Source organism: Euphorbia lathyris, chromosome 1 (genome assembly GCF_963576675.1).
Source record: "Euphorbia lathyris chromosome 1, ddEupLath1.1, whole genome shotgun sequence".
Lineage (NCBI taxonomy): Eukaryota > Viridiplantae > Streptophyta > Magnoliopsida > Malpighiales > Euphorbiaceae > Euphorbia > Euphorbia lathyris.
The window spans coordinates 12,142,436-12,286,614 of NC_088910.1; the positions used below are offsets into that span (position 1 = coordinate 12,142,436).

Sequence of the window (144,179 nt, forward strand, 5' to 3'; positions counted from 1 at the left end):
TTTCAAATCGGTTATTCTAATGAGTTTTACAAATCACATATAATTTTACTATCTTTACTAAGGATAGTATGTAAAAATATGGGAGCACGAGTAGAAAAACAAGAGTTATTAATAATCCATTTGAATAGATTTTTGCGGTTTTCTAAAAAGGAGGTACTTGTTCAGAATTTGACATTGCTCGAAACTAATACTTGTGTATATGTAATGGGCTTACACACATTATCGATTACTAATACTCCTTTGTATTTTTAGCGGTTTCTAAAAAATAGATCAAAATATCGAGCTTTGTTTAGACTCGTTACAATTAGGGCATTTAATTACAACTTCACTGATTGTATACTACGAATTGTATAAATTTATATCCTGCTATAAACGAACCCTTTTTTGTCTCGAGACTATCTCTTCTCAATTGTGCGATGGTTTCAGTGCCTTTTTCCCAGAAACAGATAGTTTCCTGGTAACTGAATCTTACTTTACTTATAAAGATTAAGTATAGTTCTCTGTTTTTCATTCGTGGATCCTCTTCCTAATATATTCTTCCAAAAGGATAAATAATTTCTTAGTCTCTAGATTTTCACATATCAAAACTAGCAAGTCCGTGTATTCTAAAAAATACATTATAGATCCCTTATTCTTTCCAAATCAACTACTTAGTCCATTCGTCTAAAATTTTGTTAGTCAAAGTTATATTTTATACAAAATGACAAGTACATCGAACATCATAAAACATTGAAATAATCAACTTGTCATTTTATATAAAACTTAACTTTTGACTATCAAAATTCTGCACGGAAAGATTAAGATGAATTTGAAAAAATTGGGGCCTATGATGTATTTTTTTTTTAAGATAAAAGCACAAGCTAATGTTAATACAAAAACTGAAAAACACGGGACCAATAAATTATTGACTCGTTCCAAAATAACCTAAAGTTACTTTTCAATGCCGACGGTAATCGGAGACGGACATGGTGGAACTGCGGTCGGAATAATCCCCTCAAGCATTAACAAAACCATCTTCATAGTTGGTCTGAGATTTGGATCTTCTTGAATGCACCAAATTGCAACCATTAAGAACCTCTCAACCTTGTTCAAGTCATCCATGGCTTCTTCATCATCTGCAACTAGAACATCTACTTTGCCTTCAACATAGCAATCATAAGCCCAATCAATCAGAATGACTTCATCTTCACTTAGTTCTGAATCCACATTTCTTCTGCAACAAATGATCTCCAGTAGTAACACACCGAAACTGTACACATCTACTTTTGGTGTAATCGGCAAGTTCCTTAACCACTCTGGGACAACATACCCTTTGGTTCCACGAATTTCAGTAGAAGTTCGGCTCTGATCAAGCATAAGAAGCTTAGCCAATCCGAAATCAGCAATCTTGGCAACAAGATTGTTGTCAAGAAGAATGTTTTGAGGGTTTATATCACAATGGATGATTTGGGTAGTACACTCTTCGTGGAGATACACGAGTCCTTTTGCTATTCCGAATGCTACCTGCAGTGGCGCAAACAAAAACAAATATTTAAAATATGTTAAGATTATAAACTTTTAATTTGACTAATCATCAACGACAAATAATTCTGTCGCAGCCCGACGGAATTTTCCATTCATAATTTCTAATTTTATTTAATTTTTCTCGGGAATCTGGAGGCCGATGGGCCTCCATGACTCCCAATCCCTCCGCTTTCTGACTACCTGAGTTCTTTGCTCCCAACAGAGTTTTGTATCTCCGACTAGGAAGTTCGATAGAGCCCCGCTGCTTAGGAACTCGTACACTAGCAACCGATGTTGTCCCTCGTCGCAGAAGCCTACAAGCTTGACGAGATTCTTGTGGTGAGTTTGGCCTATCACTTCAACTTCTGTCCTGAATTCTTTCTCACTGTCTGCAACTACTCTGTCTAGTTTCTTCACTGCAATGGCTGTTTCTCTTAACCCTTTGTACACGATGCCGAAAGAGCCCCTTCCAAGCTCTTCCTTGAACCCATTTGTTGCTTCCACAAGTTCCATATAGCTGAAGTGAAACAAATTGGATTTGCAGGATTGACCAAAAGGTATGAACTTTTTTCTGTAGAAGACGAGAGAACCAAAACCCACCAAGCCAAAGAATATGAAATTGATAACCGCAGAGCCACCTAAGAGCAAAGACACAACCAGAACCGGAACAGGATTACCTTTTTTCGTCTCAAAGGGGAATGGAAGAGAAGTTAATTTTCTCTGTGTGAAATTCCCTTTTCTCACTTTTATGAAACTTCCCCCATTAACTCTTTCATCTTGCCTTCCATTAGAGAGTGGCAGCTTCTTCTTCCAGCAACTTCCTTCTCTGAACACAATCACATTGCAGAAGCAATCATGGAGACAAGCTTTTTGGCAATCTTGTATGTTATAAGGATTGTACTGCTCGTAATCGGAAGTTGGCCAATCAGTATTTTTCAATTCTATGAACTCAAAGTCGGAATTTGGCCCTTCATCATTCTCATCATAGCAAAATTGAGGATAGAAATCTGGTTTACAGCCTCCATACTCATCATTTTGATCAATTAGAGAAAACCTCGGCGGACATCCACATGTTGCTCGCTGATCTTCATTCAGTTTGCAGATACTATTAAACTCGCAAGGTCCAGTTCCTACTCCACTCAAACTGTTACAGATGTTATCTGGTTCTCTAAAAACAACTTCCCAATTCCCACTAGAGTTCTTGGGGTAAGAATATTGGGCCAAAACCCCATCAAAATGGAGAATTACTCTATGGTAATATTCAGCAGCAGAGATAACTCTTCCTGGCGTGATGAGCTCTCGTCTATTGCTTGCTCTCAAAACGTACAAGTAGCCAGACTCGTTAAATACTATTCGCAAACCAGCATTCGATGCATTAGTATCAACTGTATTTGTCCAGAAATAGGCATCATAAGCAAAACCAGTAGGCAAATTGTTGAAATTCAACACACCATTCCCATCTGGAATCAAACGAAATTGGAACCTTCCGAGGGAGAAGTTAGTCTCTCTGAGTCTAGAATTAAGAATCCTCCCACCCCTTTCTAGCGCTTGTCCAGGCAGTAATGTGTCTCTCGGATCTTCGAAGCTCTGCCATAAGCTTTCACCTGCTGTATTTTTAACCATGAAATCGCCTGTATCATTCATCAAACCAGATGCAGCCGCCCCCATGCTGATTCCAGATCGCCATATCTCTGCTCCTTGAGGGCCAGTGAGCACAAGCCCCCGGTCTGAAGTTAGCTCTACTTTCGATCTTGTTGGCACCGGATCATCTCCATTTGCGTACCAGACAATAGTTTGTTCTGGGATTTTGTTGTACCAAATTGCAAGCAAGTAAAGATCCTTCTTCTCAAGCGGCTGAAATCCGAAAGCGAAATCCCCAGAAGGAGAAATCCACGGTTTATCATCTCCTGCTGTGAGAGAGCTGCCCAAATTTACTTGGCCTGTATTTTGAGCAAACAATGAAGAAGAAAGCAATAGTAAGGTAAGGAGAACATAATAACCATGAGAGAAAGCCATTGTTTACTCAGATTTGTAATATCAGATGGAGCATTTTAAGCAGAGAAATTTTAATTGAAGCAAATATCCGGAGCTAAGTCAAACAGACTTGAAGTAATTGATGACAATAAATGTCAGTGACCGATACATTTTACCAAAAAAAAAGTTATAACAATAAATGAGTTGAAATTTCTCCACTCAAGCTTAAAGAGGAGGTGAAGAATGCTGATGCGGACATCCTAACTGGGATCACTGATCACGCGCGCTCTGGCGGATCCTCAGACATCAGACCCATGGAGGTTGTACCTAGGAGGGCGGATCCCCAGGACATACGAGCGGGCGGATCTAAGAGTACACAAGAAGGCATCTACCCTTGGACGGATCTCTAGGTTACTTCCTCCCGAAGGAAATCACCAACAAACTTGACATTCCGTGATGTGATATCAAAAGCACAAGAGCATGGAACAAAGGAGCTTGGAGTTAAGGAGCCCAGTAGAAGCATGAGGGATCCATTGGAGCTGTCAATTGGACCTATGACGAAGAATCGTGCAAAGAAAGACCAACAAATGCTTAATGGACTCATCTTGAGCTTCTTTAAACAAGGAATGAATTCTAGCGAAGTCATTAAAGATGGCGTGTCTTTGTGTTGTATCCAAGCCCAAGCCCATAATAGTGATATGTAAAAAGGTTGATCATATTTTAAGAGAAGCTTTGGACTTGCATGTGTTTGGCATGTGCAAAACCCATTGGGACTCATTAAAATTAATACTATAACCTTATAGGTTTGATTGAGCTTATTTCTAGCTAATTAAAAGGCCCAAATAATGTTAATTAGTGGGCTGAAATTGGGCTCTAAATGACAAAAACGAATTTAATATTTTTCCTTGTCTAATTAGGATTTCTTTTACCTTGGTGCACTAGGATTCAACTTCCTTTTTAGTTTAGGTTTAGGTTTATTTTATAGCCTATATAAAGGCTTGTATTCTTCATTATTTTCATCAATCAGAAATCAATATTTTTATGAACAAAAGTTCTTCTTTTCCTTTGGGAATTATTTTCAATCCGGGATTGAATTCTTTATTGTGAGCTTGAGAGACCGGGTCATCATTCTTGCAATATTATCTTGATCGTGAACAAGTATTTTGGTAAGGTACTTGTGAATCGCCAAACACTCAGGTTCCAATTTAATTATTCGAAGGTGTAAGGTCAGATCTCCTTTCATTGTCTTTAATTCTTTGGGATTGGTTTGTTATCACCAATTTATGTTTGTTATTTGATTCTATTAATTCCTTAAGATAGATCGGGAAAACTTGTTGATTTGGTTATTATCTCTTTTTCATAACCAATATCACATCAATTGGTATCAGAGCTTTGACTCTTAAGGAATTTGTTGTTTTTGTTTTGTTTGTCGAAATTTGAAAAAAAAAAATTACCCCAATCTAGAGTCTTTAATTATTGATCGAGTTCTTCATACCTTTGCATCTAGTTATTTAGGTTCTTAGTTGTAGCGAACTGATTATTTTTTGATTCTATTCTTACTAGCCAAACCTATTTATGTGTGTGAATTTCTTCATTTTTTTTTGCATGCTAAATCATTAGTGCAAGTTTAATTTGTTAATCAATTCCAGTCTAGTTTAAAAAAAAAAAAAAAAAAAAAATAAAGGAAAAAAAAAAAGAAAAAAAAAAAAATCGGCTCATTGTTTGTACTAAAGTTACAAGTTTTCTAGAATTTGCATGCTAAACACACATTCTTAAAATTTCTTTCAAACATTTGTCTCTTCTTCGAAAATCGTCTTTTATTCTATTCTTAGTGTGCTAACCTTTGGTTATCGTTACAATATTAGTCTTCTTTGCTTCTAGTTTCTGCCCTACTTTATTTTGTCATTCTTTTGCTTCATTGACATTTATATTACCCGAGATAATCCTTGTGATCTATCAAGATAATATAAAAGAGTGATTGAACCGGTTGTGAGGTACTTCTTTTACTTTATTTTTCTTCTTTTCTTGCTTTAGACTAGATTTCACTTTTCTTTCATTCTTTATATATTTTGTCATGTCTAACGAACCTAAAAAGGACAACGTTAACGATGTTGATTCTAAAGAATGGCAACAAGCTATTGTAGGTGAGATGAAGAGGTTAGGGGCTATTGTGGCTGATTTGGTTTCAAACCAAAAGAAATCAAGCCAAAAGAAAGGAGGACGGGGGAGATTGAATTTTGATGATGAACTATCCGAGTCTGAAGAGGAGGAGCAGTTTGGATACCGAAAAAGGGGTAACGATCGAAAAGATAGTAATCTTAATGCTATCAAACTTAAATGTCTACTTTTCGAGGAGCTAGTGACCCAGAGGCGTATCTTGATTGGGTACGAAAGGTTGAAACAATCTTTGACATACATGAGTATTCCGTGGAGAAGAAGGTGAAACTTGTAGTATCCGAACTAACTGAATATGCGGCTGTTTGGTGGGACCAATTAAAGCGCACAAGAAAAAGAGATGGTGATGAACCCATAAGAACATGGGGTGAATTGAAGAAGGTCATGAAAAAGAGATTTGTGCCGGCTCACTATTATAAGGAGCTGTTGAAAGAACTCCAATCCATGTCTCAAGGTAACCAATCTGTTGAAGATTATCACAAACAATTGGAGATGGCACTAATCCGAGCTGATATACAAGAAGATGAGGAAGCTACCATGGTTAGATTTCTCATGGGAATGAAGAGGGAGATTCGCAACCCTCTTGAGCTACAAACTTATTTCCACATGGACGAGATGCTCCATAAAGCGATAAAAATTGAGAGACAACTTCAAGAGGTTGAGAAAGGGAGATCAAAGTTCAAAGGCACTACTTCCACTCCATGGAAGTCAGATCCAAGAGGTAATTTCAAAACTAATCTGAATTTAGCTCTAAAAGTGACCAAAAGCCTCAGGTTGATTCAAAAGCATTTGGGAAGTTGCAAATTGGTGGAACTACTCCAAAATACAAAACTACTGAAAAACCCACAAGAACTCGTGAAATTGTGTGTTTTAAGTGCCAAGGGAGAGGGCACTATGCAAGAGAGTGTTCGAATCAAAAGGCGATGGTTATGAAGCATGGTGAGTTAATATCCGAAAGTGAGTCTGAACATGAATCAGATGATATGCCCACCTTAGAAGATTGTAGTGATATAGAAGAGGTGGATAGTAAAGGAGGACATGGAATTAACTTAGTCACTCGTAGAACATTGAAGATGGGAGTGAGTGGTGACATTGAGCAACGAGAGCACATCTTTCATGCTCATTGCAACATACTTGGAAAAACATGCTTACTAATTATTGATGGAGGAAGTTGTTGCAACGTGGTAAGCAATGTGTTAGCAAGCCGATTAGGGATATCAATAATTCCACATCCCAATCCTTATCGGTTACAATGGTTGAATGATAGTAACGAACTCAAAGTTACTAAACAGGTGCTTCTGAACTTTTCTATTGGTTCTTTTTCTGATGAGGTATTATGTGATGTAGTACCTATGCAAGCATGTCATGTGTTATTGGGGAGGCCTTGGCAATTCGATCGATCAGCACTACATCATGGTCGAACAAATAAATTTACTATTGCTAAGGATGGGAAGAAGTATATTTTGCCACCTTTATCACCTGCTGAAGTGTTTGAAGATCAGCTCTACATGCAAAGAATGTTACAAGAACAATCTGTGAGAAGGGAAAAGGTTAAGGCGAGAGAAAATAAGAGTGATAAAATCAGTGAGGGTGTGAAGAGAGAAGAGGTGAGTGAAAAGGCATTAGTGAGGTCGAGAAATGAGGGTGAGAGGAGAGAAAAAGAAAGGAGCATTAACAAAAGCCAAAATCTATTTTTATATGCTAAATTGAGGGATGTAAAGCAAGCTGATTTTGAAAACAAAAATTTATTATTATTTTATTGTAAGAGTTTTTGTTTATCTTCTGTAAATCAGTCTAACCTTCCTTCTAGTATTTTCCCTCTTTTGCAGGAATTCAAGGATTTATTCCCCGAAGAGATGCCTAATAAGTTACCCCCGATTCGAGGAATTGAGCATCAAATTGACTTTGTTCCCGGAGCACAAATTCCAAATCGACCAGCCTATAGAAGTAACCCTGAGGAGACAAAAGAACTACAAAGGCAAGTCGAGGAACTAATGGCAAAAGGGTTGATTCGTGAATCTATGAGTCCGTGTGCTGTAGCAGTCATCCTAGTACCAAAGAAAGATGGAACTTGGCGGATGTGCATCGATTGTAGAGCCGTCAATAAAATCACGGTAAAGTATCGTCATCCTATCCCTAGGTTAGATGATATGTTGGATGAATTAAATGGGGCTGTTATTTTCACTAAAATAGATCTTAAGAGTGGGTACCATCAGATTCGCATGTCATTAGGAGATGAATGGAAAACGGCTTTTAAGACTAAGCATGGTTTATATGAGTGGTTAGTTATGCCTTTCGGTTTAACAAATGCACCTAGTACTTTCATGAGATTAATGAATCATGTTTTGAGAGAGTTTATAGGTAAATTTGTTGTTGTTTATTTTGATGACATTCTTATCTATTCTAAATCTGAGGCAGAACACATAGAACATGTTAAGGATGTATTAGATGTTTTGAGAGAACAGAAATTATACGCTAACCTTTCTAAGTGCTCATTTTGCATGGAGAAAGTTGTGTTTTTGGGTTTTATTGTTTCAGCACAAGGAGTTTCTGTTGATATTGAAAAGGTGAAAGCCATTCAAGAGTGGCCAACGCCAAATTTAGTTACCGAGGTGAGGAGCTTTCATGGCTTGGCGAGTTTCTATAGGAGGTTTGTGAAGAACTTCAGTACCATTGCCGCGCCACTAACCGAGGTAATAAAAAAGAATGTTGGCTTTAATTGGGGCAAAGCACAAGAGGATGCTTTTGAGATGCTTAAGGCAAGACTAACTTCTGCCCCCGTTTTAGCACTTCCAAACTTTGATAAATTGTTTGAAATTGAGTGTGATGTGTCGGGAGTAGGGATTGGTGCTGTTTTAATGCAAGAGGGTCGACCTATAGCCTTCTTTAGTGAAAAACTTAGTGGTGCAACCTTAAACTATCCCACTTATGATAAAGAACTTTATGCATTAGTTAGGGCTTTGCAAATGTGGCAACATTATTTATGGCCTAAAGAGTTTGTGATCCACACCGATCATGAATCCTTGAAACATCTTAAGGGTCAACAAAAATTGAACCGAAGACATGCCAAGTGGGTGGAATTTATAGAGACGTTTCCTTATGTGATTAAGTATAAGCAAGGGAAGGAAAACGTAGTTGCTGATGCATTAAGTAGGAGAGTTAGCTTATTGAATGTGATGCATTCTAAGTGTTTAGGATTTGAGTATATCAAAGAATTATATGTTGATGATCTAGACTTTGCATCTATTTATAAAGCTTGTGAACTTACTGCTTTTGGAAAATTTTATAGACATGAGGGCTACTTATTTAGAGATAATCGATTATGCATGCCTAAATGTTCACATAGAGAATTTCTTGTGAGGGAAGCCCACGGTGGAGGCTTGATGGGGCATTTTGGGGTTGCTAAGACTTTGGACATGATTTCTGAACATTTCTTTTGGCCTCATATGAAACGTGATGTGGAAAGAATATGTGCTAGTTGTATTAATTGTAAGAAAGCTAAGTCTAGAGTTATGCCTCATGGTTTATACACTCCATTACCTGTGCCGAATGAACCTTGGACTGCTATATCCATGGATTTTGTAATCGCTTTACCTAGGTCTAAGAGAGGTAATGATTCCATATTTGTGGTTGTAGATCGCTTTTCTAAGATGGCACATTTCATACCATGCCATAAAACTGATGATGCTATTAATATTGCTAACTTGTTCTTTAGAGAGGTTGTTCGTCTGCATGGGATGCCAAAGAGTATAGTTAGTGATAGAGATCCTAAGTTTTTAAGCTATTTTTGGAAGACTTTGTGGAATAAATTAGGGACTAAACTGTTGTTTTCTACTTCTTGTCACCCTCAAACTGATGGTCAAACCGAAGTAGTAAATAGAACTTTAGGACAACTTCTTAGGGCAGTTATTCAAAAGAATCTTAAGTCATGGGAAGAATGCCTACCATTTATTGAGTTCGCTTATAATAGGGCTATACATTCATCTACTAACTTCTCACCATTTGAAATTGTTTATGGTTTTAATCCTTTGACACCATTAGACTTGATCCCTTTGCCTGTTGATGAAAGGAAAAGTTTAGATGGAAAGAAAAAGGCAGAAATGGTGCTTAAGTTACATGAACAAGTGAAACAACAACTGGAGAAGAAGAATGAGCATTATGCAAAGCAAGCTAACAAGGGTCGACAATGTGTTCTATTTGAACCCGGTGATTGGGTGTGGTTGTATATGCGCAAGGAAAGGTTCCCCGCTCAGAGAAAATCAAAGCTACATCCTAGAGGCGATGGTCCATTTCAAGTTGTCGCACGAATTGGGGATAATGCCTACAAGCTCGACTTGCCAGGTGAGTATAGTGTGCATGCAACTTTTAATGTGGCTGATTTATCTTTGTTTGATGTAGGAGATGAAGATTTGAGGACAAATCCTTTTCAAGAGAGAGGGAATGATGTGATATCAAAAGCACAAGAGCATGGAACAAAGGAGCTTGGAGTTAAGGAGCCCAGTAGAAGCATGAGGGATCCATTGGAGCTGTCAATTGGACCTATGACGAAGAATCATGCAAAGAAAGACCAACAAATGCTTAATGGACTCATCTTGAGCTTCTTTAAACAAGGAATGAATTCTAGCGAAGTCATTAAAGATGGTGTGTCTTTGTGTTGTATCCAAGCCCAAGCCCATAATAGTGATATGTAAAAAGGTTGATCATATTTTAAGAGAAGCTTTGGACTTGCATGTGTTTGGCATGTGCAAAACCCATTGGGACTCATTAAAATTAATACTATAACCTTATAGGTTTGATTGAGCTTATTTCTAGCTAATTAAAAGGCCCAAATAATGTTAATTAGTGGGCTGAAATTGGGCTCTAAATGACAAAAACGAATTTAATATTTTTCCTTGTCTAATTAGGATTTCTTTTACCTTGGTGCACTAGGATTCAACTTCCTTTTTAGTTTAGGTTTAGGTTTATTTTGTAGCATATATAAAGGCTTGTATTCTTCATTATTTTCATCAATCAGAAATCAATATTTTTATGAACAAAAGTTCTTCTTTTCCTTTGGGAATTATTTTCAATCCGGGATTGAATTCTTTATTGTGAGCTTGAGAGACCGGGTCATCATTCTTGCAATATTATCTTGATCGTGAACAAGTATTTTGGTAAGGTACTTGTGAATCGCCAAACACTCAGGTTCCAATTTAATTATTCGAAGGTGTAAGGTCCGATCTCCTTTCATTGTCTTTAATTCTTTGGGATTGGTTTGTTATCGCCAATTTATGTTTGTTATTTGATTCTATTAATTCCTTAAGATAGATCGGGAAAACTTGTTGATTTGGTTATTATCTCTTTTTCATAACCAATATCACATCATTCCGTACCTGTACTATTGTACTGATTGTCGGGGCGTATTACCTATTTTACCCTTCTATTGTTAACCTTATTGTAACCCTAGTAGGGGTAGTCCTTGTCCTTTCTCTTATCTTTAGGGGATGTATTTAAACCCCCATTTTGTAAGGATGAGGCAACTTTTTAATCAATCAAAATCATTCTCTTTGAGAACCTAAGGTTTATACCTTGTTTATTGAGATTCACTCCTTCTAGTTTAGCTAGAGAAGAACCTCTTTGTTGGTTTACGATTAAAACCTTCATTTATTGCTTTCAATTTGTATCAGTTGGTATCAGAGCCAATCGTTTCCTGACCCAAAACTTCTTTTGGCAATGGTTCAACCCCGACAACCGCAAGATTCCATGGAAACCAGTGACCAGAGGTATGAGGAGATGAGGGAGCACCTCGCGGAGCAGATCCAAGCCAGTCATGAACGGCAGAGGCAAACCGACCAACGGTTCCTGGAGCTAGCCACCTCCCTAGAAAACTTCAAACTGGAGGTTCTGGCCCTAATCCGACCAACCGCGGGAGGATCAACCCAGAGAAAGGAAGGAGTCCCTGAACCGCAGCTTCCACAAATGGGTTCTAGGGATCCTGAGGTAAGAAGACCCAACTATGTCCTAGTGCATAATGCTGATAGTGATAGTGATGACTTTGAGGGTATTGGGGATGATGATACCGTTAGAACTACGAGGGATGTTGGGCCTGTTGACAACCGACGTGTGGATGTTGCTAGAGTATACCCAGGTCTAGGAAACTTTGATAGAGATGATGCCTTTAAGCTAAAAATAGACTTACCATCTTTTAGAGGCGAACTGGATATAGAGGGATTCCTAGACTGGTTATCGGAAGTTGAACGCTTCTTTGAGTATGCTAGGATTCCTGATGAGAGGAAAGTGAGGCTGGTGGCGTATCGCTTGAAGGGTGGCGCATCAGTTTGGTGGGATCAGATGAGGGAAGAAAGAAGAAGAGGGGGCAGAGATCCGATTAGATCTTGGCTACGGATGAAGTCGATGTTGAGGGAGCGGTTCTTACCACTGGATTATGAGCAGTATATTTACAACTCCTACAGGGGATGCTCTCAAGGGACCCGAAGTGTCCATGAATATACCTCAGAGTTCTTGAGGCTTTCGGCAATGACCAACTTGTCAGAAACTGAAAGCCAAAAGACCTCTTATCTCGAAGGGTTGAGATACAACATCCAGGATCGTATTGGCACATAGATGGTGGTTCGGGTACAAGACGCCAGGAATTTAGCCCTCAAGGCTGAATCCCAACTAACCGGGAGATCCAGGAGATCCGCCAATGTTGAGTATACGCCTGGAGGAGGAGGCAATATGAAGCCCTATGACAAAGGCAAACAGGTGGCGAGTGCCAGTGGGGCAAAGTTAAGCAACATTGGAAGAGGATCTGGGGGAGATACTAGGCCTTACAAGGAGGTACCCATACCACCTAAGAACAACAACCCATACGCCAGGCCAACCCCTTTTAAATGTTTCAGGTGCAATGAGCCAGGCCATAGGTCCAACGAGTGTCCTAGGCGGAAGAGCGCCAACGTGGTGGAAAGATATGAAGATGATTATGAAGAGGGGGATGAAGTGTTTTATGAACCCTTAGAGGAATACGATGACGAGGCGGATGAGGAAAGACACGCCATTCATGTGATACGGCGATTATTAGTCTCCAGCTGGGTAGAGGGCGATCAGAGGCACCAACTATTCAGTGCTCGCTGTCTTGTGAACAGTGGGCGATGCAACGTAATAATTGATAGTGGTAGCCAGGAGAACATTATGAGCAGCAGCGTCGTTCGGAAATTTGGATTGTTGGCGGAGGCGCATCCTGACCCCTACAGAGTCGGATGGATCAAGGATGTGGGTGAACTCAGAGTGACCTAGAAGTGTAAGGTCCCTATTGAGATCGGTGAGTATAGGGATGAAGTCTACTGTGACGTGGTCGATATGGATGCCTGCCACCTATTATTGGGCAGACCATGGCAATTTGATAATGACGCCAACCATGCCGGAAGAAGGAACACTTATAGATTTATGAAGGATGGGGTGAAGTTCGTACTTATGCCAATGATGAGAGAACCAAAGGCCGATGAGAAGTCTACCTTGGTGGTCTGCCCCACACATAAATCATTCGTTAGCGAATGTGAAGAGAGCCAGATGGTGTATGTTGTAATGGTGAAGGCGAATCACGAATCCTCCCAAAGGGGCGAAAGGGAGATGCCGAATGAAGTGAACCGCCTACTTGGCGAATATCAAGATCTGTTCCCTGAAGAGCTGCCAAGTGGGTTACCACCTTTGAGGAACATCCAACATCATATCGATCTTGTGCCCGGGGCTAGTTTACCAAGTCTTCCCCATTATCGAATGAGCCCAAAGGAAAATGACATCATGAGGCAGAAAGTGGAAGAGCTCATTGAGATGGGATACGTTAGAGAAAGTATGAGTCCATGCGCCGTCCCAGCCCTACTTACGCCCAAGAAGGATGGATCTAGGCGGATGTGTGTGGACAGCAGGGCTATTAACAAGATCACTATCAAGTATAAGTTCTCTATTCCAAGGCTGGATGATATGCTAAACCAACTTGGCGGATCCCGAGTTTTCTCCAAGATTGACCTCAGGAGTGGTTATCATCAGATACGAATTCGATCTGGGGATGAGTGGAAGACGGCTTTCAAGACCAGAGATGGATTGTATGAGTGGTTAGTAATGCCGTTCGGGATGACTAATGCCCCCAGTACATTTATGAGGCTGATGAATCAGGTGCTCCGCCCGGTGATTGGCAAATTTGTAGTTGTGTATTTTGATGATATTCTGATTCATAGCCAGACCTTGGCGGAACATGTGGAGCACTTGCGGACAGTATTTGACCTATTAAGGAAACACTAGCTATACGCCAACACTAAGAAATGTGATTTTGTCATGGAGAGCCTAGTTTTCCTTGGGTTCGTAGTCAGTGGCGATGGAGTCCACGTTGATGGGGAGAAGGTAAGAGCCATCCGAGAATGGCCTACTCCGAGGAATGTGGGGGACATCAGGAGTTTTCATGGGCTAGCAACCTTTTATCGGCGATTCATTAAAAACTTCAGTTCTATAGTCGTCCCGTTGACGGAATGTTTGAAGAATGGAAAGGGGTTCGAGTGGGCGGACGCCCAAGAGGAGAGCTTCGCCCAGATCAAGGAAAAGTTGAGTACAGCGCCCGTGCGATGCCAGTGGAGTCGGGATTGGTGGTGTCTTGATGCAAGAAAAGAGGCCCATTGCATATTTCAGTGAGAAGCTCTGTGAAGCACGGCAAAAGTGGGCAACGTATGATCAAGAGTTTTATGTTGTAGTACGGGTGTTGAAAGTGTGAGAACATTACTTGGTGGGGAAAGAATTCATCCTCTACACTGACCATCAAGCTCTCAAGTACCTGGGAAGTCAGAAGCAACTTCGAAGCTCCATGCATGCCCGGTGGTCCGCCTTCATAGATAAGTTTCCCTATAAGCTTATCCATAAGGCTGGAAAACAGAACAAGGTGGCGGACGCCTTGAGTCGAAGGGTGTCACTAATAAAGACAGTAAACCTGGAGACCGATTATTTTAAACACATCCGAGGAGAATACTTGGCGAATCCTGATTTTGGCAGTATCTGGGAAAAGTGTCAGCACCAGCGTGGGGATGGGGCGTATCACCTGATGAATGAGTATCTCATGAGGGGCAACCAACTTTTCTTACCCTGCACTTCCATCCGTGAGAAGGTTGTTCGTGATCTACATGGTGGATCCCTGGGAGGACATTTTGGGCAAGACAAGACATATGAAGCAGTGAGCTCCCGTTATTTCTGGCCTAAGATGAGGAGAGATGTTGCCTACTTAGTAGAACGATGCTATATTTGCCAGACCGCCAAGGGACGCACTACAAATGCTGGCTTGCAGCTACCCTTGCCTATACCAGAAATCATATGGGAGGATCTGTCCATGGATTTTATCCTCGGGTTACCCAGAACTCAGAGAGGCATGGATTCCATCTTTATCATGGTTGATCGGTTTTCAAAGATGGCCCACTTCATACCATGTCGCAAGACTAATGATGCCTCAGCGACTGCTAAGCTATTCTTCAAAGAGATTGTCAGGCTACATGGCGTACCTAAGAGCATTGTCTCAGATCGTGATACGAAGTTCCTCAGTCACTTTTGGCGGACGTTATGAGCTCTGTTTGATACGTCTCTGAAGTTTAGTACCACCGCCCACCCTCAAACAGACGGACAGACAGAGGTGGTCAATAGAACTTTGGGAAACTTACTGCGCAGCAAATGTAAGGATAAGCCCAGGATGTGGGATGTGGTTTTAGCCCAAGCTGAGTTCGCCTGCAACGGCTCTGTACATTTGGGAACCGGGAGATCCCCATTTGAGGTGGTATACACGAAGACCCCGAATCACGTCCTTGATATAGCCCATCTTCCTAAAGGAAACGTGACTGCCAACTAGCTGGCCAAGGATTATGTACAGATGCACCAAGAGGTGAGAGAGACTCTTGAGGAGAGAAATCAGAAATTAAAGGCTAAGGCGGATGAGCACCGCCGGGACCTACAGTTTGAAGTTGGGGATGAGGTTATGGTATATTTGGGCAAAGAGAGACCCGTGAATGCCCCAAGCAGCAAGCTTCGTCCTAGGAAATACGGGCCATATAAGGTCACCAAGAAGGTCAATGCCAATGCCTACCATGTAGCATTGCCGAATTGGCTTGGTAAAATCTCACCAGCGTTCAACATCCGTGACCTTAGCCCGTGGAAACCGGATGGTCCTTTGGAGTTCAATAAGGACGAATCAGTGCCGAGATCTTTTTAAAAAGGAGAGAATGATGCGGACATCCTAACTGGGATCACTGATCACACGCGCTCTGGCGGATCCTCGGACATCAGACCCACGGAGGTTGTACCTAGGAGGGCGGATCCCGAGGACATACGAGCGGGCGGATCTAAGAGTACACAAGGAGGCGTATCAAGATCTACCCTTGGGCGGATCTCTAGGTTACTTCCTCCCGAAGGAAATCATCAACAAACCTGACATTCCGTACTTGTACTATTGTACTGATTGTCGGGGCGTATTATCTATTTTACCCTTCTATTGTTAACCTTATTGTAACCCTAGTAGGGGTAGTCCTTGTCCTTTCTCTTATCTTTAGGGGATGTATTTAAACCCCCATTTTGTAAGGATGAGGCAACTTTTTAATCAATCAAAATCATTCTCTTTGAGAACCTAAGGTTTATACCTTGTTTATTGGGATTCACTCCTTCTAGTTTAGCTAGAGAAGAACCTCTTTGTTGGTTTACGATTAAAACCTTCATTTATCGCTTTCAATCTGTATCAAATGCAAGAATTATTAAGTATAGAAAGTGATTGGTGGACAAACGTTGATCAATGTATCTCTAACTTGGAAAATAACTACCCAAAATAAATACTAGAACTATCAATTCGCAAATTACAGAGGCAACACAACACTCATTTAATATACTTTTCATTCTTTATACATTTATATCATATAAACTCATATGGAATATAAAAATTATAGGCATAAAGCTTAAATTAGACCTCAATTTATACCTGGAAATTGAATCTCCCTCTCAATTGTCATAAAATTTTGGGTAAATAATTTATTAGTACTCTCCTTTTTACCTAACACAATGTTTAGTCCTATTTTGAAAAACACTTTATTATCTTTGTCACTGTTAACCTTTTAGTCCTTTAGGCAGACAAAAAATAACAAAGTAACAAGGCCTTTTTGTATCGCACTATTGCTGTTCCGAAAGTTAAGATATGTTTGGTTAAAAATCTAAAAAGATAGACAAAACGATCAAAGGGTTAACGTTTACAAAAGATAGAGATCTTATAACGTTTTTTTCAAAATAGGGCACCAAACAGTGTGTTACTTAAAAATGTGGGGGCTTAGGGACTAATAAATTATTTACCCTAAAATTTTGGTTTAGTTATTTTATATTTTCGGTTCGGTTTTGATTAGTATTTTATGATATTTTCGGTTTTGATAGTAAGTTCGGTTTTATTAAAAAGACTAAGTTAAACCAAATCAAAATTAATATATTATACCAAAATGTTTTCTATATGGGTATATATATAATATTTATTTTTGTTAGTATCGAATTGAACTGAGAAATTTCGATAAATTTCAGTTCAGTTGTACTCGGATTATTATACTTATTCGGTTCGGTTTTTTATGTATACATATACAACAACAACAACAACAAAGCCTTAGTCCCGAAATGATTTGGGGTCGGCTAACATGAACCATCATATAAAACCGTGAAATCAAGTCGTGTCAGCGACACAAATTCGCTCCCTTCACTCCATCCTATCCACTACCATATTTTTCTCAATTCCCAGTAAACTCATATCACTCTCGATCACCCTCCTCCAAGTTTTCTTAGGTGTTCCCCTACCCCTCACCACTACATCCCTTTGCCACTCTTCGGTTCTCCTAACCAGCGCATCAAGCGCTCTACGTCTCACATGGCCAAATCACCTTAGTCGGTTTTCTCTCATTTTATTCTCAATAGATGTGACCCCTACTTTTGTCCTAATTATTTCATTACTCACCCGATCCTTTCTCGTATGACCACACATCCATCTCAACATACGCATCTCCGCTACCGACATCTTATGGATGTGGCAGTGTTTCACTGCCCAACACTCCGTACCATATAACAATGCTGGTCTAATTGCCGTCCGGTAGAATTTTCCCTTCAATCTATTAGGCATGCCGGGGTCACAAAGGAAACCCGTAACACTCTTCCACTTCGACCAACCAGCTTTAATCCTATGAGCAACATCTCCATCTACTTCTCCATCCGTTTGGATAATAGATCCTAAATACCGGAAGCAATCTGAGGCCTGAACAACTCTCCCATCTAGGGTGATTGTCCCTGCCTCCCTACTCCTATGGCCGCTAAACTTACACTCCAAATATTCTGTCTTAATTCGGCTCAACTTAAAGCCTCTAGATTCTAGAGTTTGTCTCCATAGTTCCAACTTCCTCTCCACTCCTTCTTTCGTCTCATCAACCAACACAATATCATCTGCAAACAGCATGCACCATGGTATACCATCTTGAAGTGAACTTGTTAGTTCATCCATAACGATGGCAAAAAGAAATGGGCTTAGTGCGGAACCTTGATGCACTCCAATCGTAATAGGAAACTCTTTAGTCTTTCCAACACTAGTACGTACACTTGTGCATGCTCCCTCATACATGTCCTTTATGATGTCAATATATTTCCGTGAAATGCCTTTCCTTATCAAGGCCCACCAAAGTACTTCCCTTGGTACCTTATCATATGCTTTCTCCAAGTCAATGAAAACCATATGCAAGTCTTTCTTCTTATTTCGATAGTGCTCCATTAATTGTCTCATTAGATGGATGGCTTCCATAGTTGATCTTCCCAGCATAAAGCCAAACTGGTTTTCCGAGATCTTCACCGTCCTCCTTAGCCTTTGTTCGATCACTCGCTCCTAAAGTTTCATAGTGTGACTCATTAATTTGATTCCCCGATAGTTGGCACAATCTTGGACATCGCCTTTGTTCTTATACAAAGGGATTAAGATACTTTTCCTCCATTCTGATGGCATCTTATTGTTTCTCCAAATTTTGTTGAAGAACATCGCCAACCATTCGATTCCTCTTTCTCCCAAGCATCTCCAAATCTCAATAGGGATGCCATCAGGTCCTACTGCTTTCTTCAACTTCATCTTACTTAATGCCATTTTGACTTCACCCTTTTGAATTCTCCGCAGACATTCATGATTTATCATATCGTGATGGATACTTATATCTCCAACATCTTGTCTGCGATCTCCATTAAATAAGTCATCAAAATAGGATCTCCATCGTTCCTTGATATCCTTATCTCCAACTAGGCCTTTCTGGTCCACACCCTTCACACGTTTATGTATACATATATATAAAATATTTTAGTAGAATATATTAATTTCGGTTCGGTTTATACAATTTCTTTTTACTAAAACCGAACTAATAACTGAAACCAAAAATATTATAAAATAACCATATAAAGTGGAGCCAATTTGAGCTTTAAGCCAAGATTATATATATATATATATAACACAATTTTAATACCCCTAAATAAAATATACATAAAAGTCTAGTTTTAACTAACAACTAACCACACTAAATGTGCATGGACAAGGAGGAACTGCAACCTTAATAATGCCTTCAAGCATTAACAGTGCCATCTTCATAATTGGTCTGAGATTTGGATCTTCTTGAATGCACCAAATTGCAACCATTAAGAATCTCTCCACCTTCTTCATATCATCCATGACTTCTTCCAACTAAAACATTTACTTTTCCTTCAGAATAGCAATCATAAGCCCAATCAATTAGAATAGTAACACGCCGAAACTATACACATCTACTTTTGGTGTGACAGGTGAGTTCCTAAACCATTCCAGGGCAACATATCCTTTGGTTCCTCTAATTGCAGTAAAGGTTTGAGTCTGATCAAGCATCAGAAGCTTTGCCAATCCGAAATCAGCGATCTTGGCATCATAGTTCTCATCGAGAAGAATGTTTTGAGGCTTTATATCACAATGGATGATTTGGGTACTACACTCTTCATGGAGATACACGAGTCCTTTTGCTATACCGAATGCTATTTTAGTTCTTTGCTCCCAATAGAGTTTTAAATCTCCGAATAGGAAGTTCGATAGTGTCCCACTGCTAAGGAACTCGTATACTAACAGACGATGTTGTTCCTCATCACAGAATCCTATGAGCTTGACCAGATTCTTGTGATGGGTTTGACCAATCACTTCAACTTCTATCCTGAATTCTTTCTCGCTGTCGGCAACTACACTCTGCAGTTTCTTGACTGCAATAGGAACTTTATCACCCAATTTTCGATGCCCTTTATACACAATGCCAAACGAACCCCTGCCTAGCTCTTCCTTGAAACCATTTGTTGCTTCTACAAGTTCTTTGTAGCTGAAGCACTGCAAATTAGAGTTACCAAGTTGAGCAGTTGCTGACTTCTTGTGGGAGAAGATGTGAAAAGCAAAACCCACCATGCCAAACAATATGAAGTTGATGAATACAGAACCACCTAAGAGCAGAAACATCAACAGGACTATACCATTGTGGTTTTTCTTTTCACCAGGGAAGGAAAGAGGAGGTAATCCTCTGCTTGTATAATTACCTTTTCTAACTTTTATGAAACTTGTCACATCAACTGCTTCATGTTGCCTCCCATTTGAGAGTGGCAGCTTCTTCTTCCAGCACATTGATCCATTGATCCTGCTAATGCAATTACATTGCAGAAGCAATCTTCACGGTAAGATTTTTGGCAGTCTTCTACACTGTAAGATTTATAACCCTCAAAATCAGAGGTTGGCCAATCAGTATTTGTCAATTGTATGAAATCAAAATCTTCTGAGGAATTAGGCTTATCATCGTCACAAAATTGAGTAAGATAATCTGGTTTACAGCCTCCATACTCATCATTCAGATCAAGTAGAAAAAACTGTGGTGGGCATCCACAGGTTGCCCGTTGATCTTCACTAAGCTTGCAGACAATATTGAACCCACATGGTCCAGATCCCCATTTAGTCCCACTAGTGCAGATGTTATTTGGTTCTCTAAAAATGACTTCCCATTTGTCACTGCTTCTAGTGGAATTCTTGGGGTAAGAATATTGGACCAAAACCCCATTAAAATGGAGAATTACTCTATGATAATATTCGGCCGCTGAGACAACTATCCCGGGTGTGATGAGTTCTCTTCTATTGCTTGCTCTCAACACGTACAAGTAGCCAGACTCCCTGAATACAATTCACAAACCAGCATTCGATGAATTAGTAGCAACTGTATTGGTCCAGTAATAGGCAACATAAGCAAAACCAGTAGGCAGATTGTTGAAATTCAGCACACCATTCCCATCTGGAATCAAACGAAACTGAAACCTTTCGAGGGAGAAGTTAGTCTCTCTGAGTCTAGAATTAAGAATCCTCCCACCCTTTTCTAGCGTCTGTCCAGGCAGCAATGTATCCTTTGGATGTGCGAAGCTCTGCCATAACGTTTCAGCTGCTGTACTTTTAACCATAAAATTGCTTGTATCATTCATCAAACCAGAGGCGGCCTCCCCCATGCTGATTCCAGATCTCCATATCTCTGCTCCTTGAGGGCAAGAGAGCACTAGCCCCCGGTCTGAAGTTAGCTCTAGTTTTGATCTTATTGGCGCCGGGTCATCTCCATTTGCGTACCAGACAATAGTTTGGTCTGGGATTTTGTTGTACCAAATTGCAAGCAAGTAAAGATCCTTCTCTTCAAGCTGCTGAAACCCAAAAGTGAAATCCCCAGAAGGAGAAATCCATGGTTCTTTTGCCTCATCTCCTGCAATGAGAGAGCTACCTACGTTTACTTGCCCTCTGTTTTGAGCAAGCAATTGAAATGGAAGCAAAAGTAAGCAAAGGACAAGAAAATAAAAAACAGTTGAAGCCATTTGTGTATTACAATATCTAATCATTGAAGAAAGAATGGAAAATTAATCAATTATATACAGATAGATGAAAAAACAAATACCCAGTAGTTGAGTCAAAGTTGTTGAACATTTCTATACCAGGTCAAGTGATTTTATAATTTTTGGACTAAAATTTCAAAATTTAATTAACTATTATATACATTTGATACCATGGCATGTTCTTTTTTTGTTTAAATATTCATTCCCTCAGTTTTTCTTTTTTCTAGAACCAAAATTGTCAGTTTTGATGTGGCAATGAATGAAAAGTTTTAGTTAAAATTTCTTCTCTTGCCAAAGCATGTAGACGAAGTCAAGGATATGAATAGTTGATTTGAAATTAAAAAGAAGTGATGTTTATGAAAGCATCATGAAAAAAATATAGTAAAGAAAAGATAGACCTAACTCCAATTCAGAGCAATCTTCAGCAAATTTAAGAATTGAATCAACAAAAATGATCGATACCCAAGGAAAAATCAGGGCTAAGAAGATTGTAGTGAGACGTTGAAGAAAATTCAAAGAAACTAAGGTTAGTTGTTCATATTAGATGAAATCGGACTCCATTAAGAGGCGGATTACATGTAGTTGAGGTAGAATAGATTAATTCGTGGTGAAATAAACGAATTTGACCTAAAAGTATAGAAAATCCAGAAAAACACTAATCTAATCGAGGCTGGAAGACTCTGTTGAGGAGATTAGAGGTCGGATGGAACAGAGAGAAAGACGCAGAGATCAACTGGAGACAATAAACCAAGAGAGATAGAGAACGAGCACTGACGCTCCCCGGGTGGGTTGAGAGTAGTTTGATGTGTCCATATTTATCTATATCTTTATATCTTAATTCTCTTTAGTTTAATGTTAGTTTAACTTTATTAGTGCTTATTTATCTTGTTTTATGTTTTATAGGTGTTTTTGGAGATTCAATTCAAAATGGAGATTAAAATGCTAATTTTATGGAGCTTAAAGTGAAATTGGAGAAATCTGTCAGGTCCTAACCCATGCCCATGGCTTAGGTCATGCTGAAGAAGGAAATTATGCACTAAAAAGCTAATTCGTCCTAACCCGTGCCCATGGGTAAGGACCAGTACGAATTTGGGAGTTGGGTTTTGCTTAGAAGACTTCTATTTTAAGATTTTTACTCTTTGTAACTTTTATTATTAGTTTTAAATATGTTAAGATATTATTATAGGATTTAATTCTATTAGGATTTTATAATATAGAATCATAGTAGGAGTTTAATTCTATATAGGTTTTTATTATTAGATTTTTAGAGGGGGTTATTTAGTTTCTCTTCAGTTAGAAAAACGTGGAAGGTGGGAAGAGTGGGAAGAGTGGATTTTACGTTTTAAAAGACAAAGAGAGAATCAAGGATCATCATCTTTCATCATCGACCATTTTGCTTCCAGCAACATCATTCTTCTTCAAGGTTCTTCATCTTTGGCGTTTTATTCTCTCTTCCATGGTGAACTAAATTTCAACTTCTAGCTAGAGGATTTAGGTCTTGAACAATGGAATTGTGAGATCATTCTGTACTTCATCTTTTTCATCTATTTCAAGTAATTGATTTCCATTCTGTTCTTATTCGTATTGCATGATTTAATTGAATCCTTGATTTAATTATTTACTTGCAATCGTTTTGCTAATTAGATGTTTAAATACGTAATCGTTTAAATCATCTGATACAAGTAGCAAATAACATAGTTGATTGTGGACAAACTTTTAACCTATGTTGTGAATTGAGATTGATATGCTTTAAATAATCTCGCTTGTGTGATTGTTGAGTAGAATTAGCATCTCTTTTATATTTAATGCTTTCAATCAAATTAAATTCTAAAGCTTGTTTAGAACTGTTTGATTGAATAGAGGTAATTAGTGAACGTTTCCTGATTATCTAAACTGTAAGAAGAGATTAGTTGTTAATGCTTTTTAATAACTAGCTAATTTATTTGAATGACTGAAACATATATTTTCTATGATTGATGATCAATTAGTTAATTTCAAGACTTGAATTTAGCCTCTAGTTGGAATCGCCTCATATTAATTTATTCACATCATTACTTGCTGTTGAATTGTTTTGCTGCTTAATTACTTCTAGTTATAATTTTATTCAATTCATTCCACAAACCAACCCCCCCCCTTTACTTTTAATTGTTAGTTTCAAAAAGTTATAATTCGATCAGTCTCTGTGGATTCGACCCTACTCCACATTTACTACAGTTTTCTAGTTCCAAGAGTAGGTATTTATTTTTGGTGAATTCGACACTCATCATAGTTCGCCGGAGTGACTTCACACCGCCGTCCGCCAAAGTCTGATGAGAGAGCTTTTGTGGGTGTGTATCTGTATGAGGAGAATATGGTAAATTACATTCATATCACTCAACTTTTAACTTGCCAATATTATAATCAATCAACTTACACTTATTAACATTATGGTCATCAAATTTCAATAAGTAACATAAAACTTATTAACATTATGGTCATTTAACTTCAATAAGTAACATAAAAGCGATAAGATCCGAATTTATTTTCGTTAATGTAGATTTACCCTTTACATATAAAGTGGTATAATTTCGCCTAAAATTGTGAAAAATGCTAGGTGCTCATCGGGGAACAATGGTCGTGGAAATTAATCGGGAAGTAATCAGAGATTAACTTGGGACTTATCAGATTTATATTTTTTGCAATTTTTGTAATTTTTAATAAGTAAATTATAATATAAATACAATTAAAATATAAATAATAGTTGCGAAAGTGAATAGTCACTGCTGTCGACGGTGGATATACTTACAAACCAAAAAAATATATAAATAATAGTAGGTAAAAATAATGATATAAAACATATATATTTTAATATTTATTTGCATTAATATCCTTAAAAGGAAAATGTGCCAACAAAATAATATTGATATCCTTAAAAATAATTTTTGATATTTTTTTGTCTTTTATTTTAGTTTTTGGTTATGTAATATTTTATTTAAAATTGAAAAATTTGACATAAAATTTATGGACCATTTTCTTTAAAATGGAGCGCCCATAACCGTTTAGTAACCTTATGGAGCCGCTTCGAACTGCCTAGACGGTCAAAAATCGGTAAACCAATCTATACCATACGATTAGAGAAAATCAGGACGATGCTCTAAAAATCCCCATCTAGACAGTAGCCTAGACCGATTTTTAGAACGCTAATCTTGCCCATGCATAATAAAAAATTTAAAGATTAACCATCATTTGACCCGAATTAACCATGAGCAGGCTAAGGTTCAGAAGGATCCTCAAACATCTGTTCAGGATCGGGTGCAAGTTGAGGAGGGCAAAATTGCTGCTCCCCTGCAACTCGTGCTGCACCAATCGGCTAACAACGAAAGTTTGGGACACGAGGAAGAAAAGAAAAGTTGGGGTGAGTGTAATGAGGAAGATAACAGTTCTATATTGAGTTCTAAAGGATCCCCGGTGCCCGTTTCACCAATGGTTGATATCAATTGCATCCCTGAGGTGAATACCGAATGGATAACTACTAGGAAGAAAGCTAAGTCCAAGGCAAAACATGTTTGTGCAGACTCCCGTTCTAAAGGGCGGGGAAGTTCTTCTCTGCCTAAATGATCATTCTTTACTGGAATTACAGGGGTATTTATAACCCTGGTACGCAGAGGGCTCTGAAACTCATTTGTTCTGTCAATCATCCGGATCTGGTATGTATCTTTGAACCTATGGTTGCTTTGGATAGGATTCACTCTTCTTTCTGGAATTCTATTGGCTTGCAGTTTGTTGCTGGGAATCATTATAATTCTCTTTGGCTTCTTTGTAAAATTGGCACTCTTCTTCTCTGCTCTTTGATTCTTTGTCATGATCAGCACATCTCGATCAATTATGGTAGTGCCACGGTTTACACTCAGCTCTCTTTCGTCTATGGCAGTAATTTTTTTGGCAGAAGACGTATGCTTTGGAATTCACTCAGTGATATTGTGGGCAGCGAGAAAAAGTTGGTTATCGGTGATTTCAATGTAGTCATCGGTGCTTACGAAAAGACGGGTTGTAGCCCTTATGCCATTAGTTGTAGGGAGTTTCGCGGCTTTACTAATAGTAACAGCCTCTCGAAAATTGATAGTTCTGGTATGCAATTTACATGGTCTAATGGTCGTATTGGCTCTGAACATGTTGAATGTAAACTTGACAGAGCTCTAGTGTCTGATGATTTTGTTGATTCCTAGGATTCAATCAGTTGTTCTGTTCTCCCTCGCCATCAATCTGATCACATTCCGTTACTTTTGGTATGCAAAAATGGCTTAGCTCGGCAGACCCGGTTCCGTTTTCTCTCTATATGGACTACTCATGATTTCCTAAGGGGTTTGGTTGCCGAACATTGGAGTAACAACCTTGTTTCTCTTCCCCTAGTGCAACTACTTTGTCATAAACTTAAAACTTTGAAGCCTAAATTGCGTATATAGAACAAAGATGTGTTTGGAAGGGTGGAAGTAAATATTGATGCTGCTCAGTCCAGGCTTACTGATATTCAAAGAGACATTTCAGTACAGGGTTTGAATGAGAATTGGCAAACGCTTAAGACGGAAGCTCAGCGTGATCTAGATCTTCAACTTCAACAGTAAGAACTGCTTCTCCGTGATAAAAGCAGAGAAAATGGCTTGAGGCGGGGGATCAGAATTCAAATTTTTTTCATCGTTCGGTAAAAGGTAGAAAAATTCAATCATCAATGGATTCTCTTCTCATTAACCGAGCTTTGGTTGATGATGAGAATATCATTTCTCATCATGTTGTGGAATACTTCTCCACTCTTTTTACTAGCAGCAAGCTCTCTATCGATCAGGATTATATTTCTGTGGTTATTCCGGATTCAGTCACTTCAGTGGACAATGATCAGCTCACGCGGCGGCCAGCGTTAGATGAGATCCGTGCTGCGGTATTCAATTTTAGCTGTGATAGCTCTCCGGGTCCAGATGGCTATGGGGGGTTTTTCTACCAGCACTTCTGGGATGTAATTGGTCCAGATGTCTGTAAGATGGTGTAGAGTTTCTTTGATACTGACTGTATGCTTGTTAGGCATGAAATTGACTAAGTTTTAACATGATATTTATAAAAGAATATGGGTGTTTTCTGTTATATTGTGAGAATGAAGGGCTGATTAATGTTTTTTTACAGATAAGTAAAGATAAAGCCAAACAATCTGGAAACAGCTTGTTTCGCAACTGCCAAAGAGGAGTGGAGCCTTTCTCTGATCCAGCGGTCAAATGCCGGATAATCTGATGACGGACAACGACATGACAAAAGTGGGCGTGGCAGAGGCAGCAGGTGGAAAGGTGTATCAGAGCTTTACCTAAGTAGCAAGATGACAAGAAGTTTTGACCCTTGAGTGTTCAAGGGTCAAAAGGATCCATTATCATTTTTAGTTTGCGTAGATTTTTGGACAATTGACTTGTTTCTGTAATATTTTATAATGGTACTTTCGGGTACCGATTTTGGCCTCGGTCTTTCCTTTAAATAGATGTAGCAAAGGGAAGATTGAAGGGGGGCATATTCTAAGATAGCAAATTTCAGAACAGAAAAGTCACTGTTTAGGAATAGAAGAGAGCTCCAATGGAGTTTCCGAATGTTGGAAGAATTTCTGATTTCTCAATGCTTGATATGAGTGAGTAATCCATTTTGAATGGGCACGGCCAGTCCGGGCCAGTAATGTAAGTCTTATAACTTTGCAATGAATTTCTGGTGTTTTACCAATGATGTGTTGATGAGGGTTTATATTTCTATGCTTAGGCATTTATGCATGTGATAGATGAATGTTAGGACACTACTTGCATCTTCACTGATATCTCTATTAATCTCGCAACCTCGAAGCAGACATGTTAGATGGTTGTGTCAAAGGTTTTCTTAACATAAATGCAGCTTTGATCTTAATGCAAGAAAGAATGTTCCTTTAGGATGCTATTGGTTCTAGTAAATCTTAGAAACTTAAGAACACACGAGAGTTGACTTAAGTGGGCATTAAAGCTGACATTTTGACTTCATTGGTATTGTCACTGATTCGTTGGACTGTTTTAGAAGCTTGCAATACCTGTTCGGCTGTGCTCAGCCTGTTCTATCTTTTAAACTGTCATTTATTTGTTATATCTTTAATAGAATTAGCACTCTTTTGGCTTAACCGACCAACCTCAACAATCAACTTTACTAAGAAGATACCTTTACACACACACACTGTTCAACAACGATTTTCTGATATTATTTTGGATCTCAATCCCTGTGGAGACGATACTTGACTTATCACTTTATTACTTGTATCTAGTACACTTGCTAGAGTCTCATCTGAGGACAACAAGTTTTTGGCGTCGTTGCCGGGGATTGAAAGCAACAAAAGTTATCTGAAATTTCTGTGAAACAGGGTGTTTTTAATCTGTTTGCTAAGGCATGCAGGAAAAAGAGGTGCTCAACTTGTTTATGCGTAGAGCTGGACCTCCTGTTTTTCCTATCGATCTCGAATTAGAGAGAACGTGTAGACGAAACCGAGCGGGAGCTTGACGTGCTAGACAAAGAGAGAGACAAAGAGAAAGAAGAATGGCCGGAAGAGGACCGGAACACGTTGTTCAGCCTGGTCCTGAAGGAGAAGGAGAAAACAACAATCCTCCAATCATGAGGATTAGAGATTACTCCCGACCCACAACAGAGGGACATTCTTCATGCATTGTGCTACCCAACGAGGGGAACAACATGTTTGAGGTGAAGGGGTCCATGATACAAGTGATCCAGGCCTCAGTACAATTCAATGGGTATCAATCTGAAGATCCAAATGGACATATTCAAGAATTCATCACGCTGTGCAACACGCTCAGATCAAACAGAGGCGTTTCTGACGATGTAATCAGACTGAAGCTGTTTCCTTTTTCCCTCAGGGATAAAGCAAAGAACTGGCTAAGAAATTTACAACCAGGGACAATCACAACTTGGGAAGAAATGGCACGAGCTTTTCTGATGAAATATTTCCCACCTCGACAAGCCATAAAACTGAGAAATGAAGTGTCTCGGTTTGTAGAAGAAGAGGATGAGTCGCTAGCAGAAGCCTGTGAAAGATACAAAGAGCTGTTGAGAAGGGTACCAAATCATGGTATCCCTATGTGGATGCAAGTGCAGAATTTTTATAATGGTGTGACAAACATCTACAAAATCCAGATTGAATCCATTGCCAACGGTAACCCAGAAGATCTTGAGCCACAGGCTTTGTATGACCTTATTGAGAAGGTAGTAAGCACAAGTTACAACTGGCATTCCGCCAGAAGTGAAGGAAAAAAAAACGGAAAATGAAGATGTTGTGTCAAAATTGACAAGTCAGGTAGAACAACTTGCTAGACAGCTGGGCAAGATAAATGTGTCGTCAATCCACAACGAGCCACCATTCAATGACATTTATGATTTTTGTGGAGGCCTTCATTTTAGCATCAATTGTCCCGGAGTTAAGCAGGGAAAGGGCGCACAGGCAGAATGTGATTATGCAGGGTATAATCAGAGGAATCCACCTAACCCGTATTCCAACACGTATAATCCTGCCACAAGAAACCATCCGAATTTTGGATGGACAGGCCAGTCGAACCAGCAGGAACAACCGAGATATCAACAACAGCAAGGAGGACACTACCAGAGGCAACCTCGGCAGGATTATAAACAACATGTTCCACCAAAGGAAGATGTAGAGCCAGATATGAAGACAATGATGATGCAGTTCATGAAACAGACACAAGCATCAATTAAAAATCTGGAAACACAAGTTCACCAGTTAGCTGCATCTACGTCAAAAGGGAAGGGAATAATGCCGAGCAACACAGAGCCAAATCCAAAGGGCGATGTCATGGCAATTACACTGAGATCTGGTAAGCAAACTCAACTCGTTATATCGACTGATGAAAATATTGAATGCACAGGAACGTCCAAAGAAGCTGAAGGGGAGCAGGAATAGGCTGTTCCCAGTGAAGAAGAAACCAGGAAGACAACCTGTACCAGTAAGTAGGATCAAGGGGAAAGCGAAAGGATGTATAAGCCACCGACGCCGTATGTTCCACCTGTGCCATATCCAACGCGATTGATCAATAAAAAGCTGGAAGAACAAAATTCTAAGGTGTTAGACACCTTAAGGAAGTTTCACATCAACATTCCTTTCGTAGAAGCGCTGGCACAGACGCCGACATACGCAAAGTTTCTCAAAGACATCCTGTCTAACAAAAAGAAGCTGGAAAACATTTCCATGATCCAACTCAACAGAGATTGTTCGTCAATACTCCAAAACAAGCAGGAGCTATCGAAAAAGCTAAAAGATCCAGGGAGTTTTTCTATTCCTTGTTCAATTGGAAAGCTAAATATTGAAAATGCACTATGTGACCTAGGAGCTAGCATAAACCTGATGCCTTATTCTGTATATGCTAAACTTGGATTAGGAGAACCCCAACCTACTCGTATGTCCATTCAGTTGGCCGATCGTTCAATATGTTATCCGAGGGGAGTAGTGGAAGATGTGCTAGTCAAAGTAGGAAAATTCATATTGCCCGTTGATTTCATTATAATGGACATTTATGAAGACTTGCATGTTCCTATTATCCTAGGTAGACCATTTTTAGCCACGGGTAGAGCATTGATAGACGTATGAGAGGGACAATTATTCTTGAGGATTAATGGGGAAGAAGTCATTTTCAAAATGAACGAGGCAATGAGACGTGCAAACAATAATGATGACACATGCTGTTTCTTGGATGATTTTCAAAGTCTTTCTACTTTGCAGGAACAGGACACTCTGGAGACTCTATTGGGAGAAGAGGTGAACTTATGTGAAGGAACATGGTGTTCCATTGAATCCAACTTACCGACACCTCCTTTCGATCTTATTGTTCCCACTCATCAAGAACCACCGGAGATACCAATTGAGCCAGTGTCTAAACTAGAATTGAAACCGTTACCGGCACACCTCGAGTATGCTTTCCTTGAACCACCCAGTGAAAGTCCAGTCATAATATCCTCAAAGTTAACTCCTGATCAGAAGGCGCAACTTATGGTGGTTTTGCGAAGAAACAAGGATGCAATCGCATGGAAAATTGATGACATAAAAGGTATCAGTCCTTCAGTCTGTGTCCACAGAATCTTGATGGAAAAGGAACACAAGCCATCTGTCCAACTGCAATGCAGACTGAATCCCCATATGAAGGAGGTTGTGCGAAAAGAGGTGATCAAGCTTCTTGATGCCGTCATTATTTACCCAATCTTTGATAGTGTGTGGACCAGCCCTGTTCACGTTGTACCCAAGAAGGGAGGAACAACCATAATCCTCAACGAGAAAGATGAGTTGGTTCCCACAAGAATAATAACTGGATGGCGAGTTTGTGTTGATTACAGAAAGCTCAACGAAGCCACAAGGAAGGATCATTTCCCCTTGCCCTTCATTGATCAGATGTTGGAGCGGTTAGCGGGATATGCCTTCTATTGTTTTCTTGACGGTTATTCAGGATACAACCAGATCGCAATTCATAGTGAGGATCAAGAGAAGACAACGTTCATATGTCCGTATGGGACCTATGCTTACAGACTAATGCCGTTCGGACTATGCAACGCTCCAGCCACTTTCCAAAGATGTATGATGTCCATTTTTCATGACATGGTGGAGCGGACCGTAGAAATATTCTTGGACGACTTCTCTGTTTATGGAAACTCTTTTGATAGCTGTCTAAACAACCTCGAAGCCGTGCTTGTGCGATGCAAGGAGACCCACTTGGTCTTGAATTGGGAGAAATGCCACTTCATGGTTACGGGCAGAATTGTTCTCGGGCATAAAATTTCAGAAAAAGGGATGGAAGTGGACAAAGTGAAGGTGGAAGTAAAAGAAAAGTTGGCTGTTCCGGCCAATGTAAAAGATGTGCGAAGTTTTCTGGGGCACGCAGGGTTTTATCGCAGGTTTATCAAAGATTTTTCAAAGATTGCGCTACCCTTGTCAGCCTTACTTCATAAGGAAGCAGAATTTTCTTTGAATGCAAGCTGTTTAAAGGCGTTTGAACTCTTAAAGAGCAAGCTGATCAACTCGCCTATACTGGCAGGACCCGACTGGGAGCAACCTTTTGAGATGATGTGCGACGCGAGCGATACTTGTGTGGGAGCTGTTCTTGGACAAAGGATAGAGAAGAAGTTTAGGCCCATTTATTATGCTAGCAAAACATTAAACGAGGCCCAGCAGAACTACACCACTACAGAGAAGGAGCTTCTTGCAGTTGTGTATGCCTTCGACAAATTTCGACCCTACTTGGTGTTGTCCAAAGTAGTTGTGCATACAGACCACGCTGCGTTGAGCTACTTGTTCGCGAAAAAGCATGCTAAGCCTAGGTTAATCCGCTGGCTATTATTGCTTCAAGAGTTTGATCTCGAAATTAAGGATAAAAAGAGAACGGAAAATGTCGCGGCTGATCATTTGTCAAGGATTTCTCACCAATGCAGCTAGGAACAACCAGAGATTTTGGAAAGATTTCCAGACGAGCATCTATACGCCGTACAGCCTGCGCCATGGTTTGCCGATATTGCTAATTACCTAGCAAGTTCGCTTAAGCCTCACAACCTATCCACTAATCAGAGGAGGAAGTTTTTTGCTGAAATTAAATATTATTTTTGGGAAGACCCCTATCTTTTCAGGTTGTGCGCTGACCAAATTATTCGAAGATGTATATCTCAGGAGGAGGAACAGGGTGTTCTAAGCCATTGTCATGACCGAAGCTGGAGGGCACCATAGCGCCAGCAGAACTGCAGCCAAGGTTCTTCAATCAGGTTTTTTCTGGCCAACACTTTTTAAAGATGCCCATCTATTCGTTAGCACTTGCAATGAGTGCCAACGAACAGGCAATATCTCTGCTAGAAATGCCATGCCCCTCAACAACATAGTTGTTTGTGAAATTTTTGATATATGGGGTATAGATTTTATGGGTCCATTCCCTACGTCTTTTGGGAATAAATATATCTTAGTGGCTGTAGATTATGTGAGCAAGTGGGTTGAAGAAATAGCTAGTCCCACCAATGACGCCCGTGTGGTTGTAAAATTCCTGAAAAGACTGTTTGCCAGATTCGGTGTCCCACGAGCAATCATTAGTGATCAAGGAACCCACTTTTGCAATGCCAAATTTCAGAATTGCCACACCTTACCAGCTTGGAGTCTCTCACAGAATTGCCACACCTTACCATCCACAAACAAGTGGACAGGTGGAGATTTCCAATCGTGAAATCAAAAGAATTTTAGAAAAAACTGTTGGCAGTTCTAGGAGAGACTGGGTAAACAAGCTTGACGATGCTCTTTGGGCATATAGGACGGCCTATAAAACACCAATTGGAATGTCTCCGTTTAGATTGTTATACGGAAAGTCTTGCCACCTGCCGGTTGAAATGGAACACAGGGCTTTTTGGGCATTAACATTTTTAAATTTTGAGCAACAAGCTGTTGGAGATCAGCGAAAACTTCAACTCTATGACATGGAAGAGTTCAGGTTGTTCTCGTACGAGAATGCAGTAAACTACAAAGAGAAGACCAAATAGTGGCACGACAAAAAGATCCAGGAAAAAGTCTTTCACAAAGGTCAAAACGTCCTTTTGTACAATTCAAGGCTGAGGCTGTTTCTAGGAAAGCTAAAGTCGCGATGGTCAGGACCATTCACGGTAAACAGGGTGTTCGGGCATGGAGCTGTGGAAATTTTCAAAAACGGTGATGCTCCTTTCAAAGTGAACGGGCAGCGTCTCAAACCGTATCTTGAGAATGACCACAAAAGGAAGATTGACACTGTTCACTTCCAAGACCCTCCGCACCAATGACCAGAGACACAAGGTGTTCGCTGCAAACACCCATTGCAGCATGAAAGTACCCCTCCAATAATTCCTTTTTATGTTATTATCCCTCATCATGTGTTAAGTCATTTACCTGATAATAATTACATTGTCTCATTTTTGCTTTAACCATGCATTCAAGTCACATCGATATACTCACAGGAAAAAATATAAAACTTCTACCCTTGTCAATAAAAGTGAAGTTTTAAGTTTTGCCTGTGTGATCTATGGAGGGAAGTGAAGCGAGGAAGTAAGAGTTTTTTTTTGGGGGGGGGGAATAAATTTAAGAAAAAAAAAATAATAAACACACAAATCGGAAAGATAAGGGACACGTCAAATCCACTGTCATAAGCTGTAAATTATGCCTATACGCCCCCTCGGTAAAATCAAAGGGAGACGGTGTGCAGTAAATGAATAATTATGGTACCCTTGCGTCCTTTCACCTGGTACGGTCATCTATCCATATAATTCCTTCCAGGTGGCAAACGATCTTTAGGGCGGTAGTTCAAGAGATTTGTCTCTTCTTTTCTACTTAAAGGAATCAGACTGATGGGTACCCTAATTATTCTTTACTCACTATTCACTCACACCTTTACCAAGAATTCTTTTTCTCATACACGGTTGTGGAGGAACCTATTTAGTTTGATTTTCAGATGAGAACTCGTGGATCTGGCAAGCACGTCAAAATCGAGGGCTCTACAAAGAAAGAGAAAGCCAAGGGCAAGATGATGGAACCAAGCACGGTCGCTTTCGTTCCGGATGAAAAGCTAGTGAAAAAACTCTCTCAGTTCAAAGATGCTGAGGTGAAAAAGTACTACGAAGATCTGGCTAAACTTGAATTCGGGCCCATAAGAACAGTTTGTTGGGACACCCTGAAGAGGCTCAAGCTTGCTGAACGAGTGTGCAAGCTCATGGAGGCAGGCCATTTCGGCTGCTTATTTGAGATGACGGAGCCGGCATACAAAGAACTGACGTTAGAGTTCCTGGCTACTTTCAAGCACGATGCTGAGATTACTGACCCTGATGAAGAAGGGAAGTTCAATTTCAGGCTCATGGGTCACACTCAGAGACCTTCGCTCAACATGTTTAAATGTTTGCTAGGCGCTTCGGACGATGATGACCTGGAGTCCGAGAGCTACAAGGAAGCCTTTACCAAGACCCCTGATGTCTTTGACCCTACTGCCTTTTGGAATTCTATTTCAGGACAACCACATTATGACGGGAGCGTTTCCAAGGCATCAAATATTGATGATTATGCTGTTCGTTACTTGCATAAACTGGTCTCCGGCACAATCTTTGCTCGTGAAAATCAAGCCACTATACCGCATGCAGACCTTACAGCTTTGTGGAGTATGGCAATCGGGACAAGGATGAATTTAGGTTACTGGTTTGGGGAGTACATCAGTGCTTTTGGTAAAAAGAACTCTTCGGTCATCTGCTGCGGGAGCATTGTCATTAGAATTGCTGAATCCATAAGGGTTTTTAAGCCTGAGGACCACTCTCGGCTCACTATTGTGTACCACCCGGACCAGATTGATCTCCAGAGTCTGCAGAAAATGTTGTTTGGTAAACTGGTGAATGGAAAGTGGGTTTGGATGGTGGACTTTGTTACGGCCAGGAGAGTCAAAAGCCGGAAGAGGAAAAGTGAACCAACTGTGTCAGTCTCGTCGGATTTTGAAGAAGTCGAGCGGCCAAAGGATCTGGATTTTTATAAGAAATGTGCAAAGCTTTCTAGTGAGGACATCCTTGACAAGTTCAACGCCCTGTTTGATCAAAACCAAGCCAATCGAGAAATGATATTTGCCCTTGAGCAAAAATACGAGTCACAACAGGGATCGATAGACATGCTCAAAACCATCTGTATTGAGGAGCATGGCAAGGAAAGTCCATCTGGTTTTTCCGTCAAGAGTCCGGTAAGAAAAACACCTGAAACACCTGCTAACGCTGATGCTTCCTCGAAAGGGGAGGGCATTCCTGCCACTACGGATAGAGAGGTTAACTCCTCTCTCTCCCAGCCCGTCTGATTCGTCACCTTTGTCGCTGTCCTAGCATTTGGTAACATCTAACACCCTTACTCTCTCCATTTGTGGACTATGCCTATGTTATCATGCCGTTATTGTGTATACTTTGATGCCATCCTGCTAACATTGAGGACAATGTTCCGTTTTGATTTGGGGGTGGGGAATTACACATCACAATATATGCATGCGTAACATGATAAATGCTTATTCAGGTTGTTAATTTAATTGATTTGGTGAATAACAGATATCCCCTTGTAAGTCTTTGATGTAAATGTCCTTTGTAATTTTTTCTTCGTTTTATCATCTCCTTGTTTATTCAATCTCGTCGATTGTTTTGTATTCACGGGAATCACTTTACAGACTGTGCGTATTATGATAGAATTGTCTGGTTTTAGTTGTTTGTTTGAATTATGTCTCCCCGAGTCTGGAAGTTCCGAAAATTTGGAAATTTTTAAATCTTCTTTCACAATTAGAAACCCTTGCCTTATTGCATTTCCCCAAAAATAGTGAGAACTTGAGCCTGCAAATGCATCTAAAATATGCATTGATGTTTTTTCTGAGTGGGCCAGCACTCACTATCTTTAGGGAGAATTTGCCTTGGTTTCCCTGTTGAAATGGAGATTCTTTTTATCGAACATAGGAGGAAAAAGGCAATTAGATTCCCTTTCCGCTACACAAAAAGCCACCTGTGCGTTGCACTCAAAATTTTAGGATAACAAACTTGAGCCGTAACCTGTTCTTTCTAAAAACACGCAAAGAAACCCTCTCCTTTCACTGATATTCCTAAATACCCTAAATTCCGTCTTGTGCTTCAAATCCAGCTGCTTAATTTAAAAATTATGTGCTTTTAAAGATACACAAATCATGAAAACAAAGGCGATTGAGCAGATGGTGCTAAAGTAAAGATAGAAAGGGACCTGGGAATCATGTGTTTGGATGGGGAAATATTTAATGATTGTTCACTATGATTAGAAAGAATAGTTTGTTATGAGAAGTAGGCTGTGTGGGTCGGGTAAGGAAAGGAATGCTAAGATGTTGAAAGAATAATTTGCATAAAGACAAAATTTATACACTTAAATAGCTTCTCACTGTCAAACCAGAACCTGAGCCTAATATTGCAACCTTTGTCAAGCCCTTTGGACTATGTTTGGAAAAAAATTTGACCCATAGATTCAGGACCAAAAGGCAAACTCACACCCTAGGGGTGTGGTGACTGAGCTAAGGAGTGAAGTTGCAATTTTTTCCTATGGTAAATAAATGCCATACGAGAGTGAGTGACTTATTCCAGTCCTTAGTGAGGCATGTCGGGGGAGTGGTTGCTCCTTGTGAAAGTAGAAGTCTAATTTTAAGCTTTAAGGAACTTCTCGATAAAGGTACACAGTTTAAAACAAGCTTTAACTTTTCAAAGAAATCATATCTCGCATCTGTCAACTACCCCGCTGAACAAAACAATTTCTATTCTCATTATCATTCTCTGTAAACATTTCATTCCTAACTCTTCTTCTGCTGAATTATCTTCCTTCTTACCTTTGGTTGCTTGAGGACAAGCAAAGATTCAATTTTGGGGTATTTGTTAGGCATGAAATTGACTAAGTTTTAACACGATATTTATAAAAGAATAGGGGTGTTTTCTGTTATATTGTGAGAATGAAGGGCTGATTAATGTTTTTTTACAGATAAGTAAAGATAAAGCCAAACAATCTGGAAACAGCTTGTTTCGCAACTGCCAAAGAGGAGTGGAGCCTTTCTCTGATCCAGCGGTCAAACGCCGGATAATCTGATGACGGACAGCGACAGGACAAAAGTGGGCGTGGCAGAGGCAGCAGGTGGAAAGGTGTATCAGAGCTTTACCTAAGTAGCAAGATGACAAGAAGTTTCGACCATTGAGTGTTCAAAGGTCAAAAGGATCCATTATCATTTTTAGTTTGCGTACAATTGACTTGTTTCTGTAATATTTTGTAATGGTACTTTCGGGTACCGATTTTGGCCTCGGTCTTTCCTTTAAATAGATGTAGCAAAAGGAAGATTGAAGGGGGGGGCATATTCTAAGATAGCAAATTTCAGAACAGAAAAGTCACTGTTTAGGAATAGAAGAGAGCTCCAATGGAGTTTCTGAATGTTGGAAGAATTTCTGATTTCTCAATGCTTGATATGAGTGAGTAATCCATTTTGAATGGGCACGGCCAATCCAGGCCAGTAATATAAGTCTTATAAGTTTGCAATGAATTTATGGTGTTTTACCAATGATGTGTTGATGAGGGTTTATATTTCTATGCTTAGGCATTTATGCATGTGATAGATGAATGTTAGGACACTGCTTGCATTTTCACTGATATCTCTATTAATCTCGCAACCTCGAAGCAGACATGTTAGATGGTTGTGTCAAAGGTTTTCTTAACATAAATGCAGCTTTGATCTTAATGCAAGAAAGAATGTTCCTTTAGGATGCTATTGGTTCTAGTAAATCTTAGAAACTTAAGAACACACGAGAGTTGACTTAAGTGGGCATTAAAGCTGACACTTTGACTTCATTGGTATTGTCACTGATTCGTTGGACTGTTTTAGAAGCTTGCACTACCTCTTCGGCTGTGCTCAGCCTGTTTTATCTTTTAAACTATCATTTATTTGTTATATCTTTAATAGAATTAGCACTCTTTTGTCTTAACCGACCAACCTCAACAATCAACTTTACTAAGAAGATACCTTTACACACACACACTGTTCAGCAACGATTTTCTGATATTATTTTGGATCTCAATGCCTGTGGAGACGATACTTGACTTATCACTTTATTACTTGTATCTAGTACACTTGCTAGAGTCTCATCTGAGGACGACAATGCTTCTAGGTACGAATTCTAGTATTATGACTCTTCTTCCTAAAGTTGCTGAAGCCAATGAAATTCAGGATTTTCGACCTATCGCCATGAGCAATTTTAATTATAAGATCATTTCAAAAATCCTTGCTGATAGGCTGGCGCCTATCGCCACGCGCATTGTCTCGGATAATCAATTCGGATTCATTTCTGGCAGAAGCATTCATCATTGCATTGCAGCGGCCTCTGAAGAGGTAAATATGTTAAATAAGAATTGCTTTGGCGGAAATATGGCTCTGAAGATTGATATCAGGAAGGCTTTTGACACCATTGACTGGAATTTTCTTTTGGTTGTTCTTGAATCATTTGGTTTCTCTTTGCAATTTAGAGGCTGGATTTTGGAGATTCTTCGGTCTGCTCGTATGTCAATTGCTTTTAGAGGGGGTAGCAAGGGTTATTTTAGCTGCTCATGTGGGGTTCATCAGGGGGATCCTCTTTCTCCAACAACTCCCTAAACTTGCTTATTCATCAACAACTAAATACAAAAACTTATTAAACCTAAATTCTAAAAATATGTCTTCATTTATTCGAGATATAAGTTTTTCGCTTCTCCTACCTTTCAACCTATTATAAGAGTTAGTGTTGCAGGTTTGCACTAAAAAAAATGACTTCTAACGAGAGGAGATATTCCCACTAAAAAGCCTAAATATTCTCACTGAATCATTTTTAATGAGAATAATTACTCTCATGACACCATTCATTACTGGGGTCCCTTACTAAAAGTATTAACGAGGATAAAATGTTATTCTCATTATATACATACAATGATAATAATTTTATCCCCATTAAAATATTTTTTAATAATAAGCAAATTTAGAGAGTTGGAGACACTTGCAAAGTTCAGGGAGCTCTACTTTTATGGACAAGTTTAAAGAGCTGATGATACAAAATAAGCAAGTTTAGAGAACTAGTGAGACACTTGTAAAATTCAGGGAGTCAATCTACTATTTTGGACAAATTCAGGAAGTTGATGATGTATTACTTTTTTTTTCACAATATTAATTTTTTTTGGAAGAGTTTTCAAATTATTATTCATTCCATTGATGCATTGCCCTCTAGAAATAGTTGGAAAACATATTGTCCATCGAATTAATAAATTAATGTCACATAATATATTGGGAAAAATACAAAAATAAACCTTGTGGTTACATCTGTTTTCGATTACAGCCCTGTGGTTTAAAAGTTTGCAAAATGGTACTTTGAGGTTCATTCCGTTAGCAAATACAGGCCAAATTGACTAACGGTGTTAAAAGTCAAAGGAAAAAAGAGTTAATTTAGTCCTTATATTTATTTATTTTATAAATTAACCCCCTTATTATCTAATTATCACAAACAAACCCCAAAATAAAAAATAAAAATCAAATACACTATCTTCTTCATCTCTCTTTAATTTCTTTTCTTTCTCTCTCCTCTTTATTAATTTCTCTCTCTAAAATCAATTGATTTCTTTCTAAATCTAATCTTTAATTAGTTACTACTCTAACTCTTTGACCAAATTAACTCTAAATCAATTAATCAAACTCAAGGTGGATCACGCAAATCCAACTGTTCGATTAGGAGACCAAATCACTTACTCGAAATGGAGGTATACCTCAAGCTTGGTTCCATCCGGAAAAGTCTGCCAAGATGGAATTAATTCAACAATGTGTCACTAACAGAAAGAAGCCATTCCATCTCTCTCCGCCACATTGCTTTCTTCTCTTGAGCTAGAGGTTCTAACCTCCATAGTTGCCCAAATAGAGTTGCTACAAAATTGATTGAAGTGAAGGGAAGATTTGCAAAATTATTGCTTGGAGAAGATATGTCTGGTTGTGGAAATGGAGTATGCACAGCATTGGCTATTTCAAATGCTATCACTAATCTTTGTGGTGCGTGGAGGAACAATTATCAAAGTGTGAAGTAACCAAATTTTAAATTATATACCACAGGACTGTAATCGAAAACAGGTGTAACCACAAGGTTTATTTTTGTACTTTTCCCTAATATATTTTAAGGTATATAATTTAAAATTTGGGTTTAGGAATTTTAATTTGAGATTTAAAATTTCGATTTAAATAATTATCTACTACCTCTATCCTATAATATAAGTCATTTTAAAGATTTTCACACAAATTAAGAAACACAATGAATGTATCGCCTAATTAATGAATTTTACGTTGGTTAACTTAAAAAAAAAATTCTCTCTCATGTAATGGTTGGACAATAAGTATTGGAATTTTAAAAAACACATAGATCAAGATAAAAAAATTTAATGCTTGGACAAAAAAAAAACTAAACTAAAAATTCTTGAAAAACCAAAACGATTTGTATTTAAAAAAAATCACATTTTAAAACGACATATATAATGGGGCGGAGGGAGTAGTAAATAGATAAATAATTAATTACATGGTGTTGTTAATTTATTGATTAGAGTGTGAAGTGTCCTAAATCCATTTGCTCGATGCATGGATTACATGATACACCTTTATGCTTAATACATTAGGACCTTCTGAACTTGTCCAAAAAGTTTGATTAACCCTCGCAATATTAGTTATCAGGTCAGAGAGACGGCTAGCCCGTAAACTGGCTCCCTTAAAAAGCCATTACTTAAAAAATCTTTCTTACGCACGATATGCCGACGACTTACTACTGGGAATGTGAACTTAGATAACGGTACATTTTGCCTTTAAAATTAAGTTGAATTGTACTAGTGTTCAATGAAATTTGAAATCAATTTTAAAAAGTTAATTTAACTTGATTTTCTTTTAATAAAATCATTAAAGTTTGCTTTTCATTTTAATAAAACCATTCCAACCAAGGTGCAGGCTATCCTTACTTCGTTGAAAAACAAAGTAAGGATTACTTGGCTTAATCTACCGTTCACTCAAATTATAATTAATCTAAATCATTCAAATTTTTTAAGCGTTTGTTAAATTATTTAACCGGTTAACTTTTCTTCCGGTCTTCAACTTTGCACGCATCTGCTTGCTTCTCTTCGTATCTCCTGTCATCTCCACCACGACTCTGTTTCAGGCTTTTCTCCGCTCTTAAACTCTTCTCTCCATCCCGCCTTGAGTCATCTGCGATATCCTCTTTTGCGACCATCCTTACCTTTTCCAATTTCCGGCAATTTTTTGGTGTGGCAAAATCATCCTTCACTCTGGTTAGCTTTTTCTTAGATCATTTGATTCTTGCTTTTTGCATTTCAGAACCTTATAATTAATTTCCAACTGAGCTTCTCTTTCTTCGTCTCCTCTACACATCCATCTTCTACATTCAACTCCAACGCCAGTATTGTAGTCATTGTCAAGTTTCGGAACTCCATCTACATCTCCCATCGCGATCTGGGTGTAAGGCGAAGTTTCAACCAAAAAAAGGGCCCTGAGTCATCCTGTACTCCAAAAAATCATAGGTGAGTACTATGAGCAATTGATTTAAATTAGGCTGCTTCAGTTAGATTCAAATTGAATGTACAAGTTGGTTTCAGATGGAACTACTCTCTATTTTGGGAGAATAGACTTGGTAGGCCCAATATAGAAGTTAGCTTCTATTTTCTGTCTTGACTCTACTCTCTCTTTTGGGTTTGCTATGTTAGTTAGGGTTAAGAGTATAATCACAAAAAGTACAACGTTCATTAATGGCAACACCCAAATCTAACTTCTTTCTCAATTTAGCTATTTTGTTGTGCTACTAAGCTAATTCACTTTATTTTATGACCAGAATTGAAGTTGTGACTGTAGTCATAGTATAACTTTAAATTTAGGGATGATCCCTGCATTTAAGTCTGAAAACAGAAGGCAAAGATATATTAAGTCAATTGATGTGCTTGAAATCTTTCTATGTCTGAGAATCTATAATTGGTCTTTGAGTTATTTAAATGTAATTGTCAAAATTTCTATTTGAGTGGGGATTCACTGTTGAAATCTGATTTTGGGCATTTCTTATTCAGTTTACATTGACATGAGATTTGTATTGCTGGTTCTTATCCTGTAAAGTTCTTGTTAACATTACTGGAAAAAAACGGATGATATGACTAGTTGACACTAACAGCAGCCTGATCAATCAAAATAGTCAATGTGTTAATTCAATTTGAAAAAAAAGGCTAATGTAAGGAGGTTTTTTTGGTGCATGCATACATGGGCGTCTAAATAGAGTTCCACATATGCGCTTCAGTCAATTTCCCTCAGGGTGTTGATCTTGAAGTTTTCTGGTCTTTCTTTCCAGGGTTGCTGGTTAAATGAGTTATTTTTCTTGAGTTTTGTATTAGAAATGTCATTGCCTTTTTGTTTCTTAACTGTTAATGCTATCAACAAGTGAATTATAGGTTTAGCTGGCATAGGAGGAAATTGGAACCTTGAGCAGGGGACTTCTCTCGTCAGTGTAAAGCAGGCACTAGATTAGCCGAAGGCTAGGTAGGAATTATAACAATTACCTGATCTGATCCCGGGCCAGCAAGCCCATTCAAAATAAAGGTAAGTCTGTTTGCTTGATATTATTAAGTGGTTTTATAGTTTGCTTTTATAGGTTGGAAGAGAAGTTGTTGAATGCTTACAAGTAGGACTGGTCAGAATTGGTTTGGAAATGCATGTCGTTGTACTTGTGAGCATAGTATTTTTATTTCCTGAAGTGCAAATGCAGTTTTCCAAGTCATTCTTTTGCGGAATTTGCGTATCTATAAATAGCATTTATGGTGGCTTGAGTTTTTATGCTCTAATTCTATATATTTATTGCTTGTTGCTTTGGTCAATAATTTTGGACCAAGTTAATTATAAACTTTATTTCCATTCATATATTCTGCAAACAGAGTTGATTATACCATCAAAAGGAAAAATTATTCAAGAAGAGAACGAAAACCATAATTACTGTCTTGTCTTTTTTCCTTCTGTCATCAAGTTGCATGTAAAATCGTACCTGGTTCAATTACTTATGTGTTTATGTTTGTATCTTGCAGGTTATAAGTATCTTTGTTGCTGTGAGTATGGTAGTAAATTTGGATGCTTTGAACTTCCATATTAGTTGGTCCAAAATTTTGTATTCATTTTTATCATTTCTTTATTGTCTAAGCTTCTTTTTTTTTATGATAGAAGCTCTAACTTTTTATTTCATCTATAGAAGTTTATGTCATTTGACTACAGATTATACAATTATGTTTGGTATCACATGGAGCTCTTTTCTTAGTTATTTATATATATGGGATACAAATCAAATTTAACCATAACGTTTTAAGGGAAGTGCATATTTAGCCTTAACATATTAAATGGTACAAATTTAACTCTAACGTTTCAAGCAAGACCAAACTATGTTATCGAAAATTAGAAAAAAAAACTGGCTTGACTAGTATTTAACCGTCACTTAATTAAGACCTTCTAAATATCAATTATGTCTAAGATATTTAGTGTATTACTAACAAAAATAATAATAATAAAAATTATGCTAGAAACTAAATCTGCTACATATTAGTTAGTCATAATTTTGTTACGAAAAGATCGAATAACTTCACTTAAAGTTTCATAAACTTATTACTTCACATAAAAGATCAATAACTTCACAAAAGAATTAAGTTTCATTAAAAACCTTTAGATTTTACAAAAATTAAGTTTCATTAAAAACCTTTAGATTTTACAAAAATTAAGTTTCATTTAAAACCTTCAGCTTTACGAAAATTTATTTAGTGTTAGACATAATGTACGTTAAGCAAACTTAATTTTCGTAAAGTTATTACTTTATAGAAAAACCATCGCCTTCACGACAAATAAAGTTTCATGAAAAAAAAAATTGAATTTTACGAAATTCACTTGGTGTTAGGGATAATTTATAACAAGTGATACTTAATTTTGGTAAAGTTCTATGTTTATAAAAAAAATTCATTAACTTCAAAGTAAATAGTGTTTCACACAAAACCTTTAAATTTTACGAAAATCATTTATTGTTAGAGATAATTTATGTAACCTTATTTTACAAGAAAACCTTTGAACTTTACATAAATCTTTTATTTTCAAACATTTTACATAAAGTTGGACCAAATTTACATAACATTGTTATTTTATAAGAAAAAATCCAAAACCCTTGTGAAAAATAGATTTTTACGTAAAACCTTTGAACTAAATTATTACGTAACCCTTTTACTTTATGAGAAAAATCCACAAACCTTGTGAAAATTAGATTTTTACGTAAAACCTTTGAACTTTACGTAAATCTTTTATTTTTAGATATAATTTACGTATAGTTTGACTAAATTTACGTAACCTTTTTATTTTAGGAGAAAAAAAATTCACAAACCTTATGAAAATAGATTTTACGTAAAACGTATGAATTTTACGTAAATCTTTTATTTTTTGACATAAATTACGTAAAGTTGGACATAATTTATGTAACCTTGTTATTTTAGGAGAAAAAATCCACAAACCTTGTGAAAAATAGAGTTTTACGTAAAACCTTTAAACTTTACGTAAATATTTTATTTTTACATATAATTTACGTAGAGTTTGACTAAATTTACGTAACCTTTTTATTTTAGGAGAAAAAAATTCACAAACCTTGTGAAAAATAGATTTTTACGTAAGGTTTGACTAAATTATTACGTAACCCTTTTACTTTATGAGAAAAATCCACAAACCTTGTGAAAATTAGATTTTTACGTAAAATCTTTGAACTTTACGTAAATCTTTTATTTTTAGATATAATTTGCGTATAGTTTGACTAAATTTACGTAACCTTTTTATTTTAGGAGAAAAAAATTCACAAACCTTATGAAAATAGATTTTACGTAAAACGTATGAATTTTACGTAAATCTTTTATTTTTTGCCATAAATTACGTAAAGTTGGACATAATTTACGTAACCTTGTTATTTTAGGAGAAAAAATCCACAAACCTTGTGGAAATTAGAGTTTTACGTAAAACCTTTGAACTGTATGTAAATATTTCATTTTTACATATAATTTACGTATAGTTTAACTAAATTTAGTAACCTTTTTATTTTAGGAGAAAAAAATTCACAAACCTTGTGAAAATAGAGTTTTACGTAAAACCTATGAATTTTATGTAAATCTTTTATTTTTAGACGTAATTTACGTAAGGTTTGACTAAATTATGTAACCCTTTTACTTTATGAGAAAAATCCACAAACCTTGTGAAAATTACAGTTTTATGTAAAATCTATGAACTTTACGTAAATATTTCATTTTTACATATAATTTACGTATAGTTTGACTAAATTTACGTAACCTTTTTATTTTAGGAGAAAAAAAATCACAAACCTTGTGAAAATAGAGTTTTACGTAAAACCTATGGATTTTACGTAAATCTTTTATTGTTAGACATAATTTACGTAAGGTTTGACTAAATTATTACGTAACCCTTTTAATTTATGAGAAAAATCCACAAACCTTGTGAAAATTAGAGTTTTACGTAAAACCTTTCAACTTTACGTAAATATTATATTTTTAGATATAATTTACGTATAGTTTGACTAAATTTACGTAACCTTTTTATTTTAGGAGAAAAAAATTCACAAACCTTGTGAAAATAGATTTTACGTAAAACCTATGAATTTTACGTAAATCTTTTATTTTTTGACATAAATTACGTAAAGTTGGACATAGTTTATGTAACCTTGTTATTTTAGGAGAAAAAATCCATAAACCTTGTAAAAATTAGAGTTTTACGTAAAATCTTTGAACTTTACGTAAATCTTTTATTTTTAGATATAATTTACGTATAGTTTGACTAAATTACGTAACCTATTTATTTTAGGAGAAAAAAAATTCACAAACCTTGTGAAAATAGAGTTTTATGTAAAATCTATGAATTTTACGTAAGCCTTTTATTTTTAGACATAATTTACGTAAGGTTTGACTAAATTATTACGTAACCCTTTTACTTTATGAGAAAAATCCACAAACCTTGTGAAAATTATAGTTTTATGTAAAACCTTTGAGCTTTACGTAAATCTTTTATTTTTATATATAATTTACTCATAGTTTGACTAAATTTACGTAACCTTTTTATTTTAGGAGAAAAAAATTCGCAAACATTGTGAAAATAGATTTTATGTAAAATCTATGAATTTTACGTAAATTTTTTATTTTTGACATAAATTACGTAAAGTTGGACATAATTTACGTAACCTTGTTATTTTAGGATGAAAAATCCACAAACCTTGTGAAAATTAGAGTTTCACGTAAAACCTTTGAACTTTACGTGAATCTTTTATTTTTAGATATAATTTACGTATAGTTTAACTAAATTTACGTAACCTTTTTATTTTAGGAGAAAAAAATTCACAAACTTTGTGAAAATAGAGTTTTATGTAAAACCTATGAATTTTACATAAATCTTTTATTTTTAGACATAATTTACGTAAGGTTTGACTAAATTTACGTAACCCTTTTACTTTAGGAGAAAAATCAATAAACCTTGTTAAAATTAGAGTTTTACATAAAAAATTTGAACTTTACGTAAATCTTTTATTTTTAAATATAATTTACGTATAGTTGGACTAAATTTACGTAATATTTTTATTTTAGGAGAAAAAAATTCACAAACCTTGTGAAAATAGATTTTTACGTAAAACCTATGAATTTTACGTAAATATTTTATTTTTAGATATAATTTACGTAACCTTGTTATTTTAGGAGAAAAAATCCACAAACCTTGTGAAAATTAGTGTTATACATAAAACCTTTGAACTTTACGTAAATCTTTTATTTTTAGATATAATTTACGTATAGTTTGACTAAATTTACGTAACCTTTTTATTGTATGAGAAAAAATCCACAAACCTTGTGAAACTAGAGTTTTCCGTAAAACCTATGAATCTTACATAAATCTTTTATTTTTTAACATAAATTACGTAAAGTTAGACATAATTTACGTAACCTTGTTATTTTTGGATGAAAAATCAAAAAACTTTGTGAAAATTAGAGTTTTTGTCACGTCCGTGTCTAAATTTCTAGAATTTATACCTAGATATTAATATATATTATTATTATGGGGTATGTGATTTTTATTTGGTGTTATAGGAAAAATTTGGAGTTAATTTGATGGGTTGATGTGCAAATTAAAAGTTTAGGGTAATTAGTAAAAGATTATATAAAGATGGAGGACCAAAAGGGATATTTGCCGAATTTGGGATATAAATCCCAGACATTCGAGCATCTTCTCTATTCTTCTTTACTTCCTTCTCTTTTTTTTTTCTTTTTATCCGTATCAATTCGTTCCTGAACCGTTTCTCCACCGTTTCTTTGATTTACGGAGATTCGACCGTCCAAATCACTTGAAACTTAAACTATAGCATCCTTAGGCATAGATCTAAATCCTAATCGAAGAGTTTCTGAATTTCGGAAGTGTTTGAAGGGGAAACGTCTTAGACTGATTTAGCGGAGAATTGAACGGGTGTATTTTCTTCAATTCATAGCTAAGGTAAGTAACTATCAACTATATTTTGAGTTTTATGTATATAGATATATATATATATAATCAAAGAATTTCCAGAAATTGATATTTTAGGGTTATGCCGGAATTTTGTAAAATTGAGGTTTTACACGATCTTGCTTTTTATTGTGAAATTATAGTTCAAATGAACTATTGACTATGTTTATATGTGAATTACAGATTTTACTGGGTTATATTGATTTGAGGTTTCGTTGATTGATTAACTTTGGAATTTTATTTGATTAAGGATTGATATTTTGGAGAATTGAACACATGCGAGTTTGATTATGATCAAATGAAGGATAAACATATATGTATATATGTTTGGTTTCAATCTATATCTATATATGAAATTAAATGTTTGGTATCCATTGAGAGTAGTCCGGTATGGTGGATTTAATTTTCAAAGACCATATTTAGTGAGAAATATGGCCTGTGTACACAGTCTGAAGACCTATTGGGTATGGCAGAGAAGTGTTGGGTAAGACCATATGGGATAGGCAATGTTAAGAGACGTCTCGTATATGTTGTGAATTGTGATTTGAATTATAAGGGGATGAACTCAAGAATGGATACAAGATTATATATTTTTGGTTTTTGGTTTAATACCTTGATCCTATTATGAACTTTAGTTTTGATTATATTTTACAAGGTTTTGATTAAATCCTTTATAAACGTATATATATGTCGTTATATTAAGTAAAGTTGATTTTTATAGCTGATAGTTTCTTATTGAGATTTTTATCTCATGTTTTCCAAATGTTTTTATTGTTTTGTTTTAGGCGAGGAAGTGCAAGGTACCGAGAGGGGTACTCGATCCTAGGGCGAGGTTCGGTTACAGCTACGAGGTGCAAGTCGTCTCTAGGGTATTGCATCCATTTTGTTCATGTACATATATGTGGATAGTATACGGACACTTGAAGAACTTGTTTTTGGCAGTGTCCTTTTGTTTGGTTTGTATTATCTACCGGTATATATATATATATATATATATATATATATATATATATATATATATATAATCAGCTGAAAGTTGAGAACTTGTGGAATAGTGTGATATCGGTTATGATTAAGTCATAACTTTGAGTTAGATATAATAAAGAATTGTCTATATAGGTGATGCAGAAAAATCAGATTCATACCTGAATCTTGTGATGCATTTTTCGACCAGATATAGGCCGAATCTGTCTTGGAGTCCTAAATGAAAGTTCTTTATTTTTGTCTTATGTTTCCAGGGGTTTTTGAATCGCCTTAATCGGACTCCGTATGAAGAAGTTAAGCTGGAAACGGAATATGTTGTTCATTTTAGCTTTAAACTAGACTTTCGTTTTTTATTTGATTTTTCTCCTTATTTGAGAGATACTGCTATTGGTTTATATAATAAGTCAGTAGTGATGTCTCACCGTCTTATCTGATCTTATTTTAGGTCGGGTATGACATTTTGGTATCAGAGCATAGGTTTAATCCATATCCATAAGTGAATATATAGGTAATATAATGTGATTCTTTGTATTTCTTGTGTTGCACACCTGACATTCATGCATAGCATATATCTACATATAATTATAATTGTGTCTTTATCATATAGATGCATCCGAGACGACCGCGTGGCCGACCGCCTCTAAATAGAGGTAGAGGTAGAGGTAGAGATGAGGAAAGAAGAGAGTTAGGATGGGATCTTGAGGGCATAGGGGATAGTGAAGCCTCTGATGCTAGAGTTCCACCCATTAACCAACCCCAAAGACAACAACAACCATTGCCTCCACGTCGACCTGTTAATCTTCCAGCTGAACAACCTGCACCATATGTGGCTCCACAAGCTGCAATGCCACAAGTAGTACAACTTGAACCCCGAGCTTTAGTTGAAGCTTTTGTTACTATAATGGAAACACGGGAAGCACATAGAAGGCCCAGTGAGCTAATTGAGGATGCTAAAAATTGTGGGGCATTTGATTTCAAAGGTACAATTGACTCCGAGGAAGCTGACAATTGGTTAAAGGCTACAGAAAAAGCCTTTAGTACTATGCAGTTACGTGATGAGGATAAAGTCAGGGTTGTGTTTGGTTTATTACATGGACCAGCAGATGCATGGTTAACTCGAGTCAGGGGTTTGTATCCTGAAGGTTTGAATTGGGGAGTTTTCAAACGTGAATTCATGAGAGAATATCTGACTGAAACATTCCAGAAAGCGAAGAGAAATGAGTTCTTTAATTTGAAACAGGGGACTATGGCTGTGAAAGAGTATGTGGACAAGTTTGATGATTTATATCGTTATGCTAGTCAGTGGTTTCCTACTGAGGAAGTGAAATGTGAGAGATTTAAGGATGGATTGAGTGCATTTTATCAGAATGAGCTGAGTTTATTCGAGGGTGTACATTATCGTGGCTGGGTAGAGAAAGCATTACAGAAAGAAAAGTTAAAGGGGAAGTTAGACTCTGAGACCAGTCAGAAGCAGTCAGAGGAATTTGGGAGATCAAAGTTTGCTAGAGGAGGACCATCTCAGTTTCGGGGTAGTCAGATACAAAGTCAGGCTTCAAGGGGAGCATTTGTGAATCGTAGTACTTTTCGAGCACCTGATACTTTTAGCCAAGCTTCACACAGTCCTTCAATTGCTAGCAGTGGTAATGTTTTAAAGTGTAGTCAGTGTGGGCAATTTCATTCAGGTGAATGCAGAAAGAGAACATTACAGTGTTTTCAGTGTGGCGGAAGTGGTCACTTAAGAAGGGATTGTCCTTCAGGGAGGACAACTGAACCTCAGAGAAGAATTGTTTGTTATGAGTGTGGTGAGGAAGGACATGTACGTACTCGTTGTCCTAAACTGAATAGAGCTGGAAGGGGTAGAGGATTACAGACTGACAGAGGAAGTAGAGGTAATTTGTTTGGGAGAGGAAATAATCAGGGTAATGGTAGAGGTAATACCATGGGAAGAGGAGCTGGTAATACTTCTCAAGGAGCTAGGAATCAGGGTAATCAGTCAGATAGAGCTGCAACTCAACCTCGAGCTTTTGCTATGACTCCACAAGAAGCTGTTGCATCTGCAGAAGTTATCACTGGTACGATTTCTTTATTTGGAAAAGATGCTTATCTGCTTATTGATCCTGGTGCTACACATTCTTTTGTGTCTCCATTATTTATGTCTGATATAATTTGGGAGTCAAAACTTATGCCAGAACGTTTAACTGTTAGCATGCCTATGGGAGAATCTTTAGTATGTACACATGTGTATCCTAATTGTGAAGTGAAGTTAGGAGCGTCCTTTATAGATGTGAATTTGATACCTTTGATGGTGCAAACATTTGATGTCATCTTAGGCATGGATTCATTATCTAAGTATCAAGCAATGGTAGATTGTTCTAAAAAGAAAGTTAATCTAGTATTAGCTAGTGGAGAGGGATATGTGTTTCATGGTGAGAGAGGTGTACGTAGAAGTATAGTCACAGTTATGACAGCTATGAAAATGCTAAGGAAAGGATGTGACGCTTTCTTGGCATATGTGGTAGATAGTAATAAAGAATCTCCTAAATTGGAAGATGTGCCAATTGTGAATGAGTATCCAGATGTCTTTCCGGATGAAATACCAGGGTTACCACCAGTAAGAGAAGTAGAGTTTGCAATTGATTTGCAGCCTGGTACTGCTCCTATATCACTTGCACCATATAGAATGGCACCGGCAGAAATGAAGGAATTGAAAGTGCAGTTGCAGGAGTTATTAGATAAGGGATATATTCGACCTAGTGTATCACCATGGGGAGCTCCAGTTTTGTTTGTAAAAAAGAAGGATGGTACAATGCGGTTATGCATTGATTATCGTCAACTGAACAAGGTTACTATTCGTAACAAGTATCCATTACCTAGAATTGACGATTTGTTTGATCAATTGCAAGGAGCAACCATGTTTTCGAAAATTGACTTGAGAACTGGGTATCATCAATTGAAGGTCAGGGAAAAGGATGTTCAGAAAACAGCTTTTAGAACTCGATACGGGCATTATGAATTTTTGGTTATGCCATTTGGATTAACTAATGCACCTGCTGCTTTTATGGACCTTATGAATAGGATTTTTAAACCTTACTTAGATACATTTGTGATTGTATTTATTGATGATATTCTTGTGTATTCTAAGGATAAGGAAAATCACAGTAAGCATTTGAGAACAGTTTTGCAGATTCTAAGGGAGAAACAATTATATGCAAAATTTAGCAAATGTGAATTTTGGCTTGATGAAATGATGTTCTTAGGTCATGTGGTCTCAGCTAGGGGAATTTTAGTTGATCCTAAGAAAGTTGAAGCTGTAGCTAATTGGGAAGCACCGTCGAATGTACATGAAGTACGTAGTTTCTTAGGATTAGCGGGTTATTACCGAAGATTTGTGAAAGGATTCTCGCTTATAGCTTGTCCGATGACACGATTACTGCGGAAGGGTGTTAAATTTGAATGGACACTTGAATGTCAAGAAAGTTTTGATATAGTAAAGTCCAGACTTATCAGTGCTCCTGTGTTAGCACTACCTATAGTGGGTGAAGGTTATACAGTGTACAGTGATGCATCAGGGCAAGGTCTCGGAATTGTATTGATGCAGAATGATAAAGTTATTGCTTATGCGTCACGACAATTAAGGCCACACGAATTGAATTACCCGACACATGATCTTGAATTAGCTGCCGTGGTGTTTGCTTTAAAGATTTGGAGACATTATCTTTATGGTGAAAAGTGTCTAATTTTCACTGATCATAAAAGTCTGAAATATATAATGACACAGAAGGAATTGAATTTGAGGCAAAGGAGATGGATTGAGTTATTGAAAGACTATGACCTGACTATTGAATATCATCCTGGTAAAGCTAATGTTGTAGCTGATGCCTTGAGTCGCAAGAACGTTGGAAGTTTGAGTTATAAACAATCAGTGAGAATGTCTTTATTGCTTGATATGAGAGCTTTGAATGTTGAACTGGTTTGTGGAGATGAGGCAGTATTATGTGCAATGTTGAAGGTGAGACCGATTCTTCGAGACAGAATTAAAGAAGCTCAAAATCAAGATGAATTTTTAGAACAAATCAGAAAAGACGTTAGCGAGGGGAAGAAGATTGAATATAAGGTAACAGGAGATGGCATGTTAATGTTTGGAGACAGAATGTGTGTTCCGAATGTTCACGATATCAAGAAGGAGATATTAGAAGAAGCTCATGATTCGTCATATGCAATGCACCCTGGGAGTACTAAAATGTACAGAAATCTTCGAGAGCATTTCTGGTGGAAAGGAATGAAAAGGGAGATAGCTGAATATGTGGGTAGATGTTTAAGTTGCCAACAAGTCAAAGCAGAACATCAACGACCTGCTGGTACTTTACAACCACTTCCTATTCCTGAATGGAAGTGGGAACATATTACAATGGATTTTGTCAGTGGATTACCTCGTACACAACATGGTAATGATTCTATATGGGTAATTGTGGATAGATTAACAAAATCATCCCACTTTCTTCCGGTGAAAGTGACTTTTTCTTTAGAGAAGCTGGCACAGTTGTATATCAAGGAGATTGTTAGACTTCATGGTGTACCGGTTTCTATTGTTTCTGACAGGGATCCTCGCTTTACATCAAGGTTTTGGCCTAGTTTTCAAGATGCATTAGGCACGAGATTGAATTTCAGTACAGCTTTCCATCCACAGACTGACGGTCAGAGTGAGCGTACCATTCAAACTTTGGAAGATATGCTGAGAGCTAGCATTTTGAATTTTCACAGTAGTTGGGATATACATTTGCCTTTAATGGAGTTTGCATATAATAACAGTTATCAATCTAGTATTGATATGGCACCTTATGAAGCCTTATATGGAAGAAGATGTAGAACTCCATTATGTTGGTCTGAAGTAGGCGAGAGACAGTTATTAGGGCCTGAGATAGTGCAGTTGACAACAGAAAAGGTGCAAATCATACAACAAAGGTTAAAAGAAGCACAAGATAGACAAAAGAGTTATGCAGATCTGAAACGGAGACCAATTGAATATGATGTGGGAGATAGAGTATTTCTGAAAGTATCACCGTGGAAGGGTTTACTTCGGTTTGGCAAGAAAGGGAAGTTGAGTCCTAGATTCATTGGTCCATATGAAGTTGTGGAACGAGTTGGGCCAGTTGCATATCGATTACAATTGCCTCAGAATCTCTCCAATATACATGATGTATTCCATGTTTCAATGCTACGGAGGTATAGGAGTGATCCGAATCACATCATTCAAGAGCAGCCAATTGAATTGTCTGAAGACTTGTCCTATAAAGAGGAACCAGTAGCTATTCTAGCTAGAGAACAGAAAGTCCTCAGGAACAAAACCATACCACTTGTTAAAGTTATGTGGCACAGACACTCTCGTGAGGAAGCAACCTGGGAAAGAGAGGAGGATATGAGACAACAATATCCCCATTTATTCACCTAGACGGGTAAGTACAATTTCGTGGACGAAATTTCTTAAGGTGGGGAGGATTGTCACGTCCGTGTCTAAATTTCTAGAATTTATACCTAGATATTAATATATATTATTATTATGGGGTATGTGATTTTTATTTGGTGTTATAGGAAAAATTTGGAGTTAATTTGATGGGTTGATGTGCAAATTAAAAGTTTAGGGTAATTAGTAAAAGATTATATAAAGATGGAGGACCAAAAGGGATATTTGCCGAATTTGGGATATAAATCCCAGACATTCGAGCATCTTCTATATTCTTCTTTACTTCCTTCTCTTTTTTTTTTCTTTTTATCCGTATCAATTCGTTCCTGAACCGTTTCTCCACCGTTTCTTTGATTTACGGAGATTCGACCGTCCAAATCACTTGAAACTTAAACTATAGCATCCTTAGGCATAGATCTAAATCCTAATCGAAGAGTTTCTGAATTTCGGAAGTGTTTGGAGGGGAAACGTCTTAGACTGATTTAGCGGAGAATTGAACGGGTGTATTTTCTTCAATTCATAGCTAAGGTAAGTAACTATCAACTATATTTTGAGTTTTATGTATATAGATATATATATATAATCAAAGAATTTCCAGAAATTGATATTTTAGGGTTATGCCGGAATTTTGTAAAATTGAGGTTTTACACGATCTTGCTTTTTATTGTGAAATTATAGTTCAAATGAACTATTGACTATGTTTATATGTGAATTACAGATTTTACTGGGTTATATTGATTTGAGGTTTCGTTGATTGATTAACTTTGGAATTTTATTTGATTAAGGATTGATATTTTGGAGAATTGAACACTTGCGAGTTTGATTATGATCAAATGAAGGATAAACATATATGTATATATGTTTGGTTTCAATCTATATCTATATATGAAATTAAATGTTTGGTATCCATTGAGAGTAGTCCGGTATGGTGGATTTAATTTTCAAAGACCATATTTAGTGAGAAATATGGCCTGTGTACACAGTCTGAAGACCTATTGGGTATGGCAGAGAAGTGTTGGGTAAGACCATATGGGATAGGCAATGTTAAGAGACGTCTCGTATATGTTGTGAATTGTGATTTGAATTATAAGGGGATGAACTCAAGAATGGATACAAGATTATATATTTTTGGTTTTTGGTTTAATACCTTGATCCTATTATGAACTTTAGTTTTGATTATATTTTACAAGGTTTTGATTAAATCCTTTATAAACGTATATATATGTCGTTATATTAAGTAAAGTTGATTTTTATAGCTGATAGTTTCTTATTGAGATTTTTATCTCATGTTTTCCAAATGTTTTTATTGTTTTGTTTTAGGCGAGGAAGTGCAAGGTACCGAGAGGGGTACTCGATCCTAGGGCGAGGTTCGGTTACAGCTACGAGGTGCAAGTCGTCTCTAGGGTATTGCATCCATTTTGTTCATGTACATATATGTGGATAGTATACGGACACTTGAAGAACTTGTTTTTGGCAGTGTCCTTTTGTTTGGTTTGTATTATCTACCGGTATATATATATATATATATATATATAATCAGCTGAAAGTTGAGAACTTGTGGAATAGTGTGATATCGGTTATGATTAAGTCATAACTTTGAGTTAGATATAATAAAGAATTGTCTATATAGGTGATGCGGAAAAATCAGATTCATACCTGAATCTTGTGATGCATTTTTCGACCAGATATAGGCCGAATCTGTCTTGGAGTCCTAAATGAAAGTTCTTTATTTTTGTCTTATGTTTCCAGGGGTTTTTGAATCGCCTTAATCGGACTCCGTATGAAGAAGTTAAGCTGGAAACGGAATATGTTGTTCATTTTAGCTTTAAACTAGACTTTCGTTTTTTATTTGATTTTTCTCCTTATTTGAGAGATACTGCTATTGGTTTATATAATAAGTCAGTAGTGATGTCTCACCGTCTTATCTGATCTTATTTTAGGTCGGGTATGACATTTTTATGTAAAACCTTTGAACTTTACGTAAATCTTTTATTTTTAGATAGAATTTACGTATAATTTGATTAAATTTACGTAACCTTTTTATTTTAGGAGAAAAAAATTCACAAACCTTGTGAAAATAGATTTTATGTAAAACCTATGAATTTTACGTAAATCTTTTATTTTTGACATAAATTATGTAAAGTTGGACATAATTTACGTAACCTTGTTATTTTAGGATGAAAAATCCACAAACCTTGTGAAAATTAGAGTTTTACGTAAAACCTTTGCACTTTACGTAAATCTTTTATTTTTAAATATAATTTACGTATAGTTTGACTAAATTTACGTAACCTTTTTATTTTAGGAGAAAAAAATTCACAAACTTTGTGAAAATAGAGTTTTACGTAAAACCTATGAATTTTACGTAAATCTTTTATTTTTAGACATAATTTACGTAAGGTTTGACTAAATTTACGTAACCCTTTTACTTTAGGAGAAAAATCAACAAACCTTGTTAAAATTAGATTTTTACGTAAAAAATTTGAACTTTACGTAAATATTTTATTTTTAAATAAAATTTACATATAGTTGGACTAAATTTACGTAACATTTTTATTTTAGGAGAAAAAAATTCACAAATCTTGTGAAAATAGATTTTTACGTAAAACCTATGAATTTTACGTAAATCTTTTATTTTTAGATATAATTTACGTAAGGTTTGACTAAATTTACGTAACTTTGTTATTTTAGGAGAAAAAATCCACAAACCTTGGGAAAATTAGAGTTCTACATAAAACCTTTGAACTTTACATAAATCTTTTATTTTTAGATATAATTTACGTATAGTTTGACTAAATTTACGTAACCTTTTTATTGTAGGAGAAAAAATCCACAAACCTTGTGAAACTAGAGTTTTCCGTAAAACCTATGAATTTTACATAAATCTTTTATTTTTTAACATAAATTACGTAAAGTTGGACATAATTTACGTAACCTTGTTATTTTTTGATGAAAAATCAAAAAACTTTGTGAAAATTAGAGTTTTATGTAAAACCTTTGAACTTTACGTAAATCTTTTATTTTTATATAGAATTTACGTATAGTTTGATTAAATTTACGCAACCTTTTTATTTTAGGAGAAAAAAATTCACAAACCTTGTGAAAATAGAGTTTTACGTAAAACTTATGAATTTTACGTAAATCTTTTATTTTATCAGTCCCTATGTTAAATATCTAACATATATTTAATTCTCGTATTTTAATAATATATTGTTTAGATCTTATTTTTTTATTTTGATCAACAGTTTTGTCACTTAAATTTTTAAATTATTGAACATAGTAGTCCCTCTATAAGGGACTAAACTATTGAATTGAGCTAAAATTAAGGACTGGATAGTGTATTATTAACACATCATGACTAAATAGTGATTAGGTTAAAATATAGGGACTCATGTATTATTTACCTTGTAATTAATAATCTTTTAAATTTCCATAATTAAATATTACCTGCTATAGCAGGTTACCTTTTTTATTAATTTTAATTAAAATTATTTTTATTAACACATGTCTAATTACTATTGGATACTAAAATAAAGTATGGCTACTTTGTTTTCCACAAAGTAGCCATAGAATTTACCTCCAACCAATTCAATTAGAAAACACCCGTAAAATAAAATCATTAAAATTTGCTTTTCGTTTTAATAAAATAATTCCAACCAATAATTCAGTTAGAAAACACCAGTATTATGTATAATACAACAGTCACGTGACAACCACCTGTCGGATGATACTTTCAATAAATTAAATTAAATAAATAAAAAATATAACTCTTATCATTTAACTGTCATATCATATCTAAAAGTCAATCATTTTCAACCTGATTGTCGTATCACGATTGAAGTATTTCTTTCTATTCGAAATAGTTAGAACGATTTTATTAAAATAAAAATAAAAATTCAATGTCTTTATTGAAATCAAGTAAAGTTTCAACGGTACCGTTTTAAAACTAATTTTAAACTTGACGAACTAATTATTTTAAAAAAGTTAAATTTTACTTTTACGTACAAAAATTGTATCAATATTTTGCAGAACATATCTAAGCTCAGTTTTACCCCTTTTCTAAAGAAATTTCTTTCTTATTTTCAACCACAACTAATAATAATAATAATAATAATAATAATAATAATTAAAAAGAATAAGATATAAAAATACGCATAATGTTTACGGTCAAAGCTATTTTATCTCTAACGTCTAAAATGATGCAATTTTAACGTTGACAACTAATAGCAATTTCAATTTGAGAAATTATCATCAAACTTTCTTTCCAGTACATGTGCATCATTTTATTACTCGTTAAAAAAAGATTACAAACATATGATTAGATGTGAACTTTCTTTTAATTTTTATAAAAAATATATTGTCCTTAAAAATATTCAATTAAAAAAAAAGTAAAATTCAATTAGAAATTTTATCACGCCGTAAAATTGAACTAAGGTTTCTAACATAGAAAGTAAATTTGGACTATTTTATGCAATGAAAAACTCAGTACAGACCTGAACTAGTGCTAGTCCATCCACTTAGATAATATCACATCAACGGTTAGCTTGACGTGATGTTTTCTGAGTGGACAAAACCAATACAAGATCTTGATGCATTGTAGAAATAAAGAATAAAATTGATCTTCCCCCATAATTTCGGGCTACTTTTCAATGCTGTAATGGCGACCGACATGGTGGAACTGCGGTGGGAATTATCCCCTGAAGCATTAACAGTACCATCTTCATAGTTGGTATGAGATTTGGATCTTCTTGAATGCACCAAATTGCACCCATTAAGAACCTCTCTACCTTCTTCAAGTCATCCATGGCTTCCTCATCATTTGCAATTAGAACATCTACTCTGCCTTCAACATAGCAATCATGAGCCCAATCTATCAAAACAGCTTCATCTTCACTTAGTTCTGAATCCACATTTCTTCTGCAACAAATGATCTCCAATAGTAACACGCCGAAGCTATACACATCTACCTTTGGAGTGACCGTTAAGTTCCTAAACCATTCAGGGGCAACATACCCTTTGGTTCCTCGAATTGCAGTAAAAGTTCGGCTTTGATCAAGCATAAGAAGCTTAGCCAATCCGAAATCAGCAATCTTGGCATCAAGATTGTCGTCAAGAAGAATGTTTTGAGGCTTTATATCACAATGGATGATCTGGGTAGTACACTCTTCGTGGAGATACGCGAGTCCTTTAGCTATCCCGAATGCTACCTGAGTTCTTTGCTGCCAACAGAGTTTTATATCTCCAAACAGCAAGTTTGATAATGTTCCATTGGTCACGAACTCGTATACTAACAACCGATGTTGTCCTTCATCGCAGAAGCCTACAAGCTTAACCAAATTCTTGTGGTGAGTTTGGGCAATCACTTCAACTTCTGTCCTGAATTCTTTCTCACTGTCTGCAACTACTCTGTCTAGTTTCTTCACTGCAATGGCTAATTCTCTTAGGCCTTTGTACACAATGAGAGAACCAAAGCTACTGGTATGAACTTGTTGCGGTAGAAGCCGAGAGAACCAAAGCTCACCAAGCCAAAGAATATGAAATTGATAACTGCATAGCCACCTAAGAGCAAAGACACCACCAGGACCAAAGTGTTCTGGTTTTTCTTCTCAAAAATTAATACTCTATCTGAATTATTACAGGTAATTGTGGAATTATGTTTTATCACTTTGATGAAAGTCCTCATAGTAACTGATTGAACTTGTCTCCCATTTGAAAGCGGCAGCTTCTTCTTCCAACACGTTGAATCTCTGAATGAAATTATATCGTAGAAGCAATCTTGTCTGCAAGATTCTTGGCATTCTTCTACACTGTACGGATCATCCAGCTCATAATCAGACGAGAGCCATTCAACATTTACCAATTCTATGAAGTCAAAATCTTCTGGGGAAATAAGCATATGTTCTTCACAAAATTGGGTATTGAAGTCTGGTTTACAGCCTCCATACTTATCATTGGGATCAAAAAGAGAAAAACTTGGCGGACATGAACAGTTTGCCCTCTGATCCCCGTCAAGTTTGCAGACACCATTAAAGCCACAAGGTCCAGTTCCTTTTTCACTAATAAGGAAGCAAATATTCTCTGGTATGCTGGTGATAATTGACCAATTCGCATCACCAGTGAAATTCTTCGGGTGACAATATTGGACCAAGACACCATCAAAATTCAGAGTTACTCTGTGGTAAAAACCAGTAGCTCGGACAATCCCCGAAGTCATAACATCTTGTCGTTCGTTTGCTCTTAAGATATATAAGCAGCCAGACTCGTTGAATTCTACACGTAACCCAACATTTGATGCATTAGCATCATTGGTTGAGGTCCAGTGATAGGCATCTGATGACCCGCGAGGCTAAACCAGGTCATATTCATTTCGCAGGCCCAGCCCATACTTAGACCCATGGTCTAAGATCGGATGGGACCCGAATAAAGGAAGCGGGCGCAGCGAGTAACCGCCCCGAATGGGACCCGAATAAGCGGAAACGGGTGAAGCGAGTAACCGCCCCGAATTCCTAAACGGAGCATCAAAACTCCCACTCAGAACCACGTTCGTTGCCATGAAAGCCACGAAAGGGACATGGCCTAAAAAGGGAGAACCGCCCTCAGAACGTGGCCCACTAAGGAGTAACCGCCCTCGGCGGTTACCTAAAAAATACCTATAAAAGGCCTTAAGAACAAGGGAAAAAGGTACGTTCACATTTTTTGCCCTACAATATTATTGTCAAATTACCAACCCTCTTACAAAAACTGACTTGATCGTCGGAGAGTTTTCCCGGAGATCCTGTCTCCGGTTCTATTCTGCAGGTAACTCCGGCAGGGAATATCAAATCGGATCCGGCAAGTTATCATTGGTGCGGTGAACGTGGACCTTTTTTACCAACGTCTGGTTAAAGGTACACAAGGAACATGTCAGAACCATCACGAACGGCCGGCGTTACAACCAGATCAACCAGTATGAACTCCAGGGGACCACGGATTGTGAATTCGCAACCTGCAAGTACATGGCCTGTGGTGCCTAGCTCGTCGGGCCCTTCGGGACAATTGAGTCCCTTATTGGAAGTTCAGGTGCAAACTGAAATGGAGATGTCCAATAGTGACTTCGTGCAGATGGCGGGACAAGTCTTGGCTTCGAATATGAGCCAGGTGGCTGGAGATCGAATGATTAATTTATTAACGGCTCTCACCGAACACAATACCGCCGTAGCGGCTGCTCCTCAAGAACCTGTGGTCATCTCAACACAATCACTGACTATCCCTGTCATATCTGCCCTCCCGCAGCCATCTCAGGCGCCAAATCAAGTGTGCCAGAGTAGTCGCACAAACCCACACAGCCACCCAAGCAACTACTCGCACCCAGATCTCATTACGACGATACATCCGACCGGGCAGCCATCCCAACCGTTGCCAGGAGTGCCAGGAACTCTTCCGCTACAACAAGTGCAACCTTTTGTTCACAGACATTCGGAGTTGATGACGCCTGACACAACTATGTCTGGGCGAGAGCACACTTGGAACTTTGATCCTATAACGGGACAGCGGTTAGTCCCCCAACGGATCTCAACAACGATTGGTGGGTGGATGCCACCCAGAATTCACCAGCAGCGGATGGAAGAAGTCCGGCGAGTACCCGATATTGACTTAGAAGATCAATTACGGAGCATGATGGAGCGAATGGGGTACTCGCCTAGGCCGAGAGCCGAGGTCCAGAGCGATTCACCTTTCGCCCCTTCGTTGCGGGAATTCATTCCAGATCACAGAATCAAAGCGCCCGCGATACCTAAATACTATGGGGATCCAAATTCCGACCCTGAAGCACATGTCAGGAACTATAGAGAACTAATGGATGTCGCAGGAGCAAGTGAAAGCATCATTTGCCGGTTATTCTCGACGACTTTGGGCGGGGCTGCATCTGATTGGTTTCGATCTTTACCTGCAGAATCTATTCACAATTGGCAACAATATAGTCGGGATTTCTGTGCGAAGTTCGTGGGCTGTAAGGCGGCAGATGTGACGGATAGGCAGCTGAAGGAGATCAAACAGAGAAACTATAATTCCCTAAAGGAATTTGTTGTCGCATTTAACGATATTTTGGGGCGATTACAGAACCCGGATATCGTGAGCATTCGCAACATCATGGCGGATGGAACCACAGATTGGAGCATGCGGGAAGAAATCATCCGCAACAAGCCACGCACCGTAGCCAAACTTATGAAGATAGCAAAGGAATTCATGGAAGTGGATGATGTCAACAGGGAACATAGGGCTCAAACCCGGCGAGAAAGAGATGTCGCTAGATCCACTTCGGACAATCGGCGCCAGATCCAGTCCTAAAGCAATTTTGTTCGAAGAGGCGATCGCCCCGTTCAAAGTGGAGGATATCAGACACCATTAAACACGACTCGCCAGGAGGTGTTACTTTGGATCGAAAAAGAGCCCCCTGAAGAAGGATGTGCGGTTCCCCGAGGTAAAAGGTCGAACTAGTTTGGGGCGACATCCTAACAAATATTGCAGGTTCCACAGATTGAACGGCCATGACACGAATGATTGCTATGAATTAAAGAAAGAGATTGAAAGGTTGATCGAAAGGGGCAAACTGAGTCTTTGTACGAAAAGAGGCTAATAATGAGAAAGCAACGTTACCGCATGAAGCAGAGGCAAGGCCCGAAAAGAAGCAGAAAAAAGGAGTGATAAACGTGATAGCCGGCGGGATCTATGAGCCTCCAACAAAAAGAGCTCGCCGTGAACAGCGAAAAAGCAACACTCATAGGGGGGATGCCCTCAACTACTCATTTGCGCGAATCACGGAGCCGCATGCGGATGCTTTGGTGATCACAATGGCTGTGGAAGGCTGGGACGTCAAGCGGGTCCTTATTGATACTGGCAGTTCTTGTAATGTTATTACTCGGACTGCATTCAACAAGTTGGGAATTAATGACGAGCGAGTGGAACACACCTTCATGGATGTAACTGGTTTTGGGGGTCAATCCTCTCAAACAAGTGGACAGGTGGTGTTGGAGGCAGAAATGGGCGATAAAAACCTAAAATGGCGAGATGATTTAGAATTCGCAATTGTTGATCTCCCATTGGCCTACAACATAATTCTGGGACGCCCATTCTTGTCGGAAACGGAGTCGCTCATCTCAATGAAACATTTAACATTACATTTGCCAACACACCAAGGGCGAGTCATAGTTGAAGGTGATCAACTTGTATCTCAACAGGCCTATACATTGTCACTCGAACCAAAGCCAGACGAAGAGGATAAAGTCGAAGAGAAGCTGCCAGCGGAAGCATTGGGAGAAACGGAACTATTCGCCATCTCAAATAACAAGAACGTGCGAATAGCGGCTGGACTCTCAGAAGAAACAAAGAAAGCCATTACCGAGGTATTGATCCAATGCGAGTCGGCATTCGCCGCTCCGAATGAAGTGCTGAAAGGAATAAGTCCAGATATAGCAACCCATCGTTTGAATGTGGACAAAGGTGCAACCCCAGTGCGACAGAAAAAGAGAGGGCACGCTCCAGAGCGGCAGAAGGCGATTGAAAAAGCTGTGGCGGATTTGCTAAAGTCAGATGCGATTCGAGAAGTCACCTATCCGGAGTGGCTAGCCAATGTGGTGCTAGTCAAAAAGCCAAATGGAACGTACAGAATGTGCGTCGACTTCAAAGATCTGAACAAGGCATGTCCGAAGGATATGTATCCGCTTCCTAACATTGATATATTGGTAGATGGGACTGCAGGATATGAAGCTTTATCATTCACCGACGTGAAATCCAGTTACCATCAGATACCCATGGAGAAGGCGGATGAAATCAAAACATCGTTCATAACTCACCAGGCGACTTATTGCTTCAAGGTGATGCCCTTTGGATTGAAAAACGCGGGAGCAACATACCAGAGGATGATGAACAAGATATTTTCAGACAAATCCGGCGAGAACTTCTCGATCTACGTTGATGACATGATCATCAAAAGCAAGAAAATGCAAGACCACCCGCAGGATATCAAAGAAATCCTGGAAGTGCTAATCAAATATGGCCTCAAATTGAACCCAGAGAAATGCACATTCGGAGCAAGAGCGGGAAAGTTCCTGGGTTTCATTGTTAGCGGCAAGGGAGTTGAGGCGAATCCCGAGAAGGTTAAAGCAGTAATGGAGATGAAAACGCCGAGGAGCATAAGAGAAGTACAGAGACTAAATGGGCGGTTGGTGGCATTAGGGCGATTCATATCATGCTCAGCTAGGAGATGTCAACCTTTCTACAATGCCATCAAAAAATCCAAGTCCTTTGAATGGACGTCGGATTGTCAAGAAGCATTCGAGGGGATAAAGCGATTACTGTTTTATCCGCCCTTAATGAGCAGGCCGGAGGAGGGAGAAGATTTATTTCTCTACATATCATTGGTGCGGTGAACGTGGACCTTTTTTACCAACGTCTGGTTAAAGGTACACAAGGAACATGTCAGAACCATCACGAACGGCCGGCGTTACAACCAGATCAACCAGTATGAACTCCAGGGGACCACGGATTGTGAATTCGCAACCTGCAAGTACACGGCCTGTGGTGCCTAGCTCGTCGGGCCCTTCGGGACAATTGAGTCCCTTATTGGAAGTTCAGGTGCAAACTGAAATGGAGATGTCCAATAGTGACTTCGTGCAGATGGCGGGACAAGTCTTGGCTTCGAATATGAGCCAGGCGGCTGGAGATCGAATGATTAATTTATTAACGGCTCTCGCCGAACACAATACCGCCGTAGCGGCTGCTCCTCAAGAACCTGTGGTCATCTCAACACAATCACTGACTATCCCTGTCATATCTGCCCTCCCGCAGCCATCTCAGGCGCCAAATCAAGTGGGCCAGAGTAGTCGCACAAACCCACACAGCCACCCAAGCAACTACTCGCACCCAGATCTCATTACGACGATACATCCGGCCGGGCAGCCATCCCAACCGTTGCCAGGAGTGCCAGGAACTCTTCCGCTACAACAAGTGCAACCTTTTGTTCACAGACATTCGGAGTTGATGACGCCTGACACAACTATGTCTGGGCGAGAGCACACTTGGAACTTTGATCCTATAACGGGACAGCGGTTAGTCCCCCAACGGATCTCAACACCGATTGGTGGGTGGATGCCACCCAGAATTCACCAGCAGCGGATGGAAGAAGTCCGGCGAGTACCCGATATTGACTTAGAAGATCAATTACGGAGCATGATGGAGCGAATGGGGTACTCGCCTAGGCCGAGAGCCGAGGTCCAGAGCGATTCACCTTTCGCCCCTTCGTTGCGGGAATTCATTCCAGATCACAGAATCAAAGCGCCCGCGATACCTAAATATTATGGGGATCCAAATTCCGACCCTGAAGCACATGTCAGGAACTATAAAGAACTAATGGATGTCGCAGGAGCAAGTGAAAGCATCATTTGCCGGTTATTCTCGACGACTTTGGGCGGGGCTGCATCTGATTGGTTTCGATCTTTACCTGCAGAATCTATTCACAATTGGCAACAATATAGTCGGGATTTCTGTGCGAAGTTCGTGGGCTGTAAGGCGGCAGATGTGACGGATAGGCAGCTGAAGGAGATCAAACAGAGAAACTATAATTCCCTAAAGGAATTTGTTGTCGCATTTAACGATATTTTGGTGCGATTACAGAACCCGGATATCGTGAGCATTCGCAACATCATGGCGGATGGAACCACAGATTGGAGCATGCGGGAAGAAATCATCCGCAACAAGCCACGCACCGTAGCCAAACTTATGAAGATAGCAAAGGAATTCATGGAAGTGGATGATGTCAACAGGGAACATAGGGCTCAAACCCGGCGAGAAAGAGATGCCGCTAGATCCACTTCGGACAATCGGCGCCAGATCCAGTCCAAAAGCAATTTTGTTCGAAGAGGCGATCGCCCCTTTCAAAGTGGAGGATATCAGACACCATTAAACACGACTCGCCAGGAGGTGTTACTTTGGATCGAAAAAGAGCCCCCTGAAGAAGGATGTGCGGTTCCCCGAGGTAAAAGGTCGAACCAGTTTGGGGCGACATCCTAACAAATATTGCAGGTTCCACAGATTGAACGGCCATGACACGAATGATTGCTATGAATTAAAGAAGGAGATTGAAAGGTTGATCGAAAGGGGCAAACTGAGTCAATTTGTACGAAAAGAGGCTAATAATGAGAAAGCAACGTTACCGCATGAAGCAGAGGCAAGGCCCGAAAAGAAGCAGAAAAAAGGAGTGATAAACGTGATAGCCGGCGGGATCTATGAGCCTCCAACAAAAAGAGCTCGCCGTGAACAGCGAAAAAGCAACACTCATAGGGGGGATGCCCTCAACTACTCATTTGCGCGAATCACGGAGCCGCATGCGGATGCTTTGGTGATCACAATGGCTGTGGAAGGCTGGGACGTCAAGCGGGTCCTTATTGATACTGGCAGTTCTTGTAATGTTATTACTCGGACTGCATTCAACAAGTTGGGAATTAATGATGAGCGAGTGGAACACACCTTCATGGATGTAACTGGTTTTGGGGGTCAATCCTCTCAAACAAGTGGACAGGTGGTGTTGGAGGCAGAAATGGGCGATAAAAACCTAAAATGGCGAGATGATTTAGAATTCGCAATTGTTGATCTCCCATTGGCCTACAACATAATTCTGGGACGCCCATTCTTGTCGGAAACGGAGTCGCTCATCTCAATGAAACATTTAACATTACATTTGCCAACACACCAAGGGCGAGTCATAGTTGAAGGTGATCAACTTGTATCTCAACAGGCCTATACATTGTCACTCGAACCAAAGCCAGACGAAGAGGATAAAGTCGAAGAGAAGCTGCCAGCGGAAGCATTGGGAGAAACGGAACTATTCGCCATCTCAAATAACAAGAACGTGCGAATAGCGGCTGGACTCTCAGAAGAAACAAAGAAAGCCATTACCGAGGTATTGATCCAATGCGAGTCAGCATTCGCCGCTCCGAATGAAGTGCTGAAAGGAATAAGTCCAGATATAGAAACCCATCGTTTGAATGTGGACAAAGGTGCAACCCCAGTGCGACAAAAAAAGAGAGGGCACGCTCCAGAGCGGCAGAAGGCGATTGAAAAAGCTGTGGCGGATTTGCTAAAGTCAGATGCGATTCGAGAAGTCACCTATCCGGAGTGGCTAGCCAATGTGGTGCTAGTCAAAAAGCCAAATGGAACGTACAGAATGTGCGTCGACTTCAAAGATCTGAACAAGGCATGTCCGAAGGATATGTATCCGCTTCCTAACATTGATATATTGGTAGATGGGACTGCAGGATATGAAGCTTTATCATTCACCGACGTGAAATCCAGTTACCATCAGATACCCATGGAGAAGGCGGATGAAATCAAAACATCGTTCATAACTCACCAGGCGACTTATTGCTTCAAGGTGATGCCCTTTGGGATGATGAACAAGATATTTTCAGACAAATCCGGCGAGAACTTCTCGATCTACGTTGATGACATGATCATCAAAAGCAAGAAAATGCAAGACCACCCGCAGGATATCAAAGAAATCCTGGAAGTGCTAATCAAATATGGCCTCAAATTGAACCCAGAGAAATGCACATTCGGAGCAAGAGCGGGAAAGTTCCTGGGTTTCATTGTTAGCGGCAAGGGAGTTGAGGCGAATCCCGAGAAGGTTAAAGCAGTAATGGAGATGAAAACGCCGAGGAGCATAAGAGAAGTACAGAGACTAAATGGGCGGTTGGTGGCATTAGGGCGATTCATATCATGCTCAGCTAGGAGATGTCAACCTTTCTACAATGCCATCAAAAAATCCAAGGCCTTTGAATGGACGCCGGATTGTCAAGAAGCATTCGAGGGGATAAAGTGATTACTGTGTTATCCGCCCTTAATGAGCAGGCCGGAGGAGGGAGAAGATTTATTTCTCTACGTATCCGTCACCAATATGGCGATATGCACTGTGATGGTGCGAGAAGAAGAAGGGCAACAATATCCAGTGTACTACGTGAGCAAAGTCTTGAAGGATGCAGAACTCCGGTATTCGAAGTTGGACAAAATGGCCCTCGCAGTGATAACCACGGCGGCTAGATTGAAACCATACTTTCAGGCGCATACTATCATTGTGAGAACTGGCATCCCAATGCGAAAGGTACTACAGAAACCTGACGCATCCGGCCGGTTGATGGAATGGTCAATTCGCCTGGGTGAATTCGATATTCGCTATGAAGGAAGACCGGCGCTAAAGAGTCAAGTACTCGCCGATTTCGTGAATGAATTCACCTGGGATGATGAGGAATGGCCGAAAACACAAAAAGAAGAGTGGAGCATGTACACAGATGGGGCATTATCTACAGATGGAGCTGGGCTGGGAGTCGTCATCAAGGGCCCGGAGGTTATTCGCCTATGCTATGCAGCAAAATTAACTTTCAAAACTACAAATAACGCCGCAGAGTACGAAGCAATGATATGCGGATTGAAGTTGCTCAATGAACTCACCCCAGAAAGGGTGGTAATCTACAGCGATTCCAAACTCATGATAAACCAGATCACAAAAAATTATCTGGTGAAGCAGGAGGAGCTAGTAAAATACCATCAGGTGGTCGGCAGATTGAGACAAGAGTTAACGCACAAGGGAGTCGTTTGGGAGATGGTGCATGTTCCGCGAGGCCAAAATGCAAAGGCTGACGAATTGGCAAAAGCAGCGGCAAGTAGAGAACCATGGAGTCAAAAGGCATGCAATTTGGAAATAAAATCGGCACCAGCATTCGAGGTTGATCAGATTATGGTCATCGAAGAACTGGAAGACGATGAAGATTGGCGGATGCCCATCCGCCAATATCTGGAGCAAGGAGATTTACCGGTTGATAAGAGCTTAGCCAGAAAGCTAATTGGGCAGTCAGCTCGATACTCAGTTCGGGATGGAATTTTGTATCGGAAATCGTACACATGTCCATGGTTGAAATGCATTAGTCGCAACGAAGGAGACTACGTGCTGCGAGAACTATATGAAGGAATTTGTGGCGCGCACGAAGCTTCGGCGGCGTTGGCAAGAAAGGTCAAACTGATGGGATACTACTGCCCCAAGGTGGTGGAAGATTCTCAGAAGATGGTTGCGGAATGTCACAATTGTCAAATACATGCGAATGAAAAGCATGTTCCCGGAGCCGAACAAATCGCTATAATGACGGCGTGGCCATTCGCAACATGGGGAATCGATATAGTGGGCCCATTCCCAGAAACGACAAAGAAAAGGAAGTACTTGATAGTCGCAGTTGACCACTTCAGCAAATGGGTAGAAGCGGAGGCAGTAACCGCACAAACACCTGAGCGAATGATCGAGTTCTTAAGAGAGAACATTATCATGCGATTTGGAATCCCGTAAAAGCTCATAACCGACAATGGCACCCAATTCAACTGTGCCAAGTTCAAAGCATACTGCGAAAGCATGAGAATCAAAAATCATTTTTCTTCCGTAAACCATCCCCAATCGAATGGTATGACGGAGGTTACCAACAGGGCCATGATTCAAGGCATCAAGAAGCGGCTAGGAGACAAAAAAAACAGGTTGGGCGGATGAGATACCCCATATGTTGTGGGCATACAGAACCTCTATAAAGGCAGCAATAGGCGAAACACCTTTCTCGCTAGTTTATGGAGCCGAAGCAGTCCTACCTGTTGAAATCAAGTCGTCCACAGATCGGATAATTTATTATTGCGACACACAAAATCCTATTAACATTAGAGATGCTTTGGATTCTGTGGAGGAACGAAGAGAAAAAGCTTACATGCGAATGATAGTGTACCGCAATAGAATCAAGAAATATCATGACAGAAGAGTGCGAAAAGTAATAATCAACGAGAACGACTTGGTCTTGAAAAAAGCGGATAAAATACAATCCAGAGATGGCAAAGGCAAGCTGGGCGTCAACTGGATCGGACCATACAAAGTATCCAAGAAGCTGGGACCAGCCACTTTTGAAATAGAAGAAATGAGCGGAAAGAAGCTCCCGCGCACCTGGAATCTAGAGAATCTACGCCTATATAAAAAGACCGAGTAGTTCGAGGAAATGACGAGTACTCTTTTTCCTTTTATGAGTTTTTTCCATTGGGTTTTCTGATAAAAGGTTTTAATGAGGCTTTGATCCCACACAGTTGGTGTACCTATGTAATAAAGCTTTTCACTTTATCAATAAAGGTATTCAATTATTACATTTATTCAATATGTTACGTCCGAATGCGGATTGTTCTTAAAAACACATAAATGTGTTGCCTATCAAAGAAAGGCGGATGCATGATTACGCATCACTCGCAAAACCCTTAGGGTTAAACTCAAAAAACACATAAATGTGTTGCCTATTAAAGAAAGGCGGATGCATGATTACGCATCACTCGCAAAACCTTATGATTAACCTTATGATTATATTATTTTCGAAAGAAAAATAATAGAGTAAGGCATAAAATTAAGCGAATAAACGAGTACTCAAAAATTGCAAAAAGGGTTTGGCCACCCTAGCGAAAGCAAAAATTACTATGAAGAATTACAAGTATGAAGTCGGCAAAAGGCAAGGATCATACATGAAAATAAAGTGACAATAATCGCATGTATAGGCAAAGCGGCAAGTGAAAGAAAATTAATATATACGGGCAGTTTGTTACATACAAAAAGTCCAAATATAAATTAAACTATGCTACAGCTTCCTCTCCTTCACCCCTATTGCTTTCCTCGCCTCCAGCGACTCCCTCATCTCCTCTAGTGGGCGGATCTACTTCAAGCGAATCCTCAACCCTCGAATCAATAACTGCTTCAGAGGGCGGTACCTCTTGCTCAGGCTGAGAGATGTCCTGCGGTGCCCCTTCTTCCGCATTCCGGGTAGGGATCTCGCCGATAATTGGAGATTCCTGAAAACTCTTCCAATCTAAGAGGAGCACCTCATCCATATCAGCATCCTCGGCTTCCAGCTTGTCCCACTTCTCAGTTAAATCCTTTTCAGGGATGGGAACCTTGGGGCGGTTAAGTACGAGACCCTGATGTCCATGCTCATAAGCGGCATGAATCCACTCCCCATACCAGTAGATGCGGGCACCGTCTTCAGCCAGAATTTCCTCAGCCCTCTTCTTTTGTGTCTCCTTGGAATCAGCTAGATCATCGAGGGCCTTTCGCAACTCATCGGACTTAGCCTGAAGAGATTTAAGAGCCTCCTCCTTCTCGCTCACAGCCTTCTGAAGGGCGCCTTCTAGGACCTTCACCTTCCCTTGGACATCATCATAAAGCGACTTCTGAGTCGCCAATTCAGTACCAAGACCTTCCAACTCCTTGGCTCGCTCGGCATCCCTTCGGAGAATGCCCTCAGCGAAATTGATAATCTGCATATAAGACGGCTCACGAATAAAAAAGGGCGAATAGAAATAGGCGGTTACAATGGACGCAAGATCCTTGAAAGAGAATGACAAGAAACAATATACCTCTACAGAACGCTTCTCGATCCCCTCCACAGCGGTAGGGAGCGGTACTTGTTCGCGCACACGGGAAGCAGAGGGAAGCCGCCCGAGGACATTGCATATGGAAGAGACAATGTCCTTGCAAGAAAAACTCACGGCCATGCCAAAGGTCCTAGTCCACCATCCGCTGATGTCGGGAATTGGCTGCAAAGGCGTAAAGAAAAATATCAAGAGAACAGCAGATAGCTCATGAGGAAAAAAGTAGCAATATAGAAAGAGGGAATAGATCAAGATACCTCGTGAATTGGGGTACTGCTCTTTCCTTTGGATGAGGCGGATACGGGTGTACCGCCAACAGTAAGGGACGCGGAGGTGTTCTTCTTCTTGGGACGAGAAGACTCTGTATCCGCACTTATCTTCCGCTTCCTCGTCAAAGGAAGATCCTCGGAGGCAGAAGCGGGACCTTGTGAAACGGAGGCCCTTACAGGAGAAGCCGCCTCAATGGAAGGAATCGTTCCTCCAGAAGAATCCGCCCCTACAACGGAAGCGGTTCCCGCCATCCGCTTCTTCCTTCTCGCTAGGGCTTTAGCCTCCCGATCTGTAGCGATTTGAGATAAAGGATCACCCCTGCAAAGGGTTAAAAGAAATCATCAACTTGGAAATAAAAAGTACCTTGTACAAAAACGCGATAAGGGATATAGACCACGCGATCCCCCTCGCGGTAGGCAATCGCTACTCGGCTCCTTAGTATATGGAAGGCCTGATCATATGTCCATACAAAAGGAGGGGTACTCTTCAGGAACTCGATGACAGCGGATTCTTCCTTGCTGGGGTAACCGAAGTTCAAACTCTTCACATTGGGCCGGCCCCAACGGCGAAGGAAGTTCAGATTTCCCTCATTAAACTTGATAAAAAAAGTAAGAGCGATCCCACTCGCGGATCTTGTTCAGCTTCTCGTCAAAACCATAGTATCCGCTCTGGCGGATGAAAGTGAAATATCCCGCCGAACTCTTGAAATGATGAAGCTTGGAGAAAATTTTGAGCGAGAAAGGAACCTCCAAACAATCCGCCAGAAATTTATCCAGGGTCAAGTCGGCCCATCCGTTTGGATGTAACTGCCCGGGTGCGATTCCGTAACCGCCGAGGACGGAAGCAATCTCATCCGCCAGCGGATAAGTGAAGCCGCAGATAATTTGGGCGACGAAAATGGTGAAATACCCCTTTAGGTAATCGCCCGGTCCTCTATCCTCCCCGGGAATGATGGTCTCGAGACCTTGGAGCCAAGGATATTGCACCCGCAAATCCTCAATGGTCTCGCGACAAACTAGGCTTCCCGACCTATCCCTCTTTGGTAACAAACGGGGGGTTGGGACAGGTGGCGGAATCAACTTCTTAGGGTCAAAATCTAGACCCTCGTCGGTTGTATTCGCCAGATGGAGGAAGTCAGCGGGGTGGGAATCAGACCCATGAGAACTGGTTGAAACTTCATCAACCATCTCATCAACTTCATGAGAAACCTCACGGACGTAGTTCTCATCGAACGGTGCGAAGTCGAGGTCGGGGTTCGACATGTTGAGGAAAAGAAATAAACAGAAGTAAAAAGCCGAACAAGGTACAAGTTATGAAGAGGAAAACTTACATGGGAAAGACAACACAGAGAAGTGACGGAAATAAGAGGTCAACGCCGGAAAAGATGACGCCGGAAAAGAAATAACGAAAGAGGAAAAATTCACAAGTTTTTGAATTTTGAATAGACAAGCAAAAACGAAGCGTCCCCTATGAACAGACCCTAAAGGGCTCTTGTATCAAACTAAAGGGGAGGCATGTGATGACCCGCGAGGCTAAACCAGGTCATATTCATTTCGCAGGCCCAGCCCATACTTAGACCCATGGTCTAAGATCGGATGGGACCCGAATAAAGGAAGCGGACGCAGCGAGTAACCGCCCCGAATGGGACCCGAATAAGCGGAAACGGGTGAAGCGAGTAACCGCCCCGAATTCCTAAACGGAGCATCAAAACTCCCACTCAAAACCACGTTCGTTGCCATGAAAGCCACGAAAGGGACATGGCCTAAAAAGGGGGAACCGCCCTCAGAACGTGGCCCACTAAGGAGTAACCGCCCTCGGCGGTTACCTAAAAAACACCTATAAAAGGCCTTAAGAACAAGGGAAAAAGGTACGTTCACATTTTTTGCCCTACAATATTATTGTCAAATTACCAACCCTCTTACAAAAACTGACTTGATCGTCGGAGAGTTTTCCCGGAGATCCTGTCTCCGGTTCTGTTCTGCAGGTAACTCCGGCAGGGAATATCAAATCGGATCCGGCAAGTTATCAGCATCATAAGGAGTAGTGGTGGGCAAATTGATGACAACAAGCTGACCATCCCCATCTGAAGTCAACCGGAACCGGAACTTTCCGGTGGAGAAATTTGTCTCTCGTAGCCTAGAACTAAGAAAACTCCCACCTCTTTCTAGTTTCTGTCCAGGCAACAATGTATCTCTTGGATCGTTGAAGCTCTGCCATAACGTTTCAGCTGCTCTATTTTTAACCTGGAAATTTCCTGTATCATTCATCAAACCATAGCCTGCTTCTCCCACACTTACTCCAGAGCTCCATATCTCTTTGCCTTGAGGATCAGTGAGCAGTAGCCCACTTTCAGAAGTTAGCTCTAGTTTCGATCTTGTTGGCGCCGGATCATCTCCATTTGCATACCAGACAATGGTTTCGTCTGGGATTTTGTTGTACCAAATTGCAAGCAAGTAAAGGTCCTTCTTCTCAAGCTGCTGAAATCCAAAAGCGAAATCCCCAGAAGGAGAAATCCATGGTTCTTTTGCATCATCATCCCCTGCTATGAGAGAGCTGCCCACATTTACTTGGCGTCTGTTTTGAGCAAGCAATGAACATGGAAACAAAAGCAAGCAAAGTATAAGAAAAAAACAAAGAGCTGAAGACTTTTTCGTATTACTATCTGTAAAGAATGAATGAAAAAATTTCTAACTAAATATCCAATAGGAGTTACAGCTGAGTCAAAGTTACTGAAAATTTCTAAGACTAAACAATTTCAAACATTTAATTAACTAATTATATACATTTGAATTGTTCCATGTTCATGAATTGAGTCAATTTTTCTTTTTCTACAATAAAAGGAGTTGATTTTTGTGTCACTTCTGATGTGGCAATGAATGAATGTTTTAGTAGAAGTTTTATTCTCTTTCCAAAAGCGTGTAGACAAAGTCAAGGGTATGTTCTGTTCAAGTTTCAGTGACCGATACCCTTGAATGTACAAGGAAAAAGCAGGATTGAGAAGATTCTAGTGAGAAATTGAAAAAAAATCAAAGGAAATAAAGTTAATTGTTCACAATTGATGAAATCGGACTCCACGGAGAGACAGATTTTCATGTAGTTGAGGCAGATTAGGTTAATCGTGACGAAAGAAACGAACTAAACCAGAAAAAAATGTAGATGATTGAAAAAAGTTCTAACCTAATCGAGGCTGGAAGACTGTTGAGGAGATTAGAGATCGGAGGAATGTCCACCGACGACGTAGCAGATGGAACAGAGACAGAGAATTTCACCGAAGACGATAAACCAAGAGAGAGAGAACAAGCACCGACGTGATCCGGAAGGGAGACGATTAGTTCGTCGGAGTAACTTCACAGCGCCTTTCGTCGAAGTTTGATGAGAGAGCATTTCGGGGTGAATTACACTCATGGCCACTGAAACATATTTTAACATTATGGTCACCAAACTTCAATTTTTAATTGTATGGTCATTAAATTTTATACTCTCTTCTTTTACACAAGTGACCATTCAAAATAATAAATTGAAATGATATTCTAAAAAAACTTTAATTTTTGAAAATTTCCATTTTGAAATCGTGGTATTTAGCTAGTAGAGATAAATTTTCAAAAAATGTGATTTTGGAAAATAACAAATGTAATTTCATGGTAAATATTGTTATGAATAATTTTAATTCTTGAATATTTTCATTTTAAGATCGTTAACAGTGATTTTGATTAGTTAGTTAAAGTTGAGTGATTGATAAAGAGTGTAAAGTTTAGTGGTCATATCATTAAAAATTAAAGTTCAGTGATCGTATCGTTAAAAATTAAAGTTTAATAACCACAATGTTAAAATAGATAAAATATAGATGTAATTTACTCTCCATATGGGTGCCCGTTTTGGAGTTAATTGCATCCACATGATGGTGTTTTGGATCTTGCTGGAGTAAAATCACCGATAATCGAATCGAAATTTTGGGTTGGGTTGATTATTTTTACTCTCTAGTTCAGTTCGATTTTCATTAGTTATATTTTGATAATCAGTTATTGGTTCGATTATTTCGTAAAAATATATAAGGTTAACCAAATTGGAACCGAAGTTTATATGAATAAAAAAGTTATTATTTTATTTTATATTCAATAAACCAAATTAAGAAATATATGTGTTAGGTTTTGAAAGTACGAGTTCAACTTCAATGAAAATGAAATTCAAATTTATAAAAAATAGTAAGGTTTTTTTATAACTAAATATATCCTTTTTATAAAAATTTGTAATTTTAAACATTTAAATCTAATTTAATATTTTGGTTATTCGATTGGTAACCAAACGAACTGAAATTTTTCGGTTTAATAATATTCAGTTACCACTTATATCAAATAGTATATATATTTAGTTCGGTTAACCAATGACTGAAACAATACTCAATCCTAAATCCTAGTTTTAGGTACCAGAATGGGAACTTTAACGCTACTATACTTTATTTTTAAATATTTAAACTCATCAAATTTTACATTTTTTTTTTTCTGTGTAGTAGTTTTGATCAAATTCTAATAATAACAGTCACTAAAATAGATACGTGGACGACGTAGACAATTTTTTCACGTGAACTAAAAATTAAAACAAAAATAACATGTCACTAAATTTAACGGAACACATTTATGTTATAAAACAATTGACCTAGACATGTTCCATTTTATAATCCAAATCAAGTCGTTTAATTAAGTTGGATTTGGTAACAATGTTATTTTTTTTAGAAAACATTAATCTATGTGAATTTTTTTTTATAACGTATTGTCCACTTATCCATTCCGGTAACTATTATCAGAATATGATTAAAATGAGATTTTCTTTCGTTTTGTAATGTTTAAAAGCAATCTTTAAATTTAGGGTAAATTTAAAAGTTATCTTTAAATTTCAAATAAAACCCTTGTGGTTTCACTAATTTTCAGATAAAGGACTGTGGTTTACTTTTTATCAAAACGGGAATTGAGGTTTCGCACTTGGATTAATGCTATTAAAACCATCTTTAACGACCTGAAAATGAAAATTTTCAAGAATTAAAGTTGTTCAATGTAATTTTTTTTATGGAACTACATTTTCGATTTTCGAAAATCATCTTTTTTAGAACTTTCTCTCTCTAAACATTAACTTTCTCTCTCTTTACCAAACATCATCTAAATAATCTCAAAATAAAAAAGTTGAAGAATTAAAGTTGTTTAGAATATTAGTAGTTATTAAAATATGTCATTTTTAAAGTTGTCAATGGTGATTTTAATAGTATCAATCGAAAAAGTCCTTATTTTACTAAAGTTGAAAACCTCAATCCTCGTTTTGACAAAAAGTAAACCACAGTCCTTTATCTGAAAATTAGTGAAACCACAAGGATTTTATTTGAAATTTAATCTTAAATTTATTAATATCTTTTTCGTTCAAACAACAAAATAGAAAAAAACTATAAATGCTGTGAATCAACACAAGCCAACAATTACCAAACCAATCTTCACACCACAAAACAGACAATCTGTTAGGAAATATAACGTCATATGCGCAGCGGGGAAAAAAATTAATTCTCTTTCCTTTTTCTCGTAGGATCAGTTAATCGTTATTTCATAGGATAAAGATTAAAGGTATGTACCTTATTCGATCCGTTTCAAATGAAGTTCCACATAGATCATGAATCTTTTCACTGAACTTGATCAACCCAAAACTTAAACGTTCTTTGATCAATCTTGAATCAGACTCACATATAGATTGCCTCTAATAATATCCACACGAACTAAGAAACAAACGAACGAACTACATAATTGTGTGCATGCTGAAATCTATAGTGTATATATAGTTCTTATTTCTTTTTGTCCAAAACAATTCTCAAACCCTATCGGTCGAGGTCAAAATTAGTCCAAAACCTCTCGGATGAGATCATAAATGTCCAAAATCCTCGACATCAGTCAATCACCGACCCCAGTCGATCAACGAATCCCAATCAGACCAAGAGGTAACAAGCGACGGTCCGAAAAATGGTATGCTCGGATTGTCATCCTCCAACTCCACGTATGTCATTTACTTTAACATATTTTGTGTCACGTCTGTGTCTAAAATTTATTTTGATATAGATTTTGAAGTATTAATTAATTACGATATATTATTGGGTTAAATTTAATTTGTTTAGGTGTAAATTAAAAGTTTTGAATAAGTTTTATAAAAAGATAAAATTAAAAGTGCTAAAATTAATATTTTTTCAATGTCAAACTTAAATCTATATATTCTTATTTGTATGTTCCAAGTAAATATCAGATTATTTTATTAAAAAAAAAACGTTCCATGTTAATAAAATGAAGTAAAACACTTGTTGGAATTATACCAATTATTCAAAGTGTACACTTGTCAAATAATTAGTTCAAATGCTATACATAAATGACACTTAATTCAAATGCGATATATAAATGACACTTAACATATTATATTTTTGATTTGACATGATATATAAAAGGAGAGGGTGGTTTTCTGGAAAAAGAAGGGAAAAAGGGGAAAAAAAAAGGGAAAAGGGTTAAATTCTTCTCATTTTTAATTTTGATAAAAAATGTTTTTGGAAGGTCGGGTTAGAGTTTTTTTATAGACTCGTAGGAAACAGATTTTCATGGAGAAAAACTTATCTATTTTATGACGGTGTGAACCGGTAGCTGTCAACGGATCACAGCGATGATTTTTCGGTGACCGGCGACGACATTTCGATAACAATATTTTAAATCCAAATTATTTTTAAAATGTTATCGGTATGATTTTGAGTAAGTTTGGTTCTAGTAGTTTCGTTAAATTTTAACAGATTTATAATTTATCGCCCATGGGTTACTTCTAAAATTATAAATTTTAGACTAGTTGTCCTTTAGATTTATTAATGTGAAATTCAGTATTAATCGACTTTTAGCAGCGTTACGAGTTTAAACGTATAATGAGTCGAAAATAATTACATTGGTTTAAAATTATTATCTCGATGACCGAAAATAATTCAATAAGAATATTTTAATTATTTTAAATCTTATGAATAAAATATTTTAAGCAAAAGTTAAAGTTAATAAATAAAAGGACTATTACTGATATTTTCCAATTAGATAGGTATAAAATAGAATGCAAAATTGCTACAAGAATTTGAATATAAAGTTAGTACAAATAGATTTATGCTAATATAACGAGTCTAATGTTATATTCGGTCTAAAATAACGTTATCGGTTTATATTACACGTTACAATTCCGGTGAAAAGCGAGAATAGTACGATAAAAGTGTTTGGTTTAAAATTTAGATATTTGTGTAATATTTGAGTGACCTTAATTCTTGGAGTTCGGTGAAATTATCAAGCTATGAAATTTTTATGGATTTTGAAGACTGTATATATTATTTAAAATATTTGAATATTTTGTAAAATAAATAGTTCAATGATTTATGATTTCGATACTTTCGAATTGAGGTCGAGGAAAAGGAATTTGATGATTTGATGTGAATTGTTTTTGGATTGAAAAAGCTATTACGGTTATTGTTATTATTTATGAGATTTGGATTGAAGTCCAAATATGATTTTTATGTTGTGATATTTTGAAAGATTTAAAAAAAATGGTTTTGTCCATCTAGGATTGCCTGGGGTAGGAGTTGTAAGACCATACCTAAGGGCGGTATGGCCAGAGTGCACGACTGGTAGTCCTAACGTTAGGCAAGGCGAGATATGAATGAGATATCTCGATTATTGATATGATTGATGGTATGATAAGCTACACGGGTGGAATTCGAGGATGGACACACACGTAAATTTTGTATTACATTTTAAAAATGCTTGATGATTTGAAATATAATGTTTTACGTTTGTTTGATAAATTTAAACGTTTGGTTTGTTAAAACGTTTATTTATTCATGAACTAGATTTGATAAAACGATGTTCGATTTGATTCGTTTTGATAAAACGATGTTCGATTTGTTTCGTTTTGATAAAACGTTATTTGATTTGATTCATTTTGATAAAATGATATATATATATATATATATATATATATATATATATATATATATATATATATATATATATATAATTATATAGTAATAAAGTGAAGTATATAGTTAAATCATTAACGTGTCGATCAACGTCCCAATAAGTTAAGAGGAACTACCTAAGTTAAAAGAACTACCTATTAGAACTAATAGGTAGAACTACGTGGCTTTGATTCCCGGTTTAAAGATTAAAAGATATTCGGGATACGTAGAAAGCTTGATAGAATTATCAAGTTCAAGCTAAATAATTAAATAAAACTTTAGGTAGTCCAAATAAATTTTTATTCGTAGAAAATCGGTTCGACTTTTTGACTTACGAACGTCCGTTATCTTATTTTCCCTTCATACCCGATGCCGTTTAGGGTCGGGTGTGACATTTTGTATTATGCGTGCTGCATCTGCAAATATTTTTCAAAAGCCATTTGTTTTCAATAAACGTTGTGCTTCACAAAATATTTTGAAAAATCTCATGCACCTCACTTTAAAAAAAATGATAAAGTAGAGGCAATTATAGACACTAGAGTCGGAGAATCCGTGATGAAAACTTATGATAAACGGTTAAAAACGGTAAAAACGATTCATTCACGTAAAAAGAAAAATAAAATTCTAAAACAAATGATAGACAGTTTATTCAAACAAAACCGTCGGGCTCGTGCAAATGAACCCCAAGCGGGCGGACCCGTCGAACCGGCACGGGCCTGTACGAATAAGCCCATCGACCCGATTACGGGCCTATGCAAGTGGGGTGTAAGTTTTGAATTTTCACTTGCACTCTCGGTGACTTTCACCTGCACTCAAATGAGTAACTGTGGGAGGATTTTGTCCGGACCTAAACACTGCCGAAAAAAATGGCAAAAAACATCCTGAGGCCCCTGATCTTTTATCTTTTGGTGCATTAAGCCCTCGATCTTTCATTTAGATATATTGAGCCCCTGATCTTTTATTGTTTGGTGCATTAAGCCCTCGATCTTTCATTTAGACACATTGAGACCTTGATCTTTCATATATGGGTGTATTAGGCCCTTCCATAAATCAATTCATATATGAGTGTATTAAGGCCATGTTTGATTTAATTGTTAGCTAATAGATGTTGCTGTTGATGTTAGTTGTTTGCGGTTGTAGTAAGCTGTTTGTTATTAGCTGTTTAATTAGGTATGGGTGGACAAATAAATATGTAGCTATGTGTGGACATATTAATGTTTATTATGTATTCAGGAAACTCTATATTCTATATATATATAGAGTTGGGTGATTGTATGTGTAAGTTTGCAAATAAAAAAGAAAAAGGAAGAGGAGAGTCCGTAATATTGTATCCATGATTAAATACCAATATTAGTCCTTTTTTTCTCAAACTTTTTGTTATCTCCAACAAAGTGGTATCAGAGCCATATTACGAGAGTCAATCTTCCGCCAAACAGACCCTATAAAAAATGTCAGACGGTCTCAAACTTCCTTATCAATACCCTCAGCTCACCAAAACCAATTATTCAAGTTGGTGTATTCGAATGAAGGCGTTACTCGGATGTCAAGATGTCTGGGATATTGTCGAAAAAGGCTACATAGTCCCAGGTAACGACGCAGTGTTGACACAGGCAGAAAAAGATACTCTGCAGAAAAATCGCAAAAGTGATCAAAAGGCGCTTACTCTCATCCATCAAGGTTTTGATGAATTAATGTTCGAGAAAGTAGCTGAAGCTACCACCGCCAAACAATCGTGGGAAATCCTACGAGTTTCTCTTCAAGGGGAGGAGAAAGTTAAAAAAAGTTCGTTTGCAAATGCTGAGAGGAGAATTTGAGATGATGAGGATGAAAGAGATGGAGACCATTAGTGATTACTCATCCCGAGTAAAATCTGTCATAAATCAGATGCGGTAGTATGGAGAAAAAATTGAAGAGTCCAGAATTGTTGAAAAAATTATGCGATCACTACTACCAAAATTTGATTACGTAGTGGTGGCTATGGAGGAGTCTAGAGACATCAGTGAAATGTCAGTTGACGAAGTTGTAAGGTCATTACAAGCACGCGAGGAGCGGTTTGAAAAACGAAGAGAAGATTTCGTAGAACAAGTCTTAGCAACGAAGATTGTGTTTAAAAATGGCGAAAGTAGTCAGTCCGGTAGAGGACGCGGAAGAGGTCGAGGAGGAAATGGTAGAGGACGAGGACGTGGCAGAAGTCAAGGCAGAAATGAAAACGGCAACAACAACAATGACAGAAACACTCAATTCACCAGAGGTAGAGGAAGAGGCCGAGGATGAGGTCAAGGAAGAGGAAACTGGAGGCCGAATGAAGGACACGACAAGTCCAACATTCAATGTTACAATTGCTCTAAGTACGGTCACTACGCGGTGGAATGTTGGAGTCCGCCTAAGGAGGTAGAGGAGACTGCCAATAATATTCAAGATGAGGAAGTAACTGGCACTGTGTTACTTACCTACGAAGGTGAAGAAAATCACGAAAATAATATATGGTATCTTGACAATGCGGCAAGTAACCATATGTGTGGTGACAAAAAGATGTTCGTGGAGCTCTATGAATCTGTCCGTGGTAATGTTGTATTTGGAGATTCCTCTAAGGTTCCTATTATAGGCAAATGAACAATTCTTTTTCGGCTCAAAAATGGCGCTCACTAGTTTATTGATAATGTTTATTATGTTCCCAATATGAAAAGCAATATTTTGAGTTTGGTACAGTTACTGGAGAAAAATTATGAAGTTCACATGGTGGATCGGAAACTACTCCTTATTGGTCCCTTATAACGTTACAAGTATAGTTCCAAGGGGGGTTAGGAACTATTTAAACTTTTTCTAAGTTAGGGAAGACTTCTTTTCTTAAGAGAAAAGGTTTTAACAGCGGCGCTGAGTAAACAGCAAGATACTGGCTTAGTCAACTGGTGACTAGGTCAGTTTCTTGACTTGAGCCAGGAGATAGCACTTAGAGTCTATTCCTGAGCTCAGATGTTTGATGCGCACAACTCAGCTTGACCTCTTTACTTGGTCAGTTTTTGGTTATTTAAGCAAGCAATATATATAAGGAGTTTAAGGTAAGAAATGCGTTAATCAGCAGATTTATCCAGGTTCGGCTTCTAAGCCTACGTCCTGTCCCCGGAACACGTTCCGAGCTTTCGAATCCTCTACTGAGCTCTTTAAAGGTAGAGCCTCAAACCTTTTACAATCTTAGCAACTGAGTATAACAAGAGTACCTTCCTCTATACCTCTACTCAATTCTAATCTCTCGCTGAGTACTATAACCGAGTACTCAGCCTCTCCTTTCTAATCTCTAGAAATGATAAGTGTTTGTCCTAAACAATGATTGCTAAGACACCTTAGATGATTGAATAATCACTCTAGACTTTTACACAGAAGATATGAAATTTAGTGTAAGATTGCTTTGCTTTTTGCTTGCAGAACTTGCGTAGAAATTTGGTCAGCGTAATGGCTTGATCAAGTTCTGTGTTGAATGAAGCTTCTAATGGCACTATTTATAGAGACGTATGGACATCGGTCATTTCGAATTTCGAAATAACCGTTGGAGGGAAATGGCTTCCTGTCGTTGTCATCCTAACTTGCTCAGAGCTCTCGGCCAATCAAATTTGAGTATCTTATGTCCTCGGTCAGCTTTTGGTCAGCTCGGCAGAGTGTCTCTCCATTTATGGTAATGTCAACAAGACAGCATACTGTGTCGTCTGAACTTTACCCAAAGTGGAAACACTTTGTCTGGAAGTTTTCCTTAGCCAGCTGCTGTCTTGTACGCTTTGTCGAAACAACTCAGCAGCTTCGTTCCGAAGTTGTTCCCTGAAGGTCTTCTAGATCATTCTTTCGCTGAGTTGCATTTTGTCCATAACGACAACGTTTTGACATTCACGGGCCGAGTTGTCTTGAATCGTTTGACTTGGGCTTTGACTCTTGTATTGGGCTTGGGCCTTTTAATCCTTATGTCTTATAAGCAATCTTTAACTCAACATTGAACAAACACATTAGTAGAATAAATCAAAGCATTTAAACTTAGTGTGTTTAGAATATGTTTTTAATTATACTTAAACAATTTTGTCAAATCAAAATTATGTGGAAATGTGTTTCAACAAACTCCCCCATTTTGATGTTGGCAAAACTATTCAGCGAAGAACTCAGTATTGAGCTCCCCCATGATAGTTGACCTAATATAACATAGCAAACTCCCCCGTAAGGGTTGAGCTACTGACTTAGTTTTACTCTAAACAATTGAAGGTTTAATCGAGTAAGTCTAAGGTCAGTTTTCAGATATAGGTCAGCTCATGGAACATATTCTATTTTACTCAGTGTTTAAGCGGAAGTTATACCATTCAGAGAGCGCTGAGTAATTTGTTGTTCAATGAGTTTTATAAGACAATGTTATATAAACATATAAGTCAATGTCAAACATGTTATCAGCATTAGGTACAATCAACAAGTTTTATAAGCATTTAAACATGGTTGATGTTATTGAAGATACATAATGATTTAATACTCAGCATCATAGATAATAACTCATAACTCAGTTTTTGGATAAATAGATGCAAGTATTTGATATTACTAGAAGTAGTCAGTGTTTACAGCAAAAGAAAAAAAAAACATAACACATAGAGACTACAAACACATAGCATAACTGAGCTAGCCTAATTTCTATTTCTTTCTCTTTTGCTTAGACTGACTATGCTCATGCTATGTTCTAGCTTGGTCTTTCTCCCCCGTTTTGTCAGCATCGGGAGGAGGAATCCTAAAGGCATCGGTTAAGACGGCTCTGGTCAGTTCTGTGGACAGCGCTTTAAGTCTATCGGCGCTTTCATTGACACCATCAAAAATAGCCACTCCATTATCTGAGACCTCGGTGGGTATATTAAGTTCAGCAGCGCTGATCATGCTGACTGTGAAGGCTTGAGATTTGCCTATCCAGGTAAGTGCATCGGTCAGACCAGCAACGACTTGATGGAATGTTTTAAATAAGGATGTGTCGTAGTATTGACGCTGAATATTTGTGTGACGTATGTGGTTGAAGGTTTGTCTGGTGATAGACAGCATTTCATTTTGCTTCATAGCGTCAGTATCCATCTCTTGCTTGTTCAGATTCAGCAATCGAACGGCCTCACCAATTTGCTCCACTGAGCACTGAGAATAGGAAACCATTTGCTCGTTGGTTTTGATTTGCTCGGTGTGAAGCTGAGCAAAGAGCATTTTAACTTCATCCAAAGTAGCATAGCGTCTGTTCGCAGCTGACAAAGTCTGAACTTGTTCTTGAAGAGCGTTGAGATGTTGAACTGTTGTCAGCTGGATCTCAGCCGGCTTTGCAATGGAATCCTGCTTAGCTTGCTGTGCTTGAAAGGTAATGATGATACTCAGCAAGTCCTTGAATCCCTTAACTTCGTTGAGAAGCTGAGTTACTCGGGAGAGCTGAGTAGTCTCAATAGTAGAGGACCCAGCAGCAGGAGGAGTAGTTTGTTGAAGGTCTTTGATCAATGTCTGCACTGAGTCGATGATTCGTTTACCAGACTCAGTGACATTTATGTAGCTTTGAGAGCCTTCATTAAGTTGTCCAGTGACATCAGTATGACCGGTTGGAAGAGGATTAAGTGGGATGACCTGGTCAGTGGCTGTAGTTGTGTTTTCAATCTGCACTTGGTTAGATTGGGAAAGAGTTTGATTGGCAAAGATGTTGAGTGGAGAGGAAGTAATCCGGATGCTGTCGGTGCTAACTGAGACAGGAATGTTCTGAGTCAGCACAATGCTTGGATTGACAGCTGTTGAGCGATTTCCGCAAGTGCACGGTTTCGCTTATAGTAATAAAAATATCGATCCCACAGAGATACGTTTTTTAACGAAAAACTTATTTTTGAATCTTTAATTTTGAACTTGTTAGATTTATAAAATGTAAATAAAAGTGAAAATTGGATTAATTGAATTTAGGAAATTTATTTGATTGAATTTGAAAACTTTGAGTATTTGAAAATGCTGGAATAAGATTATATATTTAGAATAAATCGATTGTTAGAAAGATCTTCTGATTTTAAGGATGAATTTTACAAAACAGGAACATTTAGAACTTATTAGAAAAAGGAATGAATTTGTTCATTTGCATTAAGCAAAGAAAACAACTTAAACTTTGTATTATTATGATGATGAAATAAATGACGGAACCTCTAATTAATTGGCTTTGAACGCGATAAACCCTTTCGGGATAGTTGCCCTTACTCAAATTAACACTCTTTCGAGATGATAATTTGCCTAAGTGTTCAACAAAGTTTCCTTGTAATGATTTTGAATTCAAGTGCATATTAATGAAAACACCAGCCTCACTTATATTGGATTGGTTACCATAAGTGCTGCATAACGATTTGTCGAATAGAACGGACTTTATTAGATGAAATGTAAATTGATACAAGTTTACAGAGAATAAGGAGCATCGAGTTCTTCGAGGGCGTGCAAGTGAAGGGCTTGATCGGTTCCGCTTCCTTGGGTTTCCTAGGAGGTTGTCAGGCTCGGGGGCGAACACTTTACTCAATCTTCTCGCTGTAACTTCGTAATAGGGATTCGGTCGGCCACTACCATGATGCAAACTAAAACTGGAACAATGTCTAAACGCTACTGAGTTGTAATTAAACTATAAACAATATGTGTACCTCATCTTGTTTTGTACAGAATCTAATTTCTAACTCTCGAAATGTTTTTACTTAGAACTTCGACATAAGTTCTACGCTCTGATTTCTATATCTATATTATAGAATTTCATTACACTTTTTTATCAACATCAACTCTTTATTTATAGATGTTGAAGGGTTGTGTTTGAAGTGATGTATCCGTTGGTTAAGAGTCGTGTCCGTTGTGAAAGGACGTCTTTATCCACTTGAACGAACGTGTTTCTTGGATTCTCAGCATGTGTTAAATGCTCTTGGTGAATTTTCTGCACTTACCGAGGATAGTAATCCACGGCCGTGAATGACGTAGCACTGAGCTGAGCGACGGACGAAGGGGAGAATTGGTTGTACCGCGCGCGTCGCGGCCGCGGGTCTGGGATCCACTGTCGCGGCCCGGCAGGTTTTCTTACTTCTTGCTTTCGTTCGTGTCCTCGACTTAGCGCTTCGATTTACGTCGTCTTTGACTCCTTTTGTAGGGCTTTTCTTCTATTTTTGATCCTTTTTCGTTCCTATTTGGATTTTACCAAATATTCAAGTACCTTGCAAGAAAGAAAGATATTCGAAAGTAAAAGTAATCTAAACAGATATAAATAACACAAATTCGTAATAAAAATGATGTAAATGTTAATGATATTTTAGGTATATTTTGGGCTTAACAAATCTCCACACTTAAACTTTTGCTAGTCCCGAGCAAAATTTCACTGAACTTATTCTTTAACTAATCTCTTTATGAAAATAAAACATATATCTTTGTGTTTACCTTTTAAATTAGTTAAGCCGAAAAGACTAACTTCGTATGGCAAATTTATACGCAAAATATCAAACTAACTTAGTATAAATACGATATATCATTCGTCTTGTATTTCAATTTTTAAATTGAAGTATTCGGGACGATGTAAGCACGCATGTTATTGAGTTTTCCATCTCAAGGCATTTCAAAGCACCAAACTTCCTTTCCCAAACTTGAATTATTATATATGAGTATTTAGTTTAATTTATTTGCTTAGTTACGCCCGTGATAAGGGTGGTCTCGATCGTAACTTTATATGTAATTGTTTTGTGTTCGCTTAAGAGGTACCGACCATGCCATGGCTGGACGCAATCGTTACTTTAAACTTTAAACACGCTTAATTTTTCTAATTTAAACGTTCCTTTCATACCTCGATCGTGATCAGGGTAGTCGCAACCGTGGCCAAAAGTACGCTTTACTTATTAATTTCTTCCCTTTCATACCTCGATTGTGATAAGGTTGGTCTCAATCGTGGCCAAAAGTTAAGAATATGATTTATTGATTAATTAATATGAATTGGGAAAAAGAAAATTAGCACATTCATCCTATATTGACTTAAAATTCAACATGTATTATGGCTATAGTTTCCTTAAAAACTTCAATTGGTGTTAATGTAAGACAAAATCAAAACCGAGCTAAAAAATTGTTAGTTCAATTTAATGCCTATAAACCTAATTGAAAATTTAAAATAAGATTTATTGTATCATGAATTTCATGATATGAAATAGAGATTAAAAATAAAGAATTTTTACTTAAATACATTCACTCGAGACAATTTTACTTAAAATCGTGTCGAAGATTTGTGAAAAATATTTTGAAAAATATTACCCGTATAGAAATATTTATTTCTGTCGATAATGATAACCTAAACATAATCATAAAAATTTTAACTTATGATTAATTTAAAAATTTTTTTTTTAAAAAAAAAAAAATTTGCGTTGCAATATAGTTAAAAAGTGTTGCAATATATATGTTGCTTTTATATTTTGAAAAACAAGTGATGCATACATTCATTCATTCATTTGCATACATTCATTCATTCGTTTGCATAAAATGATATATGTATATATCTCCTCCCACACTTAAATTGGACCATGTCCTCATGGTTGCAAAAATGGAGATAAAACACTAAAGATAAAACAAACGGAAATAAACGAAAGATATAGCAAAAACATTCATCATAAAATTAAAGTGAAATTAGAAATTGTACGAAACATAATAAATATAAAAATGTACGAAACTGAAATTGAAATGAGATAAGATAAAAATAAAAGATAAAACCTAAGCATGTGGCGGGGAATCCGGAGGTGTTGGTGAAGTTTCCACATTTCGGCGTCGGAAAAATGAAAGCATCCGATGCCGAGTTGAACGATGCGCACGCCTCAAAGTATTGAGGTTGTCATTCATCACCATATTGTTCTCCACCAAATCATCAATTCTCAAATTCATTTGTCGATTATTTGCATTGATTTGGTTCAAAATCCGCCTTAAATCCACCGGATCAGTGTCTTGGGTTGTTTGGGCTTGTGGGGCAGCGTCTCCACCTTCCTCCGCTCCTTCTTCGTCGGTACCTACATTATGAGAACTAGAAGCACCTCCACCCATAGTGCCACGAAGATGTGCAATACGGGTAGCATACGAAATAAAAACAGGAGGAGCCGTAGAAACCAATAAATGAGCCCGCTCAAGAGCCGCAATGTCCAAAACTGGAACATATCCATGGTAGGTGGACATATCAAAAGTATCCAATTCATCCCGTGCCCCCAAAACAATAGCGGTGATCAAATTACCGAGAGGGACTTGAGTGGTGTGAGCCCTCGAAGCACGATACAAGTTGTCAAAAATCATTCCAATGCTATCAACCCGTAAACCCTTGAACAAACAATCCCAAACAAACAAATCCCGGACTTGAATCTTCGAACTCTCAACACGACCAAAAAGTGAAAAACTCAAATACTTGTGAAAGAAGAACACACAATTGTCCTTAATCAACTTGCTTGAAGTGTTCTTAGAATCAAAAGAAGTTTGGTCAGACAGAGTTTGCCAAAAAGAGTTATTATCAAAATCCCGAGGCTTATCATAAAAGTCACTAGTAAGGAAACCAAACATGTTACCCATAGCCTCATAATCAACTGTATAGGTAATACCCTTATTCCGAAAAGAAATTTCAGTCCTCTTCTTGTTCATTGTTAAAGTAACCAAAAACTCAACCACATACTCTTGAATTTGTGGAAAACGCATAGAAGCAAAAGTTTCCCATCCCAAAGTTTCAATAAAAGCAGTAATTTGTGTAGAGAAGTTCAACTTTCTTACCGAATCAAAGTCAAGAAACTGCATATCCACAAACTTACGATTGGCGTGTGAAAAGTGCTTGAAACGGCCAACTTCTTCTTCAGAATGAATGTCGAAATAAGCCCCACAACTAACCCTAAGGCGATTAGCCTCAGTTACAGCTGGCTTGTGTCCAACACGCTTTGCTCTAGGCATGGTTGTGGTGTTTATGTGTTATGAATGTTAGGGTTTAGAGAAAAAGATGAAAAGAGATGAAGTATAAGTGTTGTGGATTCTTGAGGTTGAAAGGTGTAGGTGATTGAAAAGGGTAATGATGAAATTGGGAAGAGTAAAAGTAAGGTATTGGGAAGAGGTAAGAGTAGGGGATTGGGTAAATTGGAGGTGATGTAAGGTGTGTGTAGGTAATAGGTATATATAGGGTTTGAATAACAAGGTAAATAGTTAGAGTAGAAATAGGAATTGGAATAGGTAGAGGTGAAATAGGAAGAGTAATTAATATAGTTAGAGGTTGAATAGGAAAAGGTGTAAATAAAGGATGAATAGGAAGAAGAATAGGTATAGGTTAAATAGAAAAGGAAAAGGTATAGGAAGAATGGAAAAATTGGTCTAAAACCGGACCTGGAGTGCCTGAATTACGCGTGTCGCGGTCGTGGATGTATATCCGCGGTCGCGGATCGCGTTTGTCAACCAACATATCCTCTGAAATTTGAGAAGAAAAATCTGAAGTTACCGAGAATCCAACATTCGCGGCCGCGAATCGCGCTGGGCAGCAAATCTTGTGTCTGAAATTTTCTGGAATTTTTCTGATGTTACCGTGGAAGCGCATCCGCGGTCGCGGATCACCTCGTGGCTACCCAAATTCAGCTTATTTACTTCATTTCGTGCATTTTATTGATAAATCCTATCCTGAACTCCTTAAAAATGTCATCTGTACTGAAAACATAAATGTAAAACATTAAATGATAAGGAAAACCAAAGGTTTATCCTTATTAATGGAAAATTAAAATAAAAATTGTATTAATTAATGAATGTTAAAATTATGAATATGAAAGGTTTGGAATTAAAATTAAATGAAGCATTAATGTGCATTTATTAATTGAAGTTAAATGAATCTTATTTAAGGAACTTGAAATGTAATTATTAACATTTAATTAGTCATGAATAGATTAAGTTTGCAATTAATTGATTCAATGGTCTAAATTCATGAAATTAAAATGCAACCATATAACCAAAATCGAAATATAGTGCAAAAAGAAATTTTATTTATTAACATTTATGTACATATATTTACAAACAATATAAAACACAAACTATGCTAAAAATTCGTCCCTTTTAATCGGGATTTTCTTAGCCCTATATCGTTCTATTTTCAACTGCACGAAGGCTTGTCGTTCGGGTGCAGAAAGAAAATTTGGTCCTGATCGAAAAACTCGCTTCACTAGACCTTCAAATTCTAAAAATTCATAGTCTAGCATCGGGAAAGATTCAGCATCACTCCAAGGAACAGAAATACTTCCGTTGGTCCCTAGTATTATTCCACATATAATATTCCCGAACCCAACCTTCTTAGCCTTGGATCTAGATGCGGCAACAAGACCCTCCATCAGAATTTTTGAAGAATCAACCACGTTGCCTTGAAATATATCGCCAAGGACATAAAGATCAGATTCTTGGACGACACTACTGAATGTGCGACCGAACAGGCTGTGACTCAGAAACTTATGCAAATATAGTATAGAGTTGGAATAGAAAGACTTATTATAGGCAAGTTTTGGGTGGAAAGGCCAGATACCGGTGAGCATTCGCCAAATATCAGTGGACGTCATATCTCTTCCATGATGGCGTTTGGTAGCATCCTTCAAAGGAAAACCAAACCAAGCATGCAATTCATGATATCCAAAAGTGAAAGTTTTGCCATCCCGACGAAAACTGAAACGCACACGACGCTTGTTAACAAAACGCACAGTGCAGAAAAACTCTAACACCCAGTCTCCAATTATAGGAAACTTCATATCGACAAATCTGGTCCATCCTAGTCGCTCCATGTAACGACTCATATCTTCCTTAATTCCTAATTGATCATTAAGAAAGTCATCCATGTACAGCATTCCGATAAAGAAAGTGTATCGAAGTTTCAGGAAGCGCCTTCCCTCATCGTGATTGAAGATAGGAAAGTTACATCCATAACGCTCTGATATATCCACATGTTTATTGCGTGAAGTAATAACTTTCTTAGATGAAGTGTTTGAGGAAGCCATGATTTTTGGAAGTGTAAGGAAGAAAAGTTCTGAACTTAGTGTTTGGATTTTATGAATGGTAAGAAAATCAGAGATAGTTCTGATAGAGATGAAAAAGAAAGTGACAGAAAACTGGACCTCTAGTACCTATATATAAGATCCTAGGACGAAAAGAGGTGTTGTTTCGAAGTGAAAAGGCATGAAACAAACCTTTTAGAAATGAGAAAAACTTAGTGTTTCATTCTGAATAGTTACAACTGCTGAGAAAAGGTTCAATCTGGGCAAAATTTCCCCCGTGTCGCGACCGAGGATGCTGACCCGCGGTCGCGACACGCTGATTTTCCTGCGAAAATCAGTTGTCAAAACTCTAAACTCCTGATCCTCTACCGAGAATCCTCATCCTCGGTAAGTTCAGAAATTTTTCCCTTCAATTTTCAATCAGAATTCTCAACTGAGAATCTGAAATCCTCTACAAGTCCAGAAATTTTCCTGACTTCTAGCCATGCCTAAATTCTCAACTGAGAATTTGAAATTCTCTATAAGTCCAGAAATATTTCTACCTCATTTCAAATATGTGAATTCTCAATTGAGAATCTGAAATTCTCAACTGAGAATCACTGAACTTTCTAATTTTTATGAAATTCCTAAAAATTAATCATGACTCGAATATATTTTTTTATATATCTAAAATTCTAATAAAATGATATAATCTAAAACAAAACAAAATATAAAATAAAAAAAATAAAAAATAAATAAAAATAAAAATAAAAATGAAAACTAACTATTAGAAAAATAAAATGATTTATATGTCAGGAAATCTTGTTACGAAACTAGTTCCTATTTCGGAAATATTTTCGTAATAGATTTTACATCGATTACCGTTAACTTTGAAACGCTTACCATTAGTTTCCTCAAGTTCCAAAGAACCATAGTCGAACGTTTTGACGACTAAATACGGTCCGTCCCATCTAGACTTAAGTTTTCCCGAAAATATACGAAGCCGTGAATTGAATAACAGCACCTTATCTCCAACATTAAAGTGTTTGACTTTAATCTTGGCATCGTGCCATTTTTTCACTTTTTCTTTATAAATCCTCGCATTTTCATACGCTAGATGACGTAACTCATCTAACTCATTTAAATCGAGCAAACGTTTCTTTCCTGCTTGTTGTAAATCAAAATTAAGTTTTCTAATAGCCCAATAGGCTTTATGTTCTAATTCAACTGGTAAATGACATGCTTTTCCATACACCAAACGGTACGGAGTCATTCCTATTGGTGATTTAAATGCAGTACGGTATGCCCATAGCGCATTATTGAGTTTTTGTGACCAATCTTTTCTTGATGACGAAACAGTTTTCTCTAGAATCCATTTGAGTTCTCTATTTGAGATCTCCGCTTGACCATTCGACTGAGGATGGTATGGCGTTGACACGCGGTGGCGTACTCCATATTTTTTCATAAGCATATCGAAATTCCGATTTATGAAATGGGTACCGCCATCACTAACAACGTACCTAGGACAACCGAATCTACAAAATATATCGTCAAGAAAAGTAATAACTACTTTAGAATCATTCGTAGGGGTTGCAATTGCTTCAACCCACTTCGAAACATAGTCAACGGCTACTAATATGTAAGTTTTACCATTGGAAGGTGGAAAAGGTCCCATGAAATCAATTCCCCACATGTCGAAGATTTCAACTTCCAACACGTTTTTGAGGGGCATCTCATCTTTCCTTCCTAAATTTCCCGTTCTTTGGCATTTATCACAACGAGTAATAAATGAACCAACGTCCTTAAACATTGTAGGCCAAAAGAAACCACATTCTAATATTTTAGCTACCGTTTTATTAACTCCATTATGTCCTCCATACGAGCTGGAATGACATTCTGTTATTATAGATTCATATTCATTTTCTCCAACACATCTCCTAATTATCCCGTCACCACATGATTTAAATAGAAAGGGATCTTCCCAATAATATTGTTTAATATCGAAGAAAAATTTCTTCCTCTGTTGGGGAGATAATCCTTCCGGAACGATATCGGTTGCAAGATAATTAGCAAAATCTGCATACCATGGTGACATGATACTTTCTACATGATAGAGATGTTCATCGGGGAAATCATCTCGTATACCGACAGTTTCACCTATAGGACCGTTTTCATCTTCTAGTCTTGATAGATGATCGGAGACAAGGTTTTCGACCCCTTTTTTGACTTTAATTTCTATATCAAATTCTTGTAACAACAAAACCCATCTAATCAGACGCGGTTTTGCATCTTTCTTAGCAAACAGATAACGTAAAGCTGCATGATCTGTATAAATAATAACTTTAGATCCTAATAAATATGACCTAAACTTATCACATGCAAATACTACGGCTAACATCTCTTTTTCTGTTGTTGTGTAATTTAATTGTGCACCGGACAATGTATGACTTGCATAATAAATAACATGTAATTTTTTTATCCTTTCTTTGACCTAAAACACATCCTACTGCTAGGTCACTTGCATCACACATGATTTCAAAAGGCAAATCCCAATCGGGTTTAGCAATTATGGGCGCACTGACTAAGGCTGTTTTCAATGTTTGAAAAGCTTTAATACAATCTTCATTAAAGTCGAAGGTTGAATCCTTCATAAGTAAATTAGTAAGTGGTTTGGAAATCACAGAAATTTTTTTTATAAATCTTCTGTAAAAACCTGCATGTCCTAGAAAAGATCTTACTCCCTTGACAGTTGTTGGTGGGGGTAATTTTTCTATTACTGAAGTTTTTGCTCTATCCACTTCTAATCCCTTTTCAGATATTTTATGACCTAAAACAATTCCTTCGTCGACCATGAAATGACATTTTTCCCAATTTAATACCAAATTCGTTTCTTCGCATCTAGAAAGAACTCTATCTAAGTTTTTTAAACATGCATCAAAAGAATCTCCATAAACTGAAAAATCATCCATAAATACTTCCATGATATCTTCGATGAAATCATTAAAAATTGCAGTCATGCAACATTGAAAAGTTGCTGGTGCATTACATAAACCAAAAGGCATTCTTCTATATGCAAATGTTCCATAAGGACATGTGAAGGTTGTTTTATCTTGGTCATCCGGGTAAATATATATTTGAAAGAATCTGGAATAACCATCGAGAAAACAATAAAATGCATGACCGGCTATCCTTTCGATCATTTGATCGATGAAAGGTAAAGGAAAATGATCTTTCCTAGTTGCCTTATTTAGGTTCCTATAATCTATACAAACCCTCCAACCGGTGGTGGTTCGCGTAGGTATTAATTCACCTTCATCATTCCTTACTACAGTTATACCTCCCTTTTTGGGTACACAATGGATTGGACTAACCCATTCACTATCCGAAATAGGATAAATGATTCCATTGTCTAAAATTTTAGTAATCTCATTTTTGACTACTTCTTTCATGTTCGGATTTAAACGTCTTTGTCTATCCGCTTTAGGTGGCTTATCTTCTTCTAAGTGAATCCTATGCATTACAATACTAGGATTAATCCTTTTTAAATCTGAAATCTGCCATCCCATACTTCCTATTCTATTTCTAACAACTTCTTTCAATTTTTCTTCTTGATTTTCTGTTAATTTGTTAGAGATGATTATAGGTAGAGTATCACTTCCGCCTAGGAAAGTGTATCTCAGATGGTTTGGTAGTTCTTTAAGTTCTAATTTAGGTGGAACTATTACTGAAGGCGGAACTGGTCCATCTTCTCGAATCAAAGGCTCTGGGTCCTTATCTTCTAATTCTTCGCCCATTACAGGTTCTATTATTTCTTCTCTTTGAACAATGTCATTAACACATTCTTCAATTAAATCAAGCTTCATACAAGCGAAATCCTCCATAGGATATTTCATCGCTTGATTCATATCGAACTCGATCTTATCGTCACCTATTCGTAAAACTACTTTTCCTTCCGACACATCAACTAGAGCATGTCCCGTGACAAAATCAGTAGGAAAAATAAATTTGTCAACGTTTACCAAAACGTCTTCAATTATACCATATGGTCTTTTAGTGGATTGATCCGCTAATTGCAAAACCATATTGGTACGCTTGATGTCTTCTTCTAATCCTAATTTCTCAAAAATAGACAATGGCATCAAGTTTATACTAGCTCCTAAATCACAAAGACAACTTGGGAATTCCATATTTCTCAAAGTACACGGAATGGTAAAGCATCCGGGATCTTTGAGTTTAGTAGGTAATTTGCTTGATACTATCGAACTACATTCTTCAGAAAGTGAAATGGATGAAATTCCTTCCCAACTAATCTTTTTTGAAATTAAATCTTTCAAGAATTTTCCATAGTTAGGAATTTGCGTAATTGCATCCATGAATGTTAAATTTATATGTAAATTTTTAAGTTTATCTAAAAATGATAACAGTTGTTTATCATGGTCCTTATTTCGGACCCTGTGTGGAAAAGGTGGCTTTGGTACAAAGGGTTTCGGATTAGAGTCAATTGGTGTATCTTTTTGTTTTAATGTATCTTCTTTGGATTTTGGTAAATCATTTCCAGGTAAAGTTGAAATTCCGGGCATTTCCGGACCTAAATAGTTTTTCCCCGATCGAAGAGTGATAGCCTTAACATGCTCTTTCGGATTTTCTTCCGTTTGGCTGGGAAGACTTCCCTCTTTGCGGGATGAAATTGATTTAGCAAGTTGTCCAATTTGAACCTCCAAATTATGGATGCTAGATGATTGGTTTTTGATAAGATGATCGAATTTATTTTCGATCCGTTTAAAACCATCGTCTTGATTACTTACCTTTCCATTCATAGCATCTATAAATTTGTCGATTTTTGAAGATAAAGTGCTAATCGTATCTCTTGTTTGATTTTGATAATTATTTATACGATATTGATTAGCATTTGCATTATTATTATTATTACCATCTTTCCAGTTAAAGTTAAGATGATTTCTCCATCCAGGATTATAAGTGTTAGAATAAGGATTAGTAGTTTGGTTTTGTCCTTGGACAAAATTTACCTGTTCTATCTCGTTCATACCTTCGTAGTCAATGTCTCTCTGGATCGGATCATTAGGATCACATGGTGCCATAAATTTATCAATTTTGTGCGATAAGGCAGAAAATTGGGCTTGTAACATTGCTACAGGATCAAGATTCATTATACCTTTAACCGATGATGTACATGAGGATGATGGTTTCGCCGTTGGTATATGTCCACGCTCTGCGGGCCACATACTGCTGTTGATTGCCATTTCCTCCAAAAGTTCTCTTGCTTGGGCGGACGTCTTCTTCATAAATAACCCTCCAGACATAGCATCTAATGAACCTCTAGTCGTAGGATTTAATCCATTATAGAATGTCTGCATTAAAAGTGCATCTGGCAATTGGTGGTGTGGGCATAAACGTTGAAGTTCTTTAAAACGTTCCCAAGCTTCATAAAGAGTTTAATTATCATTTTGTGTGAAAGATGTCAACTCTTTGATGACTCTTGCGGTTTTTGGTCCCAAGTTTCAAATGTTGCAGCAGGCATAGAAGTTAACCAAATTTTTGCCTTATCCTTCAAAGTGAAAGGAAAGAGGCAAAGTTTGATTGCTTCTGCTGTTACATCAGTAATTTTAAAAGTGTCACAAATTTCTAAGAAATTTGTCAAATGTGCATTAGGGTTTTCGTTAGGCAATCCGTAAAACGTTACGTTGTTCTGCAACATATTAAGCAAAGCAGGCTTAATTTCAAATTGATTTGCGTTTATACGGGGTCTAACTACACTATTAGTTACACCGGCCATTCCTGGCCTAGCGTAATCCATAAGTGTCGGTGGATCGGCCATGATTTCTGGCTGGACTACTTTAGTTTTTAAGGGTGTTTTGTCTTTGTTTTTGTTGTTTTTCTTGTTTTTCTTAAGTGTTCTTTCAATTTCTGGATCAAAAGGATCTGGTGGCGTGCCCGAATTTCGTGAACTGCGCATCAACTTGAAATTGTAACACGAGCCAAACTACCTTCAAAACAAAATTGAAAGCAAATATATTATAAAACTGAAAATAAATAAAATATAAAAGTTGTATAAAAATAATATATAAACCTAGATTCGAAAATAAAATGCGAAAAATAAAAATTTTGTCAAAAATTTTGGCGTATCCCCGGCAACGGCGCCAAAAACTTGTTGAGCGATTTCCGCAAGTGCACGGTTTCGCTTGTAGTAATAAAAATATCGATCCCACAGAGATACGTTTTTTAACGAAAAACTTATTTTTGAATCTTTAATTTCGAACTTGTTAGATTTATAAAATGTAAATAAAAGTGAAAATTGGATTAATTGAATTTAGGAAATTTATTTGATTGAATTTGAAAACTTTGAGTATTTGAAAATGCTGGAATAAGATTATATATTTAGAATAAATCGATTGTTAGAAAGATCTTCTGATTTTAAGGATGAATTTTACAAAACAGGAACATTTAGAACTTATTAGAAAAAGGAATGAATTTGTTCATTTGCATTAAGCAAAGAAAACAACTTAAACTTTGTATTATTATGATGATGAAATAAATGACGGAACCTCTAATTAATTGGCTTTGAACGCGACAAAACCCTTTCGGGATAGTTGCCCTTACTCAAATTAACACTCTTTCGAGATGATAATTTGCCTAAGTGTTCAACAAAGTTTCCTTGTAATGATTTTGAATTCAATTGCATATTAATGAAAACACCAGCCTCACTTATATTGGATTGGTTACCATAAGTGCTGCATAACGATTTGTCGAATAGAACAGACTTTATTAAATGAAATATAAATTGATACAAGTTTACAGAGAATAAGGAGCATCGAGTTCTTCGAGGGCGTGCAAGTGAAGGGCTTGATCGGTTCCGCTTCCTTGGGTTTCCTAGGAGGTTGTCAGGCTCGGGGGCGAACACTTTACTCAATCTTCTCGCTGTAACTTCGTAATAGGGATTCGGTCGGCCACTACCATGATGCAAACTAAAACTGGAACAATGTTTAAACGCTACTGAGTTGTAATTAAACTATAAACAATATGTGTACCTCATCTTGTTTTGTACAGAATCTAATTTCTAACTCTCGAAATGTTTTTACTTAGAACTTCGACATAAGTTCTACGCTCTGATTTCTATATCTATATTATAGCATTTCATTACATTTTTTTCTCAACATCAACTCTTTATTTATAGATGTTGAAGGGTTGTGTTTGAAGTGATGCATCCGTTGGTTAAGAGTCGTGTCCGTTGTGAAAGGACGTCTTTATCCACTTGAACGAACGCGTTTCTTGGATTCTCAGCATGTGTTAAATGCTCTTGGTGAATTTTCTGCACTTACCGAGGATAGTAATCCGCGGCCGTGAATGACGTAGCACTGAGCTGAGCGACGGACGAAGGGGAGAATTGGTTGTACCGCGCGCGTCGCGGCCGCGGGTCTGGGATCCACTGTCGCGGCCCGGCAGGTTTTCTTACTTCTTGCTTTCGTTCGTGTCCTCGACTTGGCGCTTTCGATTTACGTCGTCTTTGACTCCTTTTGTAGGGCTTTTCTTCTGTTTTTGATCCTTTTTCGTTCCTATTTGGATTTTACCAAATATTCAAGTACCTTGCAAGAAAGAAAGATATTTGAAAGTAAAAGTAATCTAAACAGATATAAATAACACAAATTCGTAATAAAAATGATGTAAATGTTAATGATATTTTAGGTATATTTTGGGCTTAACAACAGCATCAACGGGAATGGATTCCACTTGACTCGTAGAATTTGCGAAAGCATTCAAGTCGGCATGTTCCTTTAGTGAAGAAACAGAGGCTTGCTTTTCTAGAGAGGCCGGTGGAGTAGAGGATGGTAGCTTTCTGAAAAATTTCAGCTTAAGTGCAGAAGGATCCTTGGTTGGCTTCTGAATAACAAAGTCAGGAAGGGTTGGTTGTTGAACAGGAATGTCACTGACTGTCTTCTGACTTGCCTTAACCAATCTTCTTCTGCGAGGAGGAGGGTCAGCTTGAATAGACTCTCCTGAGTGAGATGGAGAAGTTTCTTCTTGATCAGCTTCTTGATCAGCATTAAGCTGGTCAGCTTGTTTTTGTACTTGATCAACATTGTGTTGGTCATGTTCTTGTTCTTCTCCAGCAGCCAACTCAGTATTGGCTTGCTCAGCTTCAATCTCACTAGCCGTCTCCTCGGAGTCAGCTTCATCACTATTTTCTTCTCCCTGTTCCTCATCTTCTTCATCCTCCCCATCCAATTCTTCCTCAACTTGTGCAATGAACTGATCGTCCAGATGCACCTCATCTTCTTGATGCTCAGCTACAGTTCCTAGACACTGTGTGTAGTGAGAATCACCTGGCACAACAACGTCAGTAGGGATAGCATCAATGGGAGTCAGTGTAGAAGACTTCTGCTTCTTTTGAGGTTGCACATCAGCATCTGTTCTTTCCTCAGTTTCAGGCTCATCTTGCCTGCTTCTTTTCTCAGCTGACTTAGGTCTCTCCTGACCTGGTTCAGCAGCTGACTTAGGCTTCTTGGCCTGAGGCTCAGCCTTCTTTGAAGGAGTCTCAACAGCTTTCCTCTTACGGGCAGCTGGAGCCTTTGTCCTTCTTCTTTGCTGGGGAGTTGTTCCCTCAGCTTGTTGTTCACCAGCAGCAACGACTTTTGCTTTCTTTAGGGGCTGATTGAACTTTAACGCCCTCAGCGAAGCAGCTGTGATTTCAGATCCTCTAGCTTTAACTTCATCAGTTAGGTCTATTTGATGATCAATGAGGATCCTGGTGATGAGCGAGCCCAGCCTGAGAGTTCCAGTACTTCGTAGGAACCCAGCAATCAGGAATACTGGCATGTTGATCGGTTTGTATGTCAGCATATGCCATATGAAGCATTGCTCAAAGTTCATTGCTGAGGTGGTGCAGTTGATCTTAGGATAAATGAAGTAGGTCAGCAGGTAGTGAGCCATCTTTTGGTGCTGACCCATAGAGGAACTGGAGACTTCTCTTGAGTGGCCTTCAGGTTTACAGAAGGTGACTTCGTACCCAGTACCGTCATGATCTCCAGATATTCTCAGCTTTGCTCCTTCATTTTTCAACTTCAGTAAATTCGCCAAATAGGTGGGATTGATGAAGATCGTTTTCCCCCTTACTACTGTTGCCAGATAGTCCTGGTTATCATTAGCGACTTGGAGGTTCTTGTAGAATTCCCTTACTAGGTCAGGATAGGTGTGATCCCTAATAGAGAACAGCTCGGTCCATCCATTTTGCGATATCCATTCGCAGAAGGGTTGCTCGGAAGTCACGAAGGACTCAGAGACCCATCGAGAGAAGTCCACTTTCCATTCGCTAATATTATCAAAAACCTTGGTATAGGTTCTGATTTTGGTCGGTTTTCCTTTGGAGGAGGTAGTTTGCCCAGTTTTTCCTTTACTCGGCGTAGTGACCTTGGTAGTTTCAGGCACAAAGGTTTGCATGGAGGGTTCATCGGAGCTGGTCTTAGGGTGACAGGCACCAGAGATGTTGACGGAAACTTTAGTCATAGTTTCAGAACAAGTTTGGGAAGCTTTAAGAGTTTTTAGAGAGAAAGCTTTGCCTTAGAATTCGGTAGGTGTAAAGAAAATAAAGAATGGGGATTTACCCATTATTTATAGTGGTGAAGAGTGGATCTTATCGAATCCATGTGTCAGTTTTGCCTTGGGATTGTCAACCGACAAGGATCCTGGCTTTTATGACACATTCGGCGCATACGTCATCCTAGGTGGCTATACGTGTGCTTTTGCATTTAATGCAACAGATCTAACACTCGGCGTTTAGAATACTAAGCGTTTTGGATTCTGAGTGGTCAGTAGTATATGAAAGGATGATTTCTCAGTTTAAGATACCTACTCGGTGTGCATATTGACTCAGTATTGATGTGTATTTTGTGTTAAGTACTCAGCATAACAATCACTCAGCATGCATTTGCATAAATCATTCAGCATAGTAATTCACTCAGCATAAATTTACATTTTAGAATAGGAATTTACTGAAGAGGATTAAACATACCAATGGCTTCTCTCAGTATGCTGAACTGTTCACGAGCCAGTGGCTTTGTGAAGATATCCGCAAGCTGCTCATCCATTGGGACGTAGGTCAGCTTTATCTCTCCTTTGAGTACATGGTCTCTAATGAAGTGATGCCTTATGCTGACATGCTTCATTCTGCTGTGTTGAATTGGGTTCTTTGATAGATCAATTGCACTTTTGTTGTCGCATTTGACCTCAATTGTCTTTGTTTGAACACCATAGTCTTCAAGCTGTTGCTTAATCCATAGGACTTGAGCAACACAATGACCAGCAACAATGTACTCAGCTTCAGTGGTAGACAAGGCTACTGACGCCTGCTTCTTGCTGAACCAAGATACAAGACAGCTTCCTAAGAAATGACATCCTCCAGAGATGCTTTTTCGTTCTAGCTTGTCTCGACCATAGTCAGCGTCAGTGTATCCAACGAGTGTAAATCCATGAGTGTTGGGATACCATAAACCTGCGTTCACTGAGCTTTGCAAGTATCTAAGGATTCTTTTTACAGCTATGTAATGAGATTCCTTAGGGTTAGATTGATATCTAGCACAGTAGCATACTGAGAACTGAATGTCCGGTCTACTGGCTGTTAAGTAAAGTAGAGAGCCTATCATACCTCGATACAATTTGCTGTCTACTGACTTACCATTCTCGTCAGCGCAGAGGACAATGTCAGTGCCCATAGGAGTGGATATTGGCTTGCAATTTTCGAAGTCATATTTCTTTAATATCTCCTTGGCATATTTGGCTTGACTGATGAAGATGCCATTCTTTCCTTGTTTTATTTGAAGTCCGAGGAAGAAGTTGAGTTCTCCCATCATTGACATTTCAAACTCAGTCTGCATTTGTTTGCTAAATTCCTTGCACATTGATTCGTTAGTTGCACCAAATATTATATCATCAACATAAATTTGAGCCAGCAGGGTATCTTTACCCTTTCTCTTAATGAATAAGGTTGTATCAGCTTTGCCTCTGACATAATTTCTAGTCAGCAGGAAACTGGTCAGCCTCTCATACCAAGCACGTGGTGCTTGCTTGAGGCCGTACAGAGCCTTTTTTAGTTTATAAACGTGGTTTGGGAATTTTGGATCCTCAAACCCTGGAGGTTGATTAACATAAACTTCCTCGTTTATAACTCCATTAAGAAATGCACTCTTAACATCCATTTGGAATAATTTAAAGTTCATGTAAGATGCATATGCACATAAGATCCTAATAGCTTCTAGCTTTTCCATTGGGGCAAAGGTCTCACCGTAGTCAATACCTTCTTGCTGACTGTAGCCCTGAGCTACAAGCCTTGCTTTGTTCCTGACTACATTTCCTTGCTCATCCAGTTTGTTGCGGAAGACCCATCTTGTTCCAATGGTCTTCTGACTCCTTAGATGTGGCACTAGCTCCCATACATCGTTTCTTCTAAATTGGTCAAGTTCCTCTTGCATTGCGCTCATCCAGAATTCATCTTTCTCAGCATCAGCGAAGTTCTTAGGTTCCTGAACTGAGACGAAGGCTACATTGCTGAGGTACCTCCTGAGTTGATTACTCGTCATCAGGGTATTCCCAGCAGAATCAAGGATTGCACTCTCTGAGTGCCCTCTTGGAATCCTTATCTCTTTAGGTAGATTGATGTCTTGTGCTGTCTGTGTTTCAATAATCTCTGCAGAAGTAGACTGGTCAGTGAAAACAATCTTAGGTTCACTCTTACTCTTGGTCAGCCTTTTAGTGAATGACTCAGCAGCTGGTTCTTGGTCAGCGGTTACTGAGTGTGGATCATCCTCGGTCAGTGGCTGGTATCTACCTGCAGGGTTAGTCTCGTCGAACTCAACATGTACTGACTCTTCTAAAACTTGAGTTCGTTTATTGAAAACTCTGTATGCTTTGCTGTTTGTTGAGTAGCCTAAAAAGATAGCCTCATCAGCTTTTGAGTCAAACTTTGCTAAGCTATCTTTGGTATTCAAAATAAAACATTTACAGCCAAAGGCACGAAAGTATCCAATGTTAGGCTTTCGTCCTTTCCAAAGTTCATAGGGGTTTTTTTTTAATATAGGTCTAACTAGAGCCCTATTAAGAATATAGCACGCTGTGTTAACAGCCTCTCCCCAAAAATACATTGGAAGCCTATGCTCATCCAGCATTGTCCTGGCTATTTCAACCAGAGTTCTGTTCTTCCTTTCAACAACCCCATTTTGTTGAGGTGTTCTAGGAGCAGAGAAATTGTGGTCAATGCCGCTGGCTTCACAGAATTCAACAAACTTTTGGTTTTTGAATTCTCCACCATTATCACTTCGGATGTGAGCTAATTTTAGGTCTTTATCATTTTCAATTTTTCTAACCAAATTTGAAAATGTCTCAAAGGTCTCATCCTTGCTACTCAGCAAGATGACCTAAGTGTACCGAGAGAAGTCATCTATAATGACCAAGGAAAATCTTCTTCCACCCAGACTCAGCGGCTGGACTGGACCGAAGAGATCCAAGTGTAGTAACTCTAACGGTCGCTTAGTTGAGACAATGTTTTTGCTGTGAAAAGATTGTTTGGTTTGTTTTCCAGCTTGGCAAGCGTGGCATAATTGATCTTTTTCAAATTTAAGTTCAGGCAGTCTCTCAACCAATTGCTTTCTTGCTAATTTGGCCAGGAGGTCCATGCTTACATGACCAAGTCTCCTGTGCCATAGCCAGGAATTTTCTTCCTTTGATACTAAGCATACAGTTTTTGAAAATTTTTTCTCTAAGTCTAGCATAAAGACATTATCTATGCGAGGGGCAGTTAAAATTAACTCATTTGTTTTACCCTCATATATTTTACATCCAGTAGCATCACATAGCTGAGCTACGCTGAGTAAGTTATATTTGAGTCCGCTGACTAGGGAGACTGACTCAATAGTAGGATTACCTCCGATGGTTCCTGACCCTACTATCTTACCCTTTTTGTTGTCTCCAAAACTTACGCTTCCTCCTTGTTTACGCTCAAATGTGATGAACTGAGTTTCATCACCAGTCATGTGCCTCGAGCATGCGCTGTCAATATACCACATCTTTGACTTCTCAGCACACCTCAGGCTTACCTGCATTGTAACTAGTTACTTTTAGGTACCCAATTCTTTTTGGGTCCTTGCTTGTTAGGTTCAACAGGTAAAGCATCATATTTTATTTTATGGCGGCATACTTGGACAGTATGACCATTCTTTCCACAGAAGTCACAGCTGACCTTCCGTTTAGGATTTCTCACTGACTGGTCAGCACCCCAGTGCTGAGCGTGCCAGCACACCTTTGTGGTGTGTCCTTTCTTCCCATAGAAGTCACACTGGACATTCCGCTGGGGATTCCATCTCTGCTGAGTACCTTGGTACTGAGTTCTCAGAGGAATGTTTCTTTTATTTGGAACCTTTAATTGGTTCTGGATAGTTGTGACGTCCTTTCTCAGTTTCTTTGAAACTGATTGGACTTCAGAGACAGACTCATGTATGATCTTCATGTTATCATGCAAAGTTGAGTTGTCCTGAAGAAGGTATCTGAGGTCACTCAGCTTGACCTCTTCAACCTCATCACAGCGCCTGCTGAGTGCTCTAATTTTCTTATTACACTTTTTGACAAGTGTATAGAGATCACTCAGCGCATTACCCATTTCGTTTCTGAGCTGGGAAAGTGGTATTGCCTCATTTGATTGCTTCTCATCGTCAGATGCAACGGAGGGGTCAGCATGCTCAGAGACGCACGGCTCAGCAAGTTCGTCAAACATGAAGCATATCTTCGCTGACTCGGTGGCCTCAGCTTCTATTGATGAAGACTCATCACTGTCGCTCCATGTAGCCACCATTGCCTTTTTTCCGTTCTTCTTATCTTTCCTCAGCGTGGGGCAGCTTGACTTTATGTGGCCAGTTTGATGACATTCAAAGCATGTAATGGGCTTTGAGTCGTCTTTCTTGTATTTGCTGTCGCTGGACTCAGCTTTATACTTATCAAACTTTCTGTAAGGCTTCTTAGAATATTTATCATTTTTCCTGAACAGCCTTTTCATCTTCCTTGTGAACATAGCCATCTCTTCATCATCTGTTGAGCTCCCATCAGTGGAGTCAGCTTTCATGACAAGAGATTTCTGCTTCTTGTCTTCAGACTTTTCCTTCACCTCGAAGTTTTTCATTGATATCTCATGGGTCAGCAACGAGCCGATGAGTTCGTCATATTTGTAGGTGGTTAAATCCTGAGCTTCCTCAACAGCGGTCTTCTTTGCTTGCCAGTCTTTAGGAAGACTCCTGAGTATCTTTTTGACTTGTTCTTCCTCAGTGAAGATCTTCCCAAGTCTCTTGAACTCATTTATGATGTTGGTAAACCTTGCATTCATGTCAGATATGCCCTCATCATTGTTCATCTCGAACAGCTCGTACAGTCTCATCTGCTGGTTCACCTTGGACTCCTTTACTTTATTGGTTCCTTCGTAGGTGACCTCCAGCTTCTTCCAAATCTCTTGCGCCGACTCACAACCTGAAATTTTATTATATTCTGCAGCATCGAGCGCACAGTGAAGCATATTAATAGCCGAAGCATGATTTTGAAGCTTCTTGAGATCAACCTCTGTCCATTTGGCCTCAGCTTTTACAACTGTTTGGCCAGCCACAACTTCGACAGGTACAAATGGGCCTTGCACTATAGATAGCCAGGCACTCATATTTGTAGCCTGAATGAAATTTTTCATCCTATTCTTCTAGAAGGTATAGTTAGACTCGAAGAATAGGGGAGGCCGAGTGATGGACAGCCCCTCAGGTAATATCTGAGTTGTTTGGTTTCCTGCGAGAAACCGAGTACTGTTTTCGCCCATAGTGGGGATCAGCTCAAGGTTGTTAAACCTTTTACAGTGAGCTTTTAGGCTCTGATACCACTTGTTGGTCCCTTATAACGTTACAAGTATAGTTCCAAGGGGGGGGGGGGGTTAGGAACTATTTAAACTTTTTCTAAGTTAGGGCAGACTTCTTTTCTTAAGAGAAAAGGTTTTAACAGCGGCGCTGAGTAAACAACAAGATACTGGCTTAGTCAACTGGTGACTAGGTCAGTTTCTTGACTTGAGTCAGGAGATAACACTTAGAGTCTATTCCTGAGCTCAGATGTTTGATGCGCACAACTCAGCTTGACCTCTTTACTTGGTCAGTTTTTGGTTATTTAAGCAAGCAATATATATAAGGAGTTTAAGGTAAGAAATGCGTTACTCAGCAGATTTATCCAGGTTCGGCTTCTAAGCCTACGTCTTGTCCCCGGAACACGTTCCGAGCTTTCGAATCCTCTACTGAGCTCTTTAAAGGTAGAGCCTCAAACCTTTTACAATCTTAGCAACTGAGTATAACAAGAGTACCTTCCTCTATACCTCTACTCAATCCTAATCTCCCGCTGAGTACTATAACCGAGTACTCAGCCTCTCCTTTCTAATCTCTAGAAATGATAAGTGTTTGTCCTAAACAATGATTGCTAAGACACCTTAGATGATTGAATAATCACTCTAGACTTTTACACAGAAGATATGAAATTTAGTGTAAGATTGCTTTGCTTTTTGCTTGCAGAACTTGCGTAGAAATTTGGTCAGCGTAATGGCTTGATCAAGTTCTGTGTTGAATGAAGCTTCTGATGGCACTATTTATAGAGACGTCTGGACATCGGTCATTTCGAATTTCGAAATAACCGTTGGAGGGAAACGGCTTCCTGTCGTTGTCATCCTGACTTGCTCAGAGCTCTCGGCCAATCAGATTTGAGTATCTTCTGTCCTCGGTCAGCTTTTGGTCAGCTCGGCAGAGTGTCTCTCCATTTATGGTAATGTCAACTAGACAGCATACTGTGTCGTCTGAACTTTACCCAAAGTGGAAACACTTTGTCTGGAAGTTTTCCTTAGCCAGCTGCTGTCTTGTACGCTTTGTCGAAACAACTCAGCAGCTTCGTTCCGAAGTTGTTGCCTGAAGGTCTTCTAGATCCTTCTTCCGCTGAGTTGCGTTTTGTCCATAACGACAACGTTTTGACATTCACAGGCCGAGTTGTCTTGAATCGTTTGACTTGGGATTTGACTCTTGTATTGGGCTTGGGCCTTTTAATCCTTATGTCTTATAAGCAATTTTTAACTCAACATTGAACAAACACATTAGTAGAATAAATCAAAGCATTTAAACTTAGTGTGTTTAGAATATGTTTTTAATTATACTTAAACAATTTTGTCAAATCAAAATTATGTGGAAAGGTGTTTCAACACTCCTGTTGAATGAGAAAAAGGAGCTGATTGCACGAGTACCCATGGCGAGAAACAGAATGTTCACAATTAACATTCAGACGGACGTGGCCAAATGTTTGAAAGCTTGTGTGCAAAGTCCCCCCTGGCTTTGGCATTTATGGTATGGACATCTCAATTTTGGAGGACTGAAGCAGTTGGGACAGAAATAGATGGTAAACGGATTGCCTCACATTGACCAGCCTCATCAACTATGTCAAGGATGCCTTGTTGGAAAACAATTCAGAACCAGTTTTCCAAAGGAGTCCATGTCAAGAGCAAAGGTGCCACTTGAGCTAGTTCACACAGATGTGTGTGGACCGATCACTCCACAGTCCCTGGGAAAAAATAAATATTTTCTACTTTTCATTGATGATTATAGTAGAAAAACTTGGGTGTATTTTTTGAAGGAAAAATCAGAAGTTTTTGAGACATTTAAAAAATTCAAAGCCCAAGTGGAGAAAGAAAGTGGTCATTTTATTAAGACACTCAGATCAGACAGAGGTGGTGAATATATGTCCATCTATTTCAAGCAATTTTGTGAACAGCATGGAATCCGTCATTTCCTTTCAGTCCCCAAATCACCTCAGCAAAATGGCGTAGTCGAAAGAAAGAACAGAACAATGCTCAACATGGTGAGGAGCATGTTAAAAAGCAAAAATTTACCGAAGGAGTTATGGGCCGAAGCAGTAGATTGTGCTGTCTACCTGTTGAACAGATCGCCAACTGTCAGTGTTTGGGATCAAACTCCACAAGAAGCATGGAGCGGAATAAAACCCAGTATTTCTCATTTGCGTGTTTTTGGCAGTGTTGCTCATGTCCATGTGCCGGATGAAGAACGCAAGAAGCTAGATGATAAAAGCAAGAAATATTTGTTTGTGGGCTATTCAGAACATTCCAAAAGGTACAAAATGTTCGATCCTCAGACTCAGAAAATTATCATCAGTAGAGATGTCACTATTGATGAAGAAGCAGTTTGGGACTGGACCGGTGAAAAAGAAAACAGCTACAGTTTTTATCCTTTTATGGATGAAGACAATGATCAGAAAGAACCATCCACAGTCGCAGCTACAACACCAGCAACCAGTTCGACATCAGCAAGCTCATCCAGTTCGAGTTCATCCTCGAGTAATGAAGACAGTTCAGATGAACATCCGCCCGGAAAGCCTAAAAAATTCATACCTATTAAAGATCTCTATGATGTAACAAGAAATCTCGATGATGAATTAACTCTTTATTGTCATTTTGTTAATGATGAACCAACAGATCCAGAAGAAGCAATGAAAGATGAAAAATGGAGAAAATCCATGAAAGAGGAGATTCATTCGATCGAGAAAAATAAAACATGGGAGCTGACATCACTTCCGGCCTGTCGAAAACCCATTGGAGTTAAATGAGTGTTCAAAGCAAAGAAAGATGCAAACGGTGAAATCGTCCGACATAAAGTAAGACTCGTGGAAAAAGGGTTCAGTCAACGACCCGGAATTGACTACAATGAAGTTTTTGCTCTTATTGCTAGAATGAAGAGTATCAGACAGGTAATTTCTGTAGCTGCTCAACACGGGTGGAGAATCCATCAAATGGACGTGAAATCCGCATTTCTCAATGGATATCTGGAAGAGGAAATTTATATCCAGCAACCACCTGGGTATGTTGTGAAAGGTCAAGAAAATAAAGTGCTAAAATTGAAAAAGGCACTTTACGGTCTCAAGCAAGCACCACGAGCCTAGAACAATCGCATTGACAAATATTTTTAAGAAAATGGTTTTGTCAAATGCCCACATGAATATGCCCTGTATGCAAAGGTGAAAAATGGAGATATGTTACTTGTTTGTTTGTATGTGGATGATCTTATTTTTACAGGGAACAATCCTAAGATGTTTGAAGAGTTCAAGAAGACAATGGCTCGTGAGTTCGAGATGACTGACATTGGTCTAATGTCATACTATCTTGGCATTAAAGTGAAGCAGAATGACAACGAAATTTTTATTTCTCAAAGTGGTTTTGCAAAAGAGATATTAAAGAAGTTCAAGATGGAAAATTGTAATTCCGTCAGCACACCAGTAGAATGTGGAATCAAGTTGACAAAAGATGAAGGTGGAGACAGAGTCAATCCGACATTATTCCGAACCTTGGTCGGAAGTCTCAGATACTCCAGATATTCTCTATGCAGTCGGCTTAGTAAGTCGATACATGGAAGCCCCAACGGTGTCACATTGGAATGCAGCAAAAAGAATTCTCCGTTACGTGAAAGGTACAACTAATTTGGGATTACTTTATTCAAAAACTGACGATTTCAAATTAGTTGGATATTGTGATAGTGATTGGGCCGGTGACAAGGATGACCGAAAAAGTACAACTGGTTTTGTATTTTTTCTGGGTGATACTGCATTTACGTGGAGTTTGAAGAAGCAGGCAATTGTGACGCTGTCAACCTGTGAAGCTGAATATGTCGCTGCAACCTCATGTGTCTGTCATGAAATTTGGCTTCGAAAATTGCCAGAAGAATTTCAGATGACTCAAAATGATCCAACGGAGATTTTTATCGATAACAAGTCTGCACTGGCATTACGAAAAATCATGTGTTTCATGATCGAAGTAAACACATTGATACGAGGTATCATTTTATTCGGGAGTGTATTGAGCAAAAAGAGGTGAAATTAAAGTACGTGAAAACTCAAGATCAAATTGCAGATATTTTCACGAAGCCGTTGAAGTACAATACGTCCAGCCATTTGAGAGCTCAACTAGGAGTCACGAAAAATTAAGTTTAAGGGGTATGTTAATATATTAAACTTAAATTTTTAATTAAAAAAAAATCAAATCAAGATGCATCACGTGAATGCTTTGAAAATTGGAATACAAGAGTTGGTCAAAGTTATCTAAAATAATTAGGTATGGGTAGACAAATAAATATGTAGCTATGTGTGGACATATTAATGTTTATTATGTATTCAGGAAACTCTATATTCTATATATATATATATAGAGAGAGTTGGGTGATTGTATGTGTAAGTTTGCAAATAAAAAAGAAAAAGGAATAGGAGAGTCCGTACTATTGTATCCATGATTAAATATCAATATTAGTCATTTTTTTCTCAAACTTTTTTTATCTCCAACATCATGTGTCTAAATGAAAGATTGATGGTTTAATACACTAAACAATGAAAAATCAGAGGCTCAATGTGTCTAAATAAAAGATCGAGGGCTTAATACACCAAATAATAAAAAATCAGGGGCTCAATATGTCTAAATAAAAGATCGAGGGCTTAATATACTTTAGTATTTGTTATATATATATTATAGTTATAAATTCATATATTGTTATATAGTTTTCATACGTTAAATATTATATAGGTATTATAGTTTTGGGTTTTCTTTTATATACATTATTTAGTCTAATTGTGCTACAATTTTCATGTTTGCGAGTGTCGTCTAGCACATCAAACAACCTCGATTCTAAAATCCGAGACCGCGGTTATATGACACACGAAATGGAGCATAGGTCGAAATTCAAGTGGTGAATAATATTGGTTCCAAAAATATGTTTGAAATTGCAAAATTTTGTAAATGTTATGCTTGAATTACATTGTTTTGTTTATGAAGAGTTATGCTCTAATAATACATGATTAAATTTGGAAGTAAAAAAAAAAAAGTTAAATAACCGTAAACGTCTTCTCCTGTTAATGAAAAAATCCATATTCTATTAATGAGATTTGAAATAGTTCAATCTCGTAAATATTATTTCATACGTGAAAACTAGATACATTATCTACTGAAATAGTTCAAGTCTGTTTGGCGGAATAGCTTGAATATTATTAAAGGCATTAAAAGGATTGGGTCCTCCTTTGAGTCTATTAAGTTTGTTCATATTTATAGGGAGCAGAACCGCGTCGCGGACCGTCTTGCAATGGAATGGCACTCTGGTTTGTTGGGTCTTTCTACATTTTCTTCTCCACCGGGCTTCATTTCTTCTTTGATCTTGGAGGATGTGGTGGAGGTCAGTTTTCCTAGGCTGATCCCGGGTTGAGTTGTTTTGTTTGTTTGTTTTTTTTTCTTTCCTTTCCTACCAAAAAAAAAAAGATACACTATCTACTAATGGTCATATAACTAAATTTAAAACTGATCTGTAATCACTACAAGAAAATAACAGTTTACTGATGACAATTTACCAACGACACATATGTCGTGGTTAGTACAAACAACATACCTACAATTTACATACAAAATCGTTCAACCAACAACGTAAGCAAATATACCTACAAAATGCAAATGACTTACCAATGACATATATTACCAACGACTTTTGTCGTTGGAAATTTTAATAATTTTGTTTTCCCACTCTTTTTTCTAAAATTCCTTCTATTTTATTTTACTTTTCCCTCTAATTTTTTTTTACTTTCACATTGCCCCTTAATATTTTACCTTTTACTCATTTAGCACTTTCTCTATTTCCCTCAAAACGAAACTCTCTCTATCTATAAAGTGTTTGATTTATCTGGTGGGTGCATTTTGTCATTCATATGAATGATCAGTTAACTTTCAATTATATGCATATGCGTTCAAGACTTTGTATCATATTAATGTTGACATTGGAATGAACTAGAAAGCTGGATTCAGTTCGTATGGAATGTTGATTCGGGACCATACCGACAGTTGCTTGCTTGCACGTAATGCTGGTGTAGCGGACCTAATCAACCCGTCCTTGGTAGAAGTTGTGGCAAGGGAGGCTCTCAGTTGGATTAAAACGCCCGACTTCACTCCTGTGGAAATTCAATCTGATTGCCTCGAAGTGGTTCAGGCTATTTAACATCAAAACTTCAACCTATCTTACTTATCTGATGTTATACAAGACTGTTATTTTCTTTTATGAGATTTGGACTTAGTTTCGATGTCCTTTGTTAGATGACCAGCGAACCTAGAAGAATCTGGGCTGAAGCAGTGAACACAACATGTTATCTAATTAACCGCGGACCACACACCGACATACAGTTCAAGACGCCCACAAAAATGTGGTTAGGAAAGGTTGCTGATTACTCAAATCTGAAAGCTTTTGGGTGCATAGTTTACTATCATGTTAATGAGGGTAAGTTAGAGCCAAGAGCCAAGAAGGGAGTGTTCGTAGGCTATGAAGATGGAGTTAAAGGCTTCAGGATCTTGTCTCCATCAGAGAAAAGGGTCATTCTGAGCAGAAATGTAGTCTTTGACGAAAAATCTGTGCTTAGACCCATGGTAAAGCCTACAACTGCAACAGAAACTAATAGCATTGATAAATAGGTAGAGCTTCAGGTCATGTAGAGTGAGAGTGGTTTGAAGGAACAAGAGTCAGAAGCAGAAATTGAGCTACCAGAATCTACACCATCAGTTTCTCAACCATCTGAAGCTACACATCGTAGCTTAGCTTAAGATTGACCAAAGAGGGTTGGAGTTGGGCCACCTAAGAGGTATGGTTTTGAAGACATGGTGGGCTATGCACTACAGGTTGCTGAAGAGGTGGACACTCGTGAACCATCAATTTACAAAGAAGCTGTTTCAAGCACCGATTCTGAGAAATGGCTTGCTGCTATGGGAGATGAGATGGAGTCCCTTCATAAGAATTAAATATGGGATTTAGTCATACCACCTCTAGGGAGAAAGATTATTACTTGCAAGTGGGTTCTCAAGATGAAGGAAGACATATCACCTGTAGAGGGAGTCAAGTATAAGGCTAGAGTTGTTGCTAGAGGTTTCAATCAGATAGAGAGAGTGGATTATAATGAGATATTCTCACTTGTAGTCAGACACACCTCTATTAGAGTGTTGCTAGCTATATATAGTTACAGATCAGGATTTGGAGCTTAAGCAACTTGATGTAAAGACAACTTTTCTACATGAAGATTTGGAGGAAGAGATATACATGACCCAACCAGATAGTTTCCAGATTCCTAGAAAGGAGAATTATGTTTGCAAGTTGAAGAAGTCCTTGTATGGACTTAAGCAGTCTCCTAGGGAGTGGTATAAGAGGTTTGACAGCTACATGATGCAGCTGAGCTAGAGCGGAAGCCCATGTGATTATTGTGTCTATTACAATAAACTGGAAGATGAGTCTTTTATCTATCCGGTGTTGTATGTAGATGACATGTTGATAACTGCAAGGAAGAAGTACAACATTCAGAAGTTGAAGGGTCTTCTCAGTGCAGAGTTCGAGATGAAGGATTTGGGTGCGGCTCGAAAAATTCTGGGAATAGAGATTTACAGGGACAGAAGCAAAAGGAAACTTTTTCTGTCATAGAAGGGCTATATTCAGAAGATCTTGTCAAGATTTGGCATGTCTACCGCAAAGCCCATAGATACTCCTAGTGCTGCAAGTGCACATCTGTCTATTGCGTTTTCATCTAAGTCTGCTGAAGAGAAGGAGTACATGTCTCGAGTTTCCTATGCTAGTGCAGTAGGAAGCTTGATGTATGCAATGGTCTGCACTAGACCTGATCTTGCACAATCTGTTAATGTTGTTAGCATGTTTATGGGTGAACCTGGCAAGGAGCATTGGCAAGCTGTGAAGAGGATTTTTCGGTACCTAAAAGGTAAATCTGATGTTGGTCTCATTTATGGAGGTGATACACAGTAGAAGATCTATGACTGGTTATGTTTTTACTCTTGGCGGTTCGGTTGTCAGTTGGAAAGCTACTTTGCAGGCTACAGTGACTTTGTCTACTACGGAAGCAGAGTATATGGCGCTGAATGAAGCTGCTAAGGAGGGGATTTGGCTTAAAGGACTAGTTAGTGATCTTGGTCTATATCATGATCAGGCTAGTGTATTGTGACAACTTGAGTGCAATATGTTTAGCTAAGGATCAGGTTCATCATGAGAGGACCAAGCATATATAGATGTGAGGTATCATTTTCTGAGAAGTGAGAAGAGGGTCAAGGTGAAGAAGATAAGTATTGCTGACAATCATGTTGACATGTTTACCAAGCCTGTTTCACAGAGCAAGTTCCAACACTGTTTGGACTTGCTAAACGTCTGAGATTATTAGTTGCCCTGTGGGGGCGACTATGAGGCAGAAAGAGATCTGTTCATCTGGCACTGACATGGGTGCATCTGTTATATTTTTCAGGAGGATTCAAGTCAAGGTGGAGATTTGTCGTAATGCCTTGCACCAGTATAACACACTACGACAGGAAGCAACGGGGGTCTCGCTGCCCGGTTAGCGAGTCGGGGGGTTCCAGGGGGGCGATGCATGGGTTCTACCTAGATTCGGAATCATGGGACATAGTGGGTTCATAGGTTCCAAGTTGGATTAGGTCGTGGGTTCCAAGTCGGATTAGGTTAGACTGGGTATTATAAACACTACATTATGTAAACCTAATATGTAATCTGTTTTTCCGCCTCCTAATAATACTATTCTCCTTTTGCCCGTGGACCAGCCAACACAACGTTGGTGAACCACGTAATCTGTGTTTTTTCCGATTGGTTATTATTTATCTTTCGTTAATTCCGCACAACAGTTTGGCTCAAAATCCTGTTTCTCATGATACAACCAAATATATAGCCATTACTATCATCTCATTCGAAAACATGTTGTGATGAAACCGATTGGACTAAAAGCTCGAGATGATAGTTAAGATCTAATCATAGATCTTATATTAATCTCTGACACATGTTGCTAATGGCTTCACTCAAACGCACTATATTTCCCCTACTCAGCAATTAGCTGATCTTTTCGGTAAATCCCTTATTATTGAGCACATGGTTCCTGCTTAATCAATGCTTCCCATTACAACTTTAATCACAATATTCTATCCTATCGTATAAATTGCAATCATTTCCAATTCAACAAATCTCTTATGGTCAATATGACGAGGCAACATACAAATTTGGATTTAGAGACAAATCATATAACAATCCCATATTAATTCATTCACTTATAAAATTAAAAAAGAAATATAAGCAAACTATATATGTCTTTGATGAAGGAAATTAAATTACAACAAAGCCAAACTAAAGTCTTAGATCAGATATTAATGTCATTTTAAAATCTAAATTCAACCTTTTGAAGCATAAAAATTGTTCATGATTGAATCTAGATCTGTTTTAGTCAACTGTCCATTACCCCTAAGTAAGGGTGTTGTTTCCAAGTATAATGTTCAAGAGATCCTCTCCCCACTCCTGCATTACATAAAATCAATATTTAGGTTTGCTATTTAATCACAATCTAATGTAATTTTTGGTTCAGAACACGGATGGCATGCAGGGCCGGTCCTGACATTTTAAGGGCCCCATGTGAAATAAGAGATAATGGGCCCTTAATAAAAAAAATGTACTAAAAAATCTAAAAATATAAATTTGGGCCCATTTTAAACCTAAAATATTATATTATTTGATCAATTTTTAGACCTAATGGGTATTATAACTAAATTTATAACAAAATATATATATATATTTAATAAAATTAAAAATTTTAGGCCCCTTTTAGCCTTGGGCCCTGGGCGGCCGCACCCCGAGCCTATGCCCAGGGCCGGCCCTGATGGCATGGTGCGCCGGGCGTGTTTAGTAAAGTGTTTCCCATTAAGGAAAAAAATTATAACTTTTATGAAAAGACGGTGGAAAATATGTATCTCAACATGCCTGATTCTCATCAAATGTTCCTATTTCTTGATGCATGTTGTTAAACTCTAAATCCATAGGTGCTTCAATGGGACAGCCTTGTGGCTACAAAAAAGAAAAATATATGACAGAAAAAACATGTTATATTGTGTGAGAATAAACACTTGTTCTGGGAGCAAATAAATTTTCATCAAGTAAACTTGCCTGATCAAAACTTGAGAAATACCAATTTGTAGAATTTCCATCACTGCTAAAATTGGCATTTTCTGCACCCTGGAATTGTAAAAAAGATAAGCAATTAATTAAGATGAATATAATTAACAATACTAATTAGAACTATCATCTTGTTTAAAAAAAAAAAAGATGAATATAATTAACAATACTAATTAGAACTATCATCTTGTTTAAAAAAAAAAAAAAACTATCATCTTGTTTAAATATCTTAACATGAATATGTAAATTCTTTTTCTTTGGTTTTAAAAAAAAACTGCTCAACCTCCTGATCTTCTTCTCTTCTCTTTCCTCCTCTTTTCTCAAAACCCCCCTCATCTATCAAATATACAATTTTTCTTATTTTCGGAATCTACTTTGAAGAGGAAGAGGGAAGTTCCTCATCCGGCTCGGTTAGATTTACTGTGTTTTTTTATTATTGTTATTTTTTTTTTCTGTTTGTGTTCATATACTTCATCTGATCTCTTTATTCGCTTGAATTGTATCAGTTCTTTATTATTCTTTCGTTTATACTTTTTTTTGAATTTAGCACGAGCGGAAACGACTTATCTTGTTCGTGGATCAATGGATCTACGTGGTTGCAACGAAAGAAAGGATTTACATCGGAATGTTCAGAATGGCTTAAATGATGATGAGTGGATTGCAGATGCTTTTCTATATTTGGATTTATGAGAAGTATATTTTTCTTGTTCTTTTATGTTTTTAATACCTTTTTTGGTTATTTTGTAGTCGTTTTAGTGCCTTTATGCATCTTGTAAATTTTTTATTTCTTCTGTTTGTTTTTATTTGTTCATCTATTGAAGATACAACTATTTCCATAAAAAAACATGAATATGGAAAAGAGCATTTATTATAACAAGAATCACTCCTTGTATTATTGATGAAACATATCAACTCAACAAATAGTATTCAGGTTGACTTTAATGATCAAATAAATTTGGTCATCAATTGTTAGATCTAGGTTATTTTAAGCCAACCGATTTGGGTGATTTTGTAAATCATTAGTTACCTATTATCCTGCTTGGATTCAAAAGTAATTGTGTTGTAATCCAGTTTTGGTCATTCACTATTAGATCATGGCTTATTAGAATTCTAAGTGGAAATTTCAAGTATCCTAAGGTTTGGATTTTTCAAGTATCTAATGGTTAATGACCAAATTCATCATTTAGTCATGAAGATCCACATAAATACTGCTCGTTGTAACCTCTCCTCTTTAACTTCTATTTAAGATAACTCGTATTCAATACAAACTCTGTTGTGATATATCAGTAGCAATTAGATAGGAGAATAAATGGCTACTTTGATTAGCATTCTACACCAAGTTGCTGCTGTTTCATTTTTGCAAGTTTTAAAGGTTTTAACAATGAACTGAATGTCCTTGAACATAATCTTGAATTAAATTAGGTCTTTTGACTTTCAATTTGTAAGGCTAAAAAGATTTGTATCACATTTATTATATAGTTTAGGGTTTACAATTTAATGTGACAATTGAGTTCTCGCAAATAATATAAATGAAAAAAAAAAGACTTGCCTGTCGAGAGCACCAGCCATTCCAAGGAAATTTGTTTGAAATAGTGCACGAGTTAGAAAAATCAACATTTAGAAATTCGGTAGAGTTTAGTTCGGGTTGATACGGGCTCTCGATGTTCAATGCACCTTCCTGTACACATATCAAAACCATCAATCAATACACAAATTAACAATGGATAAAACAATCTAGTTGTACTGTACTTGTGCACATAATTTCACCTGGAAAGGAGTTGTAGAGTTGGTGGAGCCAAAGACTAGACGTTCAAGATCAGAAGTACTAGCAACATCATTTATAAGGTTAAAACCAAAATCATTGGGAAGACTACCGTTATTATTAGGAGGCAACATTGAAATACTTTCTTGATTCCCAACTGTGAATGGCAACACCGGAATTTGGTTACTCGTACCAAATGTACCGGAAGACGAAGAAGATCCTCCTTGTCCGAACGAGCTACCAAATGCAGGATCGGGAGAAAAGCCTCCTTGATTAAGCACATAGTTACTAGTAAGGGCAGCATTTGCATTTTCAATTCCAGTGTTGTTAGTCCAATTCATTGAACCATAACCAACACTAGAACCATTTCCGAGCAAGCTGTTGCTATTCCTGGTAGTTATTCCAGAATGGAAATATGGAGATGGATTGCCAAAGTTTGATCCAACTAGTTCATTCTGCTGCTGCTGATACATTGACTTTGGAGGAGCTGGGAAGCCATTCATAGCATTCTTCCGTTGCATTTGAATCCCGTATCTGTCATAGATAATAATAATAGTTATTGATGAACAAATTTACAGTGGCATAGTTGATACAAGGCTGAGATCCACTGAACTTTCTTATACTAAAGCTCTAGAACAGTGTTATTAGAATCTTACGAATTGTAGGATTCCATTCGATCTAGCTCTATTTCGAGCCGGATCTATTAGGCGAATTCAAATTATAACAGACTCTTATGATTCACAATTTGAATCATACAATTTGATTCGATTCAGCTCTATCGACATCACTAGCTACTAAATTCACTCTCCCCTAGTCCTCTAATCCGGTTGTTATTTATCACGCTATTAACTCGAACTAGTTCTATTGCATCATTATCAAGTTAACAACAAGGTAAGAAAAAAAAAACAGAATAGAAATTCAAACTCTCCATTTCCACTTATTAAACATAGTCCAATTTGTAAATTAGGTTTATTAGGATCGTATGCATTAGATTTTTTTTTTAACATTAAAATTGCATTTCTAAACTAATATTTAATAATATTTTGGGTTCAATATAGTAAATAATATCAAATAGAATTTCGATTTCACAACTATATTCTAGAAATAAAATTTATGTTGCAATCAACAAGAGCATGATTTAAATTATATAAGATTTAAAAAGGTAAATCTGCAAAAGATTTTAAGAAGAAAAAAAGGATGATCTTCAAATTCAAATGCATAGTTCTTATAAATGATCATAGTCTCCAACCTCAGTAAATAAAAATAAACATAACAATAAAGAATGCAATATATAAATTTATAAATGATCAAAGAATTCAATGCGTAGTTTTTATAAATGAGCATAGCCTCAATGTATATAGAAATAAAATAAAAAATCAGAAATTCAATGTATAAGTTTATAAGTAATCAAGGATTCAATGTATGAGAATAAATGATAAAAAAAACAAAATCAATGTACAAAAAACATTAGACACCTTAATTGTGCAGTAGTATTCCACCAAAAGTTAAATTTCTAATATTTAATTTCACTAATATTTAAATCAAATTTCCATTTTTTTAAATTTAAAATAACAATATCAATAATATGTAATAGTATACAAACTTAATACCAGTTTTAAAAATATTTAAGACTCGTTATTTTTTAAGACCCTAAATACGTGCCTTATGAAAGATAATAATAATTTTAATAATAAAAGTTATTATTAGGCAATGACCTTGATTGATTTGGTTGGTGAAAAAGGTTTGTGTCACCAAACACTGGCCGCTGAAAATTGGCATAACCACTTGATAAACCAGATTGTCCATGTCGGAACTGTGGTGCATAATTGTTAGTAGAAGCTTCAAGACAATGATTATTAGAGAAGCTTTTTGCAATCAAGAAATTTTCTCTACGTTCTTGTTGGAATGTGCTCAATGATTTTCGAGGGAATAGGGGGTAATTTTGGTACATTAACAAGGAATTATAGCCCGTTCCAAATGATGACATAACTGTCCTTCCCGACGGTTCATAACCTTTTGCTGCCTTCTTAAGAAAATTTCTGTATTTCTGTAAAAATAATAATAATAATAATAAAATCTAATTAGTTTTATTTTTTCTTTTAATTCAAGGATAATACAATGTTAAGAAATTTAAATTGAGCGCTCTACAAAATTTTAGAAATAACATTCATTTCCTACATTTATTTTCATAAATTATTATATACTTTCAACAATTTATATATAGAGTACAAAAAAACATAAATATACTTGATTCAGACCTGTAAGTGGCTACCAACATTTTCTCGAGTCAAGCCGGAAACATTCATTAACTGATGAATCTTTTTAGGAACAGCCTCTGCATGAATGAAATAATTCACTTAATTAAAAAGAATTTAGATATGCAAACAATGACGGGACAAATCCAAAGGGGAGACCGGCTAGGAGGGTTTGAGCACCCATTGATTGCCAGAAAACTCCATAAAAAGACTGTAAAAAGATTTAGTTTTTGCATGTTAGAACACCCATAAATCATCAGAAAACACACTAAGTAATCCAATCAATGAATTTTGAATCTGTCACTGTTATGAGAAATTTTAATGTGGACTAGGACTAGTAATGTTCCTCCATTCAGATGATGTCATATCAACAGTTGGGGAATAACATCCGAGTGGAAGGACAATTACTAATCTCCATCCACAGTAAAACCTTTCCTCTATTATGGTTTTGTTCATGGTGTAGCCTATACACAATATAGAGAGTTGGATGATTTTGAGCAGACAATCAATGGTTTTTTTTTTTTTTTTTTGTCTTGAGTACCTAATACAGTGAGGGAAGAAAACACACTTCCCTCATTGTGATAGCCAGGAATTTTCACATGCACGAAGTGAATTTGCTCATTCACCCTTAGATATAGGCTTATTAAAAATCTAAGCCTCAGGATGCTTTGAATCTTCACCTTAGGATTCTAATAAGCCTAGATCTAACGGTGAATGAGCAAATTCTACATGCTCATTAAAGTGCATGTGATCAAGACTGTTGTAACAACTACTTTTAACCTAATTTAAGCAACAGAACGTCTACTCCCATCTCAATGTCAATAATCAATTCTTTTAACAGTCAGATAGACATGATGAACTATAGACATCAATAATGCTTCAGACATGCTTACAGACAGGACATGGACAGATCTAAGGAGGTTTCGGACACTCACTGATTGCCAGAAAACTCCATAAAAACAGTGTAAGAAACCATTTTTTTTGTGCAAAAAAATCCATAAATCACAAGAAAAGAACCCTAAATAGTTCTATCAATCAATTTTGATGTAGAACGAAATGCTTACTTTCTAACCCGAGATAGATTACGGCTTGCAAGAAGCGAAAATGAAGTAAAAGAGTCCAAGCCACCTTTGGCTTCTTGGGTGCAACAACAGCAACATCCTCTTCTTCATCTCTTACTCTTTTTCTTCCATTATCCACAGAAGATGCACAACTCTCATCTGCAATGATAACCACTGCTTTACCTTCACAAAAAAAAAAAAAAAAAAAAAATTGATAATTAAGTTTCTGAATTACTAATAAACTCAGAATCTTCCATTTATAAATTTTGAATTACATACCTTTGTTATTTGCCATAAGAACTAAGTTTTTTGAGAAAGGAGAGAGATTAGATCAGTATAAGAGCTTTTTAGTTTGTGAATTTTGTGAAGGTAAAGGGGGAAGGATGGTTGCTGATTTTATAAGCACATGAGACTAAGTTGTGATGGATCAATTTATAGAAATTTCTTTTTGGAATCAATTTTTTGCAAACTTTACCTTATCTTTTTCTAAACTTTTAGCTCTGAAAGAAATATATGATTTCCTAATTTTTTAAATTGATGTTTTTGTCAACTATATATTGCAAAAAAAGAGTATGATTTTAATAAATTATGAGTAAATTATCTAGTTCTTAAAATATTCGATAAAATGTTCTTCTGAATGTCTAGAATAACGAGAAATTATTTATCATAACCAAGGTTATAAAAAACGCTAGGTGCTGGGCGAACAAATAGGACTCTCGAGGATTAAACAGGATTAGTCGGGAATTAAACGAGAATAAATCGGTTTTGTATTTTTTAATCAAAAAATTGTTATATAGATTCAATAAAAATATGTATTATACGAAGAACCATACGGAAATATTCAAAAGTAAATGATAATAACGTAAAAAAATAATAATAAAAAACATTTTTTTATCGTAGCTTAGGCAGCACCTAGACCACATCGAGTCGGAAACCAGACGGTTCAAAATCACCTAAGGATCCAAAAAACGCTCATATAGACTAATAGGAGAAACTAGGAGCGGATTCACAATTTCAAGTGTCTAATCGGTCCATGCGGTTTTCTTTTTTTAACTGTGATTATAACAATGTAATCATTTTATCTTGTTGTAATCGTACAATAATATAATTATTTTGTCACGTACCAAACCGTGTAATCAATTATAATCTAAATATAAATGTCATTATTTTCTTTTTAATGCATTTTAACATTTGTTTTTTATTTTTTTATTAGTTAAATATGCCTCTGATTTGCTCATCGGTTCAAAAAGCATATATATAATGTTTTTGGTTGAAATTATAAAACATTTTTTACAAATATTTGAAAATAAAATAAATAACAGTCAACCAATAATTAGATGAAATTTTGAAGGGAAAATCTACAAAATTTACCCCTGCATCCATTGTTGATACATGTACAAATCAAAAGGACAATATATAGAAGTATTTTTTTTAGTAAAATGTATTTGATATAAGAAATCTAAAATCAGATTTCACAGTGAGTATGTATTTGAGATAATTATAATTATTTTCCTAAATTTAATTAAAAAAACACTGTCTCAACCCACAGTATATTATACACAAAACCACTCCCCTAATTTTAAAAATTACCTTAATTTTACCACTAATACCATTTTACCTTAAATAGAGTTTTAATCTGAATTATCAAAAAATAAGAATATTCTCTGCTGCATGGTCAAATTGAGAATCTGGGCATTTTGTTGTATTTAGCCCCTAAAAGAAAAAAAATTGTTTTCCATTTATGAAAAAGATATAAAGTTTATAGGCTCAGCTTTTGAGAAGAAGAAAAACAGTTTCAGTTAGTGTTTCAAAATGAAAAAATTTCTTATTTGTAAAGAAAAATCTGTGAGTTTAATAATTAATAAAAATATATATGTTGGTTCTCTTACTTTTTATTGAATGACAGACATTTGGTGGTACATTTTGACAAATGGACTAAAATGATACAACAGAGGGAACAAAAATCATGGTAAATAAATAAATAAAAAGCATCTAAATCTTTTAGGTACAAATGATAAAGTATTAGGGGATGTGAGCGGGCGGCCGAAAAATACGAGCATAAGGGGATTTCCCGAACTGTGAGTATGCCGGGAGATTGTGAATTGAATTCACTCCCCTGCTTCCCTTTTAGTAGTTCCCTCATGTCAGTTGTTCGTATTAGAAATATGTCACCCGGCTTTGAAGGGGAGAATACCGTCTCCTTTTTTTCTTAGTTGGGTCTTTCGGGGCAAACACGTGTCCCTGAAAGATAATGAGAGTCCCCATGTGGGTTGTTTTCTATTCACCGAGAAATAACAGATATAACAGACGCCGTAATGGGACTATCATTACCCTTCAGAGACAGAGTTCGTGGACGTTTATATCTACTTTATCGTAATTCAAAATCTCTTTAAACATCTCTTAATGAGTTCTTTTCATGAGATTTTAACTTCACATTCAATCCTAAATAATTACTATTTATGCCAAAACCACATATCAACAAGTGGTTATTAGTTTGAGTCGGATTCGTTCAAACAAGTTGCAAACATAACAAGTCAATTTGAATTTGATTTAAGAACCAAGAATGGAATCTATCTAAAACTTTATTAATGAGGGAGTTTATACAAAACAAAATTATGAAAAGACGAGGGGAAATATTTATCTCAACATGCCTGATTCTTGTCAAATGTTCTTGAACCAAATAGATTATCATCAAGTAAACTTGCTTGATCAAAACTTGAGAAATAACCAAGTCTAGCATGCTAATTAGAACTATCTGTGGGAGTAATATCAGTTGTTTGCTAGAATAAGCTTTAACCGTAGCATCTCTTATCCCATCTGCTTTGGTTTTGTAACTGGTGGTGGAGGAAGATAATTTCTGTTTGGCTCCTTATTCGAGAGGGATAACTTATTAGTTTTTTCTTTTTTAAAAAACTGGACACGGCCATGGACATGGTAAGACACGTTTGCCATGTCAGGGTGTGAATCCGGCGTGTTCCTGTGTCTGGAGAGTCCGACACTGCAACTCCGACCCCAGAAGAGTCAGTGCTACATAGATATGTACGGTGTGTTTGTGAGAGACTGCCAATAATATGTGTGCCAATATGTGTGTCTGATTTAAAACACAGACAGTATTTTGGAATAGTAATTTTCACTTTGAACATAATGAAATGAATGCCCTTGAACATAATCTTGAATTAAATTAGGTATTTTAGCTTTCTAATTGTAAGGCTAATTAAGAATTGACTCAAGTAAACCCTAACCCTAGTTTAACCAAGACTAGGTTCCTTACATTCATTATATAGTTTAGGGGTTCCAATTAAATGTGACAATTGAATAAATCTGATGTATAGAGGAAAAAGAACAAAACAACAAAAAAGACTTGCCTTTTGAGAGCGTTCGCCATTCCAAAGAGATTTGTTTGAAATAGTGCACGAGTTTAGTTTGGGTTGATACGGTGCTACGCATATCAAAGCCATCAATCAATAAACAATCTAGTTACATTTAGTGTTGCTTACTAAATTTATAAATAAATATAAATTAATTAATAAATCACATTATTTTTATTAATAATTTAACAAAAAATAATTACTTTACATAAAATTATACAATCGTTACGGAAAATTTTAAAGGTTTTATGGATTTTACGTAAAGTAGTGTCAATTTATATAAAGTGGTTTGGTGGCTAGAATTAGAATTCTTTTTTTATTAATAATTTAACAAAAAATAATTACCTTACATTTTGTACAAATATTACAAAAATTTGTAAAAGTTATATGGATTTTACGTAAAGTGGTGTTAATTTATGTAAAGTGATTTGGTGGATAGAATGAAAATTATTAATAAAAAAATAATTTAACAAAAATTTATTACTTTACATAAATTGTACAAAGTTTACAGAAATTTGTAAAGGTTTTATAGATTTTCCGTAAAGTATTATCAATTTACGTAAAGTGGTTTGGTGGATAGAATTAAAATTATTTTTTATTAATAATTTACCAAAAATAATTAATTTACATAATATTGTACAAATATTATGGAAATTTATAAAGGTTTTATAGATTTCCGTAAAGTAGTGTTAATTTTCGTAAAGTGGTTTGGAAGATGGAATAAAAATTATTTTTTATTAATAATTTAATAAAAAATAATTAATTTACGTAAAATTATACAAATGTTACAGAAATTTGTAAAGATTTTATAGATTTTGCGTAAAGTAGTGTCAATTTACGTATAGTGGTTTGGTGGATAGAATTAAAATTATTTTTTTTAATAATTTACCAAAAATAATTAATTTACGTTGAATTGTACAAATATTACGGAAATTTTTAAAGGTTTTATAGATTTTCCGTAAAGTAGTGTTAATTTTCGTAAAGTGGTTTGGTGGATAGAATTGAAATTATTTTTTTATTAATAATTTAATAAAAAATAATTAATTTACGTAAAATTATACAAATGTTACGGAAATTTATAAAGGTTTTATAGATTTTCCGTAAAGTAGTGTCAATTTACGTAAAGTGGTTCGGTGGATAGAATTAAAATTGTTTTTTATTAATAATTTACCGAAAATAATTAATTTACGTTAAATTGTACAAATATTACGGAAATTTTTAAAGGTTTTATATATTTCCCGTAAAGTAGTGTCAATTTTCGTAAAGTGATTTGGTGGATATAATTAAAATTATTTTTTTTTATTAATAATTTAATAAGAAATAATTAATTTACGTAAAATTATACAAATATTACGGATATTTGTAAAGGTTTTATAGATTTTCCGTAAAGTAGTTTCAATTTCCGTAAAGTGGTTTGGTGGATAGAATTAAAATTATTTTTTATTAATAATTTACTAAAAATAATTAATTTACGTTAAATTGTGCAAATATTACGGAAATTTGTAAAAGTTTTATAGATTTTTCGTAAAGTAGTGTTAATTTTTGTAAAATGGTTTGGTGAATAGAATTAAAATTATTTTTTTATTAATAATTTAAACTAAAAATAATTAATTTGCGTAAAATTATACAAATATTACGGATATTTGTAAAGGTTTTATAGATTTTCCGTAAAGTAATGTCAATTTCTGTAAAGTGGTTTGGTGGATAGAATTATATTCTACCTTGTATAACTTTAATTTTCCCTATTTAATGGTAACCTGTAATAACAGGTCAACTTTTAATATAATTTATTTTATTTTAAATTAATTTGACACGTTTTGCAATACTATTCGTTATTGAAACAAGTAATCATACTTTGTTTTTAAAGGAAATAATCATAGTAGACACCATAACTTCTAATATAACCTAATAAATATATATATATATATATATATATATAAGTTAAATAATAATAAGTATTTGGAAGCAACTCATGACACATAATTCTATCAAAATATTAACAATTTAGATTTTATTTGGTTTGGTCAATCTTTTTTAGTTATGAAAGAAAATCATTATGATATATCTCCATCCAGCTTTGGTTTATTTCTAATTTTATAAAGAACGTTTAATAGATTTTATAAAGAAAATGTTTCACAATTTTTGAAAATTATAGTGTGAGAACTATAATGTGAGAACTAAAGCTCTAGTAACAAAGGTATGTAGATCAGTTGATACATTTTTGAAATTAGAAATAGGAGTTTCGAACTCATCTTCTTAAAAAAAAACCATCCATATGGGTGCTGATTTTGACAACGAAGGTGGTCGTAGAATAAAAAAACATAATAACATTCACATATGGAAATAATATTAAAGCAGTAATATTAGTTGGGATTATTATAGAATTATTTTTTAAAAATTAAATTTATTCATATATATTATCCAATCAATTGCACTTGATTCATATATATAATTGATTCGCACCTGGAGATGACTAGCAACATTTTCTCGTTTGAGACCGTGAATGTTCATCAATTCCAGAATCTTTTTAGGAACCGCCTCTGCATAAATTACAGGGACGGCTAATGTAACATACTTCTTATTTATTTATTAAATTTCATTTTTTATTATTTTCATTATTTTATTTAACTATAATATTAATAATATATTTTATTGTCACTGTTTTATCCAAATATTACCCCCAAAATTTCCACCTTACCGCCAAAAAATCCCTTCCTTTTTTCCCCAGATCTCAAATCTTAAACAAAACCTCAATTCTAAATTCAATATTCATTCCAAAAGTTGCGATACTCATGGCTTCTTCAACCTAAGACACCTTCACACCTCAATCCAAGGCTTCTGCAACCTCAATTCATAGTGACCTAAATCAACAATCAGTCTCAGACTTCTTCTCCAACCTGAATCGCTACTTTTCATGGAAATTTTCTCTGACCCAAAGTACCTAAATCTCTAATTGGAGCTGTGTTAAGAAAGAAGTTTGTGGGACTCGACAACTAGTAAGCTTTCTCTGATGTCTATTTCTTAATTTTGATATTACCCGGTTCATGTATTTTACTGTCGTGAATCACTATCATCAATATTGATGTTTTGGTGCCTATACTTTTGGAACCCTACCGGGCAATTTTCTTTAAGGATTTTCCTTGTCATGTTTTGTATTGTTGTTGTGATTTCTGGAAAACATTTCTTATAGATAATAGATTCATTTGACCAAAGAGTCCATGTATGTTCTAATCTAGGTAGTGTTTTCTAGTTTGCTTGTTCAGGCTGACTTAGTTGGAGATGAGTACCAATGTGCTAGTTTTCTTCATTTTTGTAACCATAGAAGACCAAGGATTTGATATTGCCTTTTCAAGCCTAAAGAGCAGGTTTTCCAACTTTTCTAGCTAAAAACATCGTTTGTTAAATGCAAAATTGTTTTCCTTAAAAGTTGATAAAACTGTTTTAGGAAAAAAAAACTATACGTTTTGTAGCTTTTTGATAAAGTAATTGTCACAGCTTATGAGGAAAACTGATATTAAATTTATTTATTTTAACAAAAATAGTTATAACCTTTTTTTGAACTTGTTATAACTTTTAATATAACTTATATTAGTTAAATAATAATAAGTATTTGGAAGCAACTCATGACACATAATTCTACCTCAAATATAGGGATCAGAATATTAACAATTTAGATTTTATTTGGTTTGGTCAATCTTTTTTGGTTATGAAAGAAAATCACTATGATATATCTCCATCCAACTCTGGTTTATTTCTAATTTTATAACGAACAGTTAATAGATTTTATAGAGAAAATGTTTCACAATTTTTGAAATTATAGTGTGAGAATTAAAGCTCTAGTAACAAAGGTATGTAAATCAGTTCGTACATTTTTGAAATTAGAAATAGGAGTTTCAAACTCATCTTCTTAAAAAAATAAAACCATCCATATGGGTGCTGATTTTGACAATGAAGGTGGTCGTAGAATAAAAAAAACATAATAACATTACATATGGAAGTAATATTAAAGCAGTAATATTAGTTGGGATTATTACAGAATTATTTTTAAAAAATTAAATTTATTCATATATATTATCCAATCAATTGCACTTGATTCATATATATAATTGATTGGCACCTGGAGATGACTAGCAACATTTTCTCGTTTGAGACCGTGAATGTTCATCAATTCCAGAATCTTTTTAGGAACCGCCTCTGCATAAATCGAATAATCAGCTAAGTAAAAGTTCATAAATAAAATATATAGACAGGGACGGCTAAGCCAAGGTAGATTACAAGAAATCACATAAATCACGAGAAATCACAAGAGAAGAGCTTATTGTCTAAGCCGAGGTAGATTACGGCTTCTAAGAAGCGATTATTTAATTTCCTTATTTAATTCTTTATGTGCTTCTGTTATTTCGCCTGAGGGTTAGTTTACTAAATTTCCTTATTTAATTCTTTCTCATATGTAAATGAATTTTGAATGATGCAAATTTGGCTCAAATGACTATTAGAATTCACCTGAATTTGCTACATTTTGGTGTTGGCCTTTATAGTTGTATTTCGTATATAAGTGTAGACTTATTTTGATGTTATGTACTTTAACATAGACCTACTCATTTATAACTCCATTAATAAATGCACTCTTGACATCCATTTGAAACAGTTTAAAGTTCATAAAGCTAGCATAAGCACACAATATTCTAATAACTTCTAGCCTTGCCACTAGGGCAAAGGTCTCACCGTAGTCAATACCTTCCTGCTGACTGTAGCCTTGAGCTACGAGTCTGGCTTTGTTCTTGACTATGTTCCTTTGTTCATCTAGCTTGTTGCGGAAGACCCATCTTGTTCCTATGGTCTTCTGGCTTTTCGGATTTGGCACTAGATCCCATACTTCATTTCTTCTGAATTGGTCAAGCTCCTTTTGCATTGCACCCATCCAGAACTCATCGTTCTCAACTTCTGAAAAGTTCTTTGGTTCAAGAACTGAGACGAAGGCTACGTTGCTGAGGTATCTCCTGAGTTGATTTCTTATCATCAGGGTGTTCTCATCAGCATCGAGGATGTTGCTTTCAGAATCAGTGTAATGTCTTTAACGGGTTGTGTTTCAACAATCTCTGCAGGTTTAGATTGATCAGTGAAAATGATTTGAGTTTCGTTTTTACCTTTAGTCAGTCCTTGAGGAAGTGACTCAGTGGTTATACTCAGGTCCGCAGGTGCTGAGTTGGGATCATCTTCAGTTGTCTGATTGACCTTCTCTGTAGGGTTAGTTTCATCGAACTCAATATGAATAGACTCTTCTAGGACTTGAGTTCGTTTATTGACAATTCTATATGCTTTGCTGTTTGTTGAGTAGCCTAAAAAGATAGCTTCATCAGCTTTTGAATCAAACTTAGCAAGGTTGTCCTTCGTATTTAGAATACAACATTTACTACCAAAGGCACAAAAATATCATATGTTAGGTTTTCGTCCTTTACAAAGTTCATAGGGGGTTTTCCTCAGTATAGGTCTGACTAGAGCCCTATTGAGTATATAGCACGTTGTGTTAATAGCTTCTCCTCAAAAGTACTTTGGAAGCCTATTACTCACTCATCATTGTCCTGGCCATTTCAACTAGAGTTCTGTTCTTCCTTTCAACTACCCCATTCTGTTGAGGAGTTCTAGGAGCAGAAAAGTTATGGTCAATGCCGCTGGCTTCATAGAATTCATCAAACAATTGATTCTTGAATTCTCCACCATTATCACTTCGAATGTGAGCTACTTTTAGGTCTTTATCATTTTCAAGTTTTCTACACAGTGTTGAAAACATCTCAAAAGTTTCATCCTTGCTACTGAGCAAGATGACACAAGTGTACCGAGAAAAGTCATGTACAATGACCAAGGAAAACCTCCTACCACCCAAGCTCAACGGCTGGACTGGTCCGAAGAGATCCAGGTGTAGTAACTCTAATGGACGCTTGGTTGAGACTATATTTTTACTTTGAAAATATTTCTTAGTTTGTTTTCCATACTGACAAGCATTGCATAATTGATCCTTTTCAAGTTTAAGTTTGGGCAGTCCCTCAACTAATTGCTTTCTTGCTAATTTGGCCAGGAGGTCCATGCTTACATGACAAAGTCTCTTGTGCCATAGCCAGGAATTTTCTTCCTTTGACACTAAGCATATATTCTTTGAAAACTTCTTTTCCAAATTCAGCATAAAGACATTGTCAAAACGAGGGGCAGTTAAAATCAATTAATTTGTTTTGCCCTCGAGTATTTTACATCCAAAGGCATCAAATATAACTTTCCTACCGTTGTCACACAACTGAGCTATGCTCAGTAGGTTATATTCAAGTCCTCTGACTGGGGAGACTGACTCAATAGTAGGATTGCCACCAACGGTTCCTGAACCTACTATCTTACCCTTTTTGTTGTCTCCAAAACTTACGCTTCCTCCATGTTTATGCACGAGTATGATGAATTGAGTTTGATCACCAGTCATATGCCTCGAGCATGTGCTATCAATGTGCCATAACTTTGACTTCTCAGCACACCTCAGGCCAACCTGCAATACACTAGTTACTTTTAGGCACCCAAACCTTTTTGGGTCCTCATTTGTTAGGCTCAGCAGGTGATACATTATACTTTACTCGGTGGTGACACACCTTGGTAGTGTGGCCATTCTTACCATAAAAGTCACAGTTGATCTTTTCTTGGCGAATCCATTTCCGCTGAGCAGCACCTGAGTGCTGAGCATGGCGACACACTTTTGTTGTGTGTCCTCTCTTCCCACAAAAGTCACATTGGAAATTTTGTTGGGGATTCCATCTCCGCTAACCAGTACATGAGTACTGAGCGTGTTGATGCGGATTTCTTTTATTCGGAACCCCGAGTTGGTTCTGAATAGATGTGATGTCCTTTTTCAATTTCTTTCAATCTGATTGGACCTCAGTGACAAACCTATGCATGATTTTTAAATTTTCACCCTGCTTGGTATTGTCTTGGAGAAGATGTCGAAGGTCACTGCGCTTGACCTCCTCTATCTCATCACATCGCCTGCTGAGTGCTTTTACTTTCTTGTTACATTTTTTAACAAGTGTGTAAAGATCACTCAGGGCATTTATCATTTCATTTCTGAGCAAAGGTAGGGACGTTACCTCAGTAGATTGTTCCTTATTGTCTGAAGCACGTGAGGGGTCAGCTTACTCAGGACAGGGCTCAGCAAACTCATCCTCCATGAAGCAGATGTTTGCTGACTAAGTGACACCAGCTCCTGATGAAGATGATTCATCATTGTCGCTCCAGGTGGCCACCATTTCTGCTGCTCTTCTTGTCCTTCTTCAAGGTAGGACAGCTTGACTTGATACGGCCAGTTTGATGACATTCAAAGCATATGATGGGCTTTGAGCTTTCTTTCTTATATCTATTGTCGTTTGACTCAGCTTTGTATTTGTCATTCCTCTTGAATGGCTTCTTGTTGTACTTGTCATTCTTGCGGAACAACTTCTTCATTTTTCTGGTGAACATGGCCATTTCTTCATCATCCGATGAGTCACCATCAGTAGAGTCAGCTTTCATGACAAGAGACTTTTGCTTCTTGTCTTCAGACTTTTCCTTCACCTCAAAGTTCTTCATTGAGATCTCATGGGTCAGCAGAGATCCAATGAGCTCATCATACTTGTAGGTGGTCAAGTCCTGAGCTTCCTTAATGGAAGTTTTCTTTGCTTGCCAACTTTGGGGAAGACTCCTCAGTATCTTCTTCACTTGTTCTTCCTCAGTGAAGCTCTTGCCGAGTCTCTTGAGCTCGTTGATTATATTGGTGAATCTTGAGTTCATCTCAGATATGCGTTCACCATTGTTCATCTCGAACAGCTCGTACAACTGCATGTGTTGGTTCACCTTGGACTCCTTGACCTTGCTGGTTCCTTCGTAGGTGATCTCTATCTTCTTCTAGAATTCTTATGCTGACTCATAACTTGAAATCTTATTGTATGTACTCTGCAGCACCTAGAGCACAGTGAAGCATGTTTATAGCCGAGGCATGATTTTTCAATTTCTTGAGGTCATCCTCTGACCACTTAGCCTCTTCCTTAACGAAATCATGTTCCTCCATACTTGCACCTTGTGGAATTACAATTTTACCCCTAGCTTGATGTGTATAAATAAGAGTGACTAGCACTCATTTCAGATACCTTTACACACTTGATATATTACTTGTAGCATAGGCAAACTCTTGTCATTTTAGATTTTGTTTTAGGCTTTGTGTAGCTAGACTCTTTCATCCTGAGAGCTTCTTCGTTGATTCCAGCATCCCGTCAAAGTTCCGTTCTTCCTCCGTGCACCAAGCTCGAAAGCTCCACCATCCAAGTCCTAAGAGACGGCTTTGAGTCCGGTTAGTTAGTTCCGAGGGTGGACTCTTCCCTTTACACTTGCTAATTAGCTTGCACTCATCCTATGTACTAGGCTTGGTTGTAATTCATATTTACATTCTCCATATTTATAATTTATGATTCATAATCTTCTTTTCTATATATGTGTTGATGTTTGTTACTTGTTTTGATATTCGTAATTGATTATTGTGTAGGAGAACGCGATTTCCGACGCCATTCGGGCTATCTTTAGGGATTCAAATAGGTGTTGCCTTACCGGAAGTTACGCTCCGAAAACCGTAGGAATTGACAAGCCACGGAACTTACCGGCCCTAATTTCTGGTGCCAAGCATTAGACATGCCTTGACTAGGAACCACATAGTCTAAATACTTCACGGGTCGGTCACACTACACGTAGTCGTCATTGCAAGAGCAAACCATCAACCGTATAAACATTAGAAGTCGTTATTTGTCATATTTATAACTTATCGCATCCACATCATTTCATAGAGTTTCGTTATATAAATTCGCCTCACCCGTAGTTAGGAGTAGTTTGTAGTTGGTCCCCATATCAACCTCAAAGTATTCACCGCTTAAATAACGTATAAAACCGAGTCGTTTAATACTTGCAATTATAAATCCCATGGATTCGATACCCGGTCTTAACCGGATTATTACTTGATACGACGGGGTACACTTGCCCCTAAGTAGTGACGTCTAGTAAAGATAGAGCATTTAGAAAGATCACATCCATAGTCGTAACGCACTCATCATAGTATACATTTTGTCGTAGAAAAGCTCTCTAGCCGTTCACACCCTATCAGTGTGATAAGGAATTTGGGATAATGCATACACCAAAGACGATCCATGTTCAAATCTAAAGGCTACATATCTCCAACGAGTATATAGTCCCAAGCTTGAAACATGCACATCTAGCAGCTGTACATCTCCAACGAGTATATAGCAATTGAGCTCTCGATAGTATGTCGGTCGCACAGGCTATTAGCAAAAAGGTAAGATTTGATTCTTGGAGACGAGTTCTTATTGGAATTTGTTTCATTACGTACGAGTGGGAGATGTTAGGATTAATTGGGTATATGGATCAAATTAATCCAACCCGCCCGAAATGGAACCGGCCAGGCCCATCTTATAAGATGGAAGAGAATTAGGGTTTGCGCTCACTATGAATAGGAGCATCACCAAACCCTAATAACTAACCTAATCAACACAAACCTAGAAAATCATAAGAAGATTGTGTGGAAAGGGTTACCCTTAGGTTGATGTGTTAATTCTAACCAAAAGTAGCCTAAGTGGATAAGCGAGTCAAACTATGATGGACGAAATACAATGAGAAGGAAAGATATCCATTGAGTTCACATTTTGAGACATTCTGTTTTTCACCATCTAGACATTTATGCTTTTGAGCATACTTGTGAAATTAAATGAACTGTAGAGATCTAGATTATTATAGTGGGTGTGATAAGGAATCTGGGATAATGCATACACCAAAGACAATCCATGTTCAAGTCTAAAGGCTACATATCTCCAACGAGTATATAGTCCGAAGCTTGAAACATGCACATCTAGCAGTTGTATATCTCCAACGAGTATATAGCAATTGAGCTCTCGATAGTATGCCGGTCGCACAGGCTATTAGCAAAAAGGTAAGATTCAATTCTTGGAGACGAGTTCTTATTGGAATTGGTTTCATTGTGTACGAGTGGGAGATGTTAGGGTTAATTGGGTATATGGATCAAATTAATCCGATGCGCCCGAAATGGAATGGGCCAGGCCCATCTTATAAGATGGAAGAGAATTAGGGTTTGCGCTCACAATGAATAGGAGCATCACCAAACCCTAATAACTAACCTAATCAACACAACCCTAGACAATCACAAGAAGATTGTGTGCCTCCTCCTCCATTCTCTACGCCACCCCTCTCTCTCAACAAGGGTGGCCACTCCTAAGACTCGAACCTGGCATCTCTTGGTCACACGATAACAACGTTTACCGTTGCGCCAAGGCTCGCCCTCTTGCATTTAATATATAATATAAAATAGTAACGATGAAGCTGATGTGTCATTTCCTTCTTTTTTTACTAATAAAAAAGTTAATATAATATATAAAAATTTAATTTTAATTATATTATTGTATTGATCTATAAAAAGATTATTTTATTCGTATTATATCTAAGAGTTACAGAATTTAGATCAATACTCAAATTCTTTACTAAAATCTCTCTAATTCTTTGCACATTTATGCATAATATAAAATAGTAACGATTGAGCTGATGTATTTTTTTCTCCTTTTTTATTAATAAAAAATATAATATAATATATTAATTTTAATTATATTATTATATTTATCTTTTATTTAAAGTAAATGTAAAGTAATTTAATTTAGGTAACACTTTTACGTCATTAATTTTAATTATTAAATTACAAATTTTTTAATATTTATATACAAAAATGAATCCATGCATCGCACAGACCAAAAACTGTTATCAATATATAATAGTATACAAACTTAATACGAGCTTTAAAAATATCTAAGACTCGTTATTTTTTCGGACCCTAAACGCATGCCTTATATCAAAGATAATAATAATTTTAATAATAAAAGTTAGTATATGATTAGGCAATGACCTTTATTTGGTTGGTGAAAAAGGTTTGTGTCGCCAAACACTCATTACTGAAAATTAGTATAACCACTTGATAACCGGATTGTTCATATCGAAATTGTGGTGTATAATTGCTAGTAGAAGCTTCAAGACAAGGATAATTAGAGAAGCTTTTCGCAATCGTGAAATTTTTGTACGTTCTTGTTGAAATGTGCTCAATGGTTTTTGAGGGAATAAGGGGTTATTTTGGTTCATTAACGAGCAATTATAGCCTGTTGCAATTACTGACCTAAATGTCATTTCCAACGCTTCATGTGATAACTATAAACCGTTTGTTACCTTCTTAAGAAAATTTCTATATTTCTGCAATAATAATAAATAAATAATAATAATAATAATAATCTAATTAATTTTTTTCTTTCTTAATTCAAGGACAATACAATGTTAAGAAAGATAAATTGAGTACCCTATCAAAATTTTAGACATACATTTCCTACATTTCTTTTTAATAAATTATTATATATTTTTAGTAATTTATATATGAAGTACAAAAAAACCCATAAATGTACTTGATTTATACTTGTAACTAGTTAGCAACATTTTCTTTAGTTGAACGCTCTTTTTAGGAACAGCCTCTGCATGAATGAAATAATTCAACTAATTAAAAAGGTAATAAAAAGAATTTGGATATACAAACAGTGATAGGACATATCCAAGAGAAATGGGCTAGAGGGGTTTCAACACAATTAATGGACGGAGAACTCTATAAAAAGATTTAACTTTTGTGTCCAAGAACACCCATAAATAACGAAGAAAACACCCTACCTAGTCCAATCAATCAAAAGTTAACGATTTTGAGAGTCTGATAATGACTTTCAGAAGATCGTCGATGTTCTTTTGCCTTGAGTTAAGTTTGGAACAACTATAATACAACGAGGGAAGAAGAACACACTTCCCTTGCAGTAACAACTACTTTTAACCTAACTTAACGCAAAAGAACATCTCAAGGACAATAATCACCGGATTAGACCTTCAACCTTAAATCACCAGGCTCTCAACAATTGATTTTACCTTCTACCGATGAGTTTAGATTACAACATTTCTTAATTACTAAGAGGAGTCAATTCTTTTAACAGCGAGATAGACATGATGAACTGTTGAGATAAATAATGCTTCACACATGTTTGTCATGCAACAATAGATCTTATATTAATCTCTGACAATGCTTACTATAATTTCAAGGTTAGATAAAAAAAATGTATTATTATTATCTTTGACATAAGGCACGTGTTTAGGGTCTTAAAAAAATAACGAGTCTTCAATATTTTTAAAGCTCATATTTGTAAACTATTATATATTATTGATATTATTATTTTAAATTTTTAAAAAAATAATGAAAATTTGATTTAAATATTAATGAAATTAAATATTAGAAATTTAACTATTGGTGGAATACTATTGCACAATTAAGGTGTCTAATTTTTTTTGTATATTAATTTTTTTTTATCATTTATTAATCCTTGATTATTTATAAACTTATACATTGAATTTCTGGTTTTTATTTTATTTCTTATATGCACTGAGGCTATGCTCATTTATGAAAACTTCACATTGAATTCTTTGATCATTTATAAATTTATATATTGCATTCCTTATTTTATATTTATTTTATTTATTGAGGTTGGAGGCTATAATCATTTATAAGAACTATGCATTTCAATTTGAAGATCATCCTTTTGTTCTTTCTTAAAATCTTGTTGCCGATTTACCTTTTTAAATCTTATATAATTTAAATCATGCTCTTGTTGACTGCAACATAAATTTTATTTCTAAGCATGGTTGTCAAGTCGAAATTCTCTCGAATCGAATTGTAAAATTAGGTTAAAATTCATAATATCATAAAAAATAAAATATTTACTATCTTGAACCCAAAATATTATCAAATATTAGTCTAGAAATACAATTTTTAATGTCAGAAAAGAAATCTAATGCATACAATTCTAATAAAACTAATTCACAAATTGAATTATGTTTAATAAGTGGAAATGGAGAGTTTGAGTTTCTAACTCTGTTTTTTGGCCTAATTGTTAATTTGATAATGATGCAATAGAACTGGTTTGAGTTGATCGGGTGATAATCGGATTAGAGGACAGTGTGTTTAATAGTTAGTCTTGTTGAAATTTTTGATGAACTGTGATGAAGATCTAGCTCGAAATAGAGCTGAATCAAATCGTGTCATACAATGCGAGAATAGTGCTAGATCAAATCAAATCAGCTTAGAGATCCGGCTCGAAATAGAGCTAGATCGAATCGAATGGTATAATTCGAGACTCGTAAGATTGTAATAACAGTGTTCTAGAGCTTTAGTATAAGAAAGTCCAGTGGATCTCAGCCTTGTATCAACTCTGCCACTGTAAATTTGTTCATCAATAACTTTTATTATTATCTATGACAGATACGGGATTAAAATGCAACCGAACAATGCTATGAATGGCCTGCAGCTCCTCCAAAGTCAATGTATCAGCAGCAGAATGAGCAGGTTGGATCAAACTTTTGGCAATCCATCTGGAAATTATGCTAACTCAGCAAATGCAAACAATATGGGAATAACTACTATGACTACTATGCCATTTTCCCTTTCACATGACACAAGATACATGACAGACATTTGTTTTCGTGTCGTTTGAATATTTTTCGTGACAGTATTTTAACTATATGTCATCTGAAGGCGAAATAAAAAATGTGCACGATTCTCAGATGACATTACGATTACAGAATCCTGTCATCCAAAGAAAATGCATGTTTTCGTTAAATTTGATGCGCTCAACCGATGACACCTCTAATAAATGAATGTCATTGTATGCCGAAAACAAAAAAACGGCAAATGAAATTTCACTTACGCGGCCATACCAAATTTTTCCCGCTCTATCGTTTGACTGAAATTTCAGCTGATATATAAACCCTCTCTCTAATCCCAAACCCCAGTTTAGGTTACGCAAGCTTCATCCCTATCATCCCTCTCTATCTCCATGGTTGATTTGAACATGCAATCACTGGGTGAGCTCGAAACACGGTACTGGTAAGCCATATTTTATTCGTTCCTAAATGTATTAGAGTATCATTATTCCTTACTCTATCTTTTCCTCATCCGAATTACTTTTGTGTATGTCGATTTCAGCAGCTAGAATAAGGATCTTGTGATTTTCAGACCTATCGTTGAAAGGTTTAGATCTATCGCTTAGCTACACTGATTTTATTGTATTCAGATTCACTGCTGAAAAGCTTGGGTCTTTATCTTTTTTAACCTAAGGCAATACAGTGCTTCATCTTAAAGATGGTATGAACTCATCTGATTCCTTTTTATTTGAACATAATATTTGCAGGGATAGTAAGAATGCTTCAGTACATGGGAAGGCTGACTGAAGAGATTGTCAATCGGTTCATGCCTTTAGCATATGGGAAGCTTTCTTTAACTTAATGAATATATATTAATGTTATGTTGGTTTGAACTGATTGGTCATGCCTTTAGAAGTGATTGAGTATGTTTGATGTACTGTTTAGGAACCTAGAACTCATTGATTTAGGAAACTAGCCTGATTTAGTATATATATTGTTATGTGGGTTTGAACTGAACGATTACATATATGTATGATGTTGTGGGTGATGATGAAATGATTGGTATGAACTGATTGGTTAGATATAACTGTTTAGGCATACTCTAAAGCTTTGAATGTTCATTGTGATTGGCACTACTCTTACACCTATGAGTTATAATGCTAGAAGTGATTGAGTATGTGTATGTGTATGTGTATGAAACATGTTTATGTTTGATGTTCTGTTGATATTTATGTTTGAGGTTCTGTATGAGTATATGTACGATTGTTCATTTGGGCATGTAGCTTATTAATCATGCATCAAGTATTAGAGGAACATTGTAAAAGGGTCATTGAACATGTGGCTAATTAGGCATACTCTAAAGCTTTGAATGTTCATTGTGATTGGCACTACTCTTACACCTATGAGTTATATTGCTAGAAGTGATTGAGTATGTGTATGTGTATGTGTATGAAACATGTTTATGTTTGATGTTATGTTGATGTTTATGTTTGAGGTTCTGTATGAGTATGTGTACGATTGTTCATTTGGTCATGTAGCTTATTAATCATGCATCAAGTATTAGAGGAACATTGTAAAAGGGTCATTAAGCATGTGGCTGATTGATAGGGGTATTTTACCCCTATCTTTTAGCGTGATTTACGGGTTAGTTTTAGAAGAAATAAATAAGTTTAATTACAAAAATAGAGTATTTTGAATAAAATAATGAAATAATAATAAACCCCGTACTTTCGGTTAATTTCCTTGTTTTTGATTAGTTTAAGAAATAAAAAAACGTCAAGCTAACTCGGCCCTCAAGAATTGTATTTCAGGTACAAGGAAGAAGCAAAATCCACACCTATACGCGGGGCATATCATCCCATACGCGGGGCGTGAAACATGGTGTCAGATATAATTGCCTTATCCGCGAACACCACGTAGAATTGACTCAGCATACGCGAGGCGTATGCCATCTCACGCAAGGCGTATGACACATGTCGAAAATGATTGGCCTAATCCTGAAAAGTCAGACTGCATGGTCTCCCTGAGTCAACAGTCTATACGCAGGGCGTACCACCTTACACGCGAGGCGTGTAAGGGAGTTCTTCAATGAAAAAATCTAGAGACTCATTTACGCGGGGCGTACTTCAAGCTACGCACGGCGTATAGAGACCAAATGAAGCAATAAAAGATCAGAGCCTCAAACACGCCACGCGCATCCCAGCCTACGCGGGACGTGTTTGAGACAACAAGACATGAAATTGGTCCACATGCAGAAGATTTCTGACGGAATGGGCATTTACGCGAGGCGTACCACACCATACGCGGGGCGTCTTATGGGATTTCTGCACAAATAATGTTGCTCCATGCTTGTACCTTGCAAAATTACAATTTTGACCTAGCTTGATGTGTATAAATAGGCAGCTCTTGATCCACAACATATACTATATTGTAGAGAGAGCAAAAACTATACTAGTTTTGAGTGTTGTAGTTTAGATTTGTGTTTAGGCTTTGTGTAACCAAACTCTTCCATCTCGAGAGCTTGTCCGTTGCTCCCGACATTTCATCAAAGTCCCGCTCCATCTCCGCACACCAAGCTCGAGAGCTCCACCATTCAAGTCCTTAGAGATGGCTTTTGAGTCCGGTTAGCTAGTTCCGAGGGTGGATTATTCCCTTTATACTTGCTAATTAGCTTGATCTCATCCTATGTACTAGGCTTGTTGGTAATCCATATTTACACTTTCCATATTTATAATTTATGATTCATAATCTTCTTTTCTATATATGTGTTGATGTTTGTTACTTGTTTTGATACTTATAATTGATTGTTGTGTAGGAGAACGCGATTTCAGACGCCATTCGGGCTATTTTTAGGGATTCATATAGGTGTTGCCTTACCGGAAGTGACAAACCGGAAACCGTAGGAATTGACAAGCCACGGAACTTACGGGCCCTAATTTCTGGTCCCAAGCATTAGACACGCCTTGACTAGGAACCACGTAGTCTAAGTACTTCACGGGTCGGTTACTCTACACGTAGTCGTCTTTGCAAGAGGAAACCATTAACCGTATAAACATTAGAAGTCATTATTTATCATAATTGTAACTTATCGCATCCATCTCGCTTCATAGAGTTTCGTTACATAAATTCGCCTCACACGTAGTTAGGAATAGTTTGTAGTTGGTTACCACATCAACCCCAAAGTATTCACCGCTTAAATAATGTATAAATCCGAGTCTTTTAATACTTGCAGCTATAAATCTCGTGGATTCGATACCCGGTCTTAACTGGATTATTACTTGATACGACGGGGTACACTTGCCCCTAAGTAGTGACATCTAGTAGATACAAAGCACTTAGAAAGACCACATCCATAGTCATAACGCACTTATCATAATATACATTTTGTCGTAGAAATACGACCACTAGACATGACTAGCATCAAGTTTTTGGCGCCGTTGCCGGGGATTTATAACATCTTGCAATATTAGACAAAAACGTTTTATTGTTAGTTTAAGCATTCTTGCAACAGGTAGGACTCTCATTGACGTCCACGAAGGTAAACTTATCCTACGATTGCAAGACAAAGAGGTAGAGTTTAACGTGTACAACTCCATGAAATTCCCGTCTAACACCATGGAGGATTGCAACTTTTTAAATTCCGTAGACTCTATTGATCTTTTTGTTGAGGATTTTTGTGATAGGTCTTCTACGGGAACCTCTTCGGAATTAGATGGTATTGAGCATTTGGATGAGGAGCCATTGAACAAGCCATTTGAATAGTCCTCCGAAATAGAACAATGTCTGTTGGCAAGGAGCCGGTTCGAGGGTTTAGACCGGGATAGCAAAGCAAAGCCGAAGACCTCTCTTGAGGAACCTCCAACTTTGGAACTTAAACCCTTGCCTCCTAATTTAAAATACGTATTTTTACAACCTCCCAATTTCTTACCGGTTGTTATTTCTTCGCTTTTGACAGCGGAAATGGAGGAAGCATTAATTGCGGTGTTACAAAAACACAAGGGCGCATTTGGGTGGACTATTCGAACACGCGAGGCGCATCCCAGTCTACGCGGGGCGTGTTTGAGACAACAAGATCTAGAATTGGTCCACATGCAAGAGATTTCTGACGGAATGGGCAAACACGCGGGGCGTTCCACACCCTACGTGAGGCGTATCATGGGAATTCTGCACGAAATCATGTTCCTCCATGCTTGCACCTTGTGGAATTACAATTTTACCCCTAACTTGATGTGTATAAATAAGAGTGACTAGCACTCATTTCAGATACCTTTACACACTTGATATATTACTTGTAGCATAGGCAAACTCTTGTCATTTTACATTTTGTTTTAGGCTTTGTGTAGCTAGACTCTTTCATCTTGAGAGCTTGTTCGTTGATTCCGGCAGCCCGTCAAAGTTCCGTTCTTCCTCCGTGCACCAAGCTCGAAAGCTCCACCATCCAAGTCCTAAGAGACGGCTTTGAGTCCGGTTAGCTAGTTCCGAGGGTGGACTCTTCCCTTTACACTTGCTAATTACCTTGCACTCATCCTATGTACTAGGCTTGGTTGTAATTCATATTTACATTCTCCATATTATAATTTATGATTCATAATCTTCTTTTCTATATATGTGTTGATGTTTGTTACTTGTTTTGATATTCGTAATTGATTATTGTGTAGGAAAACGCGATTTCCGACGCCATTCAGGCTATCTTTAGGGATTCATATAGGTGTTGCCTTACCGGAAGTGACGCTCTGGAAACCGTAGGAATTGACAAGCCACGAAACTTACGGGCCCTAATTTCTGGTCCCAAGCATTAGACACGCCTTGACTAGGAACCACGTAGTCTAAGTACTTCACGAGTCGGTCACACTACACGTAGTCGTCATTGCAAGAGCAAACCATCAACCGTATAAACATTAGAAGTCGTTATTTGTCATATTTATAACTTATCGCATCCACATCATTTCATAGAGTTTCGTTATATAAATTCGCCTCACCCGTAGTTAGGATTAGTTTGTAGTTGGTCCCCATATCAACCTCAAAGTATTCACCGCTTAAATAACGTATAAAACCGAGTCGTTTAATACTTGCAATTATAAATCCCGTGGATTCGATACCCGGTCTTAACCGGATTATTACTTGATACGACGGGGTACACTTGCCCCTAAGTAGTGACGTCTAGTAAAGATAGAGCATTTAGAAAGATCACATCCATAGTCGTAACGCTCTCATCATAGTATACATTTTGTCGTAGAAAA

The 144,179-nt window shown here is 37.2% G+C and overlaps 3 protein-coding genes, 1 long non-coding RNA gene, 1 other non-coding gene and 2 pseudogenes across 6 annotated transcripts; 2 read left to right on the top strand and 5 right to left on the bottom strand.

The window, feature by feature from the left end:
• Positions 1-250: 250 nt before the first annotated feature.
• LOC136221950 (G-type lectin S-receptor-like serine/threonine-protein kinase LECRK3) lies at positions 251-3,601 on the bottom strand. The gene is made up of 2 exons (XM_066009429.1): positions 1,705-3,601; positions 251-1,503 (listed from the first exon to the last, which is right to left on the bottom strand). The coding sequence occupies exons 1-2, from the start codon at positions 3,517-3,519 to the stop codon at positions 931-933; spliced, it is 2,388 nt and encodes a 795-aa protein (XP_065865501.1). The 5' UTR covers positions 3,520-3,601; the 3' UTR covers positions 251-930.
• Positions 3,602-19,201: 15,600 nt separating this feature from the next.
• On the bottom strand, positions 19,202-21,546 carry LOC136216928 (G-type lectin S-receptor-like serine/threonine-protein kinase RLK1; annotated as a pseudogene).
• A 32,906-nt stretch (positions 21,547-54,452) lies between these two features.
• On the top strand, positions 54,453-55,947 carry LOC136214529 (uncharacterized). Its single transcript, XR_010681616.1, has 3 exons — positions 54,453-54,675; positions 55,468-55,533; positions 55,897-55,947. It is a non-coding gene; the product is annotated as an uncharacterized lncRNA (long non-coding RNA).
• A 2,845-nt stretch (positions 55,948-58,792) lies between these two features.
• LOC136216944 (G-type lectin S-receptor-like serine/threonine-protein kinase LECRK4) lies at positions 58,793-89,809 on the bottom strand (annotated as a pseudogene).
• Positions 70,736-74,050, bottom strand: LOC136221958 (uncharacterized). 2 transcript variants are annotated; one of them, XM_066009442.1, is made up of 4 exons: positions 72,241-74,049; positions 71,865-72,166; positions 71,593-71,772; positions 70,738-71,493 (listed from the first exon to the last, which is right to left on the bottom strand). In XM_066009442.1, the coding sequence occupies exons 2-4, from the start codon at positions 72,126-72,128 to the stop codon at positions 70,813-70,815; spliced, it is 1,125 nt and encodes a 374-aa protein (XP_065865514.1). In that variant the 5' UTR covers positions 72,129-72,166; positions 72,241-74,049; the 3' UTR covers positions 70,738-70,812. The 2 variants fall into 2 exon arrangements, with proteins under 2 accessions (XP_065865511.1, XP_065865514.1); XM_066009439.1 differs by having other exon boundaries at positions 70,736-71,493; positions 71,865-74,050.
• Positions 89,810-97,239: 7,430 nt separating the features above from the next.
• LOC136216157 (small nucleolar RNA R71) lies at positions 97,240-97,346 on the top strand. Its single transcript, XR_010683148.1, has one exon. It is a non-coding gene; the product is annotated as a small nucleolar RNA R71 (small nucleolar RNA).
• Positions 97,347-116,219: 18,873 nt separating this feature from the next.
• LOC136216953 (two-component response regulator ORR24-like) lies at positions 116,220-122,297 on the bottom strand. The gene is made up of 9 exons (XM_066003501.1): positions 122,282-122,297; positions 122,006-122,185; positions 120,945-121,021; positions 120,402-120,733; positions 118,692-119,220; positions 118,474-118,602; positions 116,916-116,984; positions 116,733-116,816; positions 116,220-116,273 (listed from the first exon to the last, which is right to left on the bottom strand). The coding sequence occupies exons 1-9, from the start codon at positions 122,295-122,297 to the stop codon at positions 116,220-116,222; spliced, it is 1,470 nt and encodes a 489-aa protein (XP_065859573.1).
• Between the last annotated feature and the right edge of the window lie 21,882 nt (positions 122,298-144,179).

Bases quoted from the DNA above. Each gene is read 5' to 3' on its own strand.
- LOC136221950 (XM_066009429.1), bottom strand. From the start codon at position 3,519: ATGGCTTTCTCTCATGGTTATTATGTTCTCCTTACCTTACTATTGCTT. The intron at 1,504-1,704 runs GTAGTCAGAAAG...GCGCCACTGCAG, and splicing joins GTTGGGAGCAAAGAACTCAG to GTAGCATTCGGAATAGCAAA.
- LOC136216953 (XM_066003501.1), bottom strand. The intron at 121,022-122,005 runs GTAAGCATTTCG...TCATTCATGCAG, and splicing joins AATCTATCTCGGGTTAGAAA to AGGCTGTTCCTAAAAAGATT. The intron at 116,817-116,915 runs GCAAGTTTACTT...TCTTTTTTGTAG, and splicing joins ATTTCTCAAGTTTTGATCAG to CCACAAGGCTGTCCCATTGA.
- LOC136221958 (XM_066009439.1), bottom strand. From the start codon at position 72,128: ATGGCGGGAACCGCTTCCGTTGTAGGGGCGGATTCTTCTGGAGGAACG. The intron at 71,773-71,864 runs GTATCTTGATCT...ACGCCTTTGCAG, and splicing joins GCAGTACCCCAATTCACGAG to CCAATTCCCGACATCAGCGG. The intron at 71,494-71,592 runs GTATATTGTTTC...TCTTATATGCAG, and splicing joins TCGAGAAGCGTTCTGTAGAG to ATTATCAATTTCGCTGAGGG.